This window comes from Pseudophryne corroboree, chromosome 7, assembly GCF_028390025.1.
Source record: "Pseudophryne corroboree isolate aPseCor3 chromosome 7, aPseCor3.hap2, whole genome shotgun sequence".
Taxonomy (NCBI): Eukaryota; Metazoa; Chordata; class Amphibia; order Anura; family Myobatrachidae; genus Pseudophryne; species Pseudophryne corroboree.
In genome coordinates, this window is record NC_086450.1 from 511,953,685 (window position 1) to 512,097,863 (window position 144,179).

Consider the following 144,179-nt stretch of genomic DNA (forward strand, 5'->3'; position numbering starts at 1 on the left):
GTCCGTAGTCTTAGTTGTATAAGCGTCACGTCTTGAAAAGCGATGGCAAACCATCGATTTCCTGTGATGATTGATTTGCGTTCCCCATCCTTTGCGCGGAGGTAACTGAATTAATGCTGAAGAAACTGGAGTCGCATTGGACTTCACCATGAGTTTGACTTTGTCTATAGCAGCTGTTTGCTGCGCCTACTGACCATCGATGCCTAACTAATAGATGGATAATACTGAGGCCCGTAGGTGACTTAATTTAACATAACAATACAGAACGGGAAGTCACGCGTTCCACGGCTGATTATACACATTAAGGTAATCTGTTTCCTGTAATTAATCAATTTGCTTGTTTGAAGGGGTATTTATATGGGTCCTGGTGAGACCATCCGTATCACTTCCTGTGGTGACATATTCTTCAAGGGTCTTGATAATGATCCTTAGGGGGTTGAAACGTTGACTGTAATCTGCAATAATGCGGATTAGGAACTATTAAAATGTAAACTGTCCTCTACTGATGAGTGCCCTGTGAATTACACAGGTTCTGTGGCTGAGTAAAGGTGAAATGCAGGCTTGACGTTATCCAGCCACAGAACCTGTGTACTTCCTGGGTGTCCCGGTTTAAATGTACACCATAGTAAGCCTAGATATGACCAAATCACTGCTTGAAATCATTCAGTGAGTTTTGTCTTTAACCAAATATGGTCTGACATGACCTCAATCAAAGAATTGTGTAAAAGCATAAACGTATAATGGTGTAATACAGTGGTTACACAATACCCCATATCTTATCACTACAAACAAGTGTCTGCATACCAGTAACCATACCACTCATCCTATCTGCTCATTTTACTGTAGAACTGTAAAAGAGCCTCTAATTTCACACCCTGGAATCTTGGAGCAATGGGAAGTCTGAGAAGCGACTAATATCAGTGATCGCGCCAAGCGGAAGAAATTGTGGGTCCCAGGGACCCCTCACTTTAGGAATTTGTGGTCCTAATTCACCATTTCTGGCTCCCATCACATATTATAGGCAGGGGGGGAGAGCATGTAGCTGTTGGGATCGTGCTGGGGGGGACGGGGGGGAGGGGGGGGGGGACAAGGGACAGGCAGTGCTGAGGGTAAGGTGGAGGTAAGGGTAGATAGCAGCTGGAGCAGTATTGGAGGGCAAGGAGGAGGTTAGAGTCGGGCAGCACTGGGGGTAGGGAGGTGGAAAGTGTGGATAGTAGTTATGGTAATACTGGGGGCAAGGTGGTTTATTGGGACAGGCAGTACTGTGGAGTAAATTGCTGGGGCAAGGGGGGTGGTGTAGGCAGTACTATTGGTACTGTATAGAAAGAAGCTTCCAGTTTAATTATCACAAAACAGATACATTAATATATACACAAACGCGCGCAGGTAGCCAATGCAATTACCTGGAAAACATTCCCTGCCTTTAAGCAGTACTGTGCATTTATGTTGCACATGCTATATCACTGCTGTAACCCCTTAATACATAATTTCCTCTATGTGTCACTGCTGGAAGCTCTAAAAAAAAAAAAAGAAAATGAATATTATATATAAATGCACAGTACTACTTAAAGGAAGGGAATGTTTTCCAGGAAATGACACTGGCTACCTGCGGGCGGGCGCGCACCTAGAAATAACATTGCTCCGTCCTAGGTCTCATGAAGTCACTGCCGCCTTTACCTCATTGTTTAGGTTCAGCTGCAGCTTCATGACGTCCTGACTTCAGCGCTGGGGCCAGTCACTACATTGTCACATCAGACCCCCTACAACAACAATGTCAGGAGATGGGAGGAGAGCGCTCCCCTCCTGTCCTCCGGCCGGTCCGCCGCCTCCTTTGCTGCAGCGTACTGTAATGAGTCCGTCTGACTCATTTTTAGTACTGCTGCAGTCAATACCACTGTGGTACCTTTCAGTACTGCGGGCACCGGAGTACACCGATACCCTCCACTCCCCCGCACTAAGCACATCTGCCACTCACACCCGCCAGAGCGCTGAGCATCAGGACCAGCCCCCGCCAGCCACGGGACCACTGAGAAACCCCTCCCCCACCACTGCGGAAACAATCAGCCCCGGGCCCTCCGTGCTGAGCTGCCACACCAAGTCCAGCCAAGCTGCAGCGGAGCACGTCTCGAATCCCCTGCCCTCAAAACAGGGTAAAATACACGCTATAGCGCGTTTTTGCGAACACTGGGCTATGTAGTATAGTAATGAACTGAAAATAAAATATGAATCCATAAAGGTAAGGTAAAGGTAAGGTCTAAAGGTAACACATGAACATATAACAATAAAAAAAGAAGCTTATCCGAATCCTAGGAGGCGCGCCGGCAGCCTGCTAGCTAGAATTTCTTACATGGACCACGAGCGGGAACACAGAGACGGTCTTTATTACGCTAGATAAACGAGTTGGGTCACTTTGGTGCACCATCAACACTTGACTACTCTCCAAGGCTTGATACGGCTCCCCCTTAGTCATTTACATTTTAATAAATTGAGCGAAAAAGAAAATGAAAATAACACAATGTCTTGGTATGGAGGAACGATAACTTTATTCTCTGTAAAGCTGAATGCGAGAATATACCCCTTACCCACAAAACCTTACCAGCTGCCTCATGTAAAACGTTGGGGCAGATCCTCCACCATGACACCTTCGTGTTGTCTATTAGGCAGGACATGCCGACTGCGCCAAATATTTTGTGTCTCTGTCAATGCCGCTCGTATAGCATTCTATAGGGACCCCACAAAGGTGGATAAGTGAGCGGGGCCTAGTCCCAAAGCCAACTTCTCCACACAACCCCTCTGGTCTTCAAAAGGTTATTATAAATACAAACAAAGTCCTATAAAGGACAGGGCTAAATATTTAGCATTAGGTGGACTTATCAGACATGTCACACTTAATGATCGCCACATCCTTCTTATAGCAGAGGTTTGAGACCCAGGGAGCTGAGTGGCATTCACCGAGAGAGCCGTCCCTGCTGCGGCAGGCAATGAGGTCCAGCCAGGAGGGGGTATCTCCAGTTCCGCCTCTGTGGTCAGGTTCCTGGTGCCCGGATGATCCACAGTCCAGCTGCTTGCAGATAACCGAGACAGACTGACTGGTCAGGGCGTTGTTGCAGACAGACCCCCAGGTTCCGTTGTAGTAAATCTCCAGCCGTCCTTCACATCTGTTCGCTCCGTCCACCAAGCGGAGGTCTGTAAATTCTGCAAAATAACACGTTTCTAAATTAATATTATTTGAGCTACTTTTATCGTCAGTATTATGAACAAAATAAATATGAACAAACATTAATTTTAGCTTTTATTCCATTAAGAGTTTGTTAATTTTTAACATAATATTATCTTCTGCCCAGGGCTGGATCTACATAATTCGAGCCTGTAGGCTTTATATAACGCCATTCTGAGATTGTGTTGTATAAACAAAGCTTTTATGCTACCTGCATAGCAGAAAACATTAATTGAAATGGTCTCTACAGCATGGGTTCTCAAACCCTGTCCTCAGGACCCCAAACAGGGCATGTTTTCCAAGACTCCTCACAGAATGACAAGTGAGATAATTAGCTCCACCTGTGAACCTTTTAAAATGTGTAATTGAGTACACCTGTGCACCTGCTGGGTGACCTGGGAAATATGTTGGTTAGTAATGAGTACACCTGTGCTCCTGCTAAGTGGGTGACCTGGGAAACGGGTCAGTGAGTAAAGAGTACACCTGTGCACCTGCTGGGTGACCTGAAAAACGTGTCGGTGAGTAATGAGTACACCTGTGCACCTGCTGGGTGACCTGGAAGTCGTGTCAGTGAGTAATGAATACACCTGTGCACCTGCTGGGTGACCTGGAAAATGGGTCAGTGAGTAATGAGAGCACCTGTGTACCTGCTGGGTGATCTGGAAAACGTGTCAGTGATTAATGAGTACACCTGTGCATCTGTTAGGGGACCTGGGAAACGTGTCAGTGAGTAATGAGTACACCTGTGCACCTGGTTGACCTGAAAAACATGTCAGTGAGTAATGAGTACACCTGTGCAGCTGCTGGGTGACCTGGAAAATGTGTCAGTGAGTAATGAGTACACCTGTGCACCTGCTGGGGGACCTGGAAATCGTGTCAGTGAGTATTGAGTACACCTGTGCACCTGCTCTTTGACCTGGAAATCGTGTCAGTGAGTAATGCGTACACCCGTGCATCTGCTAGGGGACCTGGGAAACGTGTCGGTGAGTAATGAGTGCACCTGGTTGACCTGAAAAACGTTTCAGTGAGTAATGAGTACACCTGTGCACCTGCTGGGTGACCTGGAAAACGGGTCAGTGATTAATAAATACACCTGTGCACTGGCTGGGTGACCTGAAAAATGTGTCTGTGAGTAATGAGTACATCTGTGCACCTGCTGGGTGACCTGGGAAATGTGTAGTGATTAATGAGTAAACCTATGCTCCTGCTGGGTGATGTGGGAAATGTGTCAGTGAGTAATAAATACACCTGCTGGGTGACCTGGAAAACGTGTCAGTGAGTAGTGAGTACACCTGTGCAGCTGCTGAGTGACCTCAAAAAAGTGTCAGTGAGTAAAGAGTACACCTGTGCACCTGCTGGGTGACCTGGAAAATGGGTCGGTGAGTAATGAGTACACCTGTGCACCTGCTGGGTGACCTGCAACATGTGTCAGTGAGTAATGAGTACACCTGCTGGGTGACCTGGAAAATGGTCAGTGAGTAATGAGTACACCTGTGCACCTGTTGGATGTCCTGAGAAACGTGTCAGTGAGTAATGAGTACACCTGTTTTCCTTCTGGGTGTCCTTGGAAACGTGTCAGTGAGTAATTAGTACACCTGTGCACCTGCTGCGTGACCTGGAAAACGTGTCGGTGAGTAATGAGTACACCTGTGCTTCTTCTGGGAAATGTGTCCGTGAGTAATAAATACACCTGCTGTGTGTCCTTGAAAACTTGTCAGTGAGTAATGAGTGCACCTGCTGGGTGACCTGGAAAATGGGTCAGTGAGTAATGGTACACCTGTGCACCTGCTGGGTGACCTGGAAAAGGGGTCAGTGAGTAATGAGTACACCTGTGCACCTGCTGCGTGACCTGGAAAACGTGTCGGTGAGTAATGAGTACACCTGTGCACCTGCTGGGTGACCTGGAAAATGGATCAGTGAATAATGAGTACACCTGTGCACCTGGTTGACCTGAAAAACGTGTAAGTGAGTAATGAGTACACTTGTGCACCTGCTGGGTGACCTGAAAAACGTGTCAGTGAGTAATGAGTACACCTGTTCACCTGCTGGGTGCCCTGGGTAATTTGTCAGTAGTGATGAGTACACCTGTGCAGCTGCTGGGTGACCTGGAAAATGTGTCAGTGATTAATGAGTACACCTGTGCACCATCTGACGGACCTGGGAAATGTGTCAGTGAGTGTTGAGTACACCTGTGCACCTGCTCTTTGACCTGGAAATCGTGTCAGTGAGTAATGAGTACACCCGTGCATCTGCTAGGGGACCTGGGAAACGTGTCAGTGAGTAATGAGTACACCTGTGCACCTGCTGGGTGTCCTGGGAAACGTGTCAGTGAGTAATGAGTACACCTGTGCATCTGCTAGGGGACCTGGGAAACGTGTCAGTGAGTATACACTGGTGCATCTGCTGGGGACCTGGAAAACGGGTCAGTGAGTAATGAGTTCACCTGTGCACCTGCTGCGTGACCTGAAAAATGTGTCGGTGAGTAATGAGTACAACTGTACACTTGCTGGGTGACCTGGACAATGTGTCAGTGATTAATGAGGACCCCTGTGCACCTGGTTGACTTGAAAAACGTGTCAGTGAGTGATGAGTACACCTGTGCACCTGCTGACGGACCTGGGAAATGTGTCAGTGAGTAATAAATACACCTGTGCACCTGCTGGGTGACCTGGAAAATGTGTCAGTGAGTAATGAGTACACCCGTGCATCTGCTAGGGGACCTGGGAAACGTGTGAGTGAGTAATGAGTACACCTGTGCACCTGCTGGGTGTCCTGGCAAACTTGTCAGTGAGTAATGAGTACACCTGTGCACCTGCTGGGTGACCTGGAAAACGTGTCAGTGAGTTATGAGTACACCTGTGCACCTGCTGGGTGTCCTTTGAAACGTGTCAGTGAGTAATGAGTACATCTGTGCACCTGCTGGGTGACCTGGAAAATGGGTCAGTGAGTAATGAGTGCACCTGGTATACCTGAAAAAGTGTCAGTGAGTAATGAGTACACCTGTGCACCTGCTGGGTGTCCTGGGAAATGGGTCAGTGAGTAATGAGTGCACCTGCTGGGTGACCTGGAAAATGGGTCAGTGAGTAATGAGTGCACCTGCTGGGTGACCTGGAAAATGGGTCAGTGAGTAATGAGTGCACCTGGTATACCTGAAAAAGTGTCAGTGAGTAATGAGTACACCTGTGCACCTGCTGGGTGTCCTGGGAAATGGGTCACTGAGTAATGAGTGCACCTGCTTGGTGACCTGGAAAATGGGTCAGTGAGTAATGAGTGCACCTGCTGGGTGACCTGGAAAACGGGTCAGTGAGTAATGAGTACACCTGTGCACCTGCTGGGTGACCTGGAAAAGGGGTCAGTGAGTAATGAGTACACCTGTGCACCTGCTGGGTGACCTGGAAAAGTGGTCAGTGAGTAATGAGTACACCTGTGCACCTGCTGCGTGACCTGGAAAACGTGTCGGTGAGTAATGAGTACACCTGTGCACCTGCTGGGTGACCTGGAAAAGGGGTCAGTCAGTAATGAGTACACCTGTGCACCTGCTGCGTGACCTGGAAAACGTGTCGGTGAGTAATGAGTACACCTGTGCACCTGCTGGGTGACCTGGAAAAGGGGTCAGTGAGTAATGAGTACAGCTGTGCACCTGCTGGGTGACCTGGGAAATATGTAGTGAGTAATGAGTACACCTGTGCACCTGCTGGGTGACCTGAAAAACGTGTCAGTGAGTAAACCTGTGCTTCTTCTGGGAAATGTGTCCGTGAGTAATAAATACACCTGCTGGGTGACCTGGGAAACGTGTCAGTGAGTAATGATTACACCTGTGCACCTGCTGGGTGACCTGGGAAATGTGTAGTGAGTAATGAGTATACCTGTGCACCTGCTGGGTGACCTGGAAAATGGGTCAGTGAGTAATGAGTGCACCTGCTGGGTGACCTGGAAAACGTGCCTGTGAGTAATCAGTACACCTTTGCATCTGCTAGAGGACCTGGGAAAAGTGTCAGTGAGTAATGAGTACACCTGTATTCCTGCTAGGTGTCCTTGGAAACGTGTCAGTGAGTAATGAGTACACCTGTGCACCTGCTGGGTGACCTGAAAAATGGGTCATTAAGTAATGAGCACACCTGCGCACCTGCTCTGTCTTGGAAAATGTGTCAGTGATTAATGATTACACCTGTGCATCTGCTAGGGGACCTTGGAAACGTGTCAGTGAGTAATGAGTACACCTGTGCACCTGCTGGGTGACCTGGAAAATGGGTCAGTGAGTAATGAGTACACCTGTGCATCTGCTAGGGGACCTGGGAAACGTGTCAGTGAGTAATGAGTACACATGTGCACCTGCTGGGTGACCTCGAAAATGGGTCAGTGAGTAATGAGTACACCTCTGCTGGGTGACCTGGAAAACGTGTCAGTGATTAATAAGTACACCTGTGCATCAGTTAGGGGACCTGGGAAACATGTCAGTGAGTAATGAGTACACCTGTGCACCTGCTGGGTGACCTGGGAAGCGGGTTTGTGAGTAATGAGTACACCTGCTGGGTGACTTGGGAAATGTGTCAGTGAGTAATGAGTACACCTTTGCACCTGCTGGGTGACCTGGAAAACGTGTCATTGAGTAATGATTACACCTGTGCACCTACTAGGTCATCTTGGAAACGTGTCCGTGAGTAATGAGTACACCTGTCCACCTGCTGGGTGACCTGGAAAATGTGTAATTGAGTAATGAGTACACCTGTGCATCTGCTAGGGGACCTGGAAAACGTGTCAGTGAGTAATGAGTACACCTGTGCACCTGCTGGGTGACCTCGAAAATGGGTCAGTGAGTAATGAGTACACCTGTGCACCTGATGGTTGACCTGGGAAATGGGTCAGTGAGTAATGAGTACATCTGTACACCTGCTGGGTGACCTGACAAACGGGTCATTAAGTAATGAGTACACCAGTTCGCCTGCTGTGTGTCTTGGGAAATGTGTCAGTGATTAATGATTACACCTGTGCATCTGCTAGGGGACCTGGGAAACGTGTTAGTGAGTAATGAGTATACCTGTGCACCTGCTGGGTAACCTGGAAAATGAGTCAATGAGTAATTATTACACCTGTGCACCTGGTTGACCTAAAAAACGTGTCCGTGAGTAAAGAGTACACTGCTGGGTGACCTGGAAACTGGTTTAGTGATTAATGAGTACACCTGTGCACCTGATGGTTGACCTGGAAGTTGTGTCAGTGAGTAATGAGTACACCTGTGCAACTGCTGGGTGACCTTGAAAATGTGACCGTGAGTAATGAGTACACCTGTGCACCTGCTGGGTGACCTGGAAAATGTGTAATTGAGTAATGAGTGCACCTGTGCATCTGCTAGGGGACCTGGAAAACGTGTCAGTGAGTAATGAGTACACCTGTGCATCTGCTAGGGGACCTGTGAAACGTGTCAGTGAGTAATGAGTTTTCCTGTGCACCTGCTGGGTGACCTGGAAAATGGGTCAGTGAGTAATAAGTACACCTGTGCATCTGCTAAGGGACCTGGGAAATGTGTCAGTGAGTAATGAGTACACCTGTGCATCTGCTAGGGGACCTGGGAAATGTGTCTGTGAGTAATGAGTACACCTGTGCACCTGCTGGGTGACCTGAAAAACGGGTAAGTGAGTAAGGAGTACACCTGTGCACCTGCTGGGTGTCCTTGGAAACGTGTCAGTGAGTAATGAGTACACCTGTGCAACTGCTGGGTGTCCTGGGAAACGTGTCAGTGAGTAATGAGTACATCTGTGCTCTTGCTGGGTGACCAGGGAAACGTGTCAGTGAGTAATGAGTACACCTGTGCATTTGCTAGGGGACCTGGAAATCGTGTCAGTGAGTAATGAGTACACCTGTGCACCTGCTGGGTGACCTGGAAAATGGGTCAGTGAGTAATGAGTACACCTGTGCATCTGCTAGGGGACCTGGGAAACCTGTCAGTGAGTAATAAGTACACCTGTGCACCTGCTGGGTGACCTGAAAAACGGGTAAGTGAGTAAGGAGTACACCTGTGCACCTGCTGGGTGACCTGGAAAATGTGTCAGTGAGTAATGATTACACCTGTGCACCTGGTTGACCTAAAATACGTGTCAGTGAGTTATGAGTTCACCTGTGCACCTGCTGGGTGACCTGGACAATGTGTCAGTGAGTAATGATTACACCTGTGCACCTGGTTGACCTGAAAAACGTGTCCATGAGTAATGAGTACACCTGTGCACCTGCTGGGTGACCTGGGAAATGTGTCAGTGAGTTATGAGTACACCAATGCATCAGTCACGGGACCTAGAAAACGGGCAGTGAGTAATGAGTACACCTGTGCTCCTGCTGGGTAACCTGGAAAGCGGGTCAGTGAGTAGTGAGTACACTTGTGCACCTGCTGGGTGACCTGGAAAATGGGTCAGTGAGTAATGAGTACACCTGTATTCCTGCTGGATGTCCTGAGAAAAGTGTCAGTGAGTAATGAGTACACCTGTGCTCCTGCTGGGTGACCTGGAAAACGTGTAAGTGAGTAATGAGTACAACTGTGCACCTGCTGGGTGTTCTGGGAAACGTGTCAGTGAGTAATGAGTACACCTGTATTCCTGCTAGGTGTCCTTGGAAACGTGTCAATGAGTAATGAGTACACCTGTGCAACTGCTGGGTGTCCTGGGAAACGTGTCAGTGAGTAATGAGTACATCTGTGCTCTTGCTGGGTGACCAGGGAAACGTGTTAGTGAGTAATGAGTACACCTGTGCACCTGCTGGGTGACCTGGAAAATGTGTCAGTGAGTAATGAGTACACCTGTGCATTTGCTAGGGGACCTGGAAATCGTGTCAGTGAGTAATGAGTACACCTGTGCACCTGCTGGGTGACCTGGAAAACGGGTCAGTGAGTAATGAGTACACCTGTGCATCTGCTTGCGGACCTGGGAAACCTGTCGGTGAGTAATGAGTACACCTGTGCACCTGCTGGGTGACCTGGAAAATGGGTCAGTGAGTAATGAGTACACCTGTGCACCTGCTGGGTGACCTGAAAAATGGGTCATTAAGTAATGAGCACACCTGCGCACCTGCTCTGTGTCTTGGAAAATGTGTCAGTGATTAATGATTACACCTGTGCATCTGCTAGGGGACCTTGGAAACGTGTCAGTGAGTAATGAGTACACCTGTGCTCCTGCTGGGTGACCTGGAAAACGGGTTAGTGATTAATGAGTACACCTGTGCACCTGCTGGGTGACCTGGAAAACGGGTTAGTGATTAATGAGTACACCTGTGCACCTGGTTGACCTGAAAAGCGTGTCTGTGAGTAATGAGTACCACTTTAAACCTGCTTGGTGACCTGAAAAACGTGTCGGTGAGTAATGAGTACACCTGTGCACCTGCTGGGAAATGTGTAGTAATTAATGAGTACACCTATGCACCTGCTGGATGACCTAGGAAATGTCAGTGAGTAATGAGTAAACCTGTGCACCTGCTGGGTGACCTGGAAGTCGTGTCAGTGAGTAATGAGTACACCTGTGCAACTGCTGGGTGACCTGGAAAATGTGACCGTGAGTAATGAGTACACCTGTGCAACTGCTGGGTGACCTGGAAAATGTGTCAATGAGTAATTATTACACCTGTGCACCTGGTTGACCTAAAAAACGCGTCCGTGAGTAAAGAGTACACTGCTGGGTGACCTGGAAAGTGGTTTAGTGATTAATGAGTACACCTGAGCACCTGCTGGTTGAGCTGGAAAATGGGTCAGTGAGTAATGAGTACACCGGTGCACCTACTAGGGCAACTGGAAAACGTGTCAGTGAGTAATGATTACATCTGTGCTCCTGCTGTGTGTCCTTGAAAACTTGTCAGTGAGTAATGAGTACACTTGTGCACCTGCTGGGTGACCTGGAAAATGGTTCAGTGAGAAATGAGTGCACCTGCTGGGTGACCTGGAAAACGGGTCAGTGAGTAATGAGTACACCTGTGCACCTGCTGGGTGACCTGGAACGTGTCACTGAGTAATGAGTACACCTGTGCACATGCTGGGTGACCTTGAAAATGGGTCACTGAGTAATGAGTACACCTGTGCTCCTGCTGGGTGACCTGGGAAACGTGTCAGTGAGTAATGGGTACATCTGTGCTCCTGCTGGGTAACCTGGGAAACGTGTCAGTGAGTAATGAGTACACCTGTGCACCTGTTGGGTGACCTGGAAAATGTGTCAGTGAGTAATGAGTACACCTGTGCATTTGCTAGGGGATCTGGAAATCGTGTCAGTGAGTAATGAGTACAACTGTGCATCTGCTAGGGGACCTCGGAAACGTGTCATTGAGTAATGAGTACACCTGTGCACCTGCTGGGTGACCTGTAAAATGGGTCAGTGAGTAATGAGTATATCTGTGTACCTGCTGGGTGACCTCGAAAATGAGTCAGTGAGTAATGAGTACACCTGTGCTCCTGCTGGGTGTCCTGGGAAACGTGTCAGTGAGTAATGAGTACATCTGTGCTCTTGCTGGGTGACCAGGGAAACGTGTTAGTGAGTAATGAGTACACCTCTGCACCTGCTGGGTGTCCTGGGAAACGTGTTAGTGAGTAATGAGTACACCTGTGCTCCTGCTGGGTGTCCTGGGAAACGTGTCAGTGAGTGTGGCCGGAGAGACCCCCAGCCCACGTGGACAATGGCCGCTGCAGCACTGAAGGGGTTAACCCTCGTGCCCAGCACCATATTAAGGGACAATGGGCACTTGGCTTCACTGTTGAACGTACTTGCGCCGCTGGGTGCGGACTGTTTAAAAGTTTGTTTAATTATGTGTTTTAACATGTCATATGTAGTGCTCTGTGCACAATTATAGGATTGCATGTTTAACTGTATTTATTTTATATTCAAGATATGGTCACCTGTATTTTAAAGGGGGAAATGCACTTACTCTTATCAATGTCTGAATAATCATCTTCTGTCAGTAGGAAGTGGCATGCTAATGGCCCTGTCCTAGCAGAGAGGTGTGAATGACAAAACCTTTTGATGTGTAAGTACCTTAGAGAGAGATGTTACTCACAGGGATCTCCTTATCCCATAGATAAAGTCTATGGGCTTGGAACCTGTTTGTTTCATGTAGCTGATTTAATTGATATACGAACCCTGAATGGCAGATGCAGGAAGGAAGACTGTTTGATGTGTTGTATAGCCTTTCCTGTTGTAATCTCAAACACTGGGTTTGCCTGGAGATGTGAATGAGACAAAAACATTTGTATTTTGAAGCTATGTGATAAATTTATCAATAGTGAATGTTAATCTGATACCAAACGTTGTCTGTGTCACAGGAAGGAGGATATTGTTTTATTGCACTTATCTCCTTTTGAAATGTAATTTATTTACTTGTATTTTCTAAGTTATCCTGATTGGATAGAAAGGGCTCAGGGAGGACATGACCCCCTGTTGTACTGTGTGGAAATTTGACATAAAAAGGAGGCCTGCGTGCCTCCAGTGTATTGTATTGTACCATCTTCATTCTGCTGGAACATCTTGCTGTATTGCTGTTGCCCCTAGCAATAGGGATGACTCTTTTTTAAGGCTATTATAGAGCAAATAAACATCTGCCTCAAGAAGATTGCTTCATCTTGTGACCTACAGGGTTATGCCAAACATAGCCCTGTCCTCCGGCTGTCCAGGGAAGCACCTAACGTCTCCAAGTTCCGCCTTCCGTCAGCTACCGGTAGAGGCCTAGCAAGGATTCGTCAACACCACACAGGTGTGGTAACGCAGTGTGTCGGCACATACAGAGCAGAACCGTGGTTCCAAACGCCACGGCAGGTTAGGAGTTTGGTGGTGGCAGCATAAACCCGCCCACAGCGCAGTGGGTGCAGTCAGTAACAGGCGATTACTGACGGTAAGCGGGAATCCCCTATGTGTTTAGGTCCCGTGTGACCTAACCCTCCATTCTGTGCACAGGAGACGGGCCACGAAAGCGGTGAGTGCTTTCGTACGGGACCGTCCTGTCAGAAATTGGTGGCACAGCGGTTGGATAATCCCAGGCGGCTTTTCATCACCCGATTGGAGTAGCCGAGTTACTCAGGAGAGGAGTAACTGCAGCGCAGGAGAACGCACAAGATGGCGGAATTCAGCGGAGTGTCCAAGGATGATCTGGAGATTGTGTGCCAGGAGAAGGGTGTGGATATCCCTTTCAACGCGTCCAGAAGCGTCATGAAGACGGCGCTCATGAGCTTGGAGGAGTCCCATCGGGCGGAGGTGGAAAGCACTGACGGCGTCAGCATCGCAGAGGATGGCCCAACAGTGGACCTTCGTAAGGAACCGGTGAGACCCACAAGCCCCGCCCTCTCTCACAGCAGCAATGTTTCTCAGCAATCCCTAACAGGGCCAGGATTCCAACGTCCCAGGGGGGGCGGCCCGGATACCCTAGCAGATCGGCTAGCGGAATTGGGGGAAAGGGCAACGGAGCAAGAACGCATGCTTGTCATTCGGATGTGGCATGCGGAGCGGGCATCACAAGCCGTGGTACCCCGGGAGCCGTTGTCAGCTGTTGTACACAGATCAGGGCGCGTTCAGTTTGCCAAGTTTGCAGACAGTGATGGGGACATTGATGGACATTTGCAAGTTTTTGAAAGGACTTGCAAACTACACGATTTACCCAAGTCAGAGTGGGTGAGACACCTTGTGCCCACTCTGCATGGAGAGGCATTGGAGGCCTATCAAGGAGTGGCCACGGAGGACTGTGGGGACTACGACGAAGTTGCGAAGGCCCTCCTCCCGCGATTCTTCATCACTCCAGAGTCTTACAGGAAGAAGTTCAGAGACTTGCCCAAGAATCCTAGCAGCACCCATGAGCAGTTTGCCACCCAGCTGCGGCAGTACGTGGTGAAGTGGGTAAAGGATTCAGAAGCCACTACATGGGACGCACTGATCGACCTGATCTGCAGGGAGCAGTTCTATCGTAGGTGTGCCCCAGAAGTGAAGGAGTGGGTGCTAGACCGGGAGCCACCCAGCTTAAAGATGGCTGCCCAGTTAGCAGACAAGTATGTGGCAATTCGGGCACATGGGCAGAAGCGCCCAGCCAGCAGCCAGCCCCAAAAGACTGTACCACCAGGGGGACACCCCTCTTCAGCTCATCGCCCCCCAAAGCAAACATCTTCCAACCCGGGTGCTTTTTGCCAGCAACCGCCCCGCAGTGCCCCTGCCAGTAATCAGAGGACATCGGAGCCACGCCTGGACAAAAAGTGCTATGGCTGTGGGAAAATCGGACATCTGAGGATGAACTGTCCTGCATCCCAAGCACCCCAGACTCGTGCCCCAAATCCGAGTGCTGGAGCCCGGATTGCTTGCTTAACCCGTGGAGGTGAGCCTTCAGAGACTGTACCCCCTCCTGTCAGTCCGATGGAGTGTGGCGAGGAACAGGTAGGCTCTGCGGAGAGAGTCATCTGTATGGCTAAAAAGCCCCTACCAAATATGTGGCGGCACCTGCAGCCGGTCCAAGTGGGGTCCCTACAGGGCGAAGGCTTAAGAGATTCTGGGGCCTCCATAACCGTTGTGAGCCCCCACCTTGTCGATCCTGCTGCAGTACTGCAGGGTTGCACTGCAAAAGTTACCGTGGCCGATGGGTTAGAGCGAAAAGTGCCCATAGCCAGAGTCTACCTCGACTGGGGAGCTGGACAAGAGCTAAGAGATGTTGCCGTAATGGATGGCCTCCCAACTGATGTCGTCTTGGGGAATGATCTCGGTGGAGGAATCGTTACTGCCTTTGCGAACGCCATCACCCGGAGTCAAGCGGCCAGACTACAGTCTTCATCGTCTATGCCAGCACAGCCCAGCCCAGAGGAAGGGACCACAGCGGCTGAACAACTGCCAACCACAGCGTCAGCCATCCCAGAGAAAAAGACCACAGCGGCCAGATCAGCACATCTGCCCCTTGCCTCTGGTGGGCCTACGTCCCCTAGCAACGCAGAGGATGTCGGTTCCAGTTTGTTGAATCCTGTGGGGGTGCCCAGTGATGCTCCTGTCCCTTAGTGAGTAATGAGTACACCTCTGCACCTGCTGGGTGTCCTGGGAAACGTGTTAGTGAGTAATGAGTACACCTTTGCACCTGCTGGGTGTCCTGGGAAACGTGTCAGTGAGTAATGAGTATACCTGTGCACCTACTGGGTGACCTGGAAAACGTGTCAGTGAGTAATGAGAGCACCCGTGCACCTGGTTGACCTGAAAAAAGTGTCAGTGAGTAATGAGTACACCTGTTCACCTGCTGGGTGCCCTGGGAAACGTGTCAGTGAGTAATGAGTACACCTGTGCACTTGCTGGGTTACTTGGGAAGCGGGTCTGTGAATAATGAGTACACATGTGCAGCTGCTGGGTGACCTGGAAAATGTGTCAGTGAGTAATGAGTACACCTGTCCACCTGCTGGGGGACCTGGAATTCGTGTCAGTGATTAATGAGTACACCTATGCATCTGCTAGGGGACCTGGGAAACGTGTCAGTGAGTATACACTGGTGCATCTGCTGGGAACCTGGAAAACGGATCAGTGAGTAATGAGTACACCTGTGCATCTGCTAGGGGACATGGGAAACGGATCAGTGAGTAATGAGTACACCTGTGCACCTGCTGGGTCACCTGAAAAATGTGTCGGTGAGTAATGAGTACAACTGTGCACTTGCTGGGTGACCTGGAAAACGGATCAGTGAGTAATGAGTACACCTGTGCATCTGCTAGGGGACCTGGGAAACGTGTCAGTAAGTAATGAGAACACTGTACACCTGCTGGGTGACCTGGACAATGTGTCAGTGATTAATGAGGACCCCTGTGCACCTGGTTGACCTGAAAAACGTGTCTGTGAGTAATGAGTACACCTGTGCATCTGCTGGGTGACATGGGAAATGTGCCAGTGAGTAATAAATACACCTGTGCACCTGCTGGGTGACCTGGGAAATGTGTAGTAAATAATGAGTAAACCTGTGCTCCTGCTGGGTGATGTGGGAAATGTGTTAGTGAGTGATAAATACACCTGCTGGGTGACCTGGGAAACGTGTCAGTGACTAATTAGTGCACCTGTGCAGCTGCTGGGTTGACCTGAAAAAAGTGTCAGTGAGTAGTGAGTACGCCTGTGCACCTGCTGGGTGACCTGGGAAATGTGTAGTAAGTAATGAGTATACCTGTGCACCTGCTGAGTGACCTGGAAAATGGGTCAGTGAGTAATGAGTGCACCTGCTGGGTGACCTGGAAAACGTGCCTGTGAGTAATCAGTACACCTTTGCATCTGCTAGAGGACCTGGGAAAAGTGTCAGTGAGTAATGAGTACACCTGTATTCCTGCTAGGTGTCCTTGGAAACGTGTCAGTGAGTAATGAGTACACCTGTGCACCTGCTGGGTGACCTGAAAAATGGGTCATTAAGTAATGAGCACACCTGCGCACCTGCTCTGTCTTGGAAAATGTGTCAGTGATTAATGATTACACCTGTGCATCTGCTAGGGGACCTTGGAAACGTGTCAGTGAGTAATGAGTACACCTGTGCACCTGCTGGGTGACCTGAAAAATGGGTCATTAAGTAATGAGCACACCTGCGCACCTGCTCTGTCTTGGAAAATGTGTCAGTGATTAATGATTACACCTGTGCATCTGCTAGGGGACCTTGGAAACGTGTCAGTGAGTAATGAGTACACCTGTGCACCTGCTGGGTGACCTGGAAAACGGGTTAGTGAGTAATGAGTACACCTGTGCATCTGCTAGGGGACCTGGGAATCGTGTCAGTGAGTAATGCGTACACCTGTGCACCTACTAGGTCATCTTAGAAATGTGTCAGTTAGTAATGAGCACACCTGTGCACCTGCTGGGTGACCTGGAAAATGGGTCAGTGAGTAATGAGTGCACCTGCTGGGTGACCTGGAAAACGTGTAAGTGAGTAATGAGGACACTTGTGCACCTGCTGGGTGACCTGGAAAATGGGTCAGTGAGTAATCTCTGCACCTGCTGGGTGACCTGGAAAACGTGTAAGTGAGTAATGAGTACACCTGTATTCCTGCTAGGTGTCCTTGGAAACTTGTCAATGAGTACACCTGTGCATCTGCTATGGGACCTTGGAAACGTGTCCGTGAGTAATGAGTACACCTGTGCACCTGCTGGGTGACCTGGAAAACGGGTTAGTGAGTAATGAGTACACCTGTGCATCTGCTAGGGGACCTGGGAATCGTGTCAGTGAGTAATGAGTACACCTGTGCACCTACTAGGTCATCTTGGAAATGTGTCAGTTAGTAATGAGCACACCTGTGCACCTGCTGGTTGACCTGGAAGTTGTGTCAGTGAGTAATGAGTACACCTGTGCAACTGCTGGGTGACCTGGAAATGTGACAGTGAGTAATGAGTACACCTGTGCATCTGCTGGGTGACCTGGAAAACGGGTCAGTGAGTAAGGAGTACACCTGTGCACCTGCTGGGTGACCTGGAAAATGTGTCAGTGAGTAATGATTACACCTGTGCACCTGGTTGACCTAAAACACGTGTCAGTGAGTAAAGAGTACACCTGTGCTCCTGCTGGGTAACCTGGAAAGCGGGTCAGTGAGTAGTGAGTACACCTGTGCACCTGCTGGGGTTCCTAGAAAACGTGTCAGTGAGTAATGAGTACACTTGTGCACCTGCTGGGTGACCTGGAAAACGTGTCAGTGAGTAAGGAGTACTCCTGTGCAACTGCTGCGTGACCTGGAAAACGTGTCAGTGAGTAATGAGTACACCTGTGCACCTGCTGGGTGACCTGAAAAATGGGTCATTAAGTAATGAGCACACCTGCGCACCTGCTCTGTCTTGGAAAATGTGTCAGTGATTAATGATTACACCTGTGCATCTGCTAGGGGACCTTGGAAACGTGTCAGTGAGTAATGAGTACACCTGTGCACCTGCTGGGTGACCTGAAAAAATGGGTCATTAAGTAATGAGCACACCTGCGCACCTGCTCTGTCTTGGAAAATGTGTCAGTGATTACTGATTACACCTGTGCACCTGCTGGGTGACCTGGGAAACTGGTCAGTGAGTAATGAGTACACCTGTGCACCTACTGGGTGACCTGGAAAATGTGTCAGTGATTAATGATTACACCTGTGCACCTGGTTGACCTGAAAAGCGTGTCTGTGAGTAATGAGTACACCTGTGCACCTGCTGGTTGACCTGAAAAACGTGTCGGTGAGTAATGAGTACACCTATGCACCTGCTGGATGACCAAGGAAATGTCAGTGAGTAATGAGTAAACCTGTGCTCCTTCTGAGAAATGTGTTAGTGAGTAATAAATACACCTGCTGGGTGACCTGGGAAACGTGTCAGTGAGTAATGAGTACACCTGTGCACCTTCTGGGTGACCTGGACAATGTGTCAGTGATTAATGAGGACACCTGTGCACCTGGTTGACCTGAAAATCGTGTCCATGAGTAATAAGTACACCTCTGCATCTGCTGGGTGACCTGGAAAACGTGTCAGTGATTAATAAGTACACCTGTGCATCAGTTAGGGGACCTGGGAAACATGTCAGTGAGTAATGAGTACACCTGTGCACCTGCTGGGTGACCTGGGAAGCGGGTTTGTGAGTAATGAGTACACCTGCTGGGTGACTTGGGAAATGTGTCAGTGAGTAATGAGTACACCTTTGCACCTGCTGGGTGACCTGGAAAACGTGTCATTGAGTAATGATTACACCTGTGCACCTACTAGGTCATCTTGGAAACGTGTCCGTGAGTAATGAGTACACCTGTCCACCTGCTGGGTGACCTGGGAAACCTGTCAGTGAGTAATGAGTACACCTGTGCACCTGCTGGGTGACCTGGAAAATGGGTCAGTGAGTAATGAGTACACCTGTGCATTTGCTAGGGGACCTGGAAATCGTGTCAGTGAGTAATGAGTACACTTGTGCACCTGCTGGGTGACCTGGAAAATGGGTCAGTGAGTAATGAGTACACCTGTGCATCTGCTAGGGGACCTGGGAAACCTGTCAGTGAGTAATGAGTACACCTGTGCATCTGCTAGGGGACCTGGAAAACGTGTCAGTGAGTAATGAGTACACCTGTGCACCTGCTGGGTGACCTCGAAAATGGGTCAGTGAGTAATGAGTACACCTGTGCACCTGATGGTTGACCTGGGAAATGTGTCAGTGAGTAATGAGTACATCTGTACACCTGCTGGGTGACCTGACAAACGGGTCATTAAGTAATGAGTACACCAGTTCGCCTGCTGTGTGTCTTGGGAAATGTGTCAGTGATTAATGATTACACCTGTGCATCTGCTAGGGGACCTGGGAAACGTGTTAGTGAGTAATGAGTATACCTGTGCACCTGCTGGGTAACCTGGAAAATGAGTCAATGAGTAATTATTACACCTGTGCACCTGGTTGACCTAAAAAACGTGTCCGTGAGTAAAGAGTACACTGCTGGGTGACCTGGAAACTGGTTTAGTGATTAATGAGTACACCTGTGCACCTGATGGTTGACCTGGAAGTTGTGTCAGTGAGTAATGAGTACACCTGTGCAACTGCTGGGTGACCTTGAAAATGTGACCGTGAGTAATGAGTACACCTGTGCACCTGCTGGGTGACCTGGAAAATGTGTAATTGAGTAATGAGTGCACCTGTGCATCTGCTAGGGGACCTGGAAAACGTGTCAGTGAGTAATGAGTACACCTGTGCATCTGCTAGGGGACCTGTGAAACGTGTCAGTGAGTAATGCGTACACCTGTGCACCTACTAGGTCATCTTGGAAACGTGTCAGTAATGAGCACACCTGTGCACCTGCTGGTTGACCTGGAAGTCGTGTCAGTGAGTAATGAGTACACCTGTGCAACTGCTGGGTGACCTGGAAATGTGACAATGAGTAATAAGTACACCTGTCCCCCTACTGGGTGACCTGGAAAATGTGTCAGTGAGTAATGAGTACACCTGTGCATCTGCTAGGGGACCTGGGAAATGTGTCTGTGAGTAATGAGTACACCTGTGCACCTGCTGGGTGACCTGAAAAACGGGTAAGTGAGTAAGGAGTACACCTGTGCACCTGCTGGGTGTCCTTGGAAACGTGTCAGTGAGTAATGAGTACACCTGTGCAACTGCTGGGTGTCCTGGAAAATGTGTCAGTGAGTAATGAGTACACCTGTGCATCTGCTAGGGGACCTGGGAAACCTGTCAGTGAGTAATGAGTACACCTGTGCACCTGCTGGGTGACCTGGAAAATGGGTCAGTGAGTAATGAGTACACCTGTGCATTTGCTAGGGGACCTGGAAATCGTGTCAGTGAGTAATGAGTACACCTGTGCACCTGCTGGGTGACCTGGAAAATGGGTCAGTGAGTAATGAGTACACCTGTGCATCTGCTAGGGGACCTGGGAAACCTGTCAGTGAGTAATGAGTACACCTGTGCACCTGCTGGGTGACCTGAAAAACGGGTAAGTGAGTAAGGAGTACACCTGTGCACCTGCTGGGTGACCTAGAAAATGTGTCAGTGAGTAATGATTACACCTGTGCACCTGGTTGACCTAAAATAAGTGTCAGTGAGTAATGAGTTCACCTGTGCACCTGCTGGGTGACCTGGACAATGTGTCAGTGAGTAATGATTACACCTGTGCACCTGGTTGACCTGAAAAACGTGTCCGTGAGTAATGAGTACACCTGTGCACCTGCTGGGTGACCTGGGAAATTTGTCAGTGAGTTATGAGTACACCAATGCATCAGTCACGGGACCTAGAAAACGGGCAGTGAGTAATGAGTACACCTGTGCTCCTGCTGGGTAACCTGGAAAGCGGGTCAGTGAGTAATGAGTACACCTGTATTCCTGCTGGATGTCCTGAGAAAAGTGTCAGTGAGTAATGAGTACAACTGTGCACCTGCTGGGTGTTCTGGGAAACGGGTCAGTGAGTAATGAGTACACCTGTGCATCTGCTTGCGGACCTGGGAAACCTGTCAGTGAGTAATGAGTACACCTGTGCACCTGCTGGGTGACCTGGAAAATGGGTCAGTGAGTAATGAGTACACCTGTGCACCTGCTGGGTGACCTGAAAAATGGGTCATTAAGTAATGAGCACACCTGCGCACCTGCTCTGTGTCTTGGAAAATGTGTCAGTGATTAATGATTACACCTGTGCATCTGCTAGGGGACCTTGGAAACGTGTCAGTGAGTAATGAGTACACCTGTGCACCTGCTGGATGACCTGGAAAATGTGTCAGTGAGTAATGATTACACCTGTGCACCTGGTTGACCTAAAAAATTTGTCCGTGAGCAATGAGTACATCTGTGCTCCTGCTGGGTGACCTGGAAAACGGGTTAGTGATTAATGAGTACACCTGTGCACCTGCTGGGTGACCTGGAAAACGGGTTAGTGATTAATGAGTACACCTGTGCACCTGGTTGACCTGAAAAGCGTGTCTGTGAGTAATGAGTACCACTTTAAACCTGCTTGGTGACCTGAAAAACGTGTCGGTGAGTAATGAGTACACCTGTGCACCTGCTGGGAAATGTGTAGTAATTAATGAGTACACCTATGCACCTGCTGGATGACCAAGTAAATGTCAGTGAGTAATGAGTACACCTGTGCAACTGCTGGGTGACCTGGAAAATGTGACCGTGAGTAATGAGTACACCTGTGCAACTGCTGGGTGACCTGGAAAATGTGTCAATGAGTAATTATTACACCTGTGCACCTGGTTGACCTAAAAAACGTGTCCGTGAGTAAAGAGTACACTGCTGGGTGACCTGGAAAGTGGTTTAGTGATTAATGAGTACACCTGAGCACCTGCTGGTTGAGCTGGAAAATGGGTCAGTGAGTAATGAGTACACCGGTGCACCTACTAGGGCAACTGGAAAACGTGTCAGTGAGTAATGATTACATCTGTGCTCCTGCTGTGTGTCCTTGAAAACTTGTCAGTGAGTAATGAGTACACTTGTGCACCTGCTGGGTGACCTGGAAAATGGTTCAGTGAGAAATGAGTGCACCTGCTGGGTGACCTGGAAAACGGGTCAGTGAGTAATGAGTACACCTGTGCACCTGCTGGGTGACCTGGAACGTGTCACTGAGTAATGAGTACACCTGTGCACATGCTGGGTGACCTTGAAAATGGGTCACTGAGTAATGAGTACACCTGTGCTCCTGCTGGGTGACCTGGGAAACGTGTCAGTGAGTAATGGGTACATCTGTGCTCCTGCTGGGTGACCTGGGAATCGTGTCAGTGAGTAATGAGTACACCTGTGCACCTGCTGGGTGACCTGGAAAATGGGTCAGTGAGTAATGAGTACAACTGTGCATCTGCTAGGGGACTTGGGAAACGTGTCATTGAGTAATGAGTACACCTGTGCACCTGCTGGGTGACCTGTAAAATGGGTCAGTGAGTATATCTGTGTACCTGCTGGGTGACCTCGAAAATGGGTCAGTGAGTAATGAGTACACCTGTGCTCCTGCTGGGTGTCCTGGGAAACGTGTCAGTGAGTGTGGCCGGAGAGACCCCCAGCCCACGTGGACAATGGCCGCTGCAGCACTGAAGGGGTTAACCCTCGTGCCCAGCACCATATTAAGGGACAATGGGCACTTGGCTTCACTGTTGAACGTACTTGCGCCGCTGGGTGCGGACTGTTTAAAAGTTTGTTTAATTATGTGTTTTAACATGTCATATGTAGTGCTCTGTGCACAATTATAGGATTGCATGTTTAACTGTATTTATTTTATATTCAAGATATGGTCACCTGTATTTTAAAGGGGGAAATGCACTTACTCTTATCAATGTCTGAATAATCATCTTCTGTCAGTAGGAAGTGGCATGCTAATGGCCCTGTCCTAGCAGAGAGGTGTGAATGACAAAACCTTTTGATGTGTAAGTACCTTAGAGAGAGATGTTACTCACAGGGATCTCCTTATCCCATAGATAAAGTCTATGGGCTTGGAACCTGTTTGTTTCATGTAGCTGATTTAATTGATATACGAACCCTGAATGGCAGATGCAGGAAGGAAGACTGTTTGATGTGTTGTATAGCCTTTCCTGTTGTAATCTCAAACACTGGGTTTGCCTGGAGATGTGAATGAGACAAAAACATTTGTATTTTGAAGCTATGTGATAAATTTATCAATAGTGAATGTTAATCTGATACCAAACGTTGTCTGTGTCACAGGAAGGAGGATATAGTTTTATTGCACTTATCTCCTTTTGAAATGTAATTTATTTACTTGTATTTTCTAAGTTATCCTGATTGGATAGAAAGGGCTCAGGGAGGACATGACCCCCTGTTGTACTGTGTGGAAATTTGACATAAAAAGGAGGCCTGCGTGCCTCCAGTGTATTGTATTGTACCATCTTCATTCTGCTGGAACATCTTGCTGTATTGCTGTTGCCCCTAGCAATAGGGATGACTCTTTTTTAAGGCTATTATAGAGCAAATAAACATCTGCCTCAAGAAGATTGCTTCATCTTGTGACCTACAGGGTTATGCCAAACATAGCCCCGTCCTCCGGCTGTCCAGGGAAGCACCTAACGTCTCCAAGTTCCGCCTTCCGTCAGCTACCGGTAGAGGCCTAGCAAGGATTCGTCAACACCACACAGGTGTGGTAACGCAGTGTGTCGGCACATACAGAGCAGAACCGTGGTTCCAAACGCCACGGCAGGTTAGGAGTTTGGTGGTGGCAGCATAAACCCGCCCACAGCGCAGTGGGTGGAGTCAGTAACAGGCGATTACTGACGGTAAGCGGGAATCCCCTATGTGTTTAGGTCCCGTGTGACCTAACCCTCCATTCTGTGCACAGGAGACGGGCCACGAAAGCGGTGAGTGCTTTCGTACGGGACCGTCCTGTCAGAAATTGGTGGCATAGCGGTTGGATAATCCCAGGCGGTTTTTCATCACCCGATTGGAGTAGCCGAGTTACTCAGGAGAGGAGTAACTGCAGCGCAGGAGAACGCACAAGATGGCGGAATTCAGCGGAGTGTCCAAGGATGATCTGGAGATTGTGTGCCAGGAGAAGGGTGTGGATATCCCTTTCAACGCGTCCAGAAGCGTCATGAAGACGGCGCTCATGAGCTTGGAGGAGTCCCATCGGGCGGAGGTGGAAAGCACTGACGGCGTCAGCATCGCAGAGGATGGCCCAACAGTGGACCTTCGTAAGGAACCGGTGAGACCCACAAGCCCCGTCCTCTCTCACAGCAGCAATGTTTCTCAGCAATCCCTAACAGGGCCAGGATTCCAACGTCCCAGGGGGGGCGGCCCGGATACCCTAGCAGATCGGCTAGCGGAATTGGGGGAAAGGGCAACGGAGCAGGAACGCATGCTTGTCATTTGGATGTGGCATGCAGAGCGGGCATCACAAGCCGTGGTACCCCGGGAGCCGTTGTCAGCTGTTGTACACAGATCAGGGCGCGTTCAGTTTGCCAAGTTTGCAGACAGTGATGGGGACATTGATGGACATTTGCAAGTTTTTGAAAGGACTTGCAAACTACACGATTTACCCAAGTCAGAGTGGGTGAGACACCTTGTGCCCACTCTGCATGGAGAGGCATTGGAGGCCTATCAAGGAGTGGCCACGGAGGACTGTGGGGACTACGACGAAGTTGCGAAGGCCCTCCTCCAGCGATTCTTCATCACTCCAGAGTCTTACAGGAAGAAGTTCAGAGACTTGCCCAAGAATCCTAGCAGCACCCATGAGCAGTTCGCCACCCAGCTGCGGCAGTACGTGGTGAAGTGGGTAAAGGATTCGGAAGCCACTACATGGGACGCACTGATCGACCTGATCTGCAGGGAGCAGTTCTATCGTAGGTGCGCCCCAGAAGTGAAGGAGTGGGTGCTAGACCGGGAGCCACCCAGCTTAAAGATGGCTGCCCAGTTAGCAGACAAGTATGTGGCAATTCGGGCACATGGGCAGAAGCGCCCAGCCAGCAGCCAGCCCCAAAAGACTGTACCACCAGGGGGACACCCCTCTTCAGCTCATCGCCCCCCAAAGCAAACATCTTCCAACCCGGGTGCTTTTTGCCAGCAACCGCCCCGCAGTGCCCCTGCCAGTAATCAGAGGACATCGGAGCCACGCCTGGACAAAAAGTGCTATGGCTGTGGGAAAATCGGACATCTGAGGATGAACTGTCCTGCATCCCAAGCACCCCAGACTCGTGCCCCAAATCCGAGTGCTGGAGCCCGGATTGCTTGCTTAACCCGTGGAGGTGAGCCTTCAGAGACTGTACCCCCTCCTGTCAGTCCGATGGAGTGTGGCGAGGAACAGGTAGGCTCTGCGGAGAGAGTCACCTGTATGGCTAAAAAGCCCCTACCAAATATGTGGCGGCACCTGCAGCCGGTCCAAGTGGGGTCCCTACAGGGCGAAGGCTTAAAAGATTCTGGGGCCTCCATAACCGTTGTGAGCCCCCACCTTGTCGATCCTGCTGCAGTACTGCAGGGTTGCACTGCAAAAGTTACCGTGGCCGATGGGTTAGAGCGAAAAGTGCCCATAGCCAGAGTCTACCTCGACTGGGGAGCTGGACAAGAGCTAAGAGATGTTGCCGTAATGGATGGCCTCCCAACTGATGTCGTCTTGGGGAATGATCTCGGTGGAGGAATCGTTACTGCCTTTGCGAACGCCATCACCCGGAGTCAAGCGGCCAGACTACAGTCTTCATCGTCTATGCCAGCACAGCCCAGCCCAGAGGAAGGGACCACAGCGGCTGAACAACTGCCAACCACAGCGTCAGCCATCCCAGAGGAAAAGACCACAGCGGCCAGATCAGCACATCTGCCCCTTGCCTCTGGTGGGCCTACGTCCCCTAGCAACGCAGAGGATGTCGGTTCCAGTTTGTTGAATCCTGTGGGGGTGCCCAGTGATGCTCCTGTCCCTAGTGGTTTGCCAACTCCGGCGGTGAGTATGAGCGACCACCCCGACCCCAACTTGACTGACCCCAATATTCCCCCTGTAGAGTGTCCAGACTTAGGAGAAAGTGAGGGCCGCAGGCAGGAGTTTAGGGAAGCTCAGCTCTCTGACCCATCCCTGGAAGGTATGAGGCGTCAAGCTGGCCGCGGCCTTGCTGGGATAGGGGCAGGGAGTGTGACCTGGTGGAAAGGGTTACTGTACCGGGTAGCCAAGGTAGAAGGGGATAGGCCAGTGCGGGAGCAAGTTCAACTGGTGGTTCCCAGGAGCTTTCGGGAGCAACTGATGTCAGTTGCACACAAAATTCCTTTTGCGGGACACCAGGGAGGGACCGAACACTGAGGCCCCTGACACAGAACTTTTTTTGGCCCGGAGTGTCGGATGACGTCCGGACCTACTGTAAGTCCCGTGATGTATGCCAACGGCTTGGACGCCCCAGTGCCCGGGCTCCCCTGAGGTCTTTGCCAATAGTTGGGGAACCTTTCCAACGAGTGGCCGTGGACATAGTCGGTCCCCTACCTGTGCCCTGTAGATCGGGGAAGAGACACATACTCACCGTGGTGGATTATGCTACCCAGTATCCAGAGGCTGTGGCTCTGTCCGCCATCACTGTGGAAAAGGTAGCGGACGCTCTGCTAGGCATATTTAGTAGAGTAGGGTTCCCCAGTGAGATCCTAACTGATCAAGGGACGCAGTTCATGAGTGATCTGGTCCAGTGTCTCTAGGCGAGGTGCGGAGTGCGTCAACTCCGCACTGCCCCCTATCATCCCCAGACTAACGGACTTTGCGAGAGATTCAATGGCACTCTGAAGCAGATGCCACGGGCATTTGTGACTTCGGAGGGGGGAGACTGGGAGCGATACCTGCCGCACCTCCTGTTTGCATATCGGGAGGTGCCCCAGGAGTCGACCGGATTCTCTCCCTTCGAGTTACTATATGGCCGCAGAGTCCGTGGACCTCTTGACCTGTTCCGGGAGTCTTGGGAGGGGGAGCTGATCCACCAGGAGGAGTCCGTGGTGGAGTATGTGTTGAAGCTCAGAGATCGGTTAGAGAATCTCATGGGACTAGCGCAAGCGAATCTTGCGGAAGCACAGACCAAGCAGAAGACTTGGTATGACCAGGGCGTGTGTGCTCGGGTCTTTGAAGTAGGGCAGAAGGTGCTGGTTCTGGTGCCCACACGTCAGAACAAGCTCCAGGTTGCCTGGGCGGGACCGTACACGGTCGCAAAACGCCTAAGCGACATCACCTACGTGGTATCATTTGACAGCGATGGTAGGAGGCAGCGTACCTACCATGTAAACATGTTGAAGGCATACCACGAGCGTGTGAAGTCGGTAGCCGCTGTGTGCTGCCTGCCGATGGAGGAACCAGGAAAAGATCCCATTCCTGACCTACTCGCGGATGCCAAGGATGAGGGTGGTGTAGAGGAAGTTAGCTGGAGCAGTGAGCTTGGTAACCCCAAGAGGGAGCAGCTGGAGTCAGTGCTGCAGTCCTTTGAGGCCCAGTTCAGCAGGAAGCCCGGCCTGACTTCCCTACGTGCCCATCATGTAGACACTGGTGAGCATAGGCCGATTCGGCAACCCGCGTATCGGGTCTCACCAGAGGCGCAGGCGAGTGTGACAGGACGGTACCGTACGAAAGCACTCGTCGCTTTCGCGTCCCGTTGGCTGCGCACAGAATGGAAGGTCAAGCCGCACGAGGCCTGACCACATAGGGGATTCCCGCTTACCGTCAGTAACCGCCTGTTACTGACTCCACCCACTGCGTTGTGGGCGGGTTCTCGCTGCCACCACCAAACTCCTAACCTGCCGTGGCGTTTGGAACCACGGTTCTGCTCTGTATGTGCCGACGCACTGCCTTACCACAGCTGTGTGGTGCTGACGAATCCCCACTAGCCACTTGCTAGGCCTCTCCCGGTAGCTGGCGGAAGGCGGAGCTTGGAGACGTCAGGTGCTTCCCTGGACAGCCGGAGAACGGGGCTAGGTTTGGCCTAACCCTGTAGGTCACAAGATGAAGCAGTCTTCTTGAGGCAAAGGTGTTTATTGCTCAAATAACCTTTAAAAAGGCTCCTCCCTATTGCTAGGGGCAACAGCATACAATCAAGATGTTTTCAGCAGAAGAAGATGTTACAATTACACACTCCTATGGGCCAACTGCCCTTCTTTTATCCCTCTCCAAGACCCCTTACCACAGGGGGTAAGCCCGCCCTGTGGTGCACAACCAATCAATGTTTACCCATGAGCTGTGCATGCTCTGGTCTCATGCACACCTAACATTGTTCCCTATGGACAGTGGGGAGTGGTCGGTCTCCTTGGACTCTCCCATCTGGGAGAGTCAGGACACTCCCCGGTGCCGTTCAGTCTGGCTGGGGGGAAGTTTTCCCTCCTAAACTGACTTCCAGAAACCTGCCCGGGGACCCCTCTCACTGCCTGCAGCCTGGATTTGGGCTCCAGAGCTGGGCAGCCTGGCTCCCCGGTCCAGGTTTTCTGACACTACGGCTGATCTCCATGGAGCTCCAAGAAACCACTCAGCTTGTTTCATAGCTAAGCTGCTTCTCTCTCTCCCTGTGCCTCTTGGAAATGTGAGGCTGGATGGGAAAACATTCCGTTTTTGGGGAAAAGGTCTGGGAGAATCCATCAGCCTGCACAGCTATGGATTCCCCCCTCCTGGGACACACAATCAAGTAAGTGCAATTTATCTTTAAATACATTACATTTAAATCACACTGTACATTTCCCTGTAAATATACACTGAGCCTGTGCCCTGCACAGACTCTACATACTCAGGCACTGCAGTGCCTTATAACACACTGTGTGTCATTATTTAACTACTGTGCCCAGCGCTCGGCTTCCCTAGCCCTGCAGCCTGGCTGCTAGGGCTCTCTCAGTGCTGGAGGTATGGGGCTGGCTTCCCCCATCCTCCAGCCTGCCTTCCTGCCTCTGGGGTTCCAGGGAGCTGGCTCTCCCTGTCCCCCCAGTGTGGCACTAACCAGTGGCCTCGCCGCATGCAGCGGTGCACCCCCCTGTACCGAAGTCCGGCGGCCCGGGACACTTGTCCCGGCCGCCATGACCCTGGCTTGTTTCAGCGCTGAGGCGCCGGGAGCGTAGCTCCCGGACCCCAGCGCTTCACCATCCTGCTCGGCAGCCTAATGTCCCCCACACCGCTAGGGAGCCGGCTAGCCCGGTCCCACATGAGCGGCGCTGACTATTAGCCTCGCCGCAGCGTCCGGCGGGGAGCCGGGCTGCGGCGCACCCCCCTCGCCAGCTAGCAGCCCGGGACGTCCGTCCCGGCTGCCGCGGCTGGCCACCTCCGACGGGCTGAGGCGCCGGGAGCAGAGCTCCCGGCCCCCAGCGGCGGCTCTTACAGAGAGCACTGCAGCGGGAGCCGAACTCCCAGCCGCAGTGCTCACCCTTCTCCCCGGCGCGCACACTCCAGTGCGCCCGGGGCTACACTGACCGCTGCCGGGAGCGGAGCTCCCGGACTCAGGCGGTCGGCGGCTGCCCTCTCCTCTCCCCCGGCGCGCACACACTGCTGAGCGTGCCGGGGGCTGTCCTCCGTGCCGTGGTCTCCGGAGGGGTCCGGGACCACGGCTCAGTTTAAAATACATGTTCAAACATTCAATACAACACGGCGCCTAGCGCCCCATACATTTTTAAATCTGGCGCCAAGCGCCCTGTGTCCCTTGAAATGGCGCCGGGCACTAGGGGTTAACCCCTTCAGTGCCAAGGCAGCCATTTGCCTCGTGGCTGGGGCTCTCCGGCCACACTCTCCCCCCCCCCCCCCCCATTCAAGCGGGTCAACCAGGGACCATGTCCCAACGATTTGGGTCCTGGTCCCGCAGTCCGTTGGGGTGAAGGGGACGCTACCTGGGGGGTGTAGGCTCTGGCCTAGACAGTTCATCCATAGTGTAGTGGGCCTCTCTTCGTGGGTGCACAATGTTCAAATAGTCCACCTGAAGTCCAAGTTCAGGGCTCCACCACAAAAGTCTGTCCAATTCCCCCAAGGTAGGTTGCAGCCACCTAACAGGTAGGTGGTAAGTCACCACGGTGGGGGGCCGGTTACAAACAAGTGCCACCCACGGTGTTCCAACTGTGGCATACCCCACCTCCCACAATAGCAGTTTTCTGCTCAAACAGGCCACAGGGTGCTCCTGCCCATATGGCTCTTTCTGGCTCGGTACTGCTCCCAGTCCGTGCAGTGGCGCAATAGTTCGTAACACACAGTCCTGGTCAAGAATGTGCGCCGTCAGCACTGGAGCGGGTACCCGAGCCTCCTTTAATGACTGGAATGCCAACTCGCAAGCGGGTGCAAAGTCCACTGACTTGGGAATGCCCTTCCTAGCCATCTCTGTCAAGGGGTTCACTACATGACTAAAGTCAATGACAACATGTCCGTAGGGCCCTACAGGTTCTAAGGTCAGTACCGGTCTGGGTGATGTGGGTTGGGGACAGCCTCTGGTTGCCTCCACCCCCTCTGGTTTGGGCCTACCCCTGTCTCCTCCCACATGGTGCCCCAGGCACTGCACCTCCGTCATACCTATCTGGCAACTGTCTGCCCTAACTGTCAGACCTGCCCTCCAATCCTCTTCTGTCGACCTATGACTCGGGAAACCTACCCTGTCACCTAGGCCTACTCCTTCCTCCTCGTCCGCTATCTGTGCCACAGTGATGGCGGCCAGACCACCAGCCTCTGGATCCTGTGTGGCATCCACTACAGGGAGGCTGCGTGTCTTCCCCGATCTACTGTGCACAGGCAGGGGACCTGCTATGTCCACAGCAACTTGCTGCGAGGGTTCTCCTATGGGCAGAGGCCCAGAGACAACACAAACGCTGGAGTGCCCCGGCTGCCAACGCATGGCACCAGCCTTACAGTTGGTCTGGGCGTCATCCGACATTCCAGACCAGGGTAAGCTCTGTGTCAGGCACTTCAGGGTACGGTCTGTCTCCGGGTTGCTGTCCAAAGGGGTTTCGCTGGCAACCGACACCGGTTGCGCAGGAACGTTCCCTGAGGTGACCAGTTGGACACATTCCCTATCTGGTCTATCCCCTCCCACTTTCCTGTCTACCCTGTACCTTAACCCTTCCCGCCAGGTCAAACTTCCCGCCCCAACCCTGTCAAGGCCGCTGCCAGAGTGGCGCCTCATGCCTTTCGGGGATGGGTCAGAGAGTCGAGCCTCCCTAAACTCCTGCCTGTGGCCCTCAATCTCTCCTAAATTGGGACGCTCTACAGGGGGATCTAGGTGGGGACTACTAGGGTCAGTCTGGTAGGGGTCAGTCATGGAAAAGTCAGTGTGGTTTCTCATACTCAACGCCGGAGTTGGCAAACCACTTGGGTCAGGAGCATCATTGGGCACCCCCACAGGATCAAACGAGCTGGAACCGACATCCTCTGCGTTGCTAGTGGACGTGGGCATACCAGAGGCAAAAGGCATGCGGGGTCGATGTACTGATCTAGCCGCTGTAATCTTTTCCTCTGGGCTGGTTAAAGCTGTGGTTGGCTGTGCTGGCAGTTGTCTAGCAGCTGTAGTCTTTTCCTCTGGGCTGGGCTGTGCTGGAGTAGCTGATGTCAATGGTGGTTTTGGAACTTGACTCCGGGGAATGGCGCCAACAAACGTAGTGACGATCCCACCACCCAGATCATTTCCTAGGACCACATCAGTTGGGAGACCATCCATGACGGCAACTTCTCACAACTCTGGTCCAGCTCCCCAGTCCAGGTAGACTCTTGCCATGGGAACCGCTTTTTCTGTTCCTTCTGCCAGGGTGATCGTGGCAGTGCGACCCTGCAATACTGCAGCAGGATATATAAGGTGGGGGCTCACCACAGTGATTAAGGCCCCAGAGTCTCTTAGGCCTTCTCCCTGCAGGGGTCCCACGTGGACTGGCTGCAGGTGCCTCCACAGGTTGTGTAGGGGCTGTTTGGCCATGCAGGTGACTCTCTCCGCAGAGTGCACCTGTCTCTCGCCACACTCCATCGGACTGACTGGAGGGGGAACAGTCTCTGTAGGCTCATCTCCTCTCGTCAAACAAGCGAGCCGGGCTCCAGCACTCGGATTTGGGGTACGAGTCTGGGATGCTTGGGATGCAGGACAGTTCATCCTCAGATGTCCGATTTTCCCACAGCCGTAGCACTTCTTCTCCAGTCGTGGCACCGATGATCTCTGATCAGTTGCAGGGACGCTGCGGTGCGGTTGCTGGCCAAGAGCACCCGGGTTGGAAGATGCTTGTCTTTGGGGGTGATGAGCTGAAGAGGGTGGTCCCCTTGGTGGTACAGTCTGTTGGAGCTGGCTGCTGGCGGGGCGCTTCTGCCCCCGTGGCCGAATTGCCACATATTTGTCGGCTAATTGGGCAGCCATTTTTAAGCTGGGTGGCTCCCGATCTAGCACCCACTCCTTCACTTCTTGGGCGCACCTGCGGTAGAACTGCTCCCTGCAGATCAGGTCGATCAGTGCGTCCCATGTAGTGGCTTCCGAATCCTTCACCCACTTCACCACGTACTGCCGCAGCTGGGTGGCGAACTGCTCATGGGTGCTGCTAGGATTCTTGGGCAAGTCTCTGAACTTCTTCCTGTAAGACTCTGGAGTGATGAAGAATCGCTGGAGGAGGGCCTTCGCGACTTCGTCGTAGTTCCCACAGTCCTCCGTGGCCACTCCTCGATAGGCCTCCAAGGCCTCTCCATGCAGAGTGGGCACAAGGTGTCTCACCCACTCTGACTTGGGTAGATCGTGTAGTTTACAAGTCCTTTCAAAAACTTGCAAATGTCCATCAATGTCCCCATCACTGTCTGCAAACTTGGCAAACTGTATACGTCCTGATCTGTGTACAACAGCTGACAACGGCTCCCGGGGTACCACGGCCTGTGGTGCCCGCTCATCACGCCACACCTGGATGATGATCAAGCGCTCTTGCTCCGTTGCCCTTTCCCCCAATTCCGCTAGCCGATCTGCTAGGGTATCCGGGCCGCCCCCCCTGGGACGTTGGGATCCTGGCCCTGCTAGGGATTGCTGGGAAACATTGCTGCTGTGAGAGAGGGCGGGACTTGTGGTTCTCACCGGTTCCTTACGAAGGTCCACTGTTGGGCCGTCCTCTGCGATGCTAACGCCGTCAGTGCTTTCCACCTCCGCCCGATGAGACACCTCCACGCTCCTGAGCGCCGCCCTCATGACGCTTCTGGACGCGTTGGAAGGGATATCCACACCCTTCCCCTGGCATACGATCTCCAGATCCTCCTTGGACATTCCGCCATCTTGTGCGTTCTCCTGCGCTGCAGTTACTCCTCTCCTGAGTAACTCGGCTTCTCCAATCGGGTGATGAAAAGCCGCCTGGGAATATCCCACCACTATGCCACCAATTTCTGTGACAGGACGGTACCGTACGAAAGCACTCGCCGCTTTCGCGTCCCGTTGGCCGCGCACAGAATGGAAGGTCAAGCCGCACGAGGCCTGACCACATAGGGGATTCCCGCTTACCGTCAGTAACCGCCTGTTACTGACTCCACCCACTGCGTTGTGGGCGGGTTCTCGCTGCCACCACCAAACTCCTAACCTGCCGTGGCATTTGGAACCACGGTTCTGCTCTGTATGTGCCGACGCACTGCCTTACCACAGCTGTGTGGTGCTGACGAATCCCCACTAGCCACTTGCTAGGCCTCTCCCGGTAGCTGGCGGAAGGCGGAGCTTGGAGACGTCAGGTGCTTCCCTGGACAGCTGAAGAACGGGGCTAGGTTTGGCCTAACCCTGTCGGTCACAAGATGAAGCAGTCTTCTTGCGGCAAAGGTGTTTATTGCTCAAATAACCTTTAAAAAGGCTCCTCCCTATTGCTAGGGGCAACAGCATACAATCAAGATGTTTTCAGCAGAAGAAGATGTTACAATTACACACTCCTATGGGCCAACTGCCCTTCTTTTATCCCTCTCCAAGACCCCTTACCACAGGGGGTAAGCCCGCCCTGTGGTGCACAACCAATCAATGTTTACCCATGAGCTGTGCATGCTCTGGTCTCATGCACACCTAACATTGTTCCCTATGGACAGTGGGGAGTGGTCGGTCTCCTTGGACTCTCCCATCTGGGAGAGTCAGGACACTCCCCGGTGCCGTTCAGTCTGGCTGGGGGGAAGTTTTCCCTCCTAAACTGACTTCCAGAAACCTGCCCGGGGACCCCTCTCACTGCCTGCAGCCTGGATTTGGGCTCCAGAGCTGGGCAGCCTGGCTCCCCGGTCCAGGTTTCCTGACACTACGGCTGATCTCCATGGAGCTCCAAGAAACCACTCAGCTTGTTTCATAGCTAAGCTGCTTCTCTCTCTCCCTGTGCCTCTTGGAAATGTGAGGCTGGATGGGAAAACATTCCGTTTTTGGGGAAAAGGTCTGGGAGAATCCATCAGCCTGCACAGCTATGGATTCCCCCCTCCTGGGACACACAATCAAGTAAGTGCAATTTATCTTTAAATACATTACATTTAAATCACACTGTACATTTCCCTGTAAATATACACTGAGCCTGTGCCCTGCACAGACTCTACATACTCAGGCACTGCAGTGCCTTATAACACACTGTATGTCATTATTTAACTACTGTGCCCAGCGCTCAGCGCTGGGCTTCCCTAGCCCTGCAGCCTGGCTGCTAGGGCTCTCTCAGTGCTGGAGGTATGGGGCTGGCTTCCCCCATCCTCCAGCCTGCCTCCCTGCCTCTGGGGTTCCAGGGAGCTGGCTCTCCCTGTCCCCCCAGTGTGGCACTAACCAGTGGCCTCGCCGCACCCCCCTGTACCGAAGTCCGGCGGCCCGGGACACTTGTCCCGGCCGCCGTTACCCTGGCTTGTTTCAGCGCTGAGGCGCCGGGAGCGTAGCTCCCGGACCCCAGCGCTTCACCATCCTGCTCGGCAGCCTAATGTCCCCCACACCGCTAGGGAGCCGGCTAGCCCGGTCCCCCATGAGCGGCGCTGACTATTAGCCTCGCCGCAGCGTCCGGCGGGGAGCCGGGCTGCGGCGCACCCCCCTCGCCAGCTAGCAGCCCGGGACGTCCGTCCCGGCTGCCGCGGCTGGCCACCTCCGACGGGCTGAGGCGCCGGGAGCAGAGCTCCCGGCCCCCAGCGGCGGCTCTTACAGAGAGCACTGCAGCGGGAGCCGAACTCCCAGCCGCAGTGCTCACCCTTCTCCCCAGCGCACACACTCCAGTGCGCCCGGGGCTACACTGGCCGCTGCCGGGAGCGGAGCTCCCGGACTCAGGCGGTCGGCGGCTGCCCTCTCCTCTCCCCCGGCGCGCACACACTGCTGAGCGTGCCGGGGGCTGTCCTCCCTGCCGTGGTCTCCGGAGGGGTCCGGGACCACGGCACAGTTTAAAATACATGTTCAAACATTCAATACAACACGGCGCCTAGCGCCCCATACATTTTTAAATCTGGCGCCAAGCGCCCTGTGTCCCTTGAAATGGCGCCGGGCACTAGGGGTTAACCCCTTCAGTGCCAAGGCAGCCATTTGCCTCGTGGCTGGGGCTCTCCGGCCACAGCGAGTATCTACCAAGAGGTGCAGGAGATGTTGGCTCTAGGCGTAATTACGCGCTCCAACAGTCCCTGGGCCGCCTCCGTTGTACTGGTTCCCAAGAAGGACCGGACAACCAGGTTCTGCGTAGACTACCGCCGGTTGAATGAAGTGACCAAATCCGACGCCTACCCCCTACCCCGCATTGACGCACTGTTAGACGAATTGGCTGGTGCGAAATACATCTCTACGTTCGTCCTGAGCAAGGAGTATTGGCAGATACCAATGACTCCCGAGGCTCAGGAACGGTCCGCCTTCATCACCTCCTTTGGCTTGTTTGAGTTCAAAACCATGCCATTTGGGATGAAGAATGCGCCAGCCACCTTCCAGAGTGTGGTCGATGACCTGCTGAAGGGGTTCAGAGGTTTCGCCCAGGCCTACTTGGATGACATTGCGGTCTTCAGCCGAACCTGGGAAGAGCACCTGAGGCACGTGGGGTTGGTGTTATAGAGGATTCGGTGGGCAGGTCTGACCATCAGGGCAGACAAGTGCCAAATGGGGATGTCAGAGGTACAGTACCTGGGACACCGTGTGGGGGGAGGTAAGGTGAAGCCTGAACCAGCGAAGGTGGAGGCAATCTGCGACTGGCCCCGGCCCACAACCCAGAGACAGGCCCTGGCTTTCTTAGGGATCGCAGGGTACTACAGACGTTTTGTCCCTGACTTTAGTTCTGTGGCCAAACCCCTGACTGATCTGACTAAGAAGAAACTCCCCAAGATAGTTGACTGGACGACCGCATGCGAGTTGGCATTCCAGTCGTTGAAAACCGCTCTAGTACAAGCCCCAGTACTGATGGCGCCGGACTATAGTAAAAACTTTGTTGTACAGACTGATGCGTCACAGTATGGACTCGGGGCAGTACTGAGCCAGGAGGGGCCGGATGGACAGGAGCACCCTGTGGCCTATTTGAGCAGAAAGCTGCTACCGCGGGAGGTGGGGTATGCCACAATTGAAAAGGAGTGTTTGGCTATTGTTTGGGCTGTGAAGAAGCTTCAGCCTTCAGCCTTATTTGTATGGCCGCCATTTTACGGTGGTAACGGACCACAATCCATTACGGTGGCTCCAGCACACCACGGGGGAAAACGGCAGACTGTTGCGGTGGAGCCTTGCTCTTCAGGTTTATGACTTTCATATTATCCACAAGCAAGGCAAGGCTCATAGCAATGCGGATGGACTGTCACGTCAGGAGGAGCCTGAACCCCCAAAGAACTCCCGGTAACACCATTAAGGACTGTGGGACCAGGGACCAAATCGTTGGGACATGGGTCCCTGGTTGACCCGCTTGAATGGGGGGGGAGGAGTGTGGCCGGAGAGACCCCCAGCCCACGTGGACAATGGCCGATGCGGCACTGAAGGGGTTAACCCTCGTGCCTGGCGCCATATTAAGGGACAATGGGCGCTTGGCGTCACTGTTAAACGTACTTACGGCGCTGGGCGCGGACTGTTTAAAAGTTTGTTTAATGATGTGTTTTAACATGTCATATGTAGTGCTCTGTGCACAATTGTAGGATTGCATGTTTAACTGTATTTATTTCATATTCAAGATATAGTCACCTGTATTTTAAAGGGGGAAATGCACTTACTCTTATCAATGTCTGAATAATCATCTTCTGTCAGTAGGAAGTGGCATGCTAATGGCCCTGTCCTAGCAGAGAGGTGTGAATGACAAAACCTTTTGATGTGTAAGTACCTTAGAGAGAGATGTTACTCACAGGGATCTCCTTATCCCATAGAGAAAGTCTATGGGCTTGGAACCTGTTTGTTTCATGTAGCTGATTTAATTGATATACGAACCCTGAATGGCAGATGCAGGAAGGAAGACTGTTTGATGTGTTGTATAGCCTTTCCTGTTGTAATCTCAAACACTGGGTTTGCCTGGAGATGTGAATGAGACAAAAACATTTGTATTTTGAAGCTATGTGATAAATTTATCAATAGTGAATGTTAATCTGATACCAAACGTTGTCTGTGTCACAGGAAGGAGGATATTGTATTATTGCACTTATCGCCTTTTGAAATGTAATTTATTTACTTGTATTTTCTAAGTTATCCTGATTGGATAGAAAGGGCTCAGGGAGGACATGACCCCCTGTTGTACTGTGTGGAAATTTGACATAAAAAGGAGGCCTGCGTGCCTCCAGTGTATTGTATTGTACCATCTTCATTCTGCTGGAACATCTTGCTGTATTGCTGTTGCCCCTAGCAATAGGGATGACTCTTTTTTAAGGCTATTATAGAGCAAATAAACATCTGCCTCAAGAAGATTGCTTCATCTTGTGACCTACAGGGTTATGCCAAACATAGCCCCGTCCTCCGGCTGTCCAGGGAAGCACCTAACGTCTCCAAGTTCTGCCTTCCGTCAGCTACCGGTAGAGGCCTAGCAAGGATTCGTCAACGCCACACAGGTGTGGTAACGCAGTGTGTCGGCACATACAGAGCAGAACCGTGGTTCCAAACGCCACGGCAGGTTAGGAGTTTGGTGGTGGCAGCATAAACCCGCCCACAGCGCAGTGGGTGGAGTCAGTAACAGGCGGTTACTGACGGTAAGCGGGAATCCCCTATGTGTTCAGGTCCCGTGTGACCTAACCCTCCATTCTGTGCACCGGAGACGGACCGCGAAAGCGGTGAGTGCTTTCGTACGGGACCGTCCTGTCACAATGAGTAATGAGTACTGCTGGGTGACCTGGAAAACATGTCAGTGAGTAATGAGTACACCTGTGCTCCTGCTGGATGACCTGAAAAACGTGTCAGTGAGTAATGAGTACACCTGTGCACCTGCTGGGTGTCATGGGAAACGTGTCAGTGAGTAATGAGTACACCTGTGCTCCTGCTGGGTGTCCTGGGAAACGTGTCAGTGAGTAATGAGTACTGCTGGGTGACCTGGAAAACATGTTAGTGAGTAATGAGTACACCTGTGCTCCTACTGGTTGACCTGGGAAACTTGTCAGTGAGTAATGAGTACACCTGTGCACCAGCTTAGTGTCCTGGGAAATGTTTCGGTGAGTAATGAGTACACCTCTGCACCTGCTGGGTGACCTGGATAACATGTCAGTGAGTAATGAGTACACCTGTGCTCCTGCTGGGTTACCTGGAAAGCAGGTTAGTGAGTAATGAGTACACCTGTGCACCTGCTGTGGGACCAGTGAGATGTGTCAGTGAGTAATGAGTACACCTGTGCACCTGCTGGGTGATCTGGAAAACGTGTCAGTGCTAGTGCACCTGAAAACGTGTCAGTGAGTAATGAGAACACCTGTGCACCTGCTGGGTGACCTGGAAAACATGTCAGTGAGTAAAGAGTACGCCTGTGCACCTGCTGGGTGACCTGGAAAACATGTCAGTTAGTAATGAGTTCACCTCTGCATCTGCTAGGGCACCTTCAAATTGTGTCAGTAAGTAATGAGTACACCTGTGCACCTGCTGGGTGACCTGAAAAACGGGTCAGTGAGAAATGAGTACACCTGTGCTCCTGCTGGGTAACCTGGAAAGCGGGTCAGTGAGTAGTGAGTACACCTGTGCACCTGCTGGGGTACCTGGAAAACATGTTAGTGAGTAATGAGTACACCTGTGCTCCTGCTGGTTGACCTGAGAAACTTGTCAGTGAGTAATGAGTACACCAGTGCACCAGCTTAGTGTCCTGGGAAATGTTTCGGTGAGTAATGAGTACACCTCTGCACCTGCTGGGTGACCTGGAAAACATGTCAGTGAGTAATGAGTACACCTGTGCTCCTGCTGAGTGACCTAGAAAACTTGTCAGTGAGTAATGAGTACACTTGTGCACCTGCTGGGTGACCTGGAAAATGGGTCAGTGAGTAATGAGTGCACCTGCTAAGTGACCTGGAAAACGGGTCAGTGAGTAATGAGTACACCTGTATTCCTGCTGGATGTCCTGAGAAAAGTGTCGGTGAGTAATGAGTACACCTGTATTCCTGCTGGGTGTCCTTGGAAATGTGTCAGTGAGTAATGAGCACAACTGTGCAACTGCTGCGTGACCTGAAAACGTGTAAGTGAGTAATGAGTACACCTGTGCACCTGCTGGGTGACCTGGAAAATGTGTCAGTGAGTAATGAGTACACCTGTGCACCTGCTGGGTGACCTGGAAAACGGGTCAATGAGTAATGAGCACACCTGCGCACCTGCTCTGTGTCTTGGAAAATGTGTAAGTGAGTAATGAGTACACCTGTGCACCTGCTGGGTGACCTGGAAAATGTGTCAGTGAGTAATGATTACACCTGTGCACCTGGTTGACCTAAAAAATTTGTCCGTGAGTAATGAGTACACCTGTGCACCTGCTGGGTAACCTGGAAAATGGGTTAGTGATTAATGAGTACACCTGTGCACCTGCTGGGTGACCTGGGAAACTGGTCAGTGAGTAATGAGTACACCTGTGCACCTGCTGGATGACCTTAAAAACGTGTCAGTGATTAATGAGTACACCTGTGCACCTGCTGGGTGACCTGGGAAATGTGTAGTGATTAATGAGTACACCTATGCACCTGCTGGATGACCAAGGAAATGTCAGTGAGTAATGAGTACACTAATGCACCTGCTGGGTGACCTGGGAAGCGGGTCTGTGAGTAATGAGTATACCTGCTGGGTGACCTGGGAAATGTTTCAGTAAGGAGTACACCAATGCATCAGTTATGGGACCTAAAAAACGGGTCAGTGAGTGATGAGTACACCTGTGCACCTGGTTGGCCTGAAAAACTTGTCAGTGAGTATTGAGTACACCTGTGCACCTGCTGGGTGACCTGGAAGTCGTGTCAGTGAGTAATGAGTACACCTGTGTATCTGCTAGGGAACCTTGGAAATGTGTTAGTGAGTAATGAGTACACCTGTGCACCTACTAGGTCATCTTGGAAACAGGTCAGTGAGTAATGAGTACACCTGTGCACCTGCTGGGTGACCTGGAAGTCGTGTCAGTGAGTAATGAGTACACCTGTCCACCTGCTGGGTGACCTGGAAAATGTGTAATTGAGTTATGAGTACACCTGTGCATCTACTAGGGGACCTGGGAAACGTGTCAGTAAGTAATGAATACACCTGTGCACCTGCTGGGTGACCAAGGAAATGTCAGTGAGTAATGAGTAAACCTGTTTTCTTTCTGGGCAATGTGTCAGTGAGTAATAAATACACCTGCTGGGTGACCTGGGAAACGTGTCGGTGAGTAATGAGTACACCTGTGCACCTGCTGGGTGACCTGGACAATGTGTCAGTGATTAATGAGGACACCTGTGCATCTGGTTGACCTGAAAATCGTGTCCATGGGTAATGAGTACACCTGTGCACCTGCTGAGTGACCTGGGAAATGTGTCAGTAAGTAATGAGTACACCTGTCCACCTGCTGGGTGACCTGGAAAATGTGTAATTGAGTTATGAGTACACCTGTGGTAGGTGACCTGGAAAATGTGTCAATGAGTAATTATTACACCTGTGCACCTGGTTGACCTAAAAAAACGTGTCCGTGAGTAAAGAGTACACTGCTGGTTGACCTGGAAACTAGTTTAGTGATTAATGAATACACCTGAGCACCTGCTGGTTGAGCTGGAAAATGGGTCAGTGAGTAATGAGTACACCGGTGCACCTACTAGGGCAACTGGAAAACATGTCAGTGATTAATGAGTACACCTGTGCTCCTCCTGGGTAACCTGAAAAGCGGGTCAGTGAGTAGTGAGTAAACCTGTTCACCTGCTAGGGTACCTGGGAAATGTGTCAGGGAGTATTGATTACACATGTGCACCTGGTTGACCTGAAAAACGTGTCAGTGAGTAATGATTACATCTGTGCTCCTGCTGTGTGTCCTTGAAAACTTGTCAGTGAGTAATGAGTACTTGTGCACCTGCTGGGTGACCTGGAAAATGGTTCAGTGAGTAATGAGTGCACCTGCTGGGTGACCTGGAAAACGGGTCAGTGAGTATAATGAGTACACCTGTGCACCTGCTGGGTGACCTGAAACGTGTCACTGAGTAATGAGTACACCTGTGCACCTGCTGTGTGACCTGGAAAATGGGTCACTGAGTAATGAGTACACCTGTGCACCTGCTGGGTGTCCTGGGAAACGTGTCAGTGAGTAATGAGTACACCTGTGCTCCTGCTGGGTGTCCTGGGAAACGTGTCAGTGAGTAATGAGTACACCTGTGCACCTGCTGGGTGACCTGGAAAACATGTCAGTGAGTAATGAGTACACCTGTGCTCCTGCTGGGTGACCTGGAAAGCAGGTTAGTGAGTAATGAGTACACCTGTGCACTTGCTGTGGGACCAGGGAGATGTGTCAGTGAGTAATGAGTACACCTGTGCACCTGCTGGGTGACCTGAAAAATGGGTCAGTGAGTTATGAGTACACCTGTGCACCTGCTGGGTGACCTGAAAAACGGGTCAGTGAGTAATGAGTACACCTCTGCACCTGCTGGGTGACCTGGAAAACATGTCAGTGAGTAATGAGTACACCTGTGCTCCTGCTGGGTGACCTGGAAAGCAGGTTAGTGAGTAATGAGTACACCTGTGCACCTGCTGTGGGACCAGGGAGATGTGTCAGTGAGTAATGAGTACACCTGTGCACCTGCTGGGTGACCTGGAAAATGTGTCAGTGAGTAATGAGTACACCTGTGCGTTTGCTAGGGGACCTGGGAAACGTGTCATTGAGTAATGAGTACACCTGTGCACCTGCTGGGTGACCTAGAAAATGGGTCAGTGAGTAATGAGTACACCTGTGCACCTGCTGGGTGTCCTGGGAAACGTGTCGGTGAGTAATAAGTACACCTGTGCTCCTGCTGGGTGTCCTGGGAAACGTGTCCGTGAGTAATGAGTACTGCTGGGTGACCTGGAAAACATGTTAGTGAGTAATGAGTACACCTGTGCTCCTGCTGGTTTACCTGAAAAACGTGTCAGTGAGTAATGAGTACACCTGTGCACCTGCTGGGTGTCACGGGAAACGTGTCAGTGAGAAATGAGTACACCTGTGCTCCTGCTGGGTGTCCTGGGAAACGTGTCAGTGAGTAATGAGTACTGCTGGGTGACCTGGAAAACATGTTAGTGAGTAATGAGTACACCTGTGCTCCTGCTGGTTTACCTGAAAAACGTGTCAGTGAGTAATGAGTACACCTGTGCACCTGCTGGGTGTCACGGGAAACGTGTCAGTGAGAAATGAGTACACCTGTGCTCCTGCTGGGTGTCCTGGGAAACGTGTCAGTGAGTAATGAGTACTGCTGGGTGACCTGGAAAACATGTCATTGAGTAATGAGTACACCTGTGCTCCTGCTGGATGACCTGAAAAACGTGTCAGTGAGTAATGAGTACACCTGTGCACCTGCTGGGTGTCATGGGAAACGTGTCAGTGAGTAATGAGTACACCTGTGCTCCTGCTGGGTGTCCTGGGAAACGTGTCAGTGAGTAATGAGTACTGCTGGGTGACCTGGAAAACATGTTAGTGAGTAATGAGTACACCTGTGCTCCTACTGGTTGACCTGGGAAACTTGTCAGTGAGTAATGAGTACACCTGTGCACCAGCTTAGTGTCCTGGGAAATGTTTCGGTGAGTAATGAGTACACCTCTGCACCTGCTGGGTGACCTGGAAAACATGTCAGTGAGTAATGAGTACACCTGTGCTCCTGCTGGGTGACCTGGAAAGCAGGTTAGTGAGTAATGAGTACACCTGTGCACTTGCTGTGGGACCAGGGAGATGTGTAAGTGAGTAATGAGTACACCTGTGCACCTGCTGGGTGACCTGGAAAACATGTCAGTGAGTAAAGAGTACGCCTGTGCACCTGCTGTGTGACCTGGAAAACATGTCAGTTAGTAATGTGTTCACCTCTGCATCTGCTAGGGCACCTTCAAATTATGTCAGTGAGTAATGATTGCAGCTGTGCTCCTTCTGGGTGACCTGGGAAACGTGTCCGTGAGTAATGAGTACACCTGTGCATCTGGTAGGGGACCTGGGAAACGTGTCAGTGATTAATGAGTACACCTGTGCATCTGGTAGGGGACCAGGGAAACGTGTCCGTGAATAATGAGTACACCTGTGCACCTGCTGAGGGACCTGGGAATTGTGTCAGAGAGTGCCGAGTTTGAGAACCACTGCTCTACAGTGTGATATTGTGCTAGAGGGGTATTAATGGAGAATATAGCTGCATTGTCTTCTCATATAACGCTGCTAAATTGTGGGAATACTTACAAAATGTGGAAACTCTTGTTTCCACATTATTTTAATATAAATTTGATTGCTGAATAGATTCTTTTAGCTTTTTACAGATTTAAGACATTGCTACATATAGTCAACAGGGTCAGTTGGTCGGCATGTAAAAGGTAGACACCTGAAAATTAGACTGGTACAAAAGATGGACACAAAAATGGTTGACATTTAGTAGCGAACATTGGTTTCCTGACCGTAAGCCCCCCCACCCCATCTCCCCTTTTCTGTGACACACTAGCCAATAGTTAGACACACACTAGAAAGGTGTGGTCTGTACCTGAGCACACAACTGCTGCAGTGCTCTGATCTCCGGTGGCAGGGCGTCCTACTGTGCCAGAGAGACAGTCCCGTACTGTTTTTTCTTTTCCTGTACATTTTAAACCATTCAGCCATATGAATTGGCTTCCAGCTGCTCCCCGCAGTAGTGGTCGCGTTAACGGCATGGCCACAATTCAGCTGCCTGCAGACCACGTCAGCGCTGGCTTTGTTCCACGAATCGCCTGCAATTAGCACCCACTCTCCACGGTGATAAGTCTGCACCGTTCCCACACACCGCCCCTGGCTGTCCGCCAACCGTACACTTGTGCTTTCTGCAATGGAGGAGGGAATTTGTTATAACTTTATCATTATGGGCTACAGTTCTGGTAAAATGCATTACGTAGTAAGGTTAGTTATAGTCTACCCCTAGCAAATACTAATGGGTGGCTAGCTTTCTTTTCTCATATGTCCTAGAGGATGCTGGGGTCCACTTTATGATCATGGGGTATAGACTGTTCCGCAGGAGCCATGGGCACTCTTAAGACTTTTCAATGGGTGTGAACTGGCTCCTCCCTCTATGCCCCTCCTCCAGACCCTAGTTTTAGAAATGTGCCCAGGCAGACTGGATGCACTCATGTTAGGTTTTTTATTTTCAGGGAGAACTGCTGGCAACAGTCTCCCTGCTTCGTGGGACTGTGGGGGCAGAAGTAGGAACCAACTTCTTGAAGAGTTTCATGGCTCTGCTTCTGGCTGACAGGACACCATTAGCTTCTGAAGGGTACTGGACGCTAGCCGTGTCTAGATGCTCACTCCCACAGCACGCCGTCACACCCCTCACAGAGCCAGAAGTCAGAAGACAGGTGAGTAGAAGAAGACAGATCTTCAATCAAGTAAAGTGACGGCTGAGGTACCGCGCGGCTGGTGGGAACGCAGCGTGCCATTGCTGCCCACACACACAGGCATTGCAGGGTGCGGGGTGGCGGCGCCTTGGGCAGCAAAAATACCTATATAAACTGGCAAATAGGGGGCATAAGATGCCCAGGTACAGCCCTACCCCCGCCAGTATAAATATTATGCAAAGTCTCTGAGGTAAAAACGCGTCATTGCGGGGGCGGAGCTTCTTCCTCAGGCAGCCAGCACACTGCTCAGCGCCATTTTCTCTCTCCTCAGGCTGCAGAGACATCGCCGGTCCTCCTTCACTTCTGACTACAAGTATCAGGGTGCAAAACGGGCGGGGCACAAGCGAATTTGGTGCTTTACAGGTGTGTTTTACTGTGTAAAAAGCGCTGCATGTCAGTGGGCATTCTGTGTTCACAGGCATTAGATACTGGCACTGGGGTTGTGAACTGGCTGTTTCTAAACTGTGTCCCTTTGAAAGATTTTGCTGTGGGTCTGTCCCCTATAAGTCCCAGTGTGTCTGTGTGTGTGTGTGTTGTACACGTGTGTAAGACATGTCTGAGGCAGGGAGTTCTTCCCCGGAGGAAACCATTTTAGGGACACAGAGTTGTAATGTGGTGGCGCTGCCGACACACCAAGAGCCTGTATGGGTGAAAGAAATACGTGATAGTATGCATCATATCAATAGGAGATTAGATAAGTCTGAAGCTCATGCTGAGTGCTGGAGACAATCTGTGGAAGATGTGATTTTTCAGGGCTCTGTTCTTCCATCCGCAGGCGACCCCTCTGGGTCAGATAAGAGACCATTTGCGAATATTGTGCATACTGATACCGACACGGACACTGATTCCCGTGTCGACGATAGTGACTCCAGGGAAATAGATCATAAATTGGCAAAAAATATGCAATATATGATTGTAGCTATAAGGGAAGTTCTGGAAGTCACTGAAGCCACTCCTGTACCTCAGGAGAAGGCCTATTTCTATAAAGAAAAGAAATCTAAGGTCACTTTCCCTCCTTCCCATGAGCTAAATACTCTCTTTGAAGGGATGTGGGTGAATCCCGAAAATAAATTTCGTATTCCCAAGAGAATTCAAATGGCTTATCCTTTCCCGGTAGACGACAGGAAAAAATGGGACTCACCCCCTGTGTTAGACAGTGCACTTTCCAGGTTGACAAAGAAGGTAATTCTCCCTGCACCTGGCACGGCTTCACTAAAGGAGCCGGCTGACCGGAAAATGGTAACTACATTGAAATCCATTTAAGTTGCCAATGGTACGCTGCTCAGGCCCACAACTGCTTGCGCGTGGGTGAGTCGCGCTATTGAAAAATGGTCAGACAGCGTGTCATCAGAAATTGACACGATTGATAAACATGAGATACTCCTTAAGTTAGGGAATATCAAAGACGCTGCCGCATACATGCTAGAAGCAATGAAAGATATTGGACTCTTAAGTTCACAAGCCGCTACCATGGCAGTATCGGCTTGGAGGGCATTGTGGATTCGCCAGTGGAACGCGGATGCAGATTCCAAAAAATATATGGAGGCTCTCCCATATAAAGGTGAGGCCTTATTTGGCGATGGACTGGATGCGTCAGTCTCGGCGGCTACTAATAAATACAAAAAAGTGAGAGGTTACCCCTTCTTTGCAGGTAGGGGAAAGGGAAAGAAGTCCACGGCGGCTTCAGGTTCCCAGGAGCAGAAGTCTACCCCTACTTCTGCCAAATCTTCAGCATGACGCTGGGGCTCCCTTGCGGGAGGCCGCTCGGGTGGGGGCACGTCTCAAACTGTTCAGCCAAGACTGGATTCTGTCTGGCTTGGATCCCTGGGTGTTACAAATAGTGTCCCAGGGGTACAAGCTGGAGTTTCAAGATGTTCCCCCATGCCGATTCTTCAAATCGACCTTGCCAGCTTCTCCTCCAGAAAGAGAAGCAGTAACCGCGGCAATCCAAAAATTATGTCAGGATCAGGTCATGTCCTGGTACCTTTGTCACAGCAAGGGGAGGGGTTTTATTCAAGCCTTTTTTTTGTAGTTCCGAAGCCAGACGGCTCGGTCAGACCGATCCTAAACCTAACAAATCTGAATCTCTTCTTGAAACGATTCAAGTTCAAAATGGAATCACTGAGGGCAGTGATTTCCAGTCTGGAGGAGGGGGATTACATGGTGTCAGTAGACATAAAGGATGCTTACCTGCATGTTCCCATTAATCCTCCTCACCAGGCTTATCTGAGATTCGCGGTTCAGGATTGCCATTACCAATTCCAGACGTTGCCTTTCGGTCTCTCCACGGCGCCGAGGGTATTCACCAAGGTGATGGCGGAGATGATGGTTATCCTTTGTCAAAAAGGAGTCAATATAATTCTATCTGGACGATCTCCTGATAAAGGCGAGATCCAGGGAGCAGTTGCTACAGAACATCACGCTCTCCCTGTCCATACTCCAACACGGTTGGATCATAAATTTTCCAAAGTCACAGTTGGAACCGACGACAAGATTGTCTTTTCTCGGGATGATCCTGGACACAGAAGTTCAGAGAGTATTTCTTCCGGTGGAAAAGGCTCTGGAAATCCAGAAAATGGTAAAACAGATATTGAAACCATCAAGTGTGTCGATCCATCGGTGCATTCGGTTGTTGGGGAAGATGGTGGCGGCCTACGAGGCCATACAGTTTGGCAGATTCCATGCCAGAGTATTCCAGTGGGACATGTTGGACAAGTGGTCGGGATCCCACCTACACATGCACCGGAAGATAGTCCTGTCGTCAAAAGCCACGATTTCGCTCCTGTGGTGGCTACACAGCTCGCACCTACTAGAGGGACGCAAGTTCGGGATTCAGGACTGTGTCCTGGTAACCACGGATGCAAGTCTCCGAGGCTGGGGAGCTGTCACTCAGGGGGAAAGCTTCCAAGGAAAATGGTCAAGTCAGGAAGCCTGCCTTCACATAAACGAGCTGGAATTGAGAGCGATTTATAACGGCCTTTAACAAGCAGTACATCTTCTTCAAGATCATCCCGTGCAGATCCAGTCGGACAATGTAACAGCAGTCACGTACATAAACAGGCAGGGCAGAATGAAAAGCAGAGCGGCAATGGCAGAGGTGACGAAGATCCTCCTCTGGGCAGAAAGACATGTAAAGGCTCTGTCGGCAATTTTCATTCCGGGAGTAGACAACTGGGAAGCAGACTTCCTCAGCAGACACGATCTCCATCCAGGAGAGTGGGGCCTCCACCAAGAAGTCTTCGCAGAGGTGACAAGTCTTTGGGGAGTTACTCAAGTAGAACATGATGGCATCTCATAGCAACAAGAGGCTTCAGAAATATTGTTCCAGGTCGAGAGACCCTCAAGCAATAGCAGTGGATGCGCTAGTGACCCAGTGGGTATTCCGGTCAGTGTATGTCTTCCCTCCACTTCCGCTGATCCCAAAAGTTCTCAGGATCATAAGAAGAACAAGGGTTCGAGCTATCTTCATTGCCCCAGACTGGACAAGGAGGGCTTGGTACCCAGATCTTCAGGAGTTGCTCATAAAAGATCCTCAGCTGCTTCCTCTTTGCGAGGACCTGCTGCAGCAGGGGCCGTGCGTGTATCAAGACTTACCGCGGCTACGTTTGACGGCATGGCTGTTGAGCACCGGATCCTAGCCCAAAAGGGTATTCCAAAGGAAGTCATTCCCAACCTTATTCAGGCCAGGAAAGGAGTAACGTCAAAACATTACCACCGTATTTGGAGAAAATAGGTGTCTTGGTGTGAATCCAGGAAGGCTCCTACGGAAGAGTTTCAGTTGGGACGTTTTCGCATTTTCTGCAGACTGGTGTGGAGGCGGGCCTTCGATTGGGGTCAATCAAGGTCCAGATTTCGGCCTTGTCAATTTTTCCCCAAAACAATTGCCCACTCTTCTAGATGTTCAGACCTTCGTGAAAGGAGTTCTGCACATCCAGCCTCCATTTGTGCCTCCAGTGGCACCATGGAACCTTAATGTGGTATTGCAGTTCCTTCAATTGGATTGGTTTGAGCCTCTACAAGAGATAGAGTTGAAGTTTCTCACTTGGAAAGTGGTGATGCTTTTTGCATTGGCATCCGCAAGGTGGGTGTCTGAATTGGGGTCCTTGTCTCACAAGATCCCTTACCTGATCTTCCATGAAGATAGGGCAGAGTTGAGAACTCGTCAACATTTTCTTCCAAAGGTGGTTTCATCTTTCCACATAAACCAACCTATTGTGGTGCCAGTAGTTACTGACACGTTCACGGAGTCAAAGTCTCTAGATGTGGTTAGAGCTTTGAAGATTTATGTCACTAGAACAGCTAGGATATGGAAAACAGAGGCTCTGTTTGTCCTGCATGCTCCCAACAAGATTGGGTGTCTTGCTTCCAAGCAGACTATTGCGCGCTGGATCAGAGGGACGATTCAGCATGCACATTCTACGGCTGGATTGACGTTACCTTTGTCGGTGAAGGCCCAGTCTACTAGGTAGGTGGGCTCATCCTGGGCGGCTGCCCGGGGTGTCTCGGCATTACAACTTTGCCGAGCAGCTACTTGGTCGGGGTCAAACACATTTGCTAAATTCTACAAGTTTGATACCTTGGCCGATGAAGACATCAAGTTTGGTCAATCGGTGCTGCAGGGTCATCCACACTCTCCCGCCCGTACTGGAGCTTTGGTATAAACCTCATGGTCATGAAGTGGACCCCAGCATCCTCTAGGACGTATGAGAAAACAGGATTTTAATACCTACCGGTAAATCCTTTTCTCTTAGTCCGTAGAGGATTCTGGGCGCCTGTCCCAGTGCGTACTTTACCTGCAGTTTAGTTTTTTGAGTTACACAAGTTGTGTTATCTTAGTCTCAGCATGTTGCTGCAATTGGTTCATGCCTGTTGGCGTGTGTACTGTTGAATGCCATGTTGTGCGGCATGGTTGAGGTGTGAGCTGGTATGTATCTCACCACTAGTATTAAAGTAAATCCTTTCCTCGAAATGTCCGTCTCCCTGGGCACAGTTCCTATAACTGAGGTCTGGAGGAGGGGCATAGAGGGAGGAGCCAGTTCACACCCATTGAAAAGTCTTAAGAGTGCCCATGGCTCCTGCGGAACCGTCTATACTCCATGGTCATGAAGTGGACCCCAGCATCCTCTACGGACTAGGAGAAAAGGATTTACCGGTAGGTATTAAAATCCTGTTTTTATTTACCTGGTCCCCAAGTCACTATGCCAAAATTAGGGATCGTGATTAAACATACAGCATAGGTGACCAATCTGGCTGCTGAAATACAGATGGTCAGGTCCCACCTGGGGTCATGGCTGGATTAAGGTTTGAGGGGGCCCCTACCAATATCGTTGTCAATAAAATATGCTGACAATATTGTTAAAGAGTATGTGTAAATATTCCCAACATCACAAATATATTAAACACACTGCAGTGACCCCCAGTTCACATTAAACCCCAGTTAACATAGGCCACACTGCCTCAATGCTGGTGACATAGCTATATGTGGGACCCACCCAGTGTTTGGGGTCCTATGGGCGATCGCCCTGGTTGTCCTATTATTAGTCTGGCTCTGCCTGGGCTCCAGTCCCACATGTTGTGCCCACCGTTACCTGTACACTGCTGAAGCGGCCATTTTGTGGTTTGACCTAATATCCATAAGAATGAAGCCAATCGGCTGATGAGGGACTGGTGACGTCACCAATTTTATAGACTTAATTCTTATGAATGTCAAACCGCAGTTTATTTGCCTTGTACCACTAGAGGACTTTTGCTGTGCCTGCGTCAGTGCTGATGCCGGTCATCAAGGCCAGTGCCACCTTCGCACGTAATGGCTTCTCGCCCTAAGTGTGGGTGACGTGCCTCTTTCCTCTGTGATGTCATTGGTTGCTAGGGAATTAATACGCTGCACTCTCATGAATGTAGAGTGAGGTCACAAAATGGCCGCCACGGCACTGTGTTTGTGGTATACATTAAATGCACGTTCTAAAGACTGTGTTCTTACCATCATAGATGGAGTTTAAGGCTTGTGCTCAGTGGCAAACGCAGGATTTATAGAGGGGGGTTTCCAAATGAAATCCACAATCTCCCAATATGTTGAACATGGAATACAGCATACTTGCCTACCCTCCCGGAATGGCCGGGAGGCTCCCGAAAATCGGGTGACCCTCCCGGCCCCCCGGAAAGGTGGGCAAGCCTCCCGCTTTCCCCGTCGGCCGCCCACAGCAGTGAACAAGTAGGCGGGCCGAGGGGGTCCGAAGACGCGATTTGCGCTGAATCGCGTCATCGTAGCTCCGCCCCCGCTATGCAGTGCCTCGTTTCTCGGCACAGCACAGCGGGGGGTGGAGTCACGATGACGCGACTCTGATGCAACGCCCCCGGACCGCCCATCCTGCTGCCGGTCACGCCCCCAAACCACCCGTCCTGCTGCCGGCCACGCCCCCATTCACCTACAACGCTGCCTCCTCCCGGAGGAGGAGGCAGCAAAGTAGGTAAGTATGGAATACAGTATTAATATTTAACACAATAGAACCAGTACTGCACTTCTTTTGCAAACATTCTCCCACCTCATGGTTAGGCTCCCGTCTCTTCTTTCTGGTAGCTACTATCTGGTCCAGTGCACTGATTGAGGACTCAGAAACACACACATATCAAACTTGGTAGAAGAAGCTGCTACCACTGGGCATGTGCGGCAGCTCTGCTCTGTTCCTTAAACTGCATGATGTGGTGGCAGCTCTAGTATTTGTATTTTATACCAATGCTATTGTTGTTATAATTTGAGCCACTTGCCAAGAGGAGGGGGGTTTCTAGGCAACCAGAAACCCCCTCTGCGTTTGCCAATGCTTGTGCTGTATAAAAAAATTTTTTTTTACAGGATGAGGAGCATATCAGTGGGAGACCAGGCATCAGCCGGGGACCATGGCCCATGGCATATTTTTATTTGCCACCGCCAACTTCTACCAGTTACCCTAGGGTTACACAGAGTAGTCTACAGTGTTGTCCTATTGGCCTTTAAGACAGATTGGACAACTGGGGTTATCGGGAAACTGCAATTCTAATACTCTCTGTTGTCCTCCATTTATTAACTAAGAATGGGGTAACCTATTTTGTAATATCTGAATATTTCTGGATATCTCAACCTGAGCAAGTGACTCCTACATCCGTCATGGATCCTGTGGTGACTTCGGCCGTGCTGGGTACTGTTTTTGAGCAATCTTCTACGTGGAGCTCGTTTCCTTCGCAGGAGAGGCTGCTCCACAAGACGGCGCCACCTGCTGGCTCCTTTAGGGTGAACGACCCAATGGCATCTCCGCAGTATAACTCTCTGCACACCACGTTGGCCTCTTTCATGTCCCATTGATGGTCTGTGACCCGGCCCCAGGTGTTGTTCTGCCGGACTTCCAATCTCCCTTCGCAGTGACTCGGCCCGTCCACCAACCGAAGAGGCTCTGACTTCCCTGCGGTACATTTCCAGAAGATAGCAAAGTAGAATCTACAGTAGATTATACAGGAGTTATGCACAAATCAGACAGGCGTTATCAGGCCTTAATGCAGGGGTTGCCAGACTTTTGGAGTCGGCGATCTACTTTGAAAGCTAAAAAGCTTTTGTGATCTGCCTAGGAGGAATAATAGCGTGCGCCGCAAAAAAAGTGCGTGGCATAACAAAAAAGTGGGTGTGGTATAACAAAAAAAGGGACGCAGCCTTGCTGCATAGAGTGTAATGACTGTCTCGCACGAAATAACACATTGGCCCCCACAGGTAAAAACCTCAAACACATATGCCCCCACAGAGCCAGATATGCCCCCACAGTGCCAGATACAGATATGCCCCCACAGTGCCAGATATGCCCCCACAGTGCCAGATACAGATATGCCCCCACAGTGCCAGATATGCCCCCACAGTGCCATATATGCCCTCACAGTGCCAGTTATGCCCACACAGTGCCAGATTACAGATATGCCCCCACAGTGCCATGTGCCCAGTGCCAGATATGCCCCCACAGTGCCAGATATGACCCCACAGTGCCAGATACAGATATGCCCCCACAGTGCCATGTGCCCACAGTGCCAGATATGCCCCCACAGTGCCAGATACAGATATGCCCCCATAGTGCCATGTGCCCACAGTGCTAGATATGCCCCCACAGTGCCAGATTACAGATATACCCCCACAGTGCCATGTGCCCACAGTGCCAGATATGCCCCCACAGTGCCATGTGCCCACAGTGCTAGATATGCCCCCACAGTGCCAGATATGACCCCACAGTGCCAGATACAGATATGCCCCCACAGTGCCAGATATGCCCCCACAGTGCCAGATACAGATATGCCCCCACAGTGCCAGATATGCCCCCACAGTGCCAGTTATGCCCACACAGTGCCAGATTACAGATATGCCCCCACAGTGCCATGTGCCCAGTGCCAGATATGCCCCCACAGTGCCAGATATGACCCCACAGTGCCAGATACAGATATGCCCCCACAGTGCCATGTGCCCACAGTGCCAGATATGCCCCCACAGTGCCAGATACAGATATGCCCCCATAGTGCCATGTGCCCACAGTGCTAGATATGCCCCCACAGTGCCAGATTACAGATATACCCCCACAGTGCCATGTGCCCACAGTGCTAGATATGCCCCCACAGTGCCATGTGCCCACAGTGCTAGATATGCCCCCACAGTGCCAGATATGACCCCACAGTGCCAGATACAGATATGCCCCCACAGTGCCATGTGCCCACAGTGCCAGATATGCCCCCACAGTGCCATGTGCGCACAGTGACAGATATGCCCCCACAGTGCCAGATTACAGATATGCCCCCACAGTGCCGTGTGCCCGCAGTGCCAGATATGCCCCCACAGTGCCAGATTACAGATATGCTCCCACAGTGCCAGATATGCCCCCACAGTGCCATGCGCCCGCAGTGCCAGATATGCCCCCACAGTTCCAGATTACAGATATGCCCCCACAGTGCCAGATTACAGAGATGCCCCCACAGTGCCATGTGCCCGCAGTGCCTGATATGCTCCCATAGTGCCAGATATGCCTCCACAGTGCCAGATTACAGATATGCCCCCACAGTGCCATGTGCCACATATGCCCCACATTGCCAGATATGCCCCCACTGTGCCATGTGCCCACAGTGCCAGATATGCCCCCATAGTAGTGCTCACCGTGCTGTGTGGAGAGCGTAGCGCGCGCTTCTCCTGCCTGCCGCCCTGCCCCTCAGTCTGATCTCCGGCGGTGACGGCAGCGTGTATATCTCAAATCAGGCGCCGGTCCACAAGCTCTGATTGGCTAACGAACCGTCGCCTGATTTGAGCTATACAATCCGCCGTCACTGCCGGAGACCAGACTGAGGGGTAGGGCGGCAGGCAGGAGAGGCGCGGCTTCGGGTGGATGGGCGGCGGATCGCGATCGATTGGTGTTTGGCCACCCCTGCCTTAATGTATGAAAGAGGAACTCCAGGTAGCGGATGACGTAGTGAAAGAGGATTGGGTAGGTGAACGTTACTCCCAATGCCTGCTACAGCAGCTTCTCTTGGACTAGTGGCCTGAAGAGTTTTAATGAACACGTTGGACAGTTGTCTATGAATCTGATAGGACGTCTACCATGCCTTGTCCAATTTGTGTCACCAACAGCTGCTATATACAACCTGTGCACATTCTAACTTCTCTGGCCTATGGAGCAGCACCTCATTATCAGTCGTCAGTGTTTCACTGGGTGTGGTTGGACAGATCTACAGTAAAAATGTCGACTCCAAATGGCCGCCATGCAAAAACTGGATGGGGTCAAAAGATCGTCATGGAACAGGTAGACCGTAGAAAAGTTTGACGATGAAAAGGTCAACATAGGTTTTCTTTTTTGTGTCATTTTGTATTTTTAACCATACCTGAGCCAAATTAGGGAAATTTTTTTTACCCTTGCCACGCTTCAGGCAGTCGTAGCCACGTGGATGGTAAATGATGAAAAAGTTGAATAATCTAAAAACTTGTGTCGACAATTGTCTTCTATTTCTGCAACAAATATCTAGCCAGAACTAAATGATCTGTTTTCAGTGGAGATATATTTTAATTCTGTCAAACTACGATGGTATGGATGAAAGCAGCTTAGAATAGTCTACAATCTACAATGAATATAAGTGGTTTGAATGTAATTCCTCAGTATCCCGGTGGCTAGAAATGGTACTGCAGCTGGGGTTTTTCATTAAAAAAAACCAAAAACGTTTTACCATCTCTAGGGCAATATTTTAAGTTTGGATGGATTCTAGGCCACTGTAATCCCCGTTAAACACGCCAGTGAACAACAGTGTGTAGTACTGAGGGTCCTACGTTTGCAGCACATAGACCTGTGCTTGTGAAACCTGGAATTGTTTCTCATGAATAAAATCCTGCACTTACCTGAGCAAATCACAGCGGCTGTATCCCAGTGAGGGCACTTACTGTTACCCAGGGCGGCATGCCAGCACTCCCTGAGGTTACTCTCGGTGCCTTTGCAATGAAAGTCATCCGTCCAGACCCGGTCATATTCCCCCAAATGCCCTCCTTCAGGGATAGACACTACAGTACCGCAGTGCAACTGTCTGCAGAGAACGTTGGCAGCTCGTAGATCCCAGTGTGCATTCACCCGCATAGAGCATCTCTACCCTTCCGGCACACTGCTGGCTGCCATTCATTATCCTGAGGTCATTGCTCAAACCTGCGGAGAGAGGGAGAGGATGAGAGGGAGGGAAGTAGCGTAAGGATGAGGATGAAGCACACATGTGTATGTCAATGACATGGGAGTCATGGGTGGAGTGGGTTGGATAGTGGACAGGGACCTCAGTCACAAAACAGAAAGTTATTCAGAATCTCCTTCCAAGTAGGTTCCTGTAGTCTGTTGTCTATTTACTAAGCCGTGGATGGAGATAAGTACCAGCCAATCAGCTCCTAACTGTCATGTCACAGACTGTGCTTGAAAATTGACAGTTAGGAGCTGCTTTATCTCCTTTCAAGTCTCTGGGGTTTTACAAAACACATTCTAAAGCTCGTGCTAACATGCCCTAGCATAGGCGTTTGGAAAACAATGGCACCCAAGCCTTTCCTATAGCATGCTGCACAACCAGAAAGAATAGACCTTATGGGCCAGGGAACAGTAAACATGTCTGGTTTCCTTTATTGAGATGAATTCATCGGCAGCAAAGTTTTCATTAGAGGGAGATGTACTAAGCAGTGATAAAAGTGGAGAAGTGAGCCAGTGGAGAAGTTGCCATCAGCATTGATGTAACATTTTGTAATTTGCATACTATAAATGTATACAGAGCAGCTGATTGGTTGCCATGGGTAACTTCTCCACTTATATCACTGCTTAAAACCCACACATGGAAAAATAATGTCTTTCCGCCCCTGTGCGGGACTGTATTTATCTCATGATGCTCATGGTACCGCATAAGCAGCATGGGTGTGAATCATTAGATCGACAGTGTCTAGTTCGACAATGTTTAGGTCGACCACTATTGGTCGACAGTCACTAGGTCGTCAGGGTTGGAAGGTCGACAGGGTTTCTAGGTTGACGGGTCAAAAGGTCGACATGTTTTTTTCTTTTTTTCGTAGAATGACCGGTGATGGTGTAGGAGCTTCCGCAGTATAGCAAATGTATTGATTCAAGCTTTTTCGCATTGATTCAGATATTTACTGTTAATCACAAAATGTGTTCATGTATCCTTAAATATTGCACAGATATTCAGAAAACGATATACTCCGAATATCTTGTTTAAAGCATGAATTGTTCAAGGACATACAACGCCAGATGTGTCCAAGGACAGTCAGGAAGATCGGGAAGAATGTTTTGAGTATATGTCCGAGAGACTGATAATCACAAAGCAATAAACCATATTCAAGAATGTTCTAATTGCTAATTAGAACATTGTATGACAATTGATGTATTTCAGGTTCTGAGACATAGATGGTGTATTCTGATTGGCTAAATGTATTGGCAAGCATGATTCCTTTGTCTTTAAACTATAAAAATAAACATGTAATGGGCCCTAAGCAGGTCAGCTATGATCTCTCTAGGTTACACATAATCCTGTGTCATCTTTTCATTCACTGACCTCCAACCGGTTGCTAAAGGAACAGACTTCTGACTGATTACTGAAGAAAGTTAATAAACCAGACCTTAAGAGGTTAAAATACCCTAACATTTTTGGGAGCATCGTCCAGGGATTTTCCAGCATCTCCTCCACTGACAACAAATCCTCTGATCTTTCAGAAACCGCTGATAAAAAAAAAACGGTAAGTGAGATTTAATGTGTAGATTTCTACCTGCTCACTTGATTCTGCGCTTCTTGAATGTATCTGGGGAAGTCCAGTTGGGAAGATCAAAGAATATCTTAAAGAGCCCGGTGTCAGTCAGAAGAAATTTTTTTAAGGTACCATACATGTATGTCATATTGTTAAATTGTGGGTAAATATCTTCAGCTAATTTGTCACAAGTGTACAGGGGGAATTAATCAAATATCCAGGAAACTTTTACATTTTTAAAAGGTGGCGTATGGCCAAGGTGTATTCTAATACTGATAAACAGTTTGAATTGATAAATAACCAAAGAGGTGTATGCAAATCTTGTACCTGTGTTGTTGTGTTAAGAAAATACAAAGGGTCCGTAGCACCGAGATTGGTGGCAATTACAAGCACAGAAGTCTCATTTGGTTATGTGGAAAATGATGATGAATTTTATTGTACAAAAGGTTGTCATTTAAAAAAGGGAATTGTTGGAACATTACATTGAGAATGATTGGTCAAACATCATTACCTATTGGCCTAGGAACCACATAGTCCCAGGTCTAAGACCCATTTGCCCATACAGCCTCAAACAGCTGCCGTGCACACAGATAACAGACATAGCTGTAAGAGGGTATCCAGAAGACAGAAAAACCAGATATAAGAGGTGGTCAAGAGTCTGTCAGATATAGCACTTATTGTCATCCTTGTTTTGGGATCCTTGCACTGTTGTATGTACTCAGTCAATATGCTTTTGAAAAGGTGGGGGGAGTCGGGTGTCTGCTAAACAATAGAATCAGTGCCAGTAACGAGATTCTCCTGCACACATTGTACTGTATATATTGTAATTCAGACTATAGGATCAAGAGTGCCAAAGGTGGTAGGAATTCTACCAATCCAAGCAGTCCCTGGTGTATATTTTAAATCAAAAACTCACCCTTCGGAAAACCTTACACTTATAGTGGGAACACATGTTGGCACCCCAGTTAAACAAGGGAGGCAAGGTAATTTGCATTCTCCTATTGTATGTCCCTATGCAAGACAGTTAAGGGGTAGGATTGGGTCAGTAACAAAGAACAGCTACTGTCTGAAAGGAAACAAGGGATAAACTTAAATGGTAGACCCAATTATCACTACTCATCTTTTTGGCAGAAGAAGATTGCAGAGTGTCAAAAGACAAACTACAGCTAGTACAGAAAAAAGTTGTCTTTTTAGGACACTGCATATCCCAAGGAACAAGGCACCTTACTGATGAAAGAACAAAAGCAAAAACCCAAAGAACATTAAAAGAAATCAGAGCTTTCCTGGGCCTTATTGGATACTGCAGAGAATGGATACCCTCAGCCTCATTACTGATGCAACCCCTATATGAATTAACAAAAAAGGAGGCGTCAGCAGAAAACGGACAACATTGAAGAAGCAGTAAGAAAACTAAAGCAAGCCATAATAACAGCCCCAGCATTGGGATTGCCTGATTACAAAAAGCCTTTTAACCTATTCTGCCATGAAAACAGATGGCTTTCTTTAGGGGTGCTTACCCAGAAATACAGAACAAAACAAAGACCAGTGGCATACTATTCAGCCCAGCTAGATCCGATTATCAGAGGAGCACCATCCTGTGTCCGAGCAGTGGCAGCAGCAGCAATACTTAAGGAAAAGGTGACAGACATTGTGCTTGATCATCCACTGTGTATACAAGTACCGCACGCTGTAACAGAAATACTAAGTCAAGCAAAAACCAAGCATCTTTCTGCAGCCAGACTTACCAAATATGAAGTAGCACTATTAAGCGCCTCCCATGTCACCATCACAAGATGCACTGTACTAAACCCACCTACACTCCTTCCCATCAACGATTCAAAAGAGGGGAGGAGAGGGGGAAATGGTAATGATGTTGAATCGTCAGATGAGGAGGAAAATGCTGCTACAGACGCAGAAAATACAACACAAACATCTCCACATGATTGCCTAGCCCTCATGGAATTAGAGACTTTACCTCTTCCTAATGTCCAAGATACACCACTGGACAATCCAGACATAAACCTGTTCATCGATGGATCAAGATATTATGATAATGGATCCCCAAGGACAGGATATGCAGTAACATCTGAAACTGAAGTCATAGATTCTGGACCATTGCCACCAAGCATGTCAGCACAAGAAGCAGAACTCATAGCGATGACCAAAGCCTACATACATGCTGAAAACATGACAGCTAACATCTACACGGATTCACGCTATGCTTGGGGGGTGTCCCAGGATTATGCTGTTATTTGGAAAAGTAGGGACTTCAAAGGTGCAAATGGAAAACCCATCAAACATGCCAGTTTGATTATGGAACTCTTCAGAGCATTGGAACTACCTAAAAGGATTGGCATAATCAAGGTACAAGCACATACTAAGAGCCAAACCATGGAAGCTAAAGGAAATGCATTTGCAGATGCAGAAGCCAAGAGAATTGCCTTACAATCAAAAGAACCTGAGCAAGTTTTAGTAGCTCAAGATGTGAAGCAAATGCCCAGTGAAGAGGAGTTGATCAAAATTCAACAACAAGCACCACAAGGAGCAAAAAAGAAATGGACACGATTGGGGGCAGAAGAAGATGAACATGGACTTTGGAAGTCAAGAGAATTGAAGTACTGTCTACCAGCAGCTCTATTTCCACCTATGTTACAAGTAGAGATGAGCGGATTCGGTTTTACTCGGTTTTACTCGGTTCTCAAAACGACATCTTATTGGCTCACGGATGTCACGTGTTTTGGATAGCCAATAAGATTCGGTTTTGAGAACCGAGTAAAACCGAATCCGCTCATCTCTAGTTACAAGTAGCTCATGGACAAATACACCATTCAAAGGAAGCCATGGTGAATAGAGTACAAGAGCATTGGATAGCTCCAGGCTTCAATAAAGCTGCAACAAACTTTGTAGCAGGATGCTGGGTCTGTGGAATCAGCAATCCAGGACAAAGTACCAAGACACCTCTAGGAACTATACCCAAAGCCTCTTACCCATTTCAGAGACTACAAATCGACTATATACAGTTGCCACAAAGCGGTCCATATGAATATGTACTAGTAGCAACGGACATGTTTAGTCACTGGGCCGAAGCCTGGCCAGTAAGCAAAGCCACAGCAAAAACCACTGCAAAGAAACTGATAGCAGAAGTAGTATGTAGATTTGGGGTACCTGAGGTTATAGAATCAGATAGAGGTACACATTTCACAGGATAAGTCATGCAGCATATAATGAAAGATTTGGGGTACAGTAGGCCTTCCACGTGCCTTACTGTCTCCAGGCGAGTGGGAGGGGGGGAACATCTGAACTTTGACCTTAAGCTAAAACTACAGAAAATGATGACAGAAACCAAAAGAACTTGGCCAGAATGCCTACCTATAGTCTTGTTCAATATTAGGACCACACCTATGAGACCTAGTAAGCTGACTCCATATAAAATATTGTTTGGGTCAGCTCCAAGAACAGGTTGTTATTATCCACAACAGTTACAACATAATCATGGTGATTTAACAGGTTATGTACAGGAGGTCTGTAAAACGTTGACTAACCTCCATTGCCGAGTGTTTTCTTCCATTCCAGACCCAGAAGGATCAGCTACGCATAAGCTAAATCCAGGAGATTGGGTCTATTTAAAGAGACATGTGAGAAAGACCTTTGAACCAAGATATGATGGTCCATATCAAGTGCTGCTAACCATGCCTACCTCAATTAAGGTGAAAGGTCGTGATACCTGATTACACGCCTCCCACTCGAAGAAGTTGACGGTGACTCTCCAACCAGAAGAATGAAGTTGCTTATCCTTTGGTTGTTAGGGGTAATCCCCAAGGTTTGGGCTATAAGTCCAGGGGACTGGTTTACTGAAAGGGGGTAGTTCAGGCCTAGTGTAGGTAGAATAGGGAGAAAAAGTGGAATCAAAAAGAGGGGAAATGATGGTGTAGGAGCTTCCGCAGTATAGCAAATATATTGATTCAAGCTTTTTCGCATTGATTAAGATATTTACTGTTAATCAAAAAATGTGTACATGTATCCTTAAATATATTGTACAGATATTCAGAAAACTATATACTACGAATATCTTGTTTAAAGCATGAATTGTTCAAGGACATACAACGCCAGATGTGTCTAAGGACAGTCAGGGAAGATCAGGAAGAATGTTTTGAGTATATGTCCGAGATACTGATAATCACAAAGCAATAAACCATATTCAAGAATGTTCTAATTGCTAATTAGAACATTGTATGACAATTGATGTATTTCAGGTTCTGAGACATACATGGTGTAGTCTGATTGGCTAAATGTATTGGCAAGCATGATTCCTTTGTCTTTAAACTATAAAAATAAACCTGTAACCGGGCCCTAAGCAGGTCAACTATGATCTGTCTAGGTTACACATAATCCTCTCATTCACTGACCTCCAACCGGTTGCTAAAGGAACAGAATTCTGACTGATTACTGAAGAGAGTTAATAGACCAGACCTTAAGAGGTTAAAATACCCTAACACCAGGAACACCAATTAGTACACCGTGTCCCCTCGCATGGCTCGCTTCACTCGCCATGCTTCAGGCAAGGTGCCTCGCTCCGCTACCGCTTCACTAACACACAGATTACCATTCAAATCGTAGTCCACGTGAATCGGTAAGTATGAAAAAGTTCAAAAAAAGAAAAAAAAATGTGAAAAAGTCATGTCGACTATGACCGGAGAGACTAACCAGCCACATGTGTAATGGCAGCCACGGCACTGAAGGGGTTTCTTTCAGGTACAAATGAAGGTTTGGAAAGAAGACTGTGCCTTCAGCATCTCCTGTGGTGTGATGACTCAAAACTGGTTTTGCATGGAGACACAAGGGGCTGCTAAATCAGATTGTGTTTTATGAATGCAAACTAGTGGGTTTCGTTTACCAACAGTTTGATGCAAGATTTCTTAGGTTGCATTATGCGTGATGCAGATTATGTTTAATTTACAGTATAAGAACGTTGTCTCTATGTGAGAGGGTGAATGCAATTGAAATGCAAGTTACATTTACATTTGTGAAAGAGACAGGAAGATGATAATCAGATTGTGTTTGGGAAAGCCACTGGTTTGGTTATATATGAAGAGGAGCAGGAATGTGCTTTATCTAATTCTTAACTTTTGAAATGTAACTTTTATTTCTTTATATTTTCTGCGATAACCTGATTGGTTGGAGAAGACAGGGAGGGCTTACCCCCCTGTGGTACTGTGTGTAGAACTGAGATAAAAAGAGGATGCATGTGAGCCTCCAGGTAGTATTGTAGTTGTACCATCTTATTCTGCTGGAACATCTTGCTGTATGCTGTTGCCCCTAGCAATAGGGAAGAGTTCTCTTTAGAGAGCAAATAAACATCATTGCCTCAAGAAGATTGCTTCATCTTGTGACCTACAGGGTTATGCCAACCATAGCCCCGCCCTCCGGCTGTCCAGGGAAGCACCTAACGTCTCCAAGTTCCGCCTTCCGCCAGCTACCGGTAGAGGCCTAGCAAGTGGCTAGTGGGGATTCGTCAGCACCACACAGGTGTGGTAAGGCAGTGCGTTGGCACATACAGAGCAGAACCGTGGTTCCAAACGCCACGGCAGGTTAGAAGTTTGGTGGTGGCAGCATAAACCCGCCCACAACGCAGTGGGTGGAGTCAGTAACAGGCGGTTACTGATGGTAAGCGGGAATCCCCTATGTGGTCAAGCCTCGTGTGACTTGACCTTCCATTCTGTGCGCAGCCAACGGGACGCGAAAGCGGCGAGTGCTTTCGTACGGGACCGTCCTGTCACATCGACCTTTTGACCTGTCAACCTAGCACATGACCTAGAAACTCTGTCAACCTTCCTACCCTGTGGACCTAGTGACTGTCGACCTAAACATTGTTGATCTAGACAGTGTCGATCTTTGGACCGGATCCCAAGCAGCATACAGTATGTGCCTAGTATACGTCAAGCAGGTGTCCCTTACATCTACAGTATGTGTTTAACAATTCACGTGCAGTTCACTGGTCCTGGCTAGGGAGGCCAATCGCGGGCCATTTTTTCAATCCCGGGTATCGGGATTGAAAAATGGGCAATCCTGGGATACCTGGGATTGGCTTTTAACTATGTGGCCGCCCCCTTGCCCCGCACACATAACTCACCATATACCGGGGGCGAGCGAGTGGGGAACATCCTCCGCTCTCTCCTGGCGGCTCCCAGCGGCCTGTGATCGCGCAGCATGACCTCTCACATTGCCCTGGGGAGCCGGAAGAAGAAAGCCGAGCCGCGTCTGAGCATCCTGTGGACGCTCAACGCTGATCCCTCAATCCCCACAATTGGAGCTTCCAATCCTGGACGTTTTTGGCCCTAAATCCCGGGGTCCCGCTGATCCCGGGATTGACCACCATAGCCCGGAATATGTCACCACAATCAGTGAGCCCGGATCTGGACTTGAATAGCTTTGCAAATTGATTGACTGAAAATAATGTTATTGACAAAATGTCCCGATATTCCATGAAGGAGATCCCATGGAAGAAGACACTTACCGCTGTTTCCGTTCTCGCAGATTACCCCGACATCATTCTTGTGTCCACAGCTATCGACTCCCCACATTTGGTGGTAGCAACCCCACAGGGCTGACTCCTCTCCCGTGCATTTCACCTGGCTCAACCAAATCCTCCCTGAACTGGCTCCAAAGCTGGCGATGTGCTGTCCCGATGTGAGCCACTGCAGCCCAGCTGTCTGCAAACCACCGTGGCTTCTGTGGCATCCCAGTAATAGCCACAGACTGTGTCCCACTCGCCCCGATGCTTCACCCAGGGCCGAAACTAGGGGGGGGCTAGGGGGGCAGGCGACCTGGGCGCCGGATTGGAGGGGGCGCCGAGACCCCCTAACACCCGCCGCGGCACTTTTAGACTTTGAAACCCCCTTCTCCCGAGTGCCCAGCTTGGGGGCGGGGTTTCGCGGAATGACGCGATTGAGTCGTGACGTCACGGCGCAAACGCGTCATTCCACGAAACTCCGCCGGAGGAGGGAGAAGGGGGAGCCGCGCAGACTAGGAGGGAGAGGCGGCTGAAGAGCGGCGAGAACCGCTTCAAATGTAAGTCAGCCCCTCTCCCTTCCCCTCTCTCTCTCTCTCTCTCTCTCTCTCTCTCCCTCCACCACCACCTGCCGCAATGTGTAAAATGGGGACCTGTGCCTGCTGTTTCAGATGTATTACACAAACACCTGCCGCAATGTGTAAAATGGGGACACTTTTTCCTGCCGCAATGTGTAAAATGGGGACACTTTTTCCTCCCGCAGTGTGTAAAATGGGGACACTTGCCAGCGTACTGTGTAAAATGGGGACCTGTGCCTGCCGCAATGTGTAAAATGGGGACACTTTTTCCTGCCGCAATGTGTAAAATGGGGACACTTTTTCCTCCCGCAATGTGTAAAATGGGGACACTTGCCAGCGTACTGTGTAAAATGGGGACACGTGCCTGCCGCAATGTGTAAAATGGGGACACTTTTTCCTGCCGCAATGTGTAAAATGGGGACACTTTTTCCTGCCGCAATGTGTAAAATGGGGACACCTGTCTGCCGCAATGTGTAAAATGGGGTCACCTGTCTGCCGCAATGTGTAAAATGGGGAATGGGGACACTTGCCTGTCGTACTGTGTAAAATGGGGACACTTTCTCCTGGATATGAAATTTATGTTAGAAAAGGCAATTTTTCAGGTAAAAAAGTTCTGAAAGAGATATGTATATATATATATATATATATATAAATAATATTTTTATTTATTTATTTTACATTTTTTTATTTATTTTTTTATTTATTGTAAAATAATTTTTTTTTTTTTTTTTGTGGGGGTGGGGGGGGGGGGGGGGTCGTGTCAAATATGACTACCTTGCCCCGGGTGACACAAATCCTAGTTTCGGCCCTGCTTTCACCATCACTCTTCCTTCACACTCATTCTTCCCACCAACCAGTTTCAGCTCCTCGGGTTCCCCTGGAATCAGACAGAAGACACATTGTGGGTGATCAATCCAATTAGGTGCGAGTTGCAAGATGTTTCGTCAAACTCGCAGAATGCACGCACCCGAGAATTGATCCTTCAGCAGAAACTATCGGCCGACCCGGGGGTCTCTCAACAGACTTATGAATCTTAGGAATGCAGTACAGGATGGGATTTTCAACCGTCAACAAATGAGACCTATCTCTCATCCAACCAGCTATTTTTTAAGCCCAAATTCAACAGTTCATCAACCTTTTTCTTAATGTCACACATGAGATTATATGTAATTTTCCTATAAATTTGACCATCTGCCAATTGAGACCTCACATCGGCCGATAGTTTCTGCTGAAGGATCAGTTTTACAACCACTTGCAAAGTATATAGATGTTTTGCTTCAAACTATTGTTGCAGGTAGCAGGAGCTATATCCAGGACACAGGGGATTTTCTCAACAGACTTAAAGAGATAGATCTATCTATGCAGCACTGTCTATTTGCAACAATGGATGTCTCATCTCTGTATACCGTGATACCACATGAGGCAGGGATATATGCAGTAAGACGAGCAGCATTAGATGTTGATTTTATTGGTCCACCAATTGAGTTCTTATGCGAGATGATTATGACTGTTCTCACTTTGAATCATTTCCAATATGGAGAGTCGTTTTATGTGCAGAATGCTGGGACCGCAATGGGTTCTATGCGTATGCAAACATTTTTATGACGCAATATGAGGAAAGATACATCTATCCAGCCTTCGGTCCCAGCATTCTGCACTATTATAGATTAATAGATGACATTTTCAGCATTTGGGGGAATACCAGAGACAGTTTCATTGACATGGTGAACACACTGAATTGCCTTGATACTCCGATTCGTTTCACGTACAATATCCAGTCCGATCAGATTGAATTCCTTGATGTATCTATATTCCGTCAGAATAATAAATTAGGTACAAAACTTTATCGAAAAGACACCGATAGAAGTACATTATTGTATTCTACAAGTCATCATCCAAAATCCTTGAAGGATGGACCCCCTATCTCCCAGTTCCTTAGGGTTCTTAGAAACAATACCCAAAGTGAACTGGCAGAGGTACAATTGAGCGAAATGGCTGCAAAATTTGAACAGAGAGGATATACATCTGGGGCAATTAAAAGGGCACTCAAAAGAGCGAGACACATTTTTACTCGGGGACACAAGGAGAAAACATCAAAAATGACTAACCGGATGGTGGTTACCACTCAGTATGATGTAAATGCACCGGCCTTTGCACGGGCAGTTAGGAAAAACTGGACGATTGTGGGCACAGATCAAGCGTTTAAACAGATCAGCAATAAGCCATTGATTTCCTATTCGAGAGGACCTAACTTAAAACAGTTATTAATGCAACCTACCAAACATTTTGACATCAATGCACAACGGACTTGGCTTAATACAAACAAACAAGGCTCCGATCGTTGCCATGGGTTCACGACATGTAATGGTATGTTGGTAGGAAAGACCTTTGCACATCCCCACAATGGGAAGAAAATACCCATCAAGCATTATGTTACGTGTTTAACCACTCATATAATTTACATCTTGATATGCCCTTGTGGGCTTTATTATGCAGGGAAGACTACCACAACATTCCGTGAGAGAATGGCCAAGCACCGTCTATCCATTAGACAAGCCTGGATAAACAAACAGAGTGACCAGCCGGTAGCAAGACATTTCTTGGAGAAGGGTCATCAAGTTGCTTTATTGAAAAGCATGATTATAGATCATATCCCGAAATCAAGTCGGGGTGGTGACCGTGGACGTTTACTCTTACAAAGGGAGGCCAAGTGGATGTATAGACTTGATACAAGGATACCACGGGGCCTTAATGACACTATCAACTTTCGTTGTTTTCTGTAAATATTCAATGGAAGATGCGGATGGATATACATGCATCACATATACATCATTAAATTAAAACAGGAACTATTAAGTAACAGTGGATGATTATATTACATCCATATGTTTGCTAGCGCTAGGAGATTCACATATTAACAGTGTTTTTATTTAGAGTGGTATGATATTTGTTACATTGGGTGAAATATTTTTTTTAATAAAACTGTTGCCACAGGCGGACCATACACACTTATGGGTAACGGAGCTCGTTACTGTTTAAATAGTTATTTGAATTATTGTTTATAAATAGCATTTTTGTGTATTTCATTGACCTTTTGGCCCAATACACAGGAGGCTCTATAAGACATGCTTTACTCTCTATCCAGTGGTGCCGACAGCGGAACGGTGCGCTGACCCGGTCTACACATTGGATTGTGATGATAAGTGTCTACCTGGAGTGTCATGGCTTGCCGTGATGTGAGCATCAGGATTGTACCTGGTGCAAGCACACAGCGGTAGCCGAGGACAATAGCAAATTGAATATGGCTTATATCCCTGATGGGTGTTCAATATGAATTATTATCATCACCCGCTGAGACACAATAAATGAAGGGCATTGGGAATTGAGATGGCATAGGCTGAGGACTGGCAGTGGTTTGGTTCCCCTGTTTGTGAGCCACGGGATTGTACCTGTGGTGCGCTTACAACGGGTTACCATGGTAACCGCTAACATGAGTATTCAGCATCAGGAGCCAGCACCACCCCCGGACGTGAGCTAGGTGACGACTCACGCAAGACGCACGGGTGAGCGGCCTGCACGTCTCTTAGTTACCTAGGTGACGCAAATACAGGAAGTAACCTGTTTGGCCGGTGACGGCGCATGCGCAATGTGCTGGAACGCACGCTGGTTTGATGAGGGGCATGTCAGAGCACCTGTGGAGCAAGCAGGTGTGGATCAAGGTAATTGAATTATCTCTGTTCATTTGGTATATAGGGTTTGTTCCCAGAGGTGTGTGTGTGTGGATGGCTGTGGCAGCAGAGGTGATCTGTGCTTGGATGCAGGAGTCTATGACGGTCACTAGATGACCGAGGTCGACAACGGATAAGTTTGACTTTCAGTCATGTATTTCTAAGTGTTGCATTGATGTTGACAATCTCTTGGATTGGAGAGGAATATTTGTTTTTTTGGCTTGAGTAATTACCGATATATAAGCATTTTTCCTTCACCATGGCCATCGATATGGTTTTTTTTAAAAAGTGTCTTTTTTTGGAATCAATAAACTTTCATATATTTACTAAGAAGTTTGAGTGCCCTTTAACTACAATGGTTAAATATTCTGGACCTGTGAAGGAACGGACTTAAGGGAGCACCACCTGAGAATTGCTGGGGAGTGGGCATTTGTTTAAAGTCTCTCTCTCTCTATATTATATATATAATATATATATAATATATGTATGTGTGTGAGTATATGTGTATATATACTGTATATACACTACCGTTCAAAAGTTTGGGGTCAATCAGACAATTTTCATGTTTTCCATGGAAACTCACTTTTATTAGGGCAAGATTCTAGCCAGGGCCTAACTGCCCATCTGGTACTTCTGGCAAATGACAGCAGGGCCGATGAGCTGGTGGGCCGGTCCTGTCTCTCTGTCGTGGATGCTCCCCTGCCCGTCTCCATGTAAATAAGGGCGTATCGTGAGTCCACGCCCCTTAGACTCGCGGCACAACCCTGTCATGTGCGCACGCCAGCGCCGATATCAGCCCCCAGTCCATCCCTAATTCTAGCTATCATTTTATAGAATGTTCTAAAAAAAATAGATGATAGCTAGAATCTGATTGGTTCCTATGAACACCTCCACTTGTCCTCTTTATAATGTTTGATACTCCTCCCCTATTGTTTCCAGTGGTCTGGCGTGGTCTCCAGTGGTGTTGCTTTGAGTGTTAACTTCACTTCAAAAAACGGAACAAGACTTGCAGCGTGCTCAAATAATAAAAGCAGTTTAGTATTAGCTGCGAATGAAATTAATTCCATTTTTTTTTTTTAAAAAGAAGAAGACTGATTGCACTAGATGTTTGGCAGATGTCAGGCTCCACCTTGTCACGTCCTTGGAGAAATAAGGAAGAGACATAGGTGGTCATTCCGAGTTGTTCGCTAGCTGCATTCGTTCGCTGTGCAGCGATGAGGCAAAAAAACCCGCCACTTCTGCGCATGCGTATGCGGCGCACTATTACAACGAATGACGTCGTTTTACACAGGCTCTAGCGATGCTTTTCAGTCGCACAGGCAGCCGCAGAGTGATTGACAGGAAGAGGGCGTTTCTGGGTGTCAATTGACCATTTTCAGGGAGCGTTCGCAAAAACGCAGGCGTGGCTGGGCGAACGCAGGGCGTGTTTGTGACGTCAAAACAGGAACTGAATGGTCTGAAGCGATCGCAAGCGCTGAGTAGGTCTGAAGCTACTCTGAAACTGCACAGAATTTTTTTGTAGCCGCTCTGCGATCCCTTCGTTCGCACTTCTGCTAAGCTAAAATACACTCCGAGTGGGTGGCGGCCTAGTGTTTGCACGGCTGCTAAAAACTGCTAGCGAGCGATCAACTCGGAATGACCCCCATAGATAATAGAACAACTGCCTGACCCCTTGGTTGAACCTCAGAAGCATTTTATTTTCCACTTACAAAAGTATTTCACAAATCCTCTGGCTCATGTGACCTTTTCTCCAGCTTGAAAATAACGATTCCCTTCTAAGAGTTGAGATTGGTTATTTGTAGAGTTGACTCTTTTCTCCACAACAATTCCAATAAAAAGATTTCACAGACAGTGAGGTTCTGTATCTGTACAAGCAGGGTATGTGAAAGAGAAGACTGGCCCACGTTTGATGGGTTTGTAAGTAAAGCAATAAAGGGGGTGATTCAGTCCTGATCGTTGCTGTGCGTTTCCGTACAGCGGTCGTACAGCAATAGACTGCGCATGCACCGCAATGCGCACACGCGTCGGCCAACAACAGGCATCGCCGGTCAGCAACAGGCTGGTGCGAAAATTTCATTCGCACGGGCGTTCGCAAAGGTGATTGACAAGAAGCAGACGTTTGTGGGTGATAACTGGCTGTTTACTGGGAGTGTCAGGAAAAACGTAGCCGTTTCCATGCGTTTTCAGGGCGGGTGTGTGATGTCCGCTCCGGCCCCGATCAGCCTGTTCTCCTGGGCTGCGCACGACTGCACACACTGGTAAAATCATTCAATGGTGAGTGAGGTGTGAACGGATTTGCAGCTGTCCGCTGACTGAGGTTTTTTCTTTTGCAGCTCGGCGTACGCATGCGATCGCACACTTATACAGCGAATGTACACTCCCCTTGGGCGGCGACTATCTGATCGCAGGACAACAATTTTAGCAGCCCAGCAAACAGGTCTGAATCACCCCCTAAGCACATAACTGGGCAATAACCATGTGCACTGCAGGGGGGTGCAGTTCCACACCAGCTGGAGAGACCCAGGTTGCTCGAGGCTGCTGTAAACTTTCAGGAGGTAAAATTACTAAGTGCCGCAAATAAACAACCCTTACCTGCGCAGATGACGCCAACGTCTTGCTTGTGCTCGCAGAATGGATTTCCCCACATCTGGTGATCACATTCCCAGAGATTCGACTCCTTACCAGTGCACCTGACATCACTGAGCCAAATCCCGTCCGCTCCAGGTCCAAATGAGGTTGCCTTAACCTGCGCACTGTCCCCAGCAGAGGTGTTACAGCCCAAATGGCGACAGACGACAGCTGCATCCTTCTCGTTCCAGGCCGCACCGCACACTGTGCCCCACTCCCCCCGGTGCATCACCTCCAGTCTCCCTTCGCACTCTGTGGCTCCGCCCACAAGTCTCAGCTCCTGGGCCCCACCTTTGGGGACCAAACATATGGAGTACACATTATAATGTAGGATTTATACAGCCATGTAGCTACTTGCTAAAATAGTGTTGCCAGTGTGAACTGTGAGCTTGAGTTGAGAGACTTCCTAATTGTATATAATCCACTTGGGGATATATTGCTGTACATTTTACATTAGCTGGATTTCTCTATATTTTTATATATTTGGAGTGAAGGGTTTTGCTGTGTGTTCAAAAGCAGACCAGAGTGGAAATGACAAAAGTGAGGTGTCAGTGAGTGACTGGGGTGTAGAAGGGGCACACAGCTTTAGCAGAAAGTTGGGCACAAGGGGAGCGGCTGTTGGATTATGGGTGTGGCCATAACAAGTTATCGGCATTGCTGGGTGGCACAAAGGAAGGCTTATGTTACCCACATTTTTTTTTACATTAATTTGTGTAGTTGGGATGTTTGACTCAGAACCCATGGTCATTTTTATCCCTCTATTTCTGGGGAAAAAATTTCACAGTGATCCCTGTCCCAGCTGAGCTTACACTCTATATTCTACACATGGAAACACATATACTGTACACTAGGGTTCAATTTTTTGTCAGCAGCCAATTAACCTACCAGTAATAATTTTGTAGTATGGGAGGAAACCGGAGCACCTGGAGGGAACCCACGCAAGCATGACGAGACATGCAAACTCCACACCAACAGGCCATGATCGTGAGTTGAATGAACCTCAGTGCTGTGAGGCATTGATACTAACCACTACGACAACTGTGTTGCCCCGGGTAACAGACCACTTAGACGTCAACAGAGATCAATAAACATATAATAAAGAGGAAGAATAAGCTGATACCTGAACAGATAACTCCGGCATCATCCCTGTGTTTGCACTGGCTGCTTCCCCACATCCGGAGCTTACAGTCCGACAGCGCCGACTCATCTCCGACACATCTCCGACACATTTCACGTGGCTAAGCCAAACTCTCCCCGATCCGGCTCCAAATGAAGCTGCCTGGACCTGGGTGTCCTCGGTGACGTTACAGCCCAGCTGCCTGCAGACCACAGCGGTGTTGGGTCTATTCCAGTTCAAGCCACACACGGTTCCCCACTCTCCCCGGTGCCTCACCTCCACTCTCCCCTCACACTCTGTGCTGCCCCCAGCCAGCCTCAGAGACTCTGTCTCACCTGTAAATGGACAGAACAGATATTGGTGAATATTATGTAGCAGGACCATCTAGGGGCTGAGGTGCACGCAAATTCTGTCTGCTGCGCCTGTATTGGGGCCTGCATGCAAAATTTAGGGGAATTATGGGCGACGCGGAGTCATATCGCATGTATGATAAGCATGCAGCGGGGCGTATTGATGGAATTGTGGCCCCCAAGGTGAGCGCACGCAGAGGTGGTGGCAACTTTAATCAACAGATAGACGGTGGCGGTGCAGCAGCACTAATGTGGCCGACTCTGAATGTAGGCGCAAATCCATGTTTATTTCCGAACATGGAAAGCAGACGCAATTTATGTGCAAGTCTAAATCAGGCCCATAGACTATACATTGTTATTTCTGAACCATTTAAATAGGATGGCCTTATAGCTGTTCATATAGAAAGACAAAACTGTCTGCCCAGTATCCACTACTGATTGTCGGGACTGATTTACCTTTGCCAGGTATCCTAAGTAGTTTGCAAACTTTAAATGGACACTAAATTAAATTAACTAAAACAATAATTAGAAGCGTCTTCCATGTTTTGCAGTGGATGATGAGCACACAAGGGTGGACAATGGAAATTCCTGCACACCATGCAATACCCACCAACATGAGATTGTCTCGCAGAGCGACATCTTCTAATAGGCTGGAATGGTGGGGATTGTACATGCATGGTTATTTCCGGAGTTTACATGGATGGTCTTTTAAGTCCAAGCCGAATGAACAGACTTACACCACCTGTGTAGTAAATCTGTGAGGGTCCAAATACACTTCAAGTGAGCCAAAAAGCACACAGGTATAGGAACATGACCAAATTACATATACAAAAGGAAATAGGTTCCCTCGAGCGGCATCCCCTTACTGAGAGGACTGGCATGCATGAGATGAATGTAGGGAGCCAGACGACCTTGTCGGCCATCGCTAGTGGTGATTCTCATTACAGTCACATTTTCTCACCATTTTACTGCACATCAGGTGCACAGACAACCACCTGAATGCATGGCTTCATTGGTCATTGTCCTTCTCTACAACCGATGTGCGGGAAGATGGTGTAGCGGATGTGGAACTCCAATGAGACTAGCTGTATGAGCACACATCTGGATATACAGTAGGTGTACTAGTCTGAGCAACCCTAATGTAGGTTCCTGTGTACCCTCACTGTATTCCCTTACTGTGTCCTGGCTGAGGGTCTGAGTATCTGTTTTGAGAACTCCCATAAAACCCCAGAGTAACAAGCTACAGTCCATGGAAGACTCCATTTTATATTCACAGACTATCCTATAAAAGAGGAGATACGGAATATTTGCCTTAGGTGTAGTTTAGATAATGACCCAGGAAAAGGTCACCTTTATAGAATATACTTTATGGAGCTGGTTTTACGTATTTTGGGCCTAAGTGATGTTTGTACGCAATGGCCGATTATCAGCAGGCTAAACATGTGCTATGATCCCGCTCACAACGAGGATTTCATGGGAAAGTGATTGACAGGAAGTGCCCTTTGGAGGTGTTAACGGAGAATAGCTGCAAAATGCATTTTGATACATCCCGTTCTTCTAAACAGGAAATCTCTCTCTCTCTCTCTCTCTCCCTAATTACAGCATTACCTGAATGTCTCACCTGCACAGACGACTCCAACATCGTATCTGTGGTCACAAATATCTCCTTCTTCAATGGAATGGTAGCAGTCCCTCAGCGAGGCCTCTTCTCCGGTGCAGCTCACGCCAGTCAACCAGACGCTCCCAGAACCGGCTCCAAATGAGGACATCAGGGCGACAGTTCTCGGGGAGCGGGTACAGCCCAGCTGTCTGCAGAGCACCTCTGTGTTCTTCTGCTTCCAGTCATCGTTACACACCGTGCCCCATTCTCCCCACATCTTTACCTCCACTCTCCCTTCACACCTTCCAGACCCCTCCACAAGTCTGACGTCTTCTAGGTCATCTGTGAGGAGAGAGGTCAATGTAAAGTTCAGGATCACACTAAGAGACGAGCACACAAACATGGATCATACTTGTTGCCTGCTTGGCTGTGCATCATCCGGTCATTCTAAGCTGCGCTAGGCAGGGTCAGCTAGAATCTGACTGGTTACACCATTATTATGAGAAGGACTTGGGCAAACTCTAGCACAACAATTGCTGAGGCCATATGAGACCTCAGTAGGCCTGGCCTACAGATCATGCTTTTACCTGTAGTTCCAAAATACCACTGGCCAGGCCCTGACAAGTAACCACACTCCCATTTCAGGAGTAAGGGCTGTTGTCTGTTGTGACCGGATGCCTTTTGTACGAAAGCACTCACCGCTTTCGCGTCCCATCCCCAGTGCACAGAATGGAAGGTTAGGTCACACGGGACCTGACCACATAGGGAATTCCCGCTTACCGTCAGTAACCGCCTGTTACTGACTCCACCCACTGCGCTGTGGGCGGGTTTATGCTGCCACCACCAAACTCCTAACCTGCCGTGGCGTTTGGAACCATGGTTCTGCTCTGTATGTGCTGACACGCTGCCTTACCACACCTGTGTGGTGTTGACGAATCCCCACTAGCCACTTGCTAGGCCTCCACCGGTAGCTGGCGGAAGGCGGAACTTGGAGACGTTAGGTGCTTCCCTGGACAGCTGGAGGACGAGGCTATGTTTGGCATAACCCTGTAGGTCACAAGATGAAGCAATCTTCTTGAGGCAGATGATGTTTATTTGCTCAATAATAGTCTTAAAAAGACTCTTCCCTATTGCTAGGGGCAACAGCATACAGCAAGATGTTCCAGCAGAATGAAGATGGTACAATGACACTCTGGAGGCACGCAGGCCTCCTTTTTATGTCAATTTTCCACACAGTACAACAGGGGGTCATGTCCTCCCTGAGCCCTTTCTATCCAATCAAGATATCTTAGAAAATACAAATAAATAAATTACATTTCAAAAGGAGATAAGTGCAATAAAACCATATCCTCCTTCCTGTCATGCAGACAACGTTTGGTATCAGATTAACAGTCACTATTGATAAATTTATCACATAGATTCAAAATACAAATGTTTCTGTCTCATTCACATCTCCATGCAAACCCAGTTCACACAATATTCAGAGAAGACAGCAAACAAATACTTTCACCTGCATGTGTCTATAAAGTTACACAGAGACGCATCTCAATCTCAAAGAATGGCTTGTCCACAGACCCCTTTCCAGGTGCCAGGGTCATCAGCATCTCAATTCCTAGGTGAGAAGCTTCCAAGGCCATTTGTCCTCAAACGTAAATGCATTTTAAAACCAACCCAGCTTACACATTCCTTCTAAGTGCTGGCATTTGCATGCATTGTAAATGTGCAATCCTACAACTGTGCCTAGAGCAGGCATTCCCAACCACGGTCCTCAAGGCACACCAACAGTGCAGGTTTTAGTGATATCCAGGCTTCAGCACAGATGGTTAAATCAAAATAACTGAGGTACTAATTAAGTCACCTGTGTTCAAGCCTGGATATCACTAAAACCAGGACTGTTAGTGTGCCTTGAGGACCGTGGTTGGGAAACACTGGTCTAGAGCATTACATATAACATGGTGAAAACACAGTATTAAATATATTTTTAAATACCCGGTGCCTAGCACCCACAATACATTTAAAGATGGTGCCTAGCACCAGTGCACAGTTTAAAAGTGGCGCCAAGCGCCCATTGTCCTCCTAATGGCACCGGGCACTAGGGGTTAACCCCTTCAGTGCCGCAGCCGCCATTACACGTGTGGCTGGTTAGTCTCTCCAGCCACACTCCTCCCCCCCAATTCAAGCGGGAAACCAGGGAGCCATGTCCCAACGATTTGACTCCTGGTCCCGCAGTCTGTTGGGTTAAAGGGGACGCTACCTGGTGGGTGTAGGCTCCGGCCTAGACAGTTCATCCATAGTGCAGTGGGCCTCTCTTCGTGGGTGCACAATGTTCAAATAGTCCACCTGAAGTCCAAGTTCAAGGCTCCACCACAAAAGTCTGTCCAATTCCCCCAAGGTAGGTTGCAGCCACCTAACAGGTGGGTGGTAAGTCACCACGGCGGGGGGCCAGTTACACACAAGTGCCACCCAAGGTGTCCCAATTGTGGCATACCCCACCTCCCACCATAGCAGTTTTCTGCTCAAACAGGCCTCAGGGTGCTCCTGCCCATATGGCTCCTCCTGGCTCAGTACTGCAGTACTACAGTAGTTCGTAAACCACAGTCCTGGTGAAGAATGTGCGCCATCAGCACTGGAGCGGGTACCAGAGCCTCCTTCAATGACTGAAATGCCGACTCGCAAGCGGGTGCAAAGTCCACTGACTTGGGAATGCCCTTCCTAGCCATCTCTGTCAAGGGGTTCACTACAGGACTTAAGTCAAGGACAACGTGTCCGTAGGGCCTTACAGGTTCTAAGGTCAGTACCTATCTGGGTGATGTGGGTCGGGGACAGCCTCTGGTTGCCTCCACCCCCTCTGGTTTGGGCCTACCCCTGTCTCCTCCCACATGGTGCCCTCCTCCCACTGCACCTCCGTCATTCCTATCTGGCAACTGTCTGCCCGAATTGTCAGACCTGCCCTCCAATCCTCCTCTGTTGACCTACGACTCGGGAAACCTACCCTGTCACCTAGGTCTACTCTTTCCTCCCCATCTACTACCTGTGCCACAGTGATGGCGGCCAGACCACCAGCCCCTGGATCCTGTGTGGCATCCACTACAGGGAGGCTGCGTGTCTTCCCCGATCTACTGCGCACAGGCAGGGGACCTGCTATGTCCACAGCAACTCGCTGTAAAGGTTCTCCTATGGGCAGAGGCCCAGAGACAACACAACCACTGGAGTGCCCCAGCTGCCAACGCATGGTACCAGCCTTACAGTTGGTCTGGGTGTCATCCGACATTCCAGACCAGGATAAGCTCTGTGACAGGCACTTCAGGGTATGGTCTGTCTCCGGGTTACTGTCCAAAGGGGTTTCGCTGGCAACCGACACCGGTTGCACAGGAAAGTTCCCTGGGGGGACTAGTTGGACACGTTCCCTATCTGGTCTATCCCCTCCCACTTTCCTGTCTACCCTGTACCTTAACCCTTCCCGCCAGGTCAAACTTCCTGCCCCAACCCTGTGAAGGCCGCTGCCAGAGTGGCGCCTCATGCCTTTCAGGGATGGGTCAGAGAGTTGAGCCTCCCTAAACTCCTGCCTGTGGCCCTCAATCTCTCCTAAATTGGGACACACTCCAGGGGGATCTAGGTGGGGACTACTAGGGTCAGTCTGGTAGGGGTCAGTCATGGAAAAGTCAGTGTGGTTTCTCATACTCACCGACGGAGTTGGCAAACCATTTGGGTCAGGAGCATCATTGGGCACCCCCACAGTATCAAACGAGCTGGAACCAACATCCTCTGCGTTGCTAGGGGATGTAGGCATACCAGAGGCAAAATGCATGCGGGGTCGATGTGCCCGATCTAGCCACTGTAATCTCTTCCTCTGGGCTGGTTGATGCTGTGGTTGGCTGTGCTGGCAGTTGTCTAGCAGCTGTAGTCTTTTCCTCTGGGCTGGGCTGTGCTGGAGTAGCTGATGTCAATGGTGGTCGTGGAACTTGACTCCGGGAAAAGGCGCCAGCAAACGTAGTGATGATCCCACCACCCAGATAATTTCCTAGGACCACATCAGTTGGGAGACCATCCATGATGGCAACTTTTCGCAACTCTGGTCCAGATACCCAGTCCAGGTAGACTCTTGCCATGGAAACCTCTTTCTCCGTTCCATTGGCCAGGGTGACCTTGGCAGTGCGACCCTGCAATACTGCAGCAGGATCTATAAGGTTGGGGCTCACCACAGTGATTGAGGCCCCAGAGTCTCTTAGGCCTTCCCCTTGCAGGGGTCCCACGTGGACCAGCTGCAGGTGCCTCCACATGTTGTGTAGGGGCTGTTTGGCCATGCAGGTGACTCTCTCCGCAGAGTGCACCTGTTTCCCGCCACACTCCATCGGACTGACTGGAGGGGGAACACTCTCTGTAGGCTCATCTCCACTCGTCAAACAAGCGAGCCGGGCTCCAGCACTCGGATTTGGGGCACGAGTCTGGGGTGCTTGGGATGCAGGACAGTTCATCCTCAGATGTCCGATTTTCCCACAGCCGTAGCACTTCTTCTCCAGTCGTGGCACCGATGATCTCTGATCAGTTGCAGGGACGCTGCAGTGCGGTTGCTGGCCAAGAGCACCCGGGTTGGAAGATACTTGCTTTGGGGGGCGATGAGCTGAAGAGGGGTGTCCCCCTGATGGTACAGTCCTTTGGAGCTGGCTGCTGGCTGGGCGCTTCTGCCCCTGTGGTCGAATTGCCACATACTTGTCTGCTAACTGGGCAGCCATCTTTAAGCTGGGTGGTTCCCAGTCTAGCACCCACTCCTTCACTTCTGGGGCGCACCTGCAGTAGAACTGCTCCCTGCAGATCAGGTCGATCAGTGCGTCCCATGTAGTGGCTTCAGAATCCTTCACCCACTTCATCACGTACCGCTGCAGCTGGGTGGCGAACTGCTCATGGGTGCTGCTAGGATTCTTGGGCAAGTCTCTGAACTTTTTCCTGTAAGACTCTGGAGTGATGAAGAATCGCTGGAGGAGGGCCTTCGCGACTTCGTCGTAATCCCCACAGTCCTCCGTGGCCACTCCTCGATAGGCCTCCAATGCCTCTCCATGCAGAGTGGGCACAAGGTGTCTCACCCACTCCGACTTGGGTAAATCGTGTAGTTTACAAGTCCTTTCAAAGACTTGTAAATGTCCATCAATGTCCCCATCACTGTCTGCAAACTTGGCAAACTGAACGCGTCCTGATCTGTGTACAACAGCTGACAACGGCTCCCGGGGTACCACGACCTGTGGTGCCCGCTCATCACGCCACATCTGGATGATGATCAAGCGCTCTTGCTCCGTTGCCCTTTCCCCCAATTCCGCTAGCCGATCTGCTAGGGTATCCGGGCCGCCCCCCCTGGGACGTTGGAATCCTGGCCCTGCTAGGGATTGCTGGGAAACATGGCTGCTGCTAGAAGGGGTGGGGCTTGTGGGTCTCACCGGTTCTATACGAAGGTCCACTGGTGGGCCGTCCTCTGCGATGCTGACGCCATCAGTGCTTTCCACCTCCGCCCGATGGGACTCCTCCAAGCTCATGAGCGCCGCCTTCATGACACTTCTGGACGCGTTGAAAGGGATATCCACACCCTTCTCCTGGCACACGATCTCCAGATCGCCCTTAGACGTTCCACTGAAGTCCGTCATCTTGTGCGTTCTCCTGCGCTGCAGTTACTCCTCTCCTGAGTAACTCGGCTTCTCCAATCGGGTGACCGAAAAGCCGCCTGGGATGATCCCACCGCTATGCCACCAATTTCTGTGACCAGACGTGCTCGTCCCTAGTACACTGAATTGGATGTTTAGGTCACATGGGACCTGACCACATAGGGGATTCCCGATTACCGCCAGTGACCGCCTGTTACTGACTCCACCCACTGCGCTGTGGGCGGGTTTATGCTGCCACCACCAAACTCCTAACCTGCTGTGGTGTTTTGAACCACGGTTCTGCTCTGTATGTGCTGACACGCTGCCTTACCACACCTGTGTGGTGTTGACGAATCCCCACTAGCCACTTGCTAGGCCTCTACCGGTAGCTGGCGGAAGGCGGAGATGTTAGGTGCTTCCCTGGACAGCCGGAGGACGGGGCTATGTTTGGCATAACCCTGTAGGTCACAAGATGAAGCAATCTTCTTGAGGCAGATGATGTTTATTTGCTCAATAATAGTCTTAAAAAAGACTCTTCCCTATTGCTATGGGCAACAGCATACAGCAAGATGTTCCAGCAGAATGAAGATGGTACAATTACATTCTGGAGGCACGCAGGCCTCCTTTTTTATGTCAATTTTCTACACAGTACAACAGGGGGTCATGTCCTCCCTGAGCCCTTTCTATCCAATCAAGATATCTTAGAAAATACAAATAAATAAATTACATTTCAAAAGGAGATAAGTGCTGACAATGTCAAATTTCACCTTTAAACGTAAGCTATATACTTATTATGGACTAAGTACGCAAGTGGCGCAGTGAGTACCGTAAGGGTATGCACTTAGCGTAGCAGACGCTAGGCCGTGGGCGCGAGACACGAGCGGCACAGACGCTCACAGAATGATATACAGTAAACCTTAAGTAATGAAACAGTGTAAGGATATGCTTATACTTTAAACCTTAGCAGCAAAGCACTATACCTTTAAACTTTAAGTAGCGCTGGTGATACAAAGTATCAGCAGTGCATACACCTTAACAATGCTTATACACCTTAACAATGCTTAAACAGGTTAAACCACTTTGAAAGCCCTGGCAGGAAAGTGACAACACAGCACTGATTTGTATTTGAAAACCACTCCGGCTCTAACACCTTCGTGGATGATTCTTTAGAGTAAAAAGGGGAAAACAATACAGCTTATACACTACAACACTAACATCAAAATCTAAACAGAATAACAAGGAATAATATGAACAATAGCATACAATCGCAAACACAAGCAAACAGAATGAGAATAAATGGCAAACAGAAAGGATAACAAAATGGCTACAGAGAAACTTACACACGTGGGAATGATTCGCAAGTGCGTCCTGGATCCAGCCCTCAGCCTTCAATGTGAAAACCTTTCAGAGAGAGTGAGTGAGTGACTGGCCAGGCAATGCTGGTCTTTATATACACAGCATACATTCACAATACAATGGTTCCTACAATCTCATTGTTCATTGGACACAGGAATGTGTCTCTGCATTATAACAAAGGTCATAGGTAGATTTGAACAGGTGGGCTGTGTCTCTCCCCAACTGCTGTAGTGGGTGGTATCCTCTGGATTCCCCCCGCATGTGTAATTAACAGCAAAATACAATTAATGTCCATAAACTACTTTTGTACATAACTATACGCAGGAGTGAGCGATCTTTTCCTAACTAACACCGAAATGTTACCCTTAAAATACTCTACAGCTGGATACTAGACACCACAGTTCAACCTTTATCTGACCGTTCCTATCATGCAAAGAGGAATCTCTCTGTCCAAGAACCGTTTAAACTAAACATACTTGCTGACATTGTTAAGGGGAATATTATCTATAAAACACACTATATGGGTTAAATATGCTATGATCGAGTCTCCCGCTACACGCTCACAAACCCTACTGTAAATGCGCATACCACGCGCCAAAGCGCACGGCCGTAGAAGCTCTTTTACGCAATGTGCGAATATGCGCATGCACGGCAGGGTGTGTGCACGCGCAGCGGGCATGTGCATGGGGTTAGTACAAGGCATGTGATTCAGGATATTTTTCGACTTTGACAGTCCACCCTTTGGCAGTCAACAATAACTGCCACTATCTAAACAATTTAAGCAGAAAAATATATTACCATGAAATACCTTATTATGATTGGGAGTAGGGAGGAGAGGAGAAGGTGGGAAATGTATGACCTAGTGAGATAGTAAAAAGCATGTATGTATGAAATCCATGTCTGAGGGGTCATGTATCATCGTGCCGTACATGTTCTAAAAATAAGCTTTGCAGTATTGCGAAGTATACATTGAATCCTTCTTATCCCGTATTAAGGGTCTGTAAGTGGGCTAACAAACTCTACCGAGCTCTTTTCGGCTTTTTAGTTCCAACAAATGGGGTGCACATTAGTTGATGATACATGAAGGGGAGAATATGTGAGTGCTAATATATGTGCCTATATCACCTGTCGACTATGTGTGTCACTACCTGAAGATAGTAGAGATGAAGATAAGAAACATGCGTTATAAATGCATTCTTATGATTATTGTATGTGCTTGTCCTTGGGTGTCTTGTTGGTGTCTTGTCGATGTCTTGTCGATGTCTTGTATCTTTGCTGCAAGTGGCAAGCAAAGTTCTTCAAGTGTCCATAAAAGTTAAAGTCTCTAAAAGTTCATCAAATGGCTGTGACAAAGTTCATCAATGGTCTGTGTAAAAGGGTCATCAAATTCTTCTTCCGAGTGGGTGTCTTTTTACCTTGGAGGAAAACAAAGGAGAAACGGGTGAAAGAAACGGACCGTGGAATCACGTCTTATCACAACATTGTCTCGATTGATGGGTCATAAATTAAACCAGTTGTTGTTACAATGCCCTTGCTCCTCAAACTCATCAATTTGGTACTGCGCTTGCAATTCATTAAAATCCGAACACATCTGAATATCAAACCAATCATTATGACAACTCCTAGGATACATAAGAGAAATTTCCCTAAAGTAACGATAACATTTTGAGCCCATTCTCCTAAACCTGAGAACCAATTGCGTGGGTTCAACCATGAAACCCAGCCGGTCAGTTCATTACCCACAGAAGCAAGGGTAAGGTTGTGTCTCCTTCGGAACTCCCACTTCAATTGCAAGATATCGTCCATCTTTTGATCTATGACCTCGGTTGGGTCCTCAGTGCTGTTTGTGATATACGTACAACACTTTACACCATACTGAGTTGCTAGGGTGACACAATACCCGCCTGTCACCGCTGTGATGTAATTTAGAACCATCCTGTGCTGGATCAGTTCCGTTTTGTAAGCTTGCAATTCTCTCCCAGTATACCTGAAGGTGTCATCATACATCTCGGTGATATTGTCTATCAGGTTCGCTAGCGCGGTAATATACCTAAAATGTATAACTCCTCTGGCGGTACGGGTGATATCTAGCGCGAGCAGCAGTTGAATCCCGGTGGATTCGTGGATCAAATCAGAGGCTGCATGCTCTGTCCTATCTATAAGGTGTCTCTTTACAATGTGTTCGTAATGGGTGTGAGTGTAAGGAGCTTGAGCATTGCTGTGAACGTCTTTCATTCTATCATGGGTAATGGTCATTACTTCCGGTAACACTCTTCCAATGTAACACAATCCCTCTGAGTTTGGGGCAAGCCACTTATACGCCTTCCTCCCACATATGAAATATGCATCATCGGGGAGGACATATGGGACAGAATATGTCATCACCATATTACAAACCTTCCAGGTGAAAAATCCTATCCCTAACTCTCTCATCTGTCTAGTACACGTATCAGGTTGTATGATATGCGCACAGTATCCTGGTGATACTTCTCCAACTCGCATGGACCTACTTCCTAGAGTGTACCTATACTGGCAATATCTTCCACTGTTGGCTATTTGGCGTATAAGCTCTGAGTCTACGGGCATTCTATCGGCTCTGTGTGAGAATGTCAAGGTTTGGTTGTTCCATGTCACCTCCCAATTTCCCGGCTTTCGGGGATTGGAAATGTTAAAACATATGAGGGACCTATCCACATGGTATTGGTGGAGCTTCAAACTAGGAGGCCTAGAAATATAAAATTTCTTGTCCACCGGTCTCACACCTCTTAATTCAAGTACCTCATCTATCGTTAAAGAGTATGGCACTAGTCCTGACTTTCTATGACCTTGAGGTACTTGTGAGCACACCCAGCATTCTGTTTGGTTTCAAAAACCTTACCCACTAATGAGTGATAGTCACTCAATGGATGACGGTCCATATTGATATTAATGCTGGACTGACATCTCTGGATGCACCCGTCCTCAACTATGTTGTCACAATTTCTACAGATACAGTTCTCTTCAGCTAACAATCCTTCACAATGTTTGTTAGTGTCATGGCTACCAGATCGTTTTCTGATACTCGCCTTTGCTCGGTGATTGTGTTGCTCTTGGAATTCTACGAATCCATCCTGGTCATCAGAACCCATTCCAGATCCTTTCTCGACCTCACTGGTACTCTCACCGAAACAGACTGCTCTGGTCAACAACAGGGTCAACAGGAAAACACGGACTGCAGTCTCTTGGGGCGAGTCCATCTTACAGGAGGAGAAAGAGAAAGTTGTAATGGGGGTACCGAAAATAATTGAAGGGAAAGAAAAATGTTACGATAATTGTCCTATAGTCTTGTTGTTCTTCTTGCTCAGATGTCGTCTCAACAGTACTGTCTCTCATTCTTCCCAAAACGAACACTCCAGTGATACGATATTCTTTCCGACTCAGCGATCTTTCTGTAAGGAGCATAAATCTTGCATTACCATTTGTCTAACTGTTGTGTGACATACCATCCGTAAAACATGAAAGAACAAAGAGAGAGAACAATAGAAAAGAAACATTGTCAGATTTCCATTCACCATCAGGCTGTCACACCAACATGTCCATCGGTATCTCTGCACAGTCTCCCCCACCAGTATTTCCACTCTCCACCCTTTGTGTTTGGCCAGACACAACAATGCTGGTAAGATACACTGGGGTTGGGTAGACCTCTGAAAGGACCAAGTAGACATGTGACGTTTGAGCTGTCTGGTAAACGTCAGAGATGAAAAGGAAATATTTAAAGATAAATCACAGAGTTTACCTGGCCGCCCTTGTGTCTACAAGGAATGACCTACCAATTACATCGACTGTAACCTCAGGCTTACTATCAAGGCTAATAATCAACTTCACTGGCTGCAAATTACAGGTGCGGCCCAAAATTTTTTCTATATGATCCCTGATTACAATTACGTGTGTCATACAGTGTGTCATAACTTTGCTCGTGTTCTTGTCTAGGAGGTCTGACTTTATGTGTGCTGTTACAGTTGCTGGCATAATGCCCTTCCCTTTTACACAGATAACAAACCCTTGGCTTCCTACATGTGCCAGGGCCTGGGGTTTTGGTCGATTTGATGCCTCTTCTAGTGCTTGGATGCTCATCACCATCAACCGCTCTCCCTGTGCTTCCCTGGTTCTTTGGATATTACGGTCATGCTCGATAGCGGACTCTCTTAATGCAGCCACCGAGTTTCCTCTCCAGTTAGGTTGAGTGGTCTGTACCCTTGTTCTCAACACTTCTTTTAAACCTTCCATTAATACGGACACCGCTACCTCTCTATGATGTACACTTTCCTCAATGTCCGCGATCCCAGTGTATCTAGCCATTTCCTCTAATGCTCGATGGAAATAATCAGAAGCAGTTTCACCTTCTTTTTGTCTAATGGAGAAAATTTTGTTCCACTTGACAACAGTTGGGAAATATACTCCTAATTGCAGGTTGATCTGTTTAACATTCTCCTGATTGTATTCCCCAGTGAGAGGTACTTCTGCGTCTAACTTACAATCAGTGATGAATTTCGCAGGGTCAATATTGGAGGGTAGACATACCCTCGGCAATGTCCGCCAATCTTTATTATGGGGTTTGGCGGTGTTTCCTAGTTCTTTAATAAACCTTTGGCATGCGGCTAGATCTTTCCTGGGATCAGGAAATTCAGACATAATTGTCCTTAATTCTGTCTGGGACCAGGGGCAATGCATTGCAATGTTCCTGACGGGAGTGACTCCCAGAGCGTCAGTCTGTCCATTTGGGACTGCAATCACCCTGACAGGATTAAGTTCAACTACATCATCTTGTGTTGACTCTACAATGTGAGGTGCAATTGTCTGTGCATAATATACAATACCGTACTTACCTGTGGACACGACCTCACCTGACCCTCCGTTAGGGGGTTTTACTACTGCCTTTACCAATTGGGCCGTGCCCACCTGGGTATCTCGTATGATGGCTGCTGGAGAAAATGCTGACATCGTGCTGGGCTCACTTTCTTGCTTGTAATCCTGAGGGAAGTTTAACATGGCGTGCAACTTGCACGGGTTAGAATTTGTACATTTATCAGTTTTACTCCTATCGTTATTAACACATTTATTACGCTTACTCTTATTATCATTAATACATTTATTAAGTGCACTATTATCATCATATCCCAGTATGCCATTCTCTGTAGCCATTGTTTCTCCAGTTGCCATCAGTTTCCTGCCAGTGTTGGAACCAGCTATGTAAGCTAATTCCCTCTGTATATCACTCTCTTGCTGCCATAAATGTAAACAGTTTGTGTGTCTGATCCTCTGTTTTTGGGATTTTATGAGACAGATCCTAAGCCTTAGATTATGCAATACCTCTGAGTCAAAACTACCTATCCCAGGAAATGGTGTTTTATCCCCCACAGTCATTCGTGTCCATTCATCACAAAAGGTCTCAGTGTGGGGACCATACTTCCCCCACATTACTAACCGAGCAGACCCCCGGGGTCTGCACATCTCTTCAGTCTGAACCCTGACTGCTAAACGTCCCTGTGTTGTGTATTTGGCTTCCATTGTGGACCTTTTTAACACAGACTTCCTAAAGTCTTCCTAAAATGCACCAAACACAGAAGTCTACGGTGGAAGTTCTTCAAGCTCTTCCACCAGCTTCTTCTGCTCCGAGTATCACGGATCCGCCTCTTTTAGCAGACACACATAGTCATTGCAGGCCCTACCTCTAGAGATTTTCCTGAGAGTCCAGCTAAAATTCCCTTCCTTTATTTTACACAAATCACGCTTGCATGTGCTCCCTACAACACGTATGAGGGCAATTTACGCATGAATATGCGACCTCATATCACGTTGCGTCATGGGTTTACACCTACAACCATGCGGTCCAATCGTACCACTTACAGACACTTGTTGTCCATAAATGGTAGGATCATTGGAGTTTTCCTACTGTGCTCCACAACAGCAGGAGCGTAATACCACGAAAACTCTTATCACACTCCGTCGCACGTGTTCACCAAAACCGTGCTCGCACGTTTTCACCTAGACCGTGCTCGCACGTTTTCACCTAGACCGTGCTTCACCAAGCTTCACCAAGATTCACCAAGCTTCATCAAGATCACCAAGCTTCACCAAGATCACCAAGACCACCAAGCGGGATTCAATACACTCATACCTTTTTCAGCCCACACTATCATTCTATAGTTTTCTGATCAGAAAAATCATTTCCCGTAAACTGATAGCTCTCCCCAGAGGTACTACAGTAAAGTAAGGTATTTAAACTAAATATTGGAAACTGAACAAATTTGTGCTATTATCGCGTGGCTACCGTATCGCCTAAACTAAAACAATGCTATCGTGTGATTTGTATTTAGTGGGCGTGTGTAGGCCTTTGCATTGCGTACGCTGTCTCGCACGTTGCCCGAGACACGTGTACACAGGCCGGATACGTCCGCAGCAATACAAATAACACGCTTCTATAAAATGTAAACGATATTAAACTATAATCGCTTACCAAGCACCACACGTTTTTTTTCTGTATAAACCTTTAAAACTGGGTCAGGCTGTGTATGTGCTTTACATGTACTCCCTTAAATATTACTCTTATTTTTAACTAAATAGCAACAAATTTTTCAGCACGGGTCAAAATGTATCTAATAATCAATGCTAATGGCAACAAGCGAATAGATATGCAGAATACACAAAATACAATTCTAAATTAATCTAGTAATCAATGCTTCCAATAGTATGATTCATATTGGATAGCTATCTTGCAGAACATACATTGATATAAACACACACACATAATTATAATATTATATCTATGTACTATTCACTGGTCTCCCGAGACCCATTCACTCCTCTAAGTTGCATATGAATGTGCCTTTGACTGTCTGTGAAGGTGGCCTTTCACTGCCAGGAAAAAAAACTGTTGCACAGGTTAATTTGCATTTCAATGGCTTATCTTACAACAAGCAGAGTTTTACAGAATCCTAGGAGTAAAGAAGAAAAAAACAACAACAACTTTGTTTTATATCTGTGTGTCGTTCTTACATCAAATATTAATCTTACTATTAACTTTTATTAAACCCCATCTGAATCTATTTGTAATTGACTATGGCATGGGTTAAATAAATGCATTGGTAGTTCATAAATGGTGATTTCTTTTTGACCAAGGACGGCTGATTATTCCTGAGCAGACTGAAAATCAGCTATTTAGAAAAAAAATTGACCTTCCAAAAATGGCCGCTGCTCCTCCCCCTTCCACATCCATGAGGGTTACACAAAATGGAGGACAGACCATGCGGCTTCCTTTGTCACAAAAAAAATCACCATGCAAGCCCCTGAAGTTATTTTAGGCCTGAGTTAAAAAAAACAACAACACTATATCAAGGCTTTTGCAGCAACTTTTAAATATACTTTTAAACCTACTTAAACAGATAAGCAATCCAATCTGAATCAAACACAATATGACTCATTTGAACCTTGTTTTGCAACAATATGGTCAGATATGCAGAGTACAGGTGTGTGCGTGTGTTACATGTGTTGCGTGCGCAGTTGGCACCAAACAGAAATTAAAACAGATTTAAAAGACAATAGCTTAACGTTCTTACCTTTCGGTTCCGGATCCCACCAGCATCCCTACAAACCAAGCGGAGCAGACGCTTATCTAATCAGCACTACTGTATCCCCAACCACCAAATGGCTAATGCTGGTCTTTATATACACAGCATACATTCACAATACAATGGTTCCTACAATCTCATTGTTCATTGGACACAGGAATGTGTCTCTGCATTATAACAAAGATCATAGGTAGTTTTGAACAGGTGAGCTGTGTCTCTCCCCAACTGCTGTAGTGGGTGGTATCCTCTGGATTCCCCCCGCATGTGTAATAAACAGCAAAATACAATTAATGTCCATAAAGTACTTTTGTACATAACTATACGCAGGAGTGAGCGATCTTTTCCTAACTAACACCGAAATGTTACCCTTAAAATACTCTACAGCTGGATACTAGACACCACCGTTCAACCTTTATCTGACCCTTCCTATCATGCAAAGAGGAATCTCTCTGTTCAAGAACCGTTTAAACTAAACATACTTTGCTGACATTGTTAAGGGGAATATGGGCCCTCATTCCGAGTTGTTCGCTCGGTATTTTTCATCGCATCGCAGTGAAAATCCGCTTAGTACGCATGCGCAATGTTCGCACTGCGACTGCGCCAAGTAACTTTACTATGAAGAAAGTATTTTTACTCACGGCTTTTTCTTCGCTCCGGCGATCGTAATGTGATTGACAGGAAATGGGTGTTACTGGGCGGAAACACGGCGTTTCAGGGGCGTGTGGCTGAAAACGCTACCGTTTCCGGAAAAAACGCAGGAGTGGCCGGAGAAACGGTGGGAGTGCCTGGGCGAACGCTGGGTGTGTTTGTGACGTCAACCAGGAACGACAAGCACTGAACTGATCGCACAGGCAGAGTAAGTCTGGAGCTACTCTGAAACTGCTAAGTAGTTAGTAATCGCAATATTGCGAATACATCGGTCGCAATTTTAAGAAGCTAAGATTCACTCCCAGTAGGCGGCGGCTTAGCGTGTGTAACTCTGCTAAATTCGCCTTGCGACCGATCAACTCGGAATGAGGGCCATTATCTATAAAACACACTATATGGGTTAAATATGCTATGATCGAGTCGCCCGCTACACGCTCACAAACCCTACCGTAAATGCGCATACCACACGCCAAAGCGCACGGCCGTAGAAGCTCTTTTACGCAATGTGCGAATATGCGCATGCATGGCAGGGCGTGTGCACGCGCAGCGGGCATGTGCATGGGGTTAGTACAAGGCATGTGATTCATGATATTTTTCGACTTTGACAGTGCAATAAAACCATATCCTCCTTCCTGTGACATAGACAACGTTTGGTATCAGATTAACAGTCACTATTGATAAATTTATCAGATAGCTTCAAAATAGAAATGTTTCTGTCTCATTCACATCTCCATGCAAACCCAGTTCACACAATATTCAAAGAAGACAGCAAACAAATCCTTTCACCTGCATGTGTCTATCAAGTTACACAGAGACTCATCTCAATCTCAAAGAATGGCTTGTCCACAGACCCCTTTCCAGGTGCCAGGGTCATCAGCATCTCAATTCCTAGGTGAGAAGCTTCCAAGGCCATTTGTCCTCAAACGTAAATGCATTTTAAAACAAACACAGCTTACACATTCCTTCTAAGTGCTGGCATTTGCATGCATTGTAAATGTGCAATCCTACAACTGTGCCTAGAGCATTACATATAACATGGTGAAAACACAGTATTAAATATATTTTTAAATACCCGGTGCCTAGCACCCACAATACATTAAAAGATGGCGCCTAGCACCAGTGCACAGTTTAAAAGTGGCGCCAAGCGCCCATTGTCCTCCTAATGGCACCGGGCACTAGGGGTTAACCCCTTCAGTGCCGCAGCCGCCATTACACGTGTGGCTGGTTAGTCTCTCCGGCCACATCCGTTTTTTTCCCCCTGTGTGTGTTTTTTAATTAAGTATTGTTGCTATTGGGGGCTTTCACACAACACAGCTCTGGCCCGGCTGCCGGGTTGCAGCCGTATCTATCCACTGAATAGACCGGCTGCCGTACCAAGGCTGTACCGTCCTTGTAGGCAGTGTAGACTGTGTGTGAATGGAAGCTTTCACACACAACGGCGTTTTTCCTCTGCTGCACATGCGCACAGCAGTAAGCACTGCTGAAAGCCGTTGTGTGCGAAAGGCTTTGCCTGCCATTTAAAAAACGGACGACTTTTGTTCATCTTTTTGCTGCCCAGACAAAACCTGTGTGCAGGCCTGGCGACAGGGGGGGTCAAAGGGGACAGCCGTCCCGGGCCCCGATGTTGTGAGGGGCCCCAAGGTCCAGCGGCGGCAGCATGTAACAGATCTAAATAATTTTATATATTGCGGCATCGCGCCAGCTGCGGGCCGCCCGCTGTGCAGTTAAAAGTAATCAATAACTGACCTTTTTTTTCAGCTCCTCCACCCCCATGATCTGTGGTCACCACTTAGCATCCCCAAGCCCAGCCCCAGGTCAGCTGTCACACAACGCTACCTCCGGACCTCCCCTCCTCTCCCAGTCATCCCCGCCCTGTCTCTGCTGTGAGGAGCGTGAGCAGGCAGGCAGGAGCAGGATTGCGGGACTGCTGGCAGCTTGTTGCGGCGGGGTGCATCAAGCTGGTCACTCGGAGGCTGAGCCTCGTTGATTCGCGGCGCTGGCGGCTGTGTCTGGTAAGTCAAGTGTCTGCATTGCAGGTGCACTCGGCTCTCCAGCAGAAGTTTGGGGCTTTGGGTTTGGGATGGGCTGCGTGCAGGCACATATCATGGATGCATGTGCATGCATTACATCTGCCCTGTAAACCTGGTATTACTGTAGGTAAGAGCGAAGATTGCAGGGCGAGAAAAGGTAGGGATGGCCATTATGGTGGGGCATGCTGGCTCGTTACAGGTGAGTATAACTCTCTCCCCCTCCCATAATGTGAAAAATGGGGACTGCCTGCCATAATGTGTAAAAAAAGGGGACTCTGCCTACCTAATGTGTAAAAAAGGGGACTCTGCTGCCATAATGTGTAAAAAATGGGACTCTGCTGCTGTAATGTGTAAAAAGGGAGACTCTGCCTGACGTAATGTGTAAAAGGAGCTCTGTGGTCACACCCCTATATTTGTATATCGGGGGGGCCCACAGGAATATCAGTGTACCGGGCCCCAAGATTTCTGTTGCCGGCCCTGCCTGTGTGGGTGAAACAGCCCTAAGAGTCTTGTGGTAGTACCTTCAATTGATATCTATAATAATACCTGCCAGATGGTACACCTACTGTATCTAGCAAGCAAAGATCATCAAACAACATCCAGACATGGTTCCAGTGGACCAGGCATGGTGCTGGTGGACAAGGGGTGTCTATGGAAATGTCCTAATTGTGGATTACACCAGTGGATCTCAACCTTGGTCCTCAAGTACCCCCAACAGTATATGTTTTCCAGGTCTCCTCACAGGATTGCAAGTGAAATAATTTGCTCCACCTGTGGCTCTTTGAAAATGTGTCAGTGAGTAATGAGTGCACCTGTCCAACTGCTAGGTGACTTGGAAAACATGAACTGTTGGGGGGGTACTTGAGGACCGAGGTTGAGAACCACTGGATTACACCATATGAATAATGCAGTACTCTTGTGTATACTCCAGGGGCGCCCAACATTGGGCCTAATTCAGAGTTGATCGCAGCAGCAAATTTGTTAGCAGTTGGGCAAAACCATAGGGGTCATTCCGACCCGTTCGCACGCTGCAATTTTTCGCAGCCGTGCGAATGGGTCACAGCTGCGCATGCGCGCGGGTGGCAATGCATAGGCTCGTCGTTGCCCGGCAACGGACGTCGCCAGGCAGGCAACAAGAACAACGAGGGAAGCCATTGCAGCGGAGCCCGCAAGAAGATTGACAGCAGGGAGGCGGATCTGGGTGTCAACTGACCGTTTTCTGGGAGTGGTGAGGGAAACGCAGGCGTGTCCAAGCGTTTGCAGGGCGGGTGTCTGATGTAAATTCCGGGACCTGACAGGCTGAAGTGATCGCAGTGGCTGAGTAAGTCCAGACCTACTCAGAAACTACACAAAACTTTTTTGCCCCGCTCCCCTGCACATGCGAACGCACACTTGCTAAGATACAATACACTCCCCCATAGGCGGTGTCTATCTAATCGCACGGGCTGAAAAAAATTGCAGCGTGCGATCAACTCGGAATGACCCCCCATGTGCAGTGCAGGGGGGGCAGATGTAACAAGTACAGAGAGAGTTAGATTTGGGTGGGGTGTGTTAAAACTGAAATCTAATTTGCTGTGTAAAAATAAAGCAGCCAGTATTTACCCTGCACAGAAACAATATAACCCACCCAAATCTAACTCTCTCTGGAAATGTTATATCTGCAGTGCACATGGTTTAGCCCAGAGGTTCTCAAACTCGGTCCTCGGTGGCACACACAGTGCATGTTTTGCAGGTAACCCAGCAGGTGCACAGGTGTATTAATTACTCACTGACACATTTTAAAAGGTCCATTGGTGGAGCTAATTATTTCACTTGCGATTCTGTGAGGAGACCTGCAAAACATGCACTGTGTGTGCCCCCGAGGACCGAGTTTGAGAACCTCTGGTTTAGCCCATCTGCTAACAAATTTGCTGCTGTGATCAACTCTGAATTACCACCCATTGCACACTTTCACCTGCATAACTGAGCGCAATGGCCACTCTAGTAGGTTCATATTGAACACACCATGATACTAAAGGAACACTGACACCTAAATATAATCAGCGGGTACCTACCATACTTGCCTACCTGACCCTCTCCATGAGGGAGAAAATGCTCTGTTCCTGGACTTTCCTGGTAATGTATGATTGCCATCACCTGTGGTGAAACACCTTTCTTATCAGTTAACTATCTCACCACAGGTGATGGCAATCATACATTACCAGGAAAGTCCAGGAGCAGAGCATTTTCTCCCTCATGGAGAGGGTCAGGTAGGAAAGTATGGTACCTACCTGAGATGAGGCAGCTCACTGCCCCGAGCAGCAGAATTACAGCTCCAACCCCGAGCAGCCTCCTCTGTTCCATGGCAGATCAGCTAATGCTCTGGTTCCAGCAGGAGTCCCATATGTTTCACATCTGGCCGTACACAGACAGGCGCAGGACTCCTCTGCCAGATCCCATGCTGCTTCTAACCTTCCGGAATGCAGGGCCCGATGAGTAAACTCATTCCTGTCCTCCTCTGTGTAAGGGAGAACTCTGCCAAGAAATATTACATGTTGTTATGTAAGATCAATGGCGCTGGCTTATTACTGCTCGTACGTCAGAGCAGCATTATCTGTAAGTTGCTTGCTCCCTGTGGCCATATTTCTGTGGGAGTCGGTACCACACCCGTAGTCTCACATAGAAAAACTTAATACATTCATAAAATAATCTTTAAAAGTTTAAAACTTTTTGGTAAAATTATCTTATTCGCAAGTCGCTTATAGACTGGTAGACTAGATTAGTATTTCTGTTGCAATGGAAATAGCATTTAGTCGCAGACTAAGCACAATGATGAGTGTTGGGATGCGTGGCGCGGCACACTCCTATCAGACCTCCATCTTGTGTCTTTTTACCCAGGTTAGAGTCTGAGGTACACAGCAGCTGCTGAGTGCACTGCCAGTGTCCGGGGTGCATTGTCATTTTATTGTATTAACGAAGCAAATAAGACCAGGGGCCAAAGTTCATACGAGGTACCCGGAAGCGAAATAGACAGTGGCACCCCGCCATCCGGGGCATGTGCAGTAGCACAGCTGAGGGGGCACAGTAATGTGCCAGTAATACTGCCAGTTGTGAATAATGCCCAGCCACTTCCTTTCAGCCTTCTCCTCCTTGTGTCTCTCCAGCTTCATTCCCCCATGATTCTGCACCTCCAGCCCACAGTATATCTCCATCACCCCTGTGTCTCTCCAACCCCCCAGTGTCTTACCAGCCCCCCAGTGTCTCTCCAGCCCCAGCCAACCCCCTTCTGTCCCTTCAGCCCCAGCCAACCCCCTTCTGTCCCTTCAGCCCCAGCCAACCCCCTTCTGTTTCGCCAGCCCTCCAGTGTCTCTCCAGCCCCAGCCAACCCCCTTCTGTCCCTTCAGCCCCAGCCAACCCCCTTCTGTTTCGCCAGCCCCCCAGTGTCTCTCCAGCCCCAGCCAACCCCCTTCTGTCCCTTCAGCCCCCCAGTGTCTCTCCAGCCCCATCCAGCTCCCCAGTGTCTCTCCAGCCCCAGGCAACCCCCTTCTGTCCCTTCAGCCCCAGCCAACCCCCTTCTGTTTTGCCAGCCCCCCAGTGTCTCTCCAGCCCCAGGCAACCCCCTTCTGTCCCTTCAGCCCCAGCCAACCCCCTTCTGTTTTGCCAGCCCCCCAGTGTCTCTCCAGCCCCAGCCAACCCCCTTCTGTCCCTTCAGCCCCCCAGTGTCTTTCCAGCCCCAACCAACCCCCTTCTGTCCCTTCAGCCCCAGCCAACCCCCTTCTATTTCGCCAGCCCCCCAGTGTCTTTTCAGCCCCAGCCAACCACCTTCTGTCTCTCCAGTCTCGCAGTGTCTCTCTAGCCAACCCCCTTCTGTCTCTCAAGCCCCAGCCAAACCCTTCTACCTCTCCAGCCCCACAGTGTCTCTCCAGCTCCAGCCAACCCCCTTCTGTCCCTTCAGCCCCAGCCAACCCCCTTCTGTCCCTTCAGCCCCAGCCAACCCCCTTCTGTTTCACCAGCCCCCTAGTGTCTCTCCAGCCCCAGCCAACCCCCTCTGTCCCTTCAGCCCCCCAGTGTCTTTCCAGCCCCAGCCAACCCCCTTCTGTCCCTTCAGCCCCAGCCAACCACCTTCTGTCTCTCCAGTCTCGCAGTGTCTCTCTAGCCAACCCCCTTCTGTCTCTCAAGCCCCAGCCAAACCCTTCTATCTCTCCAGCCCCACAGTGTCTCTCCAGCCCCAGCCAACCCCCTTCTGTCCCTTCAGCCCCAGCCAACCCCCTTCTGTCCCTTCAGCCCCCCAGTGTCTTTCCAGCCCCAGCCAACCCCCTTCTGTCCCTTCAGCCCCAGCCAATCCCCTTCTGTTTCGCCAGCCCCCCAGTGTCTTTCCAGCCCCAGCCAACCACCTTCTGACTCTCCAGTCTCGCAGTGTCTCTCTAGCCAACCCCCTTCTGTCTCTCAAGCCCCAGCTAAACCCTTCTATCTCTCCAGCCCCACAGTGTCTCTCCAGCCCCAGACAAACCCCCTTCTGTCTCTCCAGCCCCACAGTGTCTCTCCAGGTTCAGCCATCTCCACTTCCAGGGCCAGAACTAGGGAGGTGCTAAGGGGGCACATGACCTGGGCACCGGATCAGAAGGGGCGCTGACAGGGCTGGCGCAAAGCAGTGAGTGCCAGCAGCAGCATGCATTGCTGAACGGTGCTGGCCCTGCTCCGCGATGCCGGCACTCTCATTATGCACACTATGCGCCGCTTCTGCAGGTGGGACAGGGAGGAGGGAGCAGCATCTGACACGCTCACATGCGCTGCTGTCCAGCCTCTCTCTCCACACACTGCACCCCAGCACCTGATGCTCCCGGCACAGCTAACTCACTACTGTGTGTGTGTGTGCTTGTGCATGCTGGAGCAGTGCAGTGTGATTCTGTATGCATGTGCTGGAGCAGTGCACTGTTTCCCTATGTGTGTGTGTGTTCTGGAGCAGTGCAGTACAATCCTGTGTGTGTGCTGGAGCATTGCAGTGTATCCCAGTGTGTGTGTGTGTGTGTGTTCTGATGAAGTGCAGTGTAACCCAGTGTGTGTGTGTATGTGTGCTGGAGCAGTTCAGTGTAACCCTGTGTGTGTGCTGGAGCATTGCAGTGTATCCCAGTGTGTGTGCTGGAGCAGTGCAGTGTAACCCTGTGTGTGTGTGTAAAGATGAAGTGCAGTGTAACCCAGTGTGTGTGTGTGTGTGTGTGTGTGTGCTGGAGCAGTGCAGTGTAACCCTGTGTGTGTGCTGGAGCATTGCAGTATATCCCAGTGTGTGTGTGTGTGCTGGAGCAGTGCAGGGTAACCCAGTGTGTGTGTGTTGGAGCTATTCAGTGTAATCTGGTGTCTTTGTGTGCTGGAGCAGTGCAGTGTAACCCTGTGTGTGTGCTGGAGCATTGCAGTATATCCCAGTGTGTGTGTGTGTGCTGGAGCAGTGCAGTGTAACCCTGTGTGTGTGCTGGAGCAGTGCAGGGTAACCCAGTGTGTGTGTGTTGGAGCTATTCAGTGTAATCTGGTGTCTTTGTGTGCTGGAGCAGTGCAGTGTAACCCAGTGTGTGTGCTGGAGCTGTTCAGTGTAACCCAGTTCGTGTGTGCTGGAGCAGTGTGATGTAACATTTGGTTTCAGGGTGGGTACTTGGAGGGGTGCATATTATCACAGTATATTGTGGGATATGTGTATATGCAGGAGCATGTATATATGTTTATTGCGGGGTATGTTCAGGGGCTGTGTATACATGTGATGTACTGTTTATTGATAGTGTGTTAACTAATCTGTTTCAGAACATCCTCGCTTCACTCACCACGCTTGAGCCAAAGGGCACTACTATTATGTGGCATTATGTGCATAAGGTGCTGTGTGGCATCACATATATAAGAGATAATACTGTGTGGCATAATGTATTATAAAGGGCATTACTACTGTGTGACATATTGTGAATAAGGGGCACTATTGTGTGGCATAATGTGTATAAGGAGTACTTCTGTGTGGCATATTGTGAATAAGTAGCACTATTATGTGGCATAATGTGTATAAGGAGTACTACTGTGTGGTGCAGTGTGAGTAAGGAGCACTATTATGGGGCATAATGTATATAAGGAGTACTACTGTGTGGTGCAGTGTGGATAAGGGGCACTATTATGTGGCATAATGTGTATAAGGAGTACTACTGTGTGGTGCAGTGTGAAAAGGGGCACTATTATATGGCATAATGTGTATAAGGAGTACTACTGTGTGGTGCAGTGTGAATAAGGGGCACTATTATATGGCATAATGTGTATAAGGAGTACTACTGTGTGGTGCAGTGTGAGTAAGGGGCACTATTATGTGGCATAATGTATATAAGGAGTACTACTGTGTGGTGCAGTGTGGATAAGGGGCACTATTATGTGGCATAATGTGTATAAGGAGTACTACTGTGTGGTGCAGTGTGAGTAAGGGGCACTATTATGTGGCATAATGTATATAAGGAGTACTACTGTGTGGTGCAGTGTGAGTAAGGGGCACTATTATGTGGCATAATGTATATAAGGAGTACTACTGTGTGGTGCAGTGTGAGTAAGGGGCACTATTATGTGGCATAATGTATATAAGGAGTACTACTGTGTGGTGCAGTGTGGATAAGGGGCACTATTATGTGGCATAATGTGTATAAGGAGTACTACTGTGTGGCATATTGTGAATAAGTAGCACTATTATGTGGCATAATGTGTATAAGGAGTACTACTGTGTGGTGCAGTGTGAATAAGGGGCACTATTATATGGCATAATGTATATAAGGAGTACTACTGTGTGGTGCAGTGTGAATAAGGGGCACTATTATGTGGCATAATGTGTATAAGGAGTACTACTGTGTGGTGCAGTGTGAAAAGGGGCACTATTATATGGCATAATGTGTATAAGGAGTACTACTGTGTGGTGCAGTGTGAATAAGGGGCACTATTATATGGCATAATGTGTATAAGGAGTACTACTGTGTGGTGCAGTGTGAGTAAGGGGCACTATTATGTGGCATAATGTATATAAGGAGTACTACTGTGTGGTGCAGTGTGGATAAGGGGCACTATTATGTGGCATAATGTGTATAAGGAGTACTACTGTGTGGTGCAGTGTGAGTAAGGGGCACTATTATGTGGCATAATGTATATAAGGAGTACTACTGTGTGGTGCAGTGTGAGTAAGGGGCACTAATATGTGGCATAATGTATATAAGGAGTACTACTGTGTGGTGCAGTGTGAGTAAGGGGCACTATTATGTGGCATAATGTATATAAGGAGTACTACTGTGTGGTGCAGTGTGGATAAGGGGCACTATTATGTGGCATAATGTGTATAAGGAGTACTACTGTGTGGCATATTGTGAATAAGTAGCACTATTATGTGGCATAATGTGTATAAGGAGTACTACTGTGTGGTGCAGTGTGGATAAGGGGCACTATTATATGGCATAATGTATATAAGGAGTACTACTGTGTTGTGCAGTGTGAATAAGGGGCTCTATTATATGGCATAATGTATATAAGGAGTACTACTGTGTGGTGCAGTGTGAATAAGGGGCACTATTATGTGGCATAATGTGTATAAGGAGTACTACTGTGTGGTGCAGTGTGAATAAGGGGCACTATTATATGGCATAAGTGTGTGTATAAGGAGTACTACTGTGTGGTGCAGTGTGAATAAGGGGCACTATTATATGGTATAATGAGTACTACTGTGTGGTGCAGTGTGAATAAGGGGCACTATTATATGGCATAAGTGTGTGTATAATGAGTACTACTGTGTTGTGCAGTGTGAATAAGGGGCACTATTATATGGTATAAGGAGTACTACTGTGTGGTGCAGTGTGAATAAGGGGCACTATTATATGGTATAAGGAGTACTACTGTGTGGTGCAGTGTGAATAATGGGCACTATTATATGGTATAAGGAGTACTACTGTGTGGTGCAGTGTGAATAAGGGGCACTATTATATGGTATAAGGAGTACTACTGTGTGGTGCAGTGTGAATAAGGGGCACTATTATGTGGCATAATGTATATAAGGAGTACTACTGTGTGGTGCAGTGTGAATAAGGGGCACTATTATATGGCATAAGTGTGTGTATAAGGAGTACTACTGTGTGGTGCAGTGTGAATAAGGGGCACTATTATATGGCATAAGTGTGTGTATAAGGAGTACTATTGTGTGGTGCAGTGTGAATAAGGGGCACTATTATATGGCATAAGTGTGTGTATAAGGAGTACTACTGTGTGGTGCAGTGTGAATAAGGGGCACTATTATATGGTATAAGGAGTACTACTGTGTGGTGCAGTGTGAATAAGGGGCACTATTATATGGCATAAGTGTGTGTATAAGGAGTACTACTGTGTTGTGCAGTGTGAATAAGGGGCACTATTATATGGTATAAGGAGTACTACTGTGTGGTGCAGTGTGAATAAGGGGCACTATTATATGGTATAATGAGTACTACTGTGTGGTGCAGTGCGAATAAGGGGCACTATTATATGGTATAAGGAGTACTACTGTGTGGTGCAGTGTGAATAAGGGACACTATTATATGGTATAAGGAGTACTACTGTGTGGTGCAGTGTGAATAAGGGGCACTATTATATGGCATAATGTGTATAAGGAGTACTACTGTGTTGTGCAGTGTGAATAAGGGGCACTATTATATGGCATAATGTGTATAAGGAGTACTACTGTGTGGTGCAGTGTGAATAAGGGGCACTATTATGTGGCATAATGTGTATAAGGAGTACTACTGTGTGGTGCAGTGTGAGTAAGGGGCACTATTATGTGGCATAATGTGTATAAGGAGTACTACTGTGTGGTGCAGTGTGAATAAGGGGCACTTTTGTGTGGCATAATGTGTATAAGGAGTACTACTGTGTGGTACAGTGTGAATAAGGGGCACTATTATATGGCATAATGTGTATAAGGAGAACTACTGTGTGGTGCAGTGTGAATAAGCGGTACTATTATATGGCATAAGTGTGTGTATAAGGAGTACTACTGTGTGGTGCAGTGTGAATAAGGGGTACTATTATATGGCATAATGTGTATAAGGAGTACTACTGTGTGGTGCAGTGTGAATAAGGGGCACTATTATATGGCATAATGTGTATAAGGAGTACTACTGTGTTGTGCAGTGTGAATAAGGGGCACTATTATATGGCATAATGTGTATAAGGAGTACTACTGTGTGGTGCAGTGTGAATAAGGGGCACTATTATGTGGCATAATGTGTATAAGGAGTACTACTGTGTGGTGCAGTGTGAGTAAGGGGCACTATTATGTGGCATAATGTGTATAAGGAGTACTACTGTGTGGTGCAGTGTGAATAAGGGGCACTTTTGTGTGGCATAATGTGTATAAGGAGTACTACTGTGTGGTACAGTGTGAATAAGGGGCACTATTATATGGCATAATGTGTATAAGGAGTACTACTGTGTGGTGCAGTGTGAATAAGCGGTACTATTATATGGCATAAGTGTGTGTATAAGGAGTACTACTGTGTGGTGCAGTGTGAATAAGGGCTACTATTATATGGCATAATGTGTATAAGGAGTACTACTGTGTGGTGCAGTGTGAATAAGGGGCACTTTTGTGTGGCATAATGTGTATAAGGAGTACTACTGTGTGGTGCAGTGTGAATAAGGGGCACTATTATATGGCATAATGTGTATAAGGAGTACTACTGTGTGGTGCAGTGTGGATAAGGGGCACTATTATATGGCATAATGTGTATAAGGAGTACTACTGTGTGGTGCAGTGTGAGTAAGGGGCACTATTATGTGGCATAATGTGTATAAGGAGTACTACTGTGTGGTGCAGTGTGAATAAGGGGCACTATTATATGGCATAATGTGTATAAGGAGTACTACTGTGTGGTGCAGTGTGAATAAGGGGCATTTTGTGTGGCGTAATGTTAATAAGGGGTTCTACAGTGGTTTAATGTAAATAGGGTTACACTACTGTCTGGCGTAATGTAATTTTTGCGGGAGCAGTAGAGGGGCGCACACCAAATTATTACCTTGATCCGGCTGCCAAAAAATCCTTGTTTCGGCCCTGCCTGCATCCCCACACCTTCAGCCCACATACACTTTCCTTCTTTTTTTCTGCTCTGCTTCGTGTCTTGGATCTGTCTTTCGGCGGCGCGGCGGGACATTATGTCACATGTGTTGTGTCGCAATAAAAACTAAAAACATTATTGCTCCAGCCACCGGCAAGCGTCATCGGCTCTTGGGACAAAATCGAAAAGGTCCATCTATAACCTCTGCCTGTGTCTGCTGCAGTGATCAGTAGGACGCAGGCAGCGGTTATAGATTTTTCTATTTGTGGCCCCCTGACAGTTGCCGCCCAGAAAACGCACAGCAGCATTCAGGTCTAAATCACCCCAGTGATTGGAGAGAACATAAAATACGTGTTCATTGAGCTACTGTAGTCAGTATATACCATGATAATAGCAATAATTACAACTTCTGCCCTCTGGGTCCCTACGCACTTTCTATACTGCCTAATTAACCACCCTATATACAATAGATGTCTCTTTTTGTAACTGAATTCCAGTACGCAGACATTATGGAAGTGATGGAGATAATTGAGGGTAACAGTGTAGGGTGGAATTAAGGTTTCATGGCCCTCATTCCGAGTTGTTCGCTCGCTAGCTGCTTTTAGCAGCATTGCACACGCTAAGCCGCCGCCTACTGGGAGTGAATCTTAGCTTATCAAAATTGCGAACGAAAGATTAGCAGAATTGCGAATAGACACTTCTTAGCAGTTTCTGAGTAGCTCCAGACTTACTCTGCCAGTGCGATCAGTTCAGTGCTTGTCGTTCCTGGTTTGACGTCACAAACACACCCAGCGTTCGCCCAGACACTCCTCCGTTTCTCCAGCCACTCCTGCGTTTTTCCCAGAAACGGTAGCGTTTTTTCACACACACCCATAAAACGGCCAGTTTCCGCCCAGAAACACCCACTTCCTGTCAATCACATTACAATCACCAGAACGAAGAAAAAACCTCGTAATGCCGTGAGTAAAATTCCTAACTGCATAGCAAATTTACTTGGCGCAGTCGCAGTGCGAACATTGTGCATGCGCATTAGCGACTAATCGCTCCGTTGCGAGAAAAAAAATAACGAGCGAACAACTCGGAATGACCCCCCATGTCGGAACAGAATATGTTTCGGAGATGCGATGTCTGAGTTCCGTGCTTGGCTCACCATCCTGCTCTGGATCTATACATTTACATTTCATGGAATATAAAGGCTATGACAAGAGCTGGGATTAGGATGGTCAATTTATGCAGCTGTGGTGTACTTAGGGTAGGACTGGGAACATATAGTACCAAATTCCACCAACAAAATGAGTAATACATAATATATATATGTCATCTTGTGTTATTGTAGTTTTATAAATGCTCCATAATAAAAATAAATCACGTGAATGCAGGTAAATTGTAGCAAGACGACAGTACTGTACGTTTCAGGTGGTATATCTTGTGTTTTGCTGACATCTAGTGGACACTTCTGTGCATTACATGTTATAATCAAATCCTCAGTAAAGTACATTTCCTGTATGCACATAGGGGGTCATTCCGAGTTAATAGCTCGCTAGCTGCTTTTAGCAGCAGTGCAAATGCTAAGCCGCCGCCCTCTGGGAGTGTATCTTAGCTTAGCAGAAGTACGAACGAAAGATTAGCAGAACTGCTCGTGAAATTTTTCATGCAGTTTCTGAGCAGCTCCAGACCTACTCCTACCTTGCGATCACTTCATTCAGTTTAGTTCCTGCTTTGACGTCACAAACACACCCTGCGTTCGGCCAGCCACTCCCCCATTTCCCCAGGCATGCCTGCGTTTTTTAGCACACTCACGGAAAACGGTCAGTTACCACCCAGAAACGCCCCTTTCCTGTCAATTACTCACAAATCAGCAGAGTGACAGAAAAGCGTCGCTTGCCCTTGTATAAAACTGCATAGTTTTGTGTGAAAGTACTTCGCGCGTGCGTACTGCGGCCCGCACGCATGCGCAGAAGTGCCGATTTTTAGCCTGATCGCTGCGCTGCAAACAACGGCAGCTAGCGATCAACTCGGAATGAGGGCCATAGAGAAATGCTGGCCTCTGCGTAGATGCGGTTTCATGATATTTTGCACCTATGTTTGCCACAAATGCACCAGAGAATCATCTGTATTTGTGGGAAAAGATGTCTGCTGTGTGGGGCCTAGTTATGAAACCTTCTCCAGAATAAGGGGCTCATTTATCAATGAGTTTTAGCTATTTTAGTGGCCCATTTATCACCATCCGCATTCACGGATGAGCATGTGAGGTGATAAAATTGACCGAATCCACACTGCGATAATTGATTACATCGCATGGATGTATAAATTATTGCATGCAGGTACAGAACTTGCGAGCAATCTCTGTTCCTGCGATGCCTGTCCGCAGCATCATCGGAGTATTTTTCGGGAAAAATACCTCGATGTCCTGCTGCGCCGCCAACGCCGCCGCCGGGTTGACCACCTCATCGCGACTACCCCCCTGCGCCGTGGACCCCCCACAGTAAATATACTCACCAGTCCAGGGAGCCGGTCATCGCTGCTTCTGCTGGGCTGCCAGGCGCCGGATCCTGTGCGCTGCTGTGACTCCTGGTGCTGTAAAGTGTGCTGCCGTTTTGCAGCATCACTTTACTGCACCGGGGGTCACAGCACAGCATATGGAGGACCCGCCACCTGGCAGCCCACAGCGGAGCACCAACCACCGGCTCCCTGGACTGGTAAGTATGTTGTTTTTTTAAAAATCTTTTTACCAGTGATCAACCTGATCCATCGGACACACAGAGCTGATCACACTGCCGGGTCCCCGCATAGATTACTCTGCCAGGGGGCAGAAGGCGGAGCCTGAGCTGGAGAGATTATCACAGGGCTCACCGTGATTTTTTTTCACTTTTTTTTTATTTTGTGTGTGTAAATTATTCGGCCATATTGCATTTTCCATCATAAGTATGGGGAATGCGATGTGGGTTACCCAAAAAGAAAAAAGTGAATTGAAGGGTTTGGAGCAGTTTTTCATGAAATCTGCTACAGATGCCCTTTATTACATTTAAGTGATACTGAAATAATGTGAAAAGGGTGTGAAAACAGAAAAACACCTTTTTTCACATTATTTTAGTAAAAATAATGATAATAAATAGACCTATAAAACTCTTTGCATATGATAAATGGGGCTCCAGCCAATCAGCTCCTGTCATGTGTTTGAAAAATGACAGTTGTGAGCTGATTGGCTGGAGCACCAATCTTACTGCGTATGATAAATCTCAGTGATAAATCAGCCCCAGATTTTGAAGAATAACCATCTCATGAACGGCGATCCATCGGGAAATCAAGGAAATGAAACATTTTAAAAATGTCCGATTCCGGGGGCGTGGCCTAGCCTGGGAAGTGTGAGGAGACGATTTTAGTGAGCTCCTGCTTAATCTAATATTTCACCAAGTTTAAAATTGGTGTACGGAGCCCTGAATCCCCCTAATATTCTCTGATACATTCCTCTGCTGTTGGGGATTGAGGGGCTTGGGTTGCGGAGTCGGGGGGCCCTTTTTAGGGTACCTGCAGGTTGCGGCCTTCCCCTCCATCTGAAGCCGGGGACTGCAGTATTTTCTCCCCCTGACTGGAAGTGAAGCTGTGCGGGCCACTCGGCGGTGGGGCTCGGGAGACGTGTCCTCCGTCCAGGGGGTGGTGTGAAGTGACAGCGGCAGTTCCTGCTCCCCCTGGGCCCCGGCGGCTGACGTCCAGACAGAGCATCGCAGACAGCGGCGGCCCCGTGCGGCCGGTGAGTCCCCCCCCCCCTCGCTGCTTCACTCGCGCACCACCACAGTACAGAAGACGGCCTGCGGCTGCGGGCGGCTCAATGTGCGGGGCGGGAAGGGCGCGCATCTCCCGCTGTCACCGGGCGGCAAGGGCCCCCTTCGCTCCCTCTATTCATCCCTGTGCAGTGCAGGGTGTGCGGCTGCGGGAGATCCGTAGTCTTGGCTCCCAGACGCCGGCCTCTCTCCCCTGTAGCGTGCTGCTGTGAAGGAGCTGACACTCAGCAGCCCCAATTCTTGCACGCAGCCTGTTGTGGAATGTGCTGCTGGGCATTCAAAGCGGCCAATTATATATGTATCAGTGCTGCTCCTGCACGTCCATATTATAATTAATATCCCCTTGCTCACTGTTATTATAATTTCAGATGTATATTGCTGTGGGGTTGAGTTATTATACTCAGTGTGCCGGCTGGTCTCCCTGTACCGGGGCCGAGTGTACTGGTACGTGTTCCAATCCTCCCCAGCTATCCAGCCTGCCGTTACAGCAGTGGGATGTGACATCCTCTAGTATGTGCCCCCCACGTGCCTCCCTGCAGTCACTCTGGCCGACACTCTTTCACACGCGGCATGTTCGTTTCAATGCCGGATTGAGGCCCCCGCTCTACAGGTGTTGATAGTTTCTCCGGAAGGTGCTGCATCATGCCTCCTAAGAAGCATAAAGCCTCCAAACCGATCTCTCAGGTTGCCTTTTTCAAGCCTTCTCCCTATCGCAACAAACCTCAGGTGCCTGGGGCTCCTATTACCGGCTCGAGCCCCTCGCCTGCGCGGTCCTCCCCTATGGCGACTGCTTCTCCAACTCAAGATTCCCCTCCCTCGCCACGACTGGAGGATGATGAGGCCTTAACAGTGGGCAACATGAAGCTTTTGTTGCGACAATTTAAGGATGAGGTGGCGTCCGAGTTTAGGTCAATGTTGCAATCCTGCCAAAGCTCTATCGATGACTTGGGTGAAAGAACCAATCAACTGGAAACAAAGATGGGTGAGGTGGTGGCCTCGCATAACTCCCTTCTTGACTCTCATGATACCCTCGAGGGGGAAGTGGCCGCTCTGCGAGATAAAGTGGAGGATTTGGAAGACCGTTCGCGCAGAAACAATCTTAAGCCTCGGGGGGTCCCGGAATCAGTTTCCAATAGTAGCTTGCATGACTATACTTTGGAAGTCTTCAAGAAACTCCTGCCCTCAGCCACCTCTTCAGATCTTATCCTGGACCGAATCCATCGGGTCCCGAAGGCTCGCAATGCTCCGGAGGGGTCGACAAGGGATGTCCTCATGAGAGTTCACTTCTTCCATATTAAAGAGTCACTACTCAAGGCGGTGAGACCTTCGTCTGACACGGTTGAGGCCTTAGGCCCGCTTCAACTTTTTGGAGACTTGTCGCAGTACACTCTCACCAAGAGACGTTCCTTTCAACCTGTTACCGTTGGTCTTAGGAAAGCTGGCATCGTCTATAGATGGGGTTTCCCCACTCGTCTGCAGATCTCTAGGGAAGGTTCCACTATTGTTGTATCCTCAGTAGAAGATGGTATGAGACTCTTACACAAGTGGAATTTGGTGGGTGATCGCGGGACTGGCTCTCCGGACCGCCGACTTCAGCAGGACTGGACGACGGTTGAGAAATAGGGCCTTGCCTTTGTTCTGTCCATTTGCCAGGACCGGCCACTGCCGAGCTGGTACTACTGTTTTGTGATGTTTTGCTGCAGAATTGCTACAGATCTTGCCTTTGCTGCTCATAGGCATTGTCTCTCCGCAATGGTCTTCCTCTTTCTCCAGTTATGACTGTCTATGTGATGTTTAGAGTTCTGTTTTCGGAGATGAGGATGCACTATCGGTTTCAGTCTGTTTTCTCTGCTACAGCCTTAGGATAATTTGTTTGTTTATAAGCCTAGTGTTTTGCTCAAAATATCATATCGATGTTGCCCTGCCGTTATTTGTTATCTATGCCGTGTGATAATGTGAATTTATAGTTACTTAGCTTTGCATTTCTCGGCTGCTTGACTGCGGGGAGATTGGCCACTAACCTCTCTACTTAGTAGTGTGAGGCAATGGATGTCTTGGCGCCTTACTTTGACTCTGTATCTTTACGGGGTCAGTTTCTTTTCTTTTCTCTATGTCTTCTCTTTCCTTTTCCCCCTGGTTGTTCCCCTTCTGTGTCTTGTCTTCACCTTGATTGCTGTTCTACTCTGTCTAAGTGTTCAGGATACGGATATTGCCAGGTATGCATTTGTTGGACTGAGCGGTTGGTTTGCTTCCCGATTGATCAGTTATGGTCAAGTTAGTGTCACTCAATGTTAAGGGATTGAATTCCCCGCAGAAGCGTAAGTTAGCTTTGACCTCCTTCTATAAAATGAAGGCGGATGTGGTCGCGATTCAGGAAACTCATTTTAGGAAACTAGACCCCCCCTAGATTCCATGATAATCGTTTCCCTACCTGTCACATGGCGAATGGTCCCACGAAAAAGGCGGGTGTTGCGATATTAATTTCCTCGCACTGCTCCTTCACATTAGACTCCCAAATTGTGGACCCTGAAGGTCGGTACCTTATATTGTTAGGGCTTCTCGATAATGTTAGGGTCACCCTAGTCTCCTGCTATGCACCTAATTCTGGTCAAATGGCATTCTGCAAGAAATAATGCTCTCTGATCCAGAAACATGCTAGGGGGACCATTTTGATATTGGGGGATTTTAATATGGTTGTTGATTCTATCGTGGATAGATCTCGTCCTACTAGATGTGCCTTGCCTAGGAATAGAACCACTCCTGAGAGTAATGCAGGCTTTCGCCACTTGCTGGGTGAATATGACCTCTATGACGCGTGGAGGACTAAACATCCCACAGTTAGGGACTATTCATTCTATTCGCATGTTCACTCCTCGTATTCCAGAATTGATCTCGTTTTGACTACTAAAGATACATTATCGTCCATTAGGGACATAAAAATATTACCGATGTCGTGGTCCGACCATTCGCCTTTGTTGGTAGTATGGGACTCGGAGGCCTATAAAGTTCCACCAGGCCCCTGGAGGTTGGGGAATTTCTTACTTTGCCACCCTGAGGCCTATCTCGCCATACGAAGTTCCATACAGTTATATCTTGACACTAATAAACCCGAGGATACCTCTATCTTTAATAACTGGTGCTCCTTTAAGGCTGTAGTACGAGGTTCGGCCATTCAAACAGCTTCGCGACTAAAACGTTCTCGACAACAGGAACGTGTGTTGGCTGAAGGAGAAGTGGCCAGGCTGGAGTTGGCGCATAAAGCCGATCCCCAAAATAGGTCTCTTTTCAAGCTTTTGCTTGCCGCCAGGGAGAAAGTAAATGTATTCTCGCTTCGGGAAGTGCACCGTAATATTGCACGACTGAACCAGAGATTTTATGTGTTTGGTAATAAGGCGGGTCGTCTTTTGGCCCAGAAGTTACGGAATAGGCGAGCTAGGGCTAGAATCCATTATGTTTGTTCCACCACAGGATCCAGAGTGTCTGACCCTTATGATATCGCAAACACCTTTGCAGAATGTTATTCCCAACTTTATAATTTGCAGTCTGACTCGGCTACTCCCCAACCCATGGAGGCTGAAATACAGTCTTTTCTGAAGGAAATCTCCCTCCCGACGTTGGACTCAGTGACCTGCCTGTCCCTTAGCTCCCCTTGGACTATGAAGGAATTAGAAGCGGCTATCGATAATCTCCCGAGAGATAAGGCCCCTGGGCCTGATGGCTTTCCGTCCCATTTTTATAAAACTTATAAGGCTGAATTGGCACCAGTGCTGCTGTCAGTTTTTAACGAGGCGTCAGATGTGGGGCGGCTTCCGGGGGAACTGCTTGAAGCACAAATTGTTGCTATCCCTAAACCTGGTAAGCCTCCTACATCTGTTCAAAATTACCGACCTATAGTTTTATTGAACGCTGACGTTAAGATTTTTGCGAAGCTTATAGCTAATCGTCTCTCCCCGCTTCTACCGTCCCTAATAGCTGCTGATCAAGTGGGTTTTGTTCCGGGCAGGCAGGCCCCGGACAACACTCGGAGAGTATTTGACGTCATGGAGCACTGCAATGCACATAAACCCCCCCTTTTAATTCTTTTGTTGGACGCCGAAAAGGCGTTCGACAGACTTCATTGGGGATATCTGAGAGCTGTTCTTGGTAAATTTGGATTTATTGGGAGGTTCCTAGACTCGATTTTCGCACTATACTCCACTCCCTCTGCAAAGGTGTTTGTAAATGGGTGTCTGTCGGGAAGATTCACTATATCGAATGGCACTAGGCAGGGCTGCCCATTATCGCCCCTTATATTTGCTCTGGCTATTGAGCCCCTAGCTGAAACTATCAGGTCTGAGGCGACAGTTACGGGCCCCGAGATAGGAGGACTGACTCACAAGATTAGCTTGTTTGCTGACGATATCTTGCTCAGTTTGACGCGCCCTGACACCTCCCTCCCCACCCTCCATGGTATCCTTGATAAATATTCTAGGATTTCCTACTATAAATTGAACACTTCTAAAACGGAAGCCCTACCGATTCATATCCCACCACGCACTCTGACTTTGCTCAAAGACAGGTACAGATACGCTTGGCAACGCGATCTATCAAATATTTGGGTATCCATCTCTCCCTGGACGGGGACCTGTATGATTTTAACTACGTGCCTTTATTGAATGCATTTGAGAGATTGATTAAGGAGTGGTTCCTCCATGAAATCTCCTGGCTGGGGCGGATCTCCGCAACTAAAATGATACTGCTCCCTAAGCTTCTCAACCTGTTTCGGGCTATCCCTCGTAGCTTCCCCAAACCTCTCAACATTAGGGCTAATAAAATTTTATCTCACTTTATTTGGAAGGGGTCCAGGCCCCGCATTGCTAGACAGATCCTGATTTTACCCAAGACTGTGGGAGGGGTTGCTTACCCTAGTTTAGAGGCATACCACTCCGCGTGTCTTCTCAGTCAGGCTCAAGACTGGTTCACCACGCATACCACCAAGCCTTGGGTCCTCATAGAAAGGTCTTTTTTGGGGCTGATTGACATCAGCGATCTCTTTTTGTTCCCTATCCATAGTGTTCCACAATGGCAGGGCCCAGGGGAAGCGATTAGAAGCACCTTGAAGCTTTGGTATTCAGTGGTCGCGTCTGACCCAACCATTTTGCTGCCGTCGGCCGATCTATCAATTAGAACTGTTGCCGGTACTATACCCAATCTCGCACTTGAAGCTTGGACAGATGCTGGGGTTGTGAACTTGAGGGATCTCTGTTCGGAAGGAGGTTTGGTGCCCTTCTCCAGCTTGCAATCCTGCTTCCATATACCAAAACGTGATTTCTTTAAGTACTTGCAACTGCGCCACTGGCTCTATTCTTGTGCTGGAGGGTTGGGAAGTCTTGTTCCCCTCCCTGCTTCTGTGTTCTCTAGATTGTCTTCCCCAGGTCATAGGGGTGGGATATCCAAATGGTATCAATATATTGTCCTTCTGACTAAAAAGGGTAAAACTCCCTCGCAGCTCAAATGGGAAAGGGATCTTTCTATAGTCCTTCGAGAGGAAGAGTGGGACAATATCTCTTCAACGTGTTTTAAGATTTCTAAATGTCTCCAGCACTCTGAAATGTATTACAAATTATGTCACAGGGCGTACTTTACTCCGCAGCGGCTTCATAGCATTTGGCCCTCGATTTCCCAACTTCGTTGGAGGAACTGTGGACAGGTGGGCAATATTCTACATATTTTCTGGGAGTGCCCGCTTTTGAGACCGCTGTGGATGGAAGTGTTCTCCCTTATGCGGGAGGTGTTGGGGGTGGAGGTGCCACTGAATCCCATGTTCGCCTTATTTCATTATTCATCATGGCCCCTACTGAACTGTGATAGATATGTGGCTGGTCATATTCTTATTTCCACTAAGGCAGCAATCGGACAGCTGTGGAAATCGCAGTCAATACCCGTTATCCAAACTATTATCAATAACACCCACAAACACTTCTTATTTGAAACAGCGGGAGGTGTATATTCTATGTCACCTCCCTCAACGCAGAGGAATTGGCTGAAGTGGAGGGAATTTCGGGTTCGGCAGGGTCATACTATATTTGTCACGGATTCCACAGACCTGTCACAATTGCATTCCCCTCATTCAGATTTTAACTGATAGTACCAGTCACCTATGTCTAATCCTCTATACCATTCTCTGGTTGTGCCGTCTCTAGGAACACAATTATTGAAGAGCTTTGCCTTTGTCTTTATGTTACCCCTTGTGTGTCTTTGTCTTGTACCTTTCCCTATCCTTCTTCTTATCTGCATTATTACTTGTGTTTTTCTGTATTGTATCTGTTATGTATTTTATTTGTCTGTTGATGTGGTATCAAGATTAGGAGTACGCGATGGACGACCTGCATGCTATGTTCTAAATGTCAAAGTATTCTGTGAATTTTTGCAGGTCATTCACTTTGATTACTTTTGTTGATATTTTCTGTGAAATGTACTGTACTTCTTGGTTTTATTTCTGTTTCTGTAAAAATTTTATAAAAACCATTGTTAAAAAAAAAAAAAAAAATGTCCGATTCCCCGATCCCTACTGAAAATGGGTGTGATCGGGGAATTTGGGATATTTGAACATGTTTAATATTCACGGTTCCCCGACCTGGCTGTCAGGAGATCGGTGCATTACTCCAGTACATCTAGCCCCGCTATTGGAGTGCTCAGAGATGCTCCCATAGTAGTGAATGGGGCGCGTGCACGTCACGGACACACGGCCCAGATGCTGCAATAGGCGCACCTAAACGGCCGCGCCCAGGCACAGACGGAGACACGATTAGCGTAGCTCCATCTGTATGGTAAGTATGCTAAAAAATTATAACCATATTCAGTAAACATATTATGGGGGGGGGGGGGGGGGGGAAATGCAGTGCTAAGATAGACTGTAGTACTGTGTTTGCCTGGTTTACAGCAGGACCATCCACCTGGGCAGTAATGGCCAATCTGGTACACTTTGGGGGCCACATACTGTGATGCAGATGATGCTAAACATTCCCTTGCTGGGCCCTTCATGCCCCATTCCAACACTGTCTCCAACTACTTCCTTTCAGTCTTATCTTCCCTTGTGTCTCTTCAGCCTCAGTCCCCCATGTTTCTGCAGCTCCAGCGCCCCAGTATATCTCCATCCCCTAGTGTCTCTCCAAACCCCCAGTGTCTCACCAGAGTCTTCTGTCTCTCCAGTCCCAGCCAGCTCCCTTCTATCTCACCAGCTCCCAGCGTCTCTCCAACCCCATAGTGTCTCACCAGTCCCAACCAGCACCTTTCTGTCTCATTAGCTACCAGGACCAAACAGAGAGATCCAGATATAACTGCTAACTGCATCGCTACAGTGATCAGCAGGGCGCAGGCAGTGGTTATTGATGGTTCTATCAGTGCCCCCCTGACAGCTGCCACCCAGAGCCCAATCCTTCCATGGCCTCCGGGAGTTCCGCCACTGAATAAGATGCATATTTTATACAAGAGTCTGTGGCAAGACTCCAGGTGCAGGTCAGTTGCAAAGTCCATGGTGCACCAAACTGGGCGATTTGGTGCAATTCAAGGATAGGTGTATCTGAGTCTGTAGGGGAACTTTAATTTCTGTTATCTCACTGATCAGATGTTGATATTCCCATATAAAATAAATACAGTGCGGCACACAATCAGTGACTGGAAAGAAGATAAAATACGTGTTCATTGAGCTACTGAAGTCAGTATATACCATGATAATAGCAATAATTCCAACTTCTGCCCTCTGACTGGGTCCCTACGCACTTTCTATACTGCCCAATTAACCACCCTATATACAATAGCTGTCTCTTTTTGTAACTGAATTCCATTACACAGACATTATGGAAGTGATGGAGATAATTGAGGGTAACAGTGGCCGGTGGAATTAAGGTTTCATGTCAGAACAGAACATTTTTCGGAGATGCGATGTCTGAGTTCCGTGCTTGGCTCGCCATCCTGCTCTGGATCGGTACATTTACATTTCATGGAATATAACGGCTATGACAAGAGCTGGGATTAGGATGGTCAGTTTATGCAGCTGTGGTGTACTTGGGGTAGTACTGGGACCATTTAATACCAATCCCACCAACAAAATGTGTAATACATAACATATTTATGTCATATTGTGTTATTGTAGGTTTATAATAGCTCCATAATAAAAATAAATCACGTGAATGCAAGTAAATTGTAGCAAGGCGACAGTACTGTACATTTCAGGTGGTATATCTTGTCTTTTGCTGACATCTAGTGGACACTTCTGTGCATTACATGTTATAATCAAAGTCTCAGTAAAGTACACTTCCTGTATGCACATAGGGGGTCATTCCGAGTTGTTCGCTCGTTATTTTTTTCTCGCAACGGAGCGATTAGTCGCTAATGCGCATGCGCAATGTCCGCAGTGCGACTGCGCCAAGTAAATTTGCTATGCAGTTAGGTATTTTACTCACGGCATTACAAGGTTTTTTCTGCGTTCTGGTGATCGTAATGTGATTGACAGGAAGTGGGTGTTTCTGGGCGGAAACTGGCCGTTTTATGGGAGTGTGTGAAAAAACGCTACAGTTTCTGGGAAAAACGCGGGAGTGGCTGGAGAAACGGAGGAGTGTCTGGGCGAGCGCTGGGTGTGTTTGTGACGTCAAACCAGAAACGACAAGCACTGAACTGATCGCACTGGAAGAGTAAGTCTCGAGCTACTCAGAAACTGCACAGAGAAGTCTTTTCGCAATATTGCGAATCTTTAGTTCGCAATTTTGATAAGCTAAGATTCACTCCCAGTAGGCGGCGGCTTAGCGTGTGCAAAGCTGCTAAAAGCAGCTTGCGAGCGAACAACTCGGAATGACCCCCATAGAGAAGTGCAATCCATCTGCGTAGATGCTGTTTTGTTCTATTTTGTGCCTACGTTTGCCACAAATGCACCAGAGAATCATCTGTATTTGTGGGAAAAGAAGTCTTCTGTGTGGGGCCTAGTTATGAAACCTTCTAAAGAATAAGGGGCTCATTTATCAATGAGTTTTAGCTATTTAAAACTCTTTGTGCATGATAAATGGTGCTCCAGCCAATCAGCTCCTGTCATGTGTTCGAAAAATGACAGTTGTGAGCTGATTGGCTCAAGCACTAATCTTATTGCATTTGATAAAACTCAATGATAAATCGGCCCCAAAATTTGAAGAATAACTATCTCATGAATGGCGATCCATCGGCATATCGAGGAAATTAAACAATTTAAAAATGTCCGATTCCCCGATCCTGATTGAAAATGGGTGTGATTGGGGAATTTGGGATATTTGAACGTGTTTAATATTCACGGTTCCCAGACCTGGCCATCAGGAGATAGGTGTATTGCTCCAATACATCTGTGATGTATGGGGGTCTTTACTCATATTCTGTATACTGGATGCAGCAGATATGTACTAGTTAAATTCTCCGGGATTTATACATGAATATTTAAGGCAAAGATATGCTAAGGACGCAAAGAATTATTACCATATATTATTCAGTAAACATATCATAGGGTGGAGGGGGGGACGGGGACGGGATGCAGTGCTAAGATAGACACTAGTACTGTGTTTGCCTGGTTTACTGCAGGACCATCCACCTGGGCAGTAATCGCCAATCTGGTACATTCTGGGGGCCACATACTGTGATGCAGATGATGCTATACATTCCCTTGGTGGGCCCTTCATGTCCCAGTCAGACACTGTCTCCAACTACTTCCTTTCAGTCTTATCTCCCCTTGTGTCTCTTCAGCCTCAGTCTCCCATGTTTCTGCAGCTCCAGCTCCCCAGTACATCTCCTTCCCATAATGTCTTTCCAACCCCCCAGTTTCTCACCATACTCTTCTGTCTCTCCAGCCCCAACCAGCCCCCTTCTGTCTCTCCAACCCCATAGTGTCTCTCCATGGTCAGCCACCGCATCCCTCAACCTTCAGCCCACATATACAATACTTACCTTTTTCTGGCTGTTTCTGTTCGTGTCGCGACTCCTCTGTCTTTCAGCAGCGCTGTGTGACATCCTAATATCATGCAAGCTGTGTGGCAATAAAAAAAACTTTATTGCACCAGCCACCGGCAAGCGCCATTAGCTACAAAGACTAAACCGAGAGATCCAGATATAACCGCTAACTGCACCGCTACAGTGATCAGCAGGGCGCAGGCAGTGGTTATAGATGGTTCTATCAGTGCCCCCCTGACAGCTGCCGCCCAGAGCCCAATGCTTCCATGGCCTCCGGGAGTTCCGCCACTGAATAAGATGCATATTTTATATAAGAGTCTGTGGCGAGACGCATGGTGCTGGTCAGTTGCAAAGTCGATGGTGCACCAAACTGGGCGATTTGGTGCAATTCAAGGATAGGTGTATCTGAGTCTGTAGGGGAACTTTAATTTCTGTCATTTTGCTGATCAGATGTCGATATTCCCAGAATAAAATAAATACAGTGCGGCACAAAATCAGTGACTGGAAAGAAGATAAAATACGTGTTCATTGAGCTACTGAAGCCAGTATTTACCATGATAATAGCAATAATACCAACTTCTGCCCTCTGACTGGGTCCCTACGCACTTTCTATACTGCCCAATTAACCACCCTATATACAATAGGTGTCTCTTTTTTGTAACTGAATTCCATTACACAGACATTAAGGAAGTGATGGAGATAATTGAGGGTAACAGTGGTGGGTGGAATTAAGGTTTCATGTCAGAACAGAACATTTTTCGGAGATACGATGTCTGAGTTCCGTGCTTGGCTCGCCATCCTGCTCTGGATCTATACATTTACATTTCATGGAATATAACGGCTATGACAAGATCTGGGATTAGGATGGTCAATTTATGCAGCTGTGGTGTAGTTGGGGTAGGACTGGGAACATCTAATACCAAATTCCACCAACAAAATGAGTAATACATAATATATATATATGTCATCTTGTGTTATCATAGGTTTATAATGGCTCGATAACAAAAATAAATCATGTGAATGCAGGTAAATTATAGCAAGGCGACAGTACTGTATATTTCAGGTGGTATATCTTGTCTTTTGCTGACATCCAGTGGACACTTCTATGCATTACATGTGATAAAGATGGAAACCATCTTTGTTCATAGACTCCATATTGCTAAGCTGTTTATAATTGTTTATCAGATCAGAGTTGATATTGGAAAGAACTGCCAGGCGTTGCACTTTGAGTGAACCATATTGAAACCTTCTTATGATCTATTTTTATTACTTTTCTGAGTAAAATATAAATGTCAGCAGCTAGACATATAGGCTTCACAGGTGTCCAGTAGTTTGCGGTATGGGAGGTGTGAAAACATAACTAGACATAGCATGTCTCACTGTTAGCAAAATTCCCCTAACTAACCCATTTAAAAGCACATACAGTATAAAAAAATAGGCGTTGGCAAATATATTACGTATAAGATAAGAGTTTTATTAGCCAATAGGATTAAGCTTCGTGTCAGGAATCGACGACACCATATGTTAATTGTATCCTTTATAATGTACTGCTTGTAGGAAATAAAGCTCCCTTCTCTATTACTTTCCACTTTATACATGTGTGGCTAGTTATTACAAAGGTCACTTTGTTGACTGGTCACTGGCTGCAGCCGTGTATGAACCTGATGCTGACTGACTGAATGCATGCTTGAACTTGGTTAAGCAAAGGGTGCCCTTTCCTGGGTTCACCTTTAACAATATGGAGGTTCCGAATCCGAGATCCCACATCACCTGTTGAACAGCGGACGACTGGGTGGACGGTTCCTGGACTGAGACTCAAAACCCATGCATGGTACGTAGAGATATTTCTCTGTAGACTCTCATTCCTGCTAATTGTCCACTCTGTTCTGCTGGGAGACAGGGATCGGGATTGTGTACGCAAAGTTCACTCAGTAAACAGGTTTTTCTCATTTTCATTCTATCTCTTGCTTATATGTGCTTATATATGTTACAAAGGCATATGAATCAATGAATGTCAATGTGAATTTATCCTGAGTATTTAGAGTGTGTATACATAATCAACTGACGGGTTGTTAAACTGGATGTTGCTGCAACTGCCTTCATTGGTGGTAGTGGCTCCTGGGACCTGTGAACTTGATTTGTATACCTCAAATAACAGGCGATTGGAGTGGCGTAGTTAAAACGTCCAATGAGTCTGGTCAGGTGATCTGGTGCGGTAGCGATCCTATACGCATACTCAAGTGACCCATGTGGCATTTGAGGGCTAGAACACTGTCTTGTTTGTCTTATAAAGAGAATTAGAACGTAGATTAAGTCATTGTTACAGCAGTATAAATTTAAATTAGTGAAGGGAGACTTTAGAAAAAACTCAGAGTTGTGAAACAAACTTGTCCCCTTGGTAAGTGTGTAGTACTTTTAGTAAAGGCACACCACGATCAGACATTTTATTTACATTATATTTGTAGTCCAGGAGAAGGTCCCCTATTTTCTGAACCTTGGGAAGAAGGATTTGACATTTTTGCACCAATTTGTAGCCATTTCATTCCTACAGTAAGAGACATTGGAAGGAAGTGGTCAGATATACTTTCTGAATTAAAAGATTCAGAGCAGTATATTGCACACAATATAAGAGTACTCACAGTAGAATATAATTGCATCTGACTTGCATACCTTGTTAGTACCATAAAGCACGTCCTGTCGCTTTAAAAATTATAGCGTACAGAGTTAAGAAAAGAAAAAGAAAAAATCAGGAACGGAAGCCGTTTAAAACTTTTTTTTTTCTTTCTCTCTTCCGTGAACTGTAACCACAGACTAGTGCAAACAATGAATGCAAGTTAAATGTCCTGTCAGGATTGTGTCTGCATAGCAATCATACATAAGTTAGGGGAGGGACATCCATTTATTTTAAAAGCAGTAGTGTATTCTGTAGAAGAAGGGGTTTGGGAAAATAGAGAAAACCCAGATGATGTGTTCATATTGATGGGATGTCATTTCATTCCAAAAGATAGTGACATAGGTAAAAATTGGTTACAAATCACCTCTGTTCCAGGCAATTTTCCTCACAGTTATATCTCTGAGGATCCGTTAGATCCAGGCTACTGATATTTCCCGGATTTTGAATTCTTACTGGCCATAAGAAAGGGAAATACAAATACTTATCCTTCGGATGAAGCACCTCGGCGTGCCATGGACATTATGAGGAATGTACATGGTGAGCAATGCTTGAAGGGTATGAGACGATTGTTTCAACGGGCAGGAGTGACTACTGATGGCATTCTAGACCCGGATAGGTTGAAACAAATTAGAGTAACCTATGGGAGATATGTGAAGGATAATAAACTGGAGCGTAGGCTTGAATTGTGGATTGACACGGCTGAATTACTTCAGTATGAAAAAGAGTTAGAAGAGGTAGACCAAATTCAGGAACAACTGTCCCTAATAAGTTTGGATGACTGGGAAGATGTAGACACAACAAGACAGGAAACAATGATACATAGAGGTCCCAAGAAAACCAAAGGGTATCCTTACTGGGCATGTCCAAATTGTGGACATTGTAACCCACCAGATGACACAATATGCCCAGTTTGTCAGACACCCTGGTCTTACAAATGTAAACCCTGTGAAGGACCAAATGTTAGAAAATCCGTTAGATTAAGGAAATCTATCAGTGAATGGCTGCCATTACTTAAAAATAAGAAACCTACAAAATAGACTTGGAGATGCGGATGCCCTAAACTTATACATTGGCAAACTAAAGAGTGCACAGCATGTAATGTCAAAAGACCAGGAGTGCATCCTAAAGAAACTGGATGTGTGGTCTCTAGTCTAGCATCTGCACCTCCAGCATATATTGTACCTGAGGGATCAGTCCCCTATGGATTGTATCTGGTATGTACACAGGATTTAATCACACCGGCTGTAGCAGCTGCGAATGGTAATGAAGCGCAGGCAGAGCGGTGCAGAACCACAACATGGTACAAGCCATGGACAAATACAGAACTGTTAACAATAGTCAAGGACATGCCAGATGTTAAACTTCAACCTAGTGTTCACTCTAGGCTGTTTTAGCAGGGCGCCGCGCCCTGCCAGTTTTTTAACAGGCAAAACCCGCCCTGCCCCTTTTGCGGCGCCCTGCTAGAACAGCCGCCCGCTCCCTGCCCTCCCGGCGTGTATAGATGCCGTGCGCATGCGCGCGGCATCCATTCACGCATTGGGAGAGGGCTGGGGGAAGCCCAGCACCGACGGAGGTGCTAGGCACACCCCCAACAGTGACGTCGCCGGCCACAGACGCTCTCTATAGTAGCGTCTGTGGGCCGCACCGCCCCCTAAAATGACGGAGGCATGGCCACGCCCCCTAATTTGTGTGGTCGCGCCCCCATTTCGGACGCGCGCGCGGCGCACATGTGCCCCCGGAGTCCGGCGCCCTGCCCCTTTTCACTCCTAGAGTGAACACTACTTCAACCCATGGGGTTTCTTAGGCAGGTTAAAAGATTAAGAACAATTTACAATGCTACATGGCTAGATCTAGATGAAGTAACAAAAGCCTCTGCAGGAGATCTGATTGCAAGCCAAATAGAGCAAATGCAGCCTAACCCTCCAGGTGCAGCACTTGCCATGCCTGCTGAAAATGAGCGCAAAGCTTGTGCTTCTGGCCAGACGTGGATAGCAAAATGTGAACTTTTCTGTAATCGCTTGGTAGAGAATGCACCAGCAGCACAAGAACACAGACAAAATAAAACAGAATCAGTACAGCAGTACTATGATATCATGCATAGACGGCATACTGATCAAGGCTTTAATATGACAGAGCCTAGAGACATTAGAGTATTCAAGACTGCCTTCCTTAATGGCCTATCTCCCGCCCTAAAGGAAGAATTGTACCGTAGCAGGCCAGAAGCAGGGACATTGGCTCCAGATGTGATGCTTACTATCTTGCGTGCCATTGAACATAATAATCAGGAAAAGGCTGACAAAAAGAAGTCAGCTCCACAGACTATTTATCTGGTCCAACAAGCACCAGGTAAATTCCAACAGAAAACCCACAAACAAGGCTCTGATAACAGATTCAGATCCACTGCTGTGCTGACACAGCAAGGAGACTGGGTCTGTGTTTTGCCTGCAATAAAAAGGGTCATCTTAAAAAGGACTGTCGGAAATGGAAAAATCAGCAAGACACTTTGCAGAAACCATTTCAGAGCAGCCACAATTCTCAAGACAAACACAAATCAGATTATGAACACGGCCCCCGAGTGCACACCTTTCCCTGCAGAGTATCTAAGGCAGGACCCCAATGTAATTTACCTCTAACTCTTGATGTAGGTCCAACCATCAAGTGCTTGGTGGACACCGGGGCAGCCAGATCTGTAATAAGGAAAGACTTAGTGCCCAAAAATCTAATTTCAGTCGATCAAGTACCTGCTACAGGTTTACATGGTCAAACACAGTTCCTACAACAATCCAAACCGGTAAAAGTTTCTGGCCCAAAGGGTAAATCAGTTGTCACACAGTTTCTCATATCTGAGGACTGCCCAGTAAACTTAATAGGAGCAGATCTTTTATCTGCCCTAGAAGCCTGTATATTATTTAAAAATGGAACTGTGTCGATTTCAACTCATGCTTGTGACAACCAAAGAATTGCTTTTGATACTTACATGTTTGTCTCATCTCAGGAGTGTGACTCTCCGAGTACTTCGCTTCCTGAATTGCTTCAAACATTACCACAGGACCTGTGGTCAAGTAGTAAAGTAGATGTGGGTTTACTCCCAGTAACACCAGTGGCTATCAAATTGAAGCCCAATGTACAACCAGTTAAAATGAAACAGTATCCCCTAAACAGTGAACAGGTGGAAGCAATAGGGAAACAAATTGGGGATTATGTTAAGGCAGGGGTCCTTAAGACTTGCAGGTCCCCTTGGAATACGCCTCTGTTTCTCATTAAAAAACGTTCCCAAATAAATGATAAGCCCTCTTATAGGCTTATTCATGACCTAAGGGAGGTCAACAAGAGGATAATCATAGATAGTCCTATTGTTCCCAACCCGCACACACTTCTCAATCAGATTCCAACTAGTGCTACAGTATTCACTGTCCTTGATCTTTCCAACGCATTTTTCAGTGTGCCCATTACTGAGGATAGTCAGTTACTGCTAGCCTTTACTTTTAACGGACAACAGTACTGCTGGACAAGATTGCCTCAAGGAGGAGCAGTAAGTCCCGGTGGATTTAGCAAGGCTATGGCATTGGTCCTTCAGGAATGGGCACCAGAAAATGCGTCCACAGTACTGATACAATATGTAGATGACCTACTTTTGTGTGCAGATGACAGACAGAAATGTGAACAGTATACATATTCTTTGTTATTATTTTTACACAAAAAGAATTGCAAGGTATCCAAGGACAAGTTACAGTACGCACAAGACAAAATACAATTTTTGGGTCATTGTATTTCTGCTAATGCTAAACACATTACTACAGAGAGGAGAAATGTAATTTCGCCAGTTAAACCTCCTCAGACACTTAAACAGCTCAGATCCTTTTTAGGACTGATCACTTATTGCAGAGAGTGGATTGTAGGTGCATCACAGAAACTACAAGTGTTATATGATGCCCTAAAGGGACAAAATGCACAAGGTGCATTACTCATGACACAAGAACAGCTAGATGCTTTTTGTCAGCTAAAAACAGACATAGTATCAGCACCAGCATTAGGACTTCATGATTATGCAAGGCCTTTCAATTTGTTTTGTTGTGAAATTTCAGGCCATGCGCAAGGAATATTAACGCAGGTACATGGTGACAAACAGCGACCCCTAGCGTATTACTCAGTACAGTTAGACCCAGTCATACGGACAGCACCAACATGTGTCAAGTCAGTAGCAGCAGCAGCATTATTGTTGGACAAAGCTGCTGATATTGTTCTGGGTCATCCCTTAACTGTACAGGTGCCTCACTCAGTGACTGAAATTCTGAACCAAGCGCAGACTAAACATTTATCTGCTGCTAGACTAACCAAATATGAAGTAGCATTGCTTACACCATCCAATGTCACCATCAAACGTTGTACTTCTTTGAACCCAGCTACATTATTGCCGCTGGTTTCAAAAGAGGGGAATGGTGCGAGTGATGATGAAATGACAGGCACAGAAAACCAATCAAATTTTTCAATTTCTATACACGATCAAGAACATGATTGTATAGAGTTAATGAATCTTGAAGCCGCAAGTACACCAGAAATACAGGAACATCCTCTACTGAATGCAGATTTACATTTATTTGTGGATGGCTCCAGGTACTATGTGGATGGGGAACCGCATACAGGTTTTGCAGTTACCACAGAAACAGACATCTTAATACAGGAACCCTTGCCATCAGGTAGTTCAGCTCAGGAGGCAGAACTTAGGGCACTGATAGCAGCCTGTATTTATGCTGAAGGTCAAACAGTTAACGTTTATACAGACTCAAGGTACTGCTTTGGTATTGCCCATGACTATGCAGTTGTCTGGAAGAGCAGAGATTTTATAGGTTCTTCAGGAAAGCCAATAAAACATGCAGACTGTATTAGTGTTATGCACACCAGTGCCTGCAGGAATGTACTGGTGTTTGAACTGTTATGCACACCAGTGCCTGCAGGAATGTACTGGTGTCTGAACAGAGAGGGATGCAAAACAAATGAACTCACAGACAGACTGGGAAATATGACATAACGTACACAGAAGGTGATAGGGTAACAAAACCAACACAGAGTGAACAGAGAAGCCCAGAGGCTAAGAAACTGGGTGTCTCCCTAGTATTAGAAATGCTCAGATGGAAAAAGCAAGATGTTGTGTTTTAATACGTAGAGAACCCGAAATGCTGTTGCTAAGGGCAACAGCAAAACCCTAAAGGGTTACCAACGGGTGTGGCAGTAAACTCCTTGGTCAGAGATGGAATAATAGACACAAGGAGAGTCTCCACAATCCTAATTCTCACTTGCAGGGCCCAGGTTCAGCTTACTGCCACTAAACTGACACATGGACGCCCTGCACAGTGAGAGAGGATTATGCAGGCAGGTCTGAAAGTACAGCCACAAACCTGCTGGGTTCACAGAATAGCAAAAGAACCTCAGCAGGCTAAATGACTGACTCCAGTCTTACTGCTAGGTCTGGATTGGCAGAGTGTAGTACCAAATCCCCAGGCCTATTTGCAGTAAGCAACAACAAATACAAAGCTACACAGTACTGGCTAACTTTCAGGAACTGACTAACCAACAAAGATTCAGCAGCATCTGCTTAACCTGAGAAGAGGCCTTATAAAGCAGGTGCTGTCCACGCCCCCCTCAGACCTCACAGACTGTGAGCACAAAAACCAGCACCGGATCCCCTGCCTGTAACCACTGCATAGCAAAAGACCCGAACCGGAGTATCAGCTGCGCTCAGGTTACTCCGCTAGCACTTGTCTCCCGGTTGCCATGACGACATGGCAGCACAGGGCAGGAGACCCTAACAGTACCCCCCCTCTGACGAGGGGTCAAAGAACCCCTACCACCGGGTTTATCGGGGAACTGTGAGAAGAAAGAGCGTATCAGTCTGGGGGCATGAAGATCACAACTGCGCACCCACGACCGCTCCTCCGGGCCATACCCCTTCCAGTGCACCAAAAATGACAGCCGACCCCGAACCATCTTGGAGTCAAGAATCCTTTCAACAACAAACTCCCTCTGGCCACGTATCAGAAGAGGGGAAGGTCTTCCTCTGGAAGAAGGATTACTAATCGCCCGTTTTAAAAGGGAACAATGAAATGTTTTATTGATACCCAAAGAACGGGGCAGATCTAACTAAAATGCCACCGGATTGATAACCCTGGTGATCTTATAAGGGCCGATGAACCGGGGGCCTAACTTATGAGATGGCTGTCTCAACTTCAAATTCTTGGTAGACAACCAGACGAAGTCTCCTAATTTGAAGCTGCAGGGTCTTTTCCGCTTATCAAAAACCCTTTTGGTCACTAATGACACAGACACAAGGGCTTTCTTCACTTTCCTCCAAATACCTCTAAGGACCGAAACGACAGAGGAACCACCAGGTGTGGAGTCCAGGGGGTCAAAAGAATTGGCCTTAGGATGATGCCCATACACACAAAGGAAGGGAGAGATCCCTGTAGCAGAGTGAGCCGCGTTGTTATAGGCAAACTCCGCCATTGACAGATGAGCAACCCAGTCAGTCTGACACTTGGAGACATAACACCTGAGGAACTGCTCCAAGGACTGGTTCACCCTTTCAGTCTGCCCATTAGACTGCGGATGGTAGCCTGACGACAAGCTGACAGAAATCTGGAGATCGGAACAAAATGCCCTCCAGAATTTGGCCACAAACTGGGATCCGCGGTCAGAGACCACATCAAGTGGCAACCCGTGGAGACGCACAACATGCAGCATAAATAATTCAGACAGGCGTCTGGCCGATGGCAGCCCAACCAGTGGAACGAAGTGCGCCATCTTCGAAAACCTGTCAACGACAACCCAGATGGCTGTCATCCCTGAGGATTTGGGCAAGTCCACAACAAAATCCATTGAAATGTGGGTCCATGGCTTAGATGGAATAGAGAGTGGATGTAATGGGCCAACAGGAACCCCTCTAGGAGTCTTATTTCGGGCACAGATGTCACATGCCCGAACCCACTGATCCACATCCTTAGCCACCGAGGGCCACCACACCGCCCTAGATAGCAACTCCCGAGTTCTGGCAATACCCGGGTGACCTGCCGACTTCTTGGCATGGAATTCCAGGAACACTCGCTGTCTTAACCTAGGAGGCACAAACAAAAGACCTACCGGAAGGTCTGGAGGAGCCTGCTCCTGTGCTCTAAGGACTAATGACAAGAGTTCCTGGGTAATGCCCACTTTAATACATGATGGGGACACAATGGGCAACGGCTCCTCGGTGGTCTCCTGGATTGGAGCAAAACTCTGCGAGAGCGCATCAGCCTTGATGTTTTTTGACCCAGGGCGTTATGTTATCAAAAAATTAAAGCGAGCAAAAAACAAAGCCCATCGTGCCTGCCTGGCATTGAGACGCTTCGCTGACTCTAAATATGCCAAATTCTTATGGTCGGTGAGAATTGAGACCACAAACTTAGCCCCCTCAAGCCAGTGTCTCCACTCCTCGAGTGCATCCTTAATAGCCAACAATTCCCGGTTACCCACGTCATAATTCATCTCGGCAGGCGAAAATTTACGGGAAAAGTAAGCACAGGGATGAAGGCGATTATCAGACACTCCCATCTGAGAGAGCACTGCCCCAATACCCATCTCAGAGGCATCCACCTCCACCACAAAAGGACGCTCTGGATCTAGGTGTCGCAGCACCTTGGCCGAGACAAATGCCCTTTTGAGACGGGCAAAAGCCGCTTTGGCCTCACGAGACCAGTGAGCAACATCCGCCCCTTTCTTAGTGAGTGCCACCAAGGGCGCCACTATAGACGAAAATCCAGCGATAAATCGTCTATAAAAATTTGCAAAGCCCAGGAAACGCTGAAGCGCCTTCAAACTAGTGGGCTGCACCCAATCCAGGACTGCCTGTACCTTGGAACCCTCCATTTGGAAACCTTCTGGGGAGATAATATATCCTAGAAATGTGATTTGCTGAACTTCAAATTCGCACTTCTCCAGCTTCGCCCCAAGCCGGTGGTCTCTGAGTTTCTGGAGGACTAAGCGTACATGCTTCCGATGTTCCTCCAGGGAATGGGAGAAGATTAGGATGTCATCTAAGTATACAACTAAGAATCTATCCAAATATTCCCTGAGCACATCGTTCATGAATTCCTGGAAGACTGCCGGGGCATTACAGAGCCCAAAAGGCATCACCAAATATTCATAATGCCCTGAGTGGGTATTAAAGGCAGTCTTCCATTCATCCACCTCTCTTATTCGGATTAGATTGTACGCACCGCGTAGGTCAATCTTAGAAAAAATGGTGGCAGTACGAAGCTGGTCAAACAAGACCGAAATGAGAGGCAGTGGGTATGAGTTTTTAATCGTGATACGGTTCAATTCCCTGAAGTCGATGCAGGGTCGCAATGAACCGTCCTTTTTACCCACGAAGAAGAACCCCGACCCAACTGGAGACTGTGAAGGTCTGATAAATCCTTTAGCCAAGTTCTCCTGAATGTACTCTGCCATAGCCTGAGTCTCAGGACGTGACAGGGAGTACAACCTGCTCTTGGGAAGCTTAGCATTCGGCAACAAATCAATGGCACAGTCATAGGGGCGATGGGGAGGTAGTACCTCTGCAACTTTTTTGGAGAACACGTCCGCAAAATCTGCATAACACCCTGGCAATCCTGGCAAACTTAGCTGCGAGAGCCTGACTGGAAGGCTCAAGCAACTCCTGAAACAATCAGTACCCCAACTAAGAATCTCCCCAGAGACCCAGTCAAATTGAGGATTGTGGGCCCTTAACCAGGGTAACCCCAACACCAATGGGGCAAAAGTACAGACAGTCACATAAAAGGACAATTTTTCAGAGTGTGTGGCTCCAATAAACAAAGAAATCTGGCTAGTGCAAGAGGTAATTTTACCCTGGGATAATGGTTCCCCGTTTAACCCACAAATCTCTATTTCCGACGCCAAGGGTACTAAGGAAACAGAGTGTTTCAGGGCGAATTGGCGGTCCATAAAAACCCCGTCGGCCCCACTGTCCACAAAGGCCTCAGTCTTGACAGTTTGACCGAGGATCTTCAAGGTCACCGGAATGATAAAAGTCTTCTTGGGAAATTCTGACTTCTGGCCTGACAGGATATTTCCCATCACCCTCAGGCCCTGAAGTTTTCCGGCTTTTCTGGGCATGATACTACCACATAACCCTTATTCCCACAGTACAAACACAACCCCTGCTGTCTCCTCCGCGTCTTCTCACGCGAGGAGAGGCGGGTAGCCCCAATCTGCATAGGCTCCTCGGAAAATTCCTCAGAGTCTGAGGTTCCCTTGGGAAAGAAGGAAACCTCGGTCTCCCTTTCAAGCCTACGCTCTCTCAGCCGTCTATCCACCCGGATGGATAACTGCATGAGCTGATCCAAGCTATCAGGCAAGGGATATTGTACCAGTTGGTCTTTTATCTGGTTAGAAAGACCTCTTCGGTACTGGTGTCTCAGGGCTGGGTCATTCCACTGGGTATCATGGGCCAACCTCCGAAACTCCGTACAGTAAACCTCAACTGGCCTTCGCCCTTGCTTAAGGATCGAAATCTGAGCCTCGGCTGAGGCCGTCTTGTCAGGGTCATCATACAACATGCCCAGTGCCGTAACAAAAGCATCAACACTTTTAAGCAACGGACAGTCAGGCTGCAACCCATATGCCCAGACCTGTGGGTCTCCTTGTAGCAAGGAAATCACTATACCCACCCGCTGAATCTCTGACCCAGAAGACTGAGGCCTAAGCTGGAAATATAACTTGCAGCTCTCCTTGAAACAAAAGAACTGCGAGCGATCTCCAGAAAAACGATCCGGAAGATTTACTTTCGGCTCCTTAACCCCTGAAGGTGCTGCTGCTGCGGGAGCTCTGCCAGCGGCCTGGGAGGTGTGCATTTTAATGGACAAATCATTAAATTGACGAGTCAGGACCTGCACCTGATCGACCACCTGTTGCAACGTATTTTGAGGGGTATGCTCCATATTCCCACAAAATTTCAACAGGAGTATTGGGCTGCTGAATATGTTATGCACACCAGTGCATGCAGGAATGTACTGGTGTTTGAACTGTTATGCACACCAGTGCCTGCAGGAATGTACTGGTGTCTGAACAGAGAGGGATGCAAAACAAATGAACTCACAGACAGACTGGGAAATATGACATAACGTACACAGAAGGTGATAGGATAACAAAACCAACACAGAGTGAACAGAGAAGCCCAGAGGCTAAGAAACTGGGTGTCTCCCTAGTATTAGAAATGCTCAGATGGAAAAAGCAAGATGTTGTGTTTTAATACGTAGAGAACCCGAAATGCTGTTGCTAAGGGCAACAGCAAAACCCTAAAGGGTTACCAACGGGTGTGGCAGTAAACTCCTTGGTCAGAGATGGAATAATAGACACAAGGAGAGTCTCCACAATCCTAATTCTCACTTGCAGGGCCCAGGTTCAGCTTACTGCCACTAAACTGACACATGGACGCCCTGCACAGTGAGAGAGGATTATGCAGGCAGGTCTGAAAGTACAGCCACAAACCTGCTGGGTTCACAGAATAGCAAAAGAACCTCAGCAGGCTAAATGACTGACTCCAGTCTTACTGCTAGGTCTGGATTGGCAGAGTGTAGTACCAAATCCCCAGGCCTATTTGCAGTAAGCAACAACAAATACAAAGCTACACAGTACTGGCTAACTTTCAGGAACTGACTAACCAACAAAGATTCAGCAGCATCTGCTTAACCTGAGAAGAGGCCTTATAAAGCAGGTGCTGTCCACGCCCCCCTCAGACCTCACAGACTGTGAGCACAAAAACCAGCACCGGATCCCCTGCCTGTAACCACTGCGTAGCAAAAGACCCGAACCGGAGTATCAGCTGCGCTCAGGTTACTCCGCTAGCACTTGTCTCCCGGTTGCCATGACGACGTGGCAGCACAGGGCAGGAGACCCTAACAATTAGGGCATTATTTGCTGCCTTTCAATTGCCAAAGAAATTAGCAGTTATAAAGGTCAAAGCGCACACTAAAGAGGACACTGCAGAGGTCAGAGGAAACGCTCTAGCTGATCAGGCTGCAAAAGCTGCAGCAGTCCAGCCTCTGCCAGACACTCAGGTGATGTTAACTGTCACACCAGAGTCATTAGACTTACAGTTATTGTGCAAATTACAAGCACAGGCCTTAGGCAAGGAGAAAAAGGATTGGGAAAAATTAGGTGGGCGAATACACGGTGACAGATGGATGGTGGAAAACCGTATCTGTTTACCACGCTCACTTTACCCAGTCTTAGCACAAATATTGCATAAAAAAACTCACCAATCAAGAGATGCAATGGTGAGGATTCTGAACCAGCATTGGGTGGCACCAGGTTTCACACAAGCAGCACAGGCTTATGTTGCAGGGTGTGTAACTTGTGCTTTACATAACCCAGGAAAGGTTGTAAAGGTACCAGCAAAAAGTACCCCACAAACTTGCTACCCCTTTCAAAGATTACAAATAGACTTTATCCAGTTACCTAAATGTTCTGGGTATGAAAATGTACTTGTGTGCAAAGACCTATTCTCAAATTGGGTTGAAGCTTGGCCTTGTAGAGCAGCAAACTCCAAAACAGTTGCAAAGAAGTTAATGCAAGAAGTAATATGTAAATATGGAGTACCTTAAGTTATTAAAAGCAACAGAGGTACCCATTTCACAGAAAAAGTATTAGGCAAAATTCTGTCAGATTTAGGTGTTACTCAGGCCTTTTACACTCCCTATAGGCAAAGTAGTAGACATGTAAAAAAAACGTATCTATTACCTTAAAACTAAAGCTATAAAAATAAGTTACAGAAACAGGCAAAGCATGGCTAGAAGGTTTACCCATTGCTTTGTTCTCACAAATACTTCAAGTGAAAAGCATGGGTTAATACCATATAAAATCTTATTTTGGTATTGTTGCTAGGACAGTATGCTATTTTCCACAGCAACTGCAACATAAACATGGTGACTTAGCTTATTATGTAATGCATATACAACAGCAACTAACCAAATTGCACGGCAAAGTTTTTAATTCTATTCCAGATACCAACTGTTCCCAAGACTCACATGAACTAAAGCAAGGTGATTGGGTGGTCACTAAGAAAGAGAAAGTCTCTTGAACCCAGATTCAAAGGACCATTTTAAGTTCTGTTAACTACCGCCACTTCAGTCACGTTGAGTGAAAGAAACTCGTAAATAAATGCATCTCATTGCAAGAAAGTGACAAAGGAAGTATTATCCAATCACGATACATAATCAAAATATATAAATACAATTTAAGAGGCCCCAGGCCATATAAGGGTCTGGGGGATGTATAATGTGTTACTCAGTTCTTCTTGTTGGCATGGTTATTCTTATATAAACAGTAATGATTGATCCTTACTTATATAAAAAGTCAAGTGATAGTGCAATAATCAGTAACTATGCCAAAAATAACAGAACAAAAAGAAATATATATACACAACTAACTACCCTTACTCCACCTGAAATGTCTACACATAGGATGTCAACAATTACCCAGGTAAAAACATATAGGCATAAAAGATGCTGGTCATTAAATGTAAAACAGGACCAATATAAACAGTTGTCACCAATTGTTTACTGTATCTGCAGGCTAGTATGTCACTTTGCAAACCATGTATAAAGTAAAATGTTGTACTTATTTAATAAATTATACTAGCCCAGAAAATATTATTGATGAAAAGATAAATAAAGTAATACAGTCGAAAAATCAGTTCGCTACTAATCATAATTATACTAGTGTATTTCCAGATTCTTTCTTTTCTTGGTTTTATAAACACTATGCAACCAATTGCTTTTCAGGAATATTATCTATTGTTGCTAAGGGACTTGTTTTGCTATTAATTGCATATTTTAAGGCTTATTATGTGGATACTGACACTAAAATGTTTTTCTACCTAAGGTATTGCTGAAACTGCTAAACCGCAACCAATTTATATGAAACTTATTGAAAGAGCTATAATATACAATTCCACATTCTTCTACTGTGATACCTGCCACACCAAATATACAGAAGCTTCCAGCTGTCCCTACTGTTATGATGACGTAATCTAATAAACTTTACTGTCACAATATTAAGTCAAAAAGACTTTCAAGGACTATTGAGCAAGAACTATGAACATTATGATGATTCCATCTTCAAAAGATACCTCTGATATATAAACTCTTATAATAATTTAGATATTAGGGATAAGAGAATAGGGAACATTGATTCTGCATAAGTATAGGGGTGTTGAATGGATTAGCCCATGTCTCAAGTGCCCTTAAGGCACACATAATATAAAAGTAGGTGTCCCTATAGAATCAATGGCCAGGTAAAGGAAGGGTAAAATAGAGGTAAAAATTGTAAACAAAGAGGGGAAATTAATAAAGATGAAAACCATCTTTGTTCATAGACTCCATATTGCTAAGCTGTTTATAATTGTTTATCAGATCAAAGTTGATATTGGAAAGAACTGCCAGGCGTTGCACTTTAAGTGAACCATATTAAAACCTTCTTATAATCTATTTTTATTACTTTTCTGAGTAAAATATAAATGTCAGCAGCTAAACATATAGGCTTCACAGGTGTCCAGTAGTTTGCGGTATGGGAGGTGTGAAAACATAACTAGACATAGCATGTCTCACTGTTATTAAAATTCCCCTAACTAACCCATTTAAAAGCACATACAGTATAAAAAATATAGGCGTTGGCAAATATATTACGTATAAAATAAAAGTTTTATTAGCCAATAGGATTAAGCTTCGTGTCAAAAATCAACGACACCATATGTTAATTTGTATCCTTTATAATGTACTGCTTGTAGGAAATAAAGCTCTCTGCTCTATTACTTTCCACTTTATACATGTGTGGCTAGTTATTACAAAGGTCACTTTGTTGACTGGTCACTGGCTGCAGCCGTGTATAAACCTGATGCTGACTAACTAAATGCATGCTTGAACTTGGTTAAGCAAAGGGTGCCCTTTCCTGGGTTCACCTTTAACACATGTTATAATCAAAGTCTCAGTAAAGTACACTTCCTGAATGCCCATAGAGAAGTGCAATCCATCTGCATAGTTAAGGTTTTGTTCTATTTTGCGCCTAAGTTTGCCACAAATGCACCAGAGAATCATCTGTATTTGTGGGAAAAGATGTCTTCTATGTGGGGCCTACTTATGATACCTTCTAATGAATAAGGGGCTCATTTATCAATGACTTTTAGCTATTTAAAACTCTTTGCGCATGATAAATGGAGTTCCAGCCAATCAGCTCCTGTCATGTGTTTGAAAAATGACATTTGTGAGCTGATTGGCTCGAGAACCAATCTTATTGCATTTAATCAAACTCAATAATAAATCGGCCCCAAAATTTGAAGAATAACTATCTCATGAACAGCGATCAATCAGGAAATTGAGGAAATTAAACAATTTAAAAATGTCTGATTCCCCGTTCCCGACTGAAAATGGGTGCGATCGGGGAATTTGGGATATTTGAACGTGCTTAATATTCACAGTTCCCAGACCTGGCCGTCAGGAGATAGGTGTATTGCTCCAGTACATCTGATGTATGGGGGTCTTTACTCATATTCTGTATACTGGATGCAGATATGTACTATTTGTATTCTCCAGGATTTATATGTGAATATTTAAGGCAAAGATATGCTATGGACTCCAAAAAATTATAACCATATTCAGTAAACATATCATAGGGGGGAGGGGGGTGGGATGCAGTGCTAATATAAACACTAGTATTGTGTTTGCCTGGTTTACTGCAGGACCATCCACCTGGGCAGTAATCACCAATCTGGTACACTTTGGGGGCCACATATTGTGATGCAGATGATGCTATACATTCCCTTGGTGGGCCCTTCATGTCCCAGTCTGATACTGTCTCCAACTACTTCCTTTCAGTCTTATCTCCCCCTGTGTCTCTTCAGCCTCAGTCCCCCATGTTTCTGCAGCTCCAGACCTCCAGTATATCTCCATCCCCTAGTTTCTCTCCATCCCCCAGTGTCTCACCATACTCTTCTGTCTCTCCAGTCCCAACCAGCCCCCTTCTGACTCTCCAACCCCATAGTGTCTCTCCATGGTCAGCCACCGCATCCCTCAACCTTTAGCCCACATATACAATACTTACCTTTTTCTGGCTGTTTCTGTTCGTGTCGTGACTCCTCTGTCTTTCAGTAGCGCGGCACGACGTCCTAATATCATGCAAGCTGTGTCGCAAAAAAAAACTATATTGCACCAGCTACTGACAAGCGCCATTAGCTACCAAGACCAAACCGAGAGATCCAGATATAACCGCTAACTGCACCGCTACAGTGATCAGCAGGGCGCAGGCAGTGGTTATAGATGGTTTTATCAATTCCCCCTGACAGCTGCCACCCAGAGCCCAATGCTTCCATGGCCTCTGGGAGTTCCACCGAATAAGATGCATATTTTATATAAGTGTCTGTGGTGAGATGCACGGTGCAGGTCAGTTGCAAAGTCCATGGTGCACCAAACTGGGCGATTTGGTGCAATTCAAGGATAAGTGTATCTCAGTCTCTAGTGGAACTTTAATTTCTGTCATTTTACTGATCAGATGTCAATATTCCCAGAATAAAATAAATACAGTGCGGCACAAAATCAGTGACTGGAAAGACGATAAAATACGTGTTCTTTGAGCTACTGAAGTCAGTATATAACATGATAATAGCAATAATACCAACTTCTGCCCTCTGACTGGGTCCCTACGCACTTTCTATACTGCCCAATTACCCACCCTATATACAATAGGTGTCTCTTTTTGTAACTGAATTCCATTACACAGACATTATGGAAGTGATGGAGATAACTGAGGGTAACAATGGCGGGTGGAATTAAGGTTTCATGTCAGAACAGAACATTTTTCGGAGATGCGATGTCTGAGTTCCGTGCTTGGCTCGTCATCCTGCTCTGGATCGGTACATTTACATTTCATGGAATATAACGGCTATGACAAGAGCTGGGATTATGATGGTCAATTTATGCAGCTGTGGTGTACTTGGGGTAGGACTGGGAACATCTAATACCAAATTCCACCAACAAAATGTGTAATACATAATATATTTATGTCATCTCGTGTTATTGTAGGTTTATAACGGCTCCATAACAAAAATAAATCACGTGAGTGCAGGTAAATTGTAGCAAGGCGACAGTACTGTACGTTTCAGGTGGTATATCTTGTCTTTTGCTGACATCTAGTGGACACTTCTGTGCATTACATGTTATAATCAAAGCCTCAGTAAAGTACATTTCCTGTATGCACATAGAGAAGTGCAATCCATCTGCGTAGATGCGGTTTTGTTCTATTTTGCACCTACGTTTGCCACAAATGCACCAGATAATCTTTTTTATTTGTGGGAAAAGATGTCTTCTGTGTGGGGCCTAGTTATGAAACCTTATAAAGAATAAGGGGCTCATTTCTCAATGAGTTTTAGCTATTTAAAACTCTTTGCGCATGATAAATGGTGCTCCAGCCAATCAGCTCCTGTCATGTGTTCGGAAAATGACAGTTGTGAGCTGATTGGCTCGAGCACCAATCTTATTGCATTTGATAAAACTCAATGATAAATCGGCCCCAAAATTTGAAGAATAACTATCTCATGAACGGCGATCCATCGGGATATCGAGGAAATTATACAATTTAAAAATGTCCAATTCCCCGATCCCGACTGAAAATGGGTGTGATCGGGAAATTTGGGATATTTAAACGTGTTTAATATTCACGGTTCCCAGACCTGGCCGTCAGGAGATAGGTGTATTGCTCCAGTACATCTGTCATGTATGGGGTCTTTACTCATATTCTGTATACTGGATGCAGATATGTACTATTTGAATTCTCCGGGATTTATACGTGAATATTTAAGGCAAAGATATGCTATGGACGCCAAAAAATTATAACCATATTCAGTAAACATATCATAGGGGGGAGGAGGGTGGGATGCAGTGCTAAGATAAACAGTAGTATTGTGTTTGCCTTGTTTACAGCAGGACCATCCACCTGGGCAGTAATGACCAATCTGGTACACTTTGGGGGCCACATACTGTGATGCAGGTGTAAGAGGTGCGGCGTTGCGTGTGGTGGTGCCTGCTGCCATGCAGGTGTAGCTTCGGTACTCACCAGGCGCCGCTCTCTCTCACCTTCAGGTACCGGAACCTTCAACGGACCTGGCAATCTTCAGTCGGATCCAGACACGATGACTTAGGAGGAAGGAGATTGCTGAGTGCCGTCCTCCTGACTGTGGACCGAAACGCCCTCCGGAACCGAGGAAAACGTGCTTTCGGGCTAGGTGAGGGTCATCCCAGGCGTACGCCTCAGAGCCCGAATTTCACCTATTGGCACTCTCGCACCAGGTGGAAACTCTACCTTGCACCGGCGTGCAAGGCTCACCGCTCGCCCTGAAGGAAGGGAGACAGATAGGGACGAACACAGAAGGAACACACAGACCAATGTTACTCACCATCCTACGTCTTGTACTCCGATCTTCTCCACTTACAGGTCCCTGTAAGGAGGCAAAGAGAGAAACAGCCGTGCAGGGCCTAACTCTAACCCAGTGTGCATCCGCTACACTAGCTACATAACAAAGCCCTCAAACTGGCTCAAGTGCTGTGGGTGGTGCAACACAAACTATGCACAAACTCTAAAACAAACAGACACTTTGCCCTGCACGGTAACAACACACATATCAGAGTACAACATCAAACGGTGCGGTTCCTTTAGATCCCTACCTGCACTCTGGTAGGGGGGGGGGGGTGTGGACGCCGCACAGCCTACCCACCTCCTGTACCTTCCCTTATGTGGGGCTCAGGCCAAGCGAGCCTGCCTACCTAAACACCCTGGGGTGGACTGGACCTAGTGCCCAGCGCCACCTTTATTCACCTTGGGGGGGTACTTACTCACTGGGCCTAGCGCCCCCTGACTGCGCACAGGCCGGAGGCCTGACTTCACACACGGGCCTAGTGCCTGCCTAACTCGTCACTCGTGGGTGACCTGGGCCTGGTGCCCAGGGTCACCTTATATTACCCTACTTGGCCAAAGTACACTAGGGCCTAATGCCCTCTAATGTCCCCACAGGCCTATTGCCTGGATTGCCGCTCGGGCCTAATGCCCGCCTATCTTGCGCCACAGGCGACTAAATGTGGCCGCGGGCCTAGCGCCCGGCTACCAGGGCCACGAGCCCGACAATGTGCCCACGGGCCGGGAGGGCCCGACTACGTGCCCACAGGCCGGAAGGGCCTGACTGTGCCCACGGGCCTAATGCCCGAACACCCGGTGGTCTAGGGAGGAACGGGTACAGGTGCACCTGAGAAGGGCCTACGTGACCCGCTGGGAGAGGCACCAGGGGGGAGCTTCGTCAGCTCTCTTACTTTCCACCCCTGGTGACCTCTCCGGCGCTCTTTTTTAATCTTCGTCCGCTGGCCCGTCCTGGCCAGCGGCGCCGCCTCGCCGCATCCAGCCGCCGCTGGACATCTCCTTTGCCGAGCCTGGAGTCTTCTGGCCTCTTCCGCGGCCAACCGAGCTCTTCGGCGCTCTTCTGCGCGCCCTCCTTCCTCGGCTCCCGCCCGGCATCTCCTTCCTTCGCGCTCCCGCGCGCGGTCTTCCCCTTTCGCTCCTGCCTGCCTGTCTGATGACAGACGCCGGGGGCGGGGCCCATGACGCGGCGAGCGCCGATTGGCTCGCCGCGCCCGCCTCCGTTTGGCCGGCGCCCCGCGAGCCGCGATTGGCTCGCGGTCTGCGCCGGGTTTGAAAAGACGCCGGCGGCGCTTCTCATTGGCGGCCCAAGCGGCGCCAAGTTCATTTCATCTCCTTTGCCGAGCCTGGAGTCTTCTGGCCTCTTCCGCGGCCACCTGAGCTCTTCGGCGCTCTTCCGCTCTTCCTCCGATTGGCCGGCGAGCCGCGATTGGCTCGCGGACGGCGCCTGGTTTGAAAAGACGCCGGCGGCGCTTCTCATTGGCGGCCCAAGCGGCGCCAAGTTCAAAGCGCCGCCACGCCGCTACCCGTCGCCGTTGACAGTCGGGTGCAGGGAAATATCTGATCCCTGCACCGGACACCCGCCGCTGCCACACTGATGTGCCCTGTGATACAGGGCACATCTCCACATTTCCCCCCCTTTTTCCTTTGTAGTCCCTACAAAGGTCTCCACAACATCCATCGTCCGCGGGTCAGGGAACTCCGAGGTCCCTCCGGCGAGGTTGTGTTCGAGGGCCCAGCCCGGACAGACCGTGACCCCACATCCTTCCACCTCCGGGTTCCTCTTCTTACCTCCTGACCTCCATCGGCGGATCCTCTGGGGGAGTGGCATCTCCTCACGGTCGCTCGACGTTGGCCACCAAGGGGGATCTTCCTCCACGGGGACAACAGTCACCCACTCCTGGTCTTCCAGATCATCTGGGACATCGTCCCTGTCTTCAGGGTGTGGTACCGACCACCACCCAACAGCGGAATCCTCCGGGGCATCCGTCTCCTCCCGGGCAACAACCACCATCTGTCGCATCTCCTCGTGGGGCATCTCCAAAGGTCCCATATCTTCCTCTGGAACGGGTCCTCCCACGGCATCACGATCCTCTCCCCGTCCGTCCGTCCAACTCGGTACTTCCTGCAGGTATTGCTCCAGGACTATCTCCTCCTCTTCATGGAGGGCAACCAACGGGGAGCACGACTCCACCCGATCCTGCCAGTCACTCTCGTCGGCACTTCCGATGCCAGAGTCGTCCTCCATCTGTTCTTGGAGGGATTCGTCGGCGGACAGCTCACCATAGTCCGAGTCCTCCTCCGATATCTGGACTGGGTTATTATTTTCCTCCTCAGCGTACTTAGTCTCTTCCGCTGGCACCTTTGCTTCCTCAGCGTACTCCTTCGCTTCCGCTGGCATCTTTACTTCCTCAGCGTACACCTTCGCTTCCGCTGGCATCTCTAGGTACCCAGGACACACCTGTTCCGCACGTCCTGGTCGTGGACGGTTCCATCGCGGGGAGATTCCGGACGTCTCCGTCACTGGGTCTTCACGCTTTTCTTCGCAGCGTGGTCTCTTCACCTCCCAGTCGTCCACCTCCGCCTTCTGCGGGAAAGGATTCTGCCTTACTGGGGTCACTTTCTTGGGACAGAGTAGGTCCGCGGCATCTTCCCAGGGGCACTCACTGGCCGCATGTCCTGGTCGCCGACACTTCCAACAAGGGAGGGCCACTGCCACCTTCTCCAAGACGGGTTCCTTGTCCACCTCCTTCACTGAGGGATCTTCACCCGTTGGTTCCGGCTCAGAGGAAATAAGCACCTGCGAACTACCTTCAAGCAGGGTCTTCTGCTCCATTTCCCTGGTCTCCTCCTCCTATCTCTGGGCACGACCATCCGCAATCATCCGGTCTTCATTCCACGGACAATCGGGAAGCGCGTGTCCCCTCGCCTCGCAGAGCGCACACACGGGCTCTGCAGCCACCCGGTTCCGAAGTTGCTGACGAGACTCCGTCAGCTGCTTCACGGTGGCCTTGTAGTCCGTCCTGTCTTCAGTCCATGGACACTCCGGGAGTCTGTCGGGGATCTCCACAGCTTTCACACTGGAAATCAACCTCGTCTTGGCTCCACTCTTCATCCCAGGGACAACGGTTATGCTCATGCCCGTAGTTTCCACAGAGCAAACACCAGGACTCCTTCTTCGATTGGCCCTTCTGACGTCTTCGGTCCGCTTCCTGGACCACCTTCTTTGGGGACGTCTCTCGCCAAGTACACTCGTCGGCAAAGTGCCCCGTTTGCCGACATTTATTGCAGGGCGTCACAGCGGTCTTCTTGCGCCCCTTCTCCCGGCGCTCTTCCTTTTCACGCTGGACCGACCGCTGCACCATCTTCAGGAGGTCAGCCCCAGACACCGTCACCCAGTCGCTATGGTCCGCACACGTCCGGGGGTGAGTCTGTTCCGGAGCCGTCCGCAGGGAGGTCTTCTTGGTGGCGTTCCTCCTGACTGTGGACCGAAACGCCCTCCGGAACCGAGGAAAACGTGCTTTCGGGCTAGGTGAGGGTCATCCCAGGCGTACGCCTCAGAGCCCGAATTTCACCTATTGGCACTCTCGCACCAGGTGGAAACTCTACCTTGCACCGGCGTGCAAGGCTCACCGCTCGCCCTGAAGGAAGGGAGACAGATAGGGACAAACACAGAAGGAACACACAGACCAATGTTACTCACCGTCCTACGTCTTGTACTCCGATCTTCTCCACTTACAGGTCCCTGTAAGGAGGCAAAGAGAGAAACAGCCGTGCAGGGCCTAACTCTAACCCAGTGTGCATCCGCTACACTAGCTACATAACAAAGCCCTCAAACTGGCTCAAGTGCTGTGGGTGGTGCAACACAAACTATGCACAAACTCTAAAACAAACAGACACTTTGCCCTGCACGGTAACAACACACATATCAGAGTACAACATCAAACGGTGCGGTTCCTTTAGATCCCTACCTGCACTCTGGTAGGGGGGGGTGTGTGGACGCCGCACAGCCTACCCACCTCCTGTACCTTCCCTTATGTGGGGCTCAGGCCAAGCGAGCCTGCCTACCTAAACACCCGCCACTGCCACACTGATGTGCCCTGTGATACAGGGCACATCTCCACATTTCCCCCCCTTTTTCCTTTGTAGTCCCTACAAAGGTCTCCACAACATCCATCGTCCGCGGGTCAGGGAACTCCGAGGTCCCTCCGGCGAGGTTGTGTTCGAGGGCCCAGCCCGGACAGACCGTGACCCCACATCCTTCCACCTCCGGGTTCCTCTTCTTACCTCCTGACCTCCATTGGCGGATCCTCTGGGGGAGTGGCATCTCCTCACGGTCGCTCGACGTTGGCCACCAAGGGGGATCTTCCTCCACGGGGACAACAGTCACCCACTCCTGGTCTTCCAGATCATCTGGGACATCGTCCTTGTCTTCAGGGTGTGGTACCGACCACCACCCAACAGCGGAATCCTCCGGGGCATCCGTCTCCTCCCGGGCAACAACCACCATCTGTCGCATCTCCTCGTGGGGCATCTCCAAAGGTCCCATATCTTCCTCTGGAACGGGTCCTCCCACGGCATCACGATCCTCTCCCCGTACGTCCGTCCAACTCGGTACTTCCTGCAGGTATTGCTCCAGGACTATCTCCTCCTCTTCATGGAGGGCAACCAACGGGGAGCACGACTCCACCCGATCCTGCCAGTCACTCTCGTCGGCACTTCCGATGCCAGAGTCGTCCTCCATCTGTTCTTGGAGGGATTCGTCGGCGGACAGCTCACCATAGTCCGAGTCCTCCTCTGATATCTGGACTGGGTTATTATTTTCCTCCTCAGCGTACTTAGTCTCTTCCGCTGGCACCTTTGCTTCCTCAGCGTACTCCTTCGCTTCCGCTGGCATCTTTACTTCCTCAGCGTACACCTTCGCTTCCGCTGGCATCTCTAGGTACCCAGGACACACCTGTTCCGCACGTCCTGGTCGTGGACGGTTCCATCGCGGGGAGATTCCGGACGTCTCAGTCACTGGGTCTTCACGCTTTTCTTCGCAGCGTGGTCTCTTCACCTCCCAGTCGTCCACCTCCGCCTTCTGCGGGAAAGGATTCTGCCTTACTGGGGTCACTTTCTTGGGACAGAGTAGGTCCGCGGCATCTTCCCAGGGGCACTCACTGGCCGCATGTCCTGGTCGCCGACACTTCCAACAAGGGAGGGCCACTGCCACCTTCTCCAAGACGGGTTCCTTGTCCACCTCCTTCACTGAGGGATCTTCACCCGTTGGTTCCGGCTCAGAGGAAATAAGCACCTGCGAACTACCTTCAAGCAGGGTCTTCTGCTCCATTTCCCTGGTTTCCTCCTCCTATCTCTGGGCACGACCATCCGCAATCATCCGGTCTTCATTCCACGGACAATCGGGAAGCGCGTGTCCCCTCGCCTCGCAGAGCGCACACACGGGCTCTGCAGCCACCCGGTTCCGAAGTTGCTGACGAGACTCCGTCAGCTGCTTCACGGTGGCCTTGTAGTCCGTCCTGTCTTCAGTCCATGGACACTCCGGGAGTCTGTCGGGGATCTCCACAGCTTTCACACTGGAAATCAACCTCGTCTTGGCTCCACTCTTCATCCCAGGGACAACGGTTATGCTCATGCCCGTAGTTTCCGCAGAGCAAACACCAGGACTCCTTCTTCGATTGGCCCTTCTGACGTCTTCGGTCCGCTTCCTGGACCACCTTCTTTGGGGACGTCTCTCGCCAAGTACACTCGTCGGCAAAGTGCCCCGTTTGCCGACATTTATTGCAGGGCGTCACAGCGGTCTTCTTGCGCCCCTTCTCCCGGCGCTCTTCCTTTTCACGCTGGACCGACCGCTGCACCATCTTCAGGAGGTCTGCCCCAGACACCGTCACCCAGTCGCTATGGTCCGCACACGTCCGGGGGTGAGTCTGTTCCGGAGCCGTCCGCAGGGAGGTCTTCTTGGTGGCGTTCCACATCGTGTCCGTGATCCTGTATCCTTGATCCTGCCGACTACGCCAAAAATGTAAGAGGTGCGGCGGTGCGTGTGGTGGTGCCTGCTGCCGTGCAGGTGTAGCTTCGGTACTCACCAGGCGCCGCTCTCTCTCACGTTCAGGTACCGGAACCTTCAACGGACCTGGCAATCTTCAGTCGGATCCAGACACGATGACCTAGGAGGAAGGAGATTGCTGAGTGCCGTCCTCCTGACTGTGGACCGAAACGCCCTCCGGAACCGAGGAAAACGTGCTTTCGGGCTAGGTGAGGGTCATCCCAGGCGTACGCCTCAGAGCCCGAATTTCACCTATTGGCACTCTCGCACCAGGTGGAAACTCTACCTTGCACCGGCGTGCAAGGCTCACCGCTCGCCCTGAAGGAAGGGAGACAGATAGGTACGAACACAGAAGGAACACACAGACCGATGTTACTCACCGTCCTACGTCTTGTACTCCGATCTTCTCCACTTACAGGTCCCTGTAAGGAGGCAAAGAGAGAAACAGCCGTGCAGGGCCTAACTCTAACCCAGTGTGCATCCGCTACACTAGCTACATAACAAAGCCCTCAAACTGGCTCAAGTGTGGGTGGTGCAACACAAACTATGCACAAACTCTAAAACAAACAGACACTTTGCCCTGCACGGTAACAACACACATATCAGAGTACAACATCAAACGGTGCGGTTCCTTTAGATCCCTACCTGCACTCTGGTGTGGGGGGGGGGGGGTGGACGCCGCACAGCCTACCCACCTCCTGTACCTTCCCTTATGTGGGGCTCAGACCAAGCGAGCCTGCCTACCTAAACACCCTGGGGTGGACTGGACCTAGTGCCCAGCGCCACCTTTATTCACCTTGGGGGGGGGTACTTACTCACTGGGCCTAGCGCCCCCTGACTGCGCACAGGCCGGAGGCCTGACTTCACCCACGGGCCTAGTGCCCGCCTAACTCGTCACTCGTGGGTGACCTGGGCCTGGTGCCCAGGGTCACCTTATATTACCCTACTTGGCCAAAGTACACTAGGGCCTAATGCCCTCTAATGTCCCCACAGGCCTATTGCCTGGACTGCCGCTCGGGCCTAATGCCCGCCTATCTTGCGCCACAGGCGACTAAATCTGGCCGCGGGCCTAGCGCCCGGCTACCAGGGCCACGAGCCCGACAATGTGCCCACGGGCCGGGAGTGCCCGACTACGTGCCCACAGGCCGGAAGGGCCTGACTGTGCCCACGGGCCTAATGCCCGAACACCCGGTGGTCTAGGGAGGAACGGGTACAGGGGCACCTGAGAAGGGCCTACCTGACCTGCTGGGAGAGGCACCAGGGGGGAGCTTCGTCAGCTCTCTTACTTTCCACCCCTGGTGACCTCTCCGGCGCTCTTTTTCAATCTTCGGCCGCTGGCCCGTCCTGGCCAGCGTCGCCGCCGTCGCCTCGCCGCATCCAGCCGCCGCTGGACATCTCCTTCGCCGCGCCTGGAGTCTACTGGCCTCTTCCGCGGCCAACCGAGCTCTTCGGCGCTCTTCCGCGCACCCTCCGTCCTCGGCTCCCGCCCGGCGTCTCCTTCCTTCGCGCTCCCGCGCGCGGTCTTCCCCTTTCGCTCCTGCCCGGCGTCTGACGTCAGACGCCGGTGGCGGGGCCCATGACGCGGTGAGCGCTGATTGGCTCGCCGCGCCCGCCTCCGATTGGCCGGCGCCCCGCGAGCCGCGATTGGCTCGCGGTCTGCGCCGGGTTTGAAAAGACGCCGGCGGCGCTTCTCATTGGCGGCCCAAGCGGCGCCAAGTTCAAAGCGCCGCCGTGCCGCTACCCGTCGCCGCCGACAGTCGGGTGCAGGGAAATATCTGATCCCTGCACCGGACACCCGCCGCTGCCACACTGATGTGCCCTGTGATACAGGGCACATCTCCACACAGGTGATACTATACATTCCCTTGGTGGACCATTCATGTCCCAGTCTGACACTGTCTCCAACTACTTCCTTTCAGTCTTATCTCCCCTTGTGTCTCTTCAGCCTCAGTCCCCCATGTTTCTGCAGCTCCAGCCCCCCAGTATATCTCCATCCCCTAGTTTCTCTCCATCCCCCAGTGTCTCACCAGCCTCTTCTGTCTCTCCAGTCCCAACCAGCCCCCTTCTGACTCTCCAACCCCATAGTGTCTCTCCATGGTCAGCCACCTCATCCCTCAACCTTCAGTCCACATATACAAAACTTACATTTTTCTGGCTGTTTCTGTTCGTGTTGCGACTCCTCTGTCTTTCAGCAGCGCACCATGACATCCTAATATCATGCAAGCTGTGTCGCAATAAAAAAAACGTTATTACACCAGCCACCGGCAAGCGCCATTAGCTACCAAGACCAAACCGAGAGATCCAGATATAACCGCTAACTGCACCGCTACAGTGATCAACAGGGCGCAGGCAGCGGTTATAGATGGTTCTATCAGTGCCCCCCTGACAGCTGCCGCCCAGAGCCCAATGCTTTCATGCCCTCTGGGAGTTCCGCCACTGAATAAGATGCATATTTTCTATAAGAGTCTGTGGTGAGATGCATGGTGCAGGTCAGTTGCAAAGTCCATGGTGCACCAAACTGGGCGATTTGGTGCAATTCAAGGATAGGTGTATCTGAGTCTGTAGGGGAACTTTAATTTCACTGATCAGATGTCAATATTCCCAGTATAAAATACAGTGTGGAACAAAGTCAGTGACTGGAAAGAAGATAAAATACGTGTTCATTGAGCTACTGAAGTCAGTATATACTAGTGATGAGCGGGTCCGGTTCCTCGGGATCCGAACCCCCCCGAACTTCACCCATTTTAAACAGTTCCGAGGCAGACTCGAATCTTCCCGCCTTGCTCGGTTAACCCGAGCGCGCCCGAACGTCATCATCCCGCTGTCGGATTCTCGCGAGATTCGTATTCTATATAAGGAGCCGTGCGTCGCCGCCATTTTCACTCGTGCTTTGGAGATGATAGCGAGAAGATGTGGCTGCATTCTCTCAGTTTCTGTGTTCAGTGTGCTGCAAATATCTGCTCAGTGTGCTGCAAATATCTGCTCAGTGTGCTGCAAATATCTGTGCTCAGTGTGCTTGCAAATATCTGTGCTCACTGTGCTGAAAATATCTATGTTCTCTCCCTGAAAAACGCTCCATATCTGTGCTGCATTGTAGTATATAGTAGGAGGGGACAGTGCAGAATGTTGCTGTGACCACCAGTATATATATAGCAGTACGGTACAGTAGTCCACTGCTCTACCTCTGTGTCGTCAAGTATACTATGCATCCATACCTGTGCTGCATTTTAGTTGTGCGCAGTAT

At 48.6% G+C, this 144,179-nt stretch overlaps 1 pseudogene; it reads right to left on the minus strand.

Moving 5' to 3' along the window:
* Positions 1 to 2,520: 2,520 nt before the first annotated feature.
* LOC134944455 (scavenger receptor cysteine-rich type 1 protein M130-like) lies at positions 2,521 to 105,427 on the minus strand (annotated as a pseudogene).
* Positions 105,428 to 144,179: the final 38,752 nt, after the last annotated feature.